This window comes from Macaca nemestrina, chromosome 5, assembly GCF_043159975.1.
Source record: "Macaca nemestrina isolate mMacNem1 chromosome 5, mMacNem.hap1, whole genome shotgun sequence".
Taxonomy (NCBI): domain Eukaryota; kingdom Metazoa; phylum Chordata; class Mammalia; order Primates; family Cercopithecidae; genus Macaca; species Macaca nemestrina.
In genome coordinates, this window is record NC_092129.1 from 151,478,979 (window position 1) to 151,621,683 (window position 142,705).

The 142,705-nt window shown below is 44.2% G+C and overlaps 3 protein-coding genes, 3 long non-coding RNA genes and 3 pseudogenes across 23 annotated transcripts in view; 5 read left to right on the forward strand and 4 right to left on the reverse strand.

Annotated features, from left to right (window-relative positions):
• The first annotated feature begins 17,783 nt into the window (after positions 1-17,783).
• LOC105497659 (HLA class I histocompatibility antigen, B alpha chain-like) lies at positions 17,784-21,009 on the forward strand (annotated as a pseudogene). The gene is made up of 7 exons (XR_011623857.1): positions 17,784-17,858; positions 17,988-18,257; positions 18,503-18,778; positions 19,353-19,628; positions 19,733-19,849; positions 20,290-20,498; positions 20,671-21,009. The product of XR_011623857.1 is annotated as an HLA class I histocompatibility antigen, B alpha chain-like (transcript).
• Positions 21,010-23,293: 2,284 nt separating this feature from the next.
• On the reverse strand, positions 23,294-26,201 carry LOC139363449 (uncharacterized). 2 transcript variants are annotated; one of them, XR_011623861.1, is made up of 3 exons: positions 26,072-26,201; positions 25,200-25,257; positions 23,294-23,386 (listed from the first exon to the last, which is right to left on the reverse strand). It is a non-coding gene; the product is annotated as an uncharacterized lncRNA (long non-coding RNA). The 2 variants fall into 2 exon arrangements; XR_011623860.1 differs by lacking the exon at positions 23,294-23,386 and adding an exon at positions 24,877-25,007.
• A 19,920-nt stretch (positions 26,202-46,121) lies between these two features.
• Mane-B (HLA class I histocompatibility antigen, B-45 alpha chain-like) lies at positions 46,122-85,816 on the forward strand. Of its 4 annotated transcripts, none has more exons than XM_071097312.1 (10): positions 46,122-46,258; positions 46,388-46,657; positions 46,903-47,178; positions 47,753-48,028; positions 48,133-48,249; positions 76,544-76,594; positions 76,701-76,748; positions 76,901-77,818; positions 78,049-78,196; positions 80,293-85,816. In XM_071097312.1, exons 1-8 carry the CDS (start codon positions 46,195-46,197, stop codon positions 76,903-76,905), a joined length of 1,107 nt encoding a protein of 368 aa, XP_070953413.1. In that variant the 5' UTR covers positions 46,122-46,194; the 3' UTR covers positions 76,906-77,818; positions 78,049-78,196; positions 80,293-85,816. The 4 variants fall into 4 exon arrangements, with proteins under 4 accessions (XP_070953413.1, XP_070953415.1, XP_070953416.1 ...); XM_071097313.1 differs by lacking the exons at positions 46,122-46,258; positions 46,388-46,657; positions 46,903-47,178; positions 47,753-48,028; positions 48,133-48,249 and adding exons at positions 74,019-74,152; positions 74,289-74,558; positions 74,805-75,080; positions 75,620-75,895; positions 76,021-76,122; XM_071097314.1 differs by lacking the exon at positions 76,544-76,594.
• Positions 51,693-54,597, reverse strand: LOC139363448 (uncharacterized). Of its 2 annotated transcripts, none has more exons than XR_011623859.1 (3): positions 54,472-54,597; positions 53,600-53,657; positions 51,693-51,785 (listed from the first exon to the last, which is right to left on the reverse strand). It is a non-coding gene; the product is annotated as an uncharacterized lncRNA (long non-coding RNA). The 2 variants fall into 2 exon arrangements; XR_011623858.1 differs by lacking the exon at positions 51,693-51,785 and adding an exon at positions 53,242-53,407.
• LOC139363450 (uncharacterized) lies at positions 69,916-73,025 on the reverse strand. The gene is made up of 3 exons (XR_011623862.1): positions 72,981-73,025; positions 72,500-72,659; positions 69,916-70,380 (listed from the first exon to the last, which is right to left on the reverse strand). It is a non-coding gene; the product is annotated as an uncharacterized lncRNA (long non-coding RNA).
• LOC139363237 (uncharacterized) lies at positions 78,380-84,992 on the reverse strand (annotated as a pseudogene).
• An 8,935-nt stretch (positions 85,817-94,751) lies between the features above and the next one.
• On the forward strand, positions 94,752-103,242 carry LOC105497649 (class I histocompatibility antigen, Gogo-B*0101 alpha chain-like). Of its 11 annotated transcripts, none has more exons than XM_071097307.1 (9): positions 94,752-95,101; positions 95,231-95,500; positions 95,745-96,020; positions 96,600-96,875; positions 96,980-97,096; positions 98,520-98,552; positions 98,659-98,706; positions 100,007-100,154; positions 101,210-102,875. In XM_071097307.1, the coding sequence occupies exons 1-8, from the start codon at positions 95,038-95,040 to the stop codon at positions 100,045-100,047; spliced, it is 1,125 nt and encodes a 374-aa protein (XP_070953408.1). In that variant the 5' UTR covers positions 94,752-95,037; the 3' UTR covers positions 100,048-100,154; positions 101,210-102,875. The 11 variants fall into 11 exon arrangements, with proteins under 11 accessions (XP_070953408.1, XP_070953409.1, XP_070953411.1 ...); XM_071097302.1 differs by lacking the exons at positions 94,752-95,101; positions 101,210-102,875 and adding exons at positions 98,871-98,988; positions 102,889-103,242 and having other exon boundaries at positions 95,125-95,500; XM_071097308.1 differs by lacking the exon at positions 98,520-98,552.
• A 27,810-nt stretch (positions 103,243-131,052) lies between these two features.
• Positions 131,053-132,114, forward strand: LOC105467294 (dihydrofolate reductase-like; annotated as a pseudogene).
• An 8,649-nt stretch (positions 132,115-140,763) lies between these two features.
• The window catches only part of LOC105471721 (patr class I histocompatibility antigen, B-1 alpha chain-like), a 4,131-nt gene continuing 2,189 nt past the window's right edge, over positions 140,764-142,705 (forward strand). The window contains exons 1-4 of one of the 2 annotated variants that reach the window (XM_071097316.1): positions 140,764-141,206; positions 141,337-141,606; positions 141,834-142,109; positions 142,676-142,705. The exon at positions 142,676-142,705 is cut by the window's right edge and continues 246 nt beyond it. In XM_071097316.1, the coding sequence (XP_070953417.1) occupies positions 141,143-141,206; positions 141,337-141,606; positions 141,834-142,109; positions 142,676-142,705 (640 nt within the window). In that variant the 5' untranslated portion in view covers positions 140,764-141,142. The remainder of the gene's footprint in view (positions 141,207-141,336; positions 141,607-141,833; positions 142,110-142,675) is intronic. The other variant, XM_071097317.1, reaches the window with a different exon arrangement.

A 142,705-nucleotide genomic window follows, 5' to 3' on the forward strand; every position in this document is an offset into this window, starting at 1 on the left:
AATATTGGTCCCCACTCTCTTCTGGCTTGTAGAGTTTCTGCTGAGAGATCCGCTGTTAGTCTGATGGGCTTCCCTTTGTGGGTAACCCAACCTTTTTCTCTGGCTGCCCTTAACATTTTTTCCTTCATTTCAACTTTGGTGAATCTGACAATTATGTGTCTTGGAGTTGCTCTTCTCGAGGAGTATCTTTGTGGCATTCTCTGTATTTCCTGAATTTGAATGTTGGCCTGCCTCGCTAGGTTGGGGAAGTTCTCCTGGATAATATCCTGCAGAGTGTTTTCCAACTTGGTTCCATTCTCCCCATCACTTTCAGGTACACCAATCAGATGTAGATTTGGTCTTTTCACATAGTCCCGTATTTCTTGGAGGCTTTGTTTCTTTCTACTCTTTTTTCTCTAAACTTCTCTTCTCACTTCTTTTCATTCATTTGATTTTTAATCACTGATACCCTTTCTTCCACTTGATCAAATCAGCTAATGAAGCTTGCGCATGCATCACGTAGTTCTTGTGCCATGGTTGTCAGCTCCATTAGGTCATTTAAGGACTTCTCTACACTGTTTATTCTAGTTAGCCATTCATCTAATCTTTTTTAAGGTTTTTAGCTTCTTTGTGATGGGTTCGAGCATCCTCTTTTAGCTCAGAGAAGTTTGTTATTACTGATAGTCTGAAGCCTTCTTCTCTCAACTCGTCAAAGCCATTCTCCATACAGCTTTGTTCTGTTGCTGGCAAGGAGCTGCATTCCTTTGGAGCAGAAGATTTTTAAAAGATTTTTTTGTCAAATTTTTTTGGTAATCATTTTTATATCCCTATCAACACCCCATATTGTGATGAATATATTAGCTTCATTTTGGCAGAATGGGCATGACACTGGTCCTACTGAGCAAGAATTTTCTGGGTCTTTCCATGGGATTCAGTGTCTGCCATGGTGGATAAGGGGAGAGCTGTTGGTGTAAGGTTTAGTCGTCATAATGAACCATGCTGTTTGGGCAGCAGGTTTATCTCTGGAAACTTGAAGGTTAGGCAGGAGTGCGACTCTCCTCCCCATTCAAAAGGTCAAGGTAGAGCAGGTTCTTGTTCAGGGTGCAGTGAGTGAGAGAAGCGAAAGTAAGAGAACATTCTTTCACCTTTTTGTGACCTGCATGCATCCAAGTCTCTGACGTTTTAAATAACTGAAACTGAGACCTAGATCCACTTATCTGTAAAGTTGAACTGTGGAGGAGGAAGCATGTCATCCCCGCCACTGGAGAGATCCCTGAAGAGTTTGTGAGCCCCTATTTTATCGAAAATGACACAAAATTTCATCAAAATAGTGTGAAATTATGACTGTAGATGGGGCTTTATTTAGAGCTTTGACTCCACACCTGCTTCCTAAGACATGATCCTTCCCCAGGATACTATAGAATCACAGGACTTACACTGGAGGGGTAAGGAGTGATGGTGTTCTTCCTTTTTGGCCAATAGGATGTTTTGGATTGCATGTATTTTCCAAAAAGAGCTACAAAAATATCTTCCATCACACTTGGTTTTCTTTAGTTTGACCCACCACTCCCTCATCAGGAGGTAAGGTCTCTCCACCCCCTTAAACATGATCAGATCTGATAAATGTATTAGCCAATAAAATATGGCTGAAGTGTGATTGTGTAAGTTCTGGACACTGCTATTAACCATCCTGCCTGCATCTGGTTCCTTCCGCTTCATTTCCTGAACGATGTAAAACTCCCAGGCCATCATCTGAGCTCAGCCAACACACAGAACCTTTTGAGAGATCATAAAAAATTCTTCTTTACTATTTTCATGAATGTCCTTTTCTATCCTTCCAGTTTCAACTAGTATGTGTCCTTAGATGCAAAGTGAGTATCCTGTAGTCAGCATATGGTTAGATTCTTTTTATTCTATCCATTGTGATAATCTCTGAGTTCTGACTGGGTAGTTTAATCCACTTACCTTTAAAGTAATTACTGATAAGGAACGACTTACTTCTGTAATTTTGATGTTGGTTTTATGCATGTCTTATAGCTGTTTCATCCCTCATGTTCTTCATTCCAACATTCCTTTGTGTTAAGTCAATTTTTTTCTAGCAATATATTTTGAATAACTTCTCATTTTCTTTCATGTATAGTTTATGTATGTTTTCTTTGTGATTACTATGGTATTATATGTAACAAAACTGTTATAAGAATCTCGAATTGAAACCAACTTCAGTCATATATGAGCACTCCGCTTTTTTTTTGTTTTGTTTTGAATTTTTTTTTTTTTTTTGAGACGGAGTCTCACTCTGTCGCCCAGGCTGGAGTGCAGTGGCGCCATCTCAGCTCACTGCAAGCTCTGCCTCCTGGGTTTACGCCATTCTCCTGCCTCAGCCTCCCGAGTAGCTGGGACTACAGGCGCCTGCCACCACGCCCGGCTAGTTTTTTGTATTTTTTAGTAGAGACGGGGTTTCACTGTGTTAGCCAGGATGGTCTCGATCTTCTGACTTCGTGATCCGCCCTTCTCCGCCTCCCAAAGTGCTGGGATTACAGGCTTGAGCCACCGCGCCCGGACCCGCTTTTTTTTTTTTTTTTTTTTTTTTAAGAGAGAGAGAATCTCACTCTGTCGCCCAGGCTGGAGTGTAATGGCATGATCTCGGCTCACTGCAACCTCCACCTCCTGGGTTCAAGTGCTTCTCCTGCCTCAGCCTCCCGAGTAGCTGGGATTACAGGTGCCTGCCATCAAGCCATGCTAATTTTTTGTATTTTTAGTAGAGACGGAGTTTCGCCATATTGGCCAGGCTGGTTTTGAACTCCCAAGCTCAGGCAATCCGCCCACCTTGGCCTCCCAAAGTGCTGGGATTTCAGACATAAGCCACCACACTTGGCTTGCTTCTTCACATCTTTTTCCAGCCCTCCTTTTACATTATTGATGTCACAAATTACACCTGGCAGGCTGGAAAGTCACAATGTTGCAGGCTTCAGTCTGAAATTTGTAGACCAGGCTGGGAGACTGGAAGCCTAAACTGTAGTTGCTACTGTCAACCTCAGGCAGAATTTTTTCTTCTCTGGGAAGCCTCATATTTTGCCCAAAGGCCTTCAACTGACTCAAAAAGTCCCACCCAGATTTTTGAGAGTAATTTCCTTTTCATAAAATCAACTGACATCAGATTTTAACCACAACTGCAAAACACCATCATATCAACATATAAATTAGTGTTTGATTAAATAACTAGGTGCTATGGATTAGTCAAATTGACACATAAGACCCATCATCCCAGTCCATGCTTGTGAACTTGGCACCCATTAATGTTTTCTTAAACCATACTTAGTCTCCAAATAAAAACAACTATAAAGTCACACATTTGCCAAAGATGATACAACTAGTTTGCATCCAACTAAAAACACACTAACCCTTTCCTCAGAAAAAGAATCAAACTGAATGCATGATATGCACTCTTTTCTTCGATGTGCTATAACCTCAATACCATGTTTAAAAAAAGTTTAAAAATCATTAATAAAAGGGAACTATTAGCACATCTTATGTTTTATTATAAGACGATCAGGAAAAGATGAAAACAAAGGTATTTGCTTAATACATGTACAGATACATACACACAGACATAAATATCTTTATAAAATATAAGAAGGTAATACTCATAACGTTTGCCATCTTTATTTCTATAACAGGTCACATGGTTACAGCTGATTATTTATTTACTTACTTATTTATTTGAGACAGAGTCTTGTTCTGTTGCCCAGGCTGGAGTGCAGTGGCATTACCTTGGCTCACTGCAATCTCCACCTCCTGAGCACAAGTGATCCTCCTACCTCAACCTCCTAAGTAGCTGGGACTACAAGCACATCACCAAGCCTGACTAATGTTTTGTATTTATTTTCAGTAGAGATGGAGTTTCAGCATGTTGCCCAGGTTGGTCTCACATTCCTAGACTTAAGCAATCCACCCACCTCAGCCTCCCAAAGTGCTGGGATTACAGGCATAAGCCACTGTGCCAGCCAAAACTAATATTTATAAAGACTTTTTTCTTTTTTTACTAAGCATCCCATATTCCCATGGCCTTCAGCAAGTTCCTCAGCTGATTAGGTTTCTTTTCCTGCTTGGATGACTTAAACCTTCATTCCTAAAGGGTATGTGTCATTAGTAGTCCTACCTGACTTGGGTTGTTTTAGTTTTTATTGACTTTAATTATGGCAGAGTATTAGTAAGAGATGCTCTAAAAGATCTCCTGTGCTCCAGACATAGTCTTATTTGCTGCCATTGTGTAGTAGCAGACCAATTCCCCATGATGACCAGGACCAATCACCCCAGACAGTGTAGTCACTCCTTCCTTTTCTGTTGATTCAGAAGCATAAGGAACTGAAGGCGCCGGGTGGCTGTGTTAGCTTCCAGTTCAATGGAATCATTTCTGTGTCTCCTGAGGGCACTTTCTTCCCTTTAATAAACCTCCGGATCCTGATCTTGTTCCTCCTGACCGGGCAAGACCTCCCAACCAAGGTCTCTAGCACCTCCTACAGGTGGGTTTGGCCTGCAACAGGTCTGTACCTCCCTGAGAGAGAGCTTCCAGAGGAAGGGGCAGACTGCCATCTTGGCTGTTACATAGCCTTCACTGGTGATACCTCCAGGTACTGGAAAATCAGAGGCAACTAGGGACTGGAGCAGACCCCCAGCAAACTGCAGCAGCCCTACAGAAAAGTGGCCAGATTGTTAAAAGAGAAAACAAAAGAAGAGAAAAAACTAAACCCATTCAAAGGTCAGCAACCCCAAAGATTGAAGGTAGATACGCCCACAAACATGAGAAGGAATCAGCGCAAGAATGCTGAAAACTCAAAAAGCCAGCACGGGTTTGGAACCAGGCTAAGGCTGAGTAACAGAAAGTAGAATTCAGAAGTAGAATTCAGAATATGGATAGGAATAAAGTTCACTGTGCTAAAGGAGCACACTGTAATCCAATGCAAGGAAGCTAAAAATCATGATAAAACATTGCTGGAGTGAATGACAAAATAGCCAGTATAAAGAAGAATGTAACCAATCAGATAGAGCCAAAAAACACACTACAGGAATTTCATAGTGTAGTCACAAGTACTAATAGCAGAATATGGCAAGTGGAGGAAAGAATCTCAGTGCTTGAAGACTGACTTCTTGAAATAAGACAGGAAGATAAGAATAGAGAAAAAAGAATGAAAAGGAATTAATAAAACCTCCCAGAAACATGGGATTATGTAAATAAACTGAATCTACAAATAATTGGTATACCTGTCATGGGGAGAATGGAACCAATCTGGAAAACATTTCAGGATATCATCCATGAGAACTTCCCCAGTCTAGTTAGACAGGCCAACATTCAAATTCAGAAATGCAGAGGTGGCAAGTAAGTTACTCCATGAGAAGATCATCCCCAAGACACGTAATCGTCAGATTCTCCAAGATTGATATGAAAGAAAAAATGTTAAGGGCAGCAAGAGACAAAGGCCAGGTCACCTACAAAGGGAAGCCAATTAGACTAACAGTGGACCTCTCAGTGGTAACCCTACAAGCCTGAAGAGATTGAGGGCCAATATTCAATATTCTTTTTTTTTTTTTTTGAGACGGAGTCTCGCTGTGTCTCCCAGGCTGGAGTGCAGTGGCGTGATATCGGCTCACTGCAAGCTCCACCTCCCGGGTTCACGCCATTCTCCTGCCTCAGCCTCCCAAGTAGCTGAGACTACAGGCGCCCGCCACCACGCCCGGCTAGTTTTTTGTATTTTTAGTAGAGACGGGGTTTCACCATGTTAGCCAGGATAGTCTCGATCTCCTGACCTCGTGATCCACCCGCCTCGGCCTCCCAAAGTGCTGGGATTACAGGCTTGAGCCACTGCGCCCGGCCTCAATATTCTTAAAGAAAAGAATTTCCAACCCAAAATTTCATATCTGGCCAAACTAAGCTTCATAAGCAAAGGAGAAATAAGATTATTTTCAGACAAACAAATGCCATGGGAATTCATTACCACCAGACTTGCATTACAAGAATTCCTAAAATATTATGAATATTTCTATGCACGTAAATGAGAGAATCTAGAAGAAATGGATCAATTCCTGGACACATATACTGCCCCCAAGACTGAACCAAGAAGAAATTCAATCCCTGAACAAATAACGAGTTCTGAACTTAAGGCAGTAATAAACAGCCTACAAACCACAAAAAAGCCCAGGACCAGATGATTGACAGGTGAATAGGCTCAGCCCAAAAGCTTCTTAACCTGATAAACAACATCAGCAAAGTCTCAGGATACAAAATCAATGTGCAAAAATTACTAGCATTTCTACACACCAACAACAGATAAGCCAAGAGCCAAATCAGGAATGAACTCCCATTCACAAATGCCACAAAAAGAATAAAATACCTAGGAATACAGCTAACTTAGGAGGTAAAAGATCTCTACAAGGAGAACTACAAACCACTGTTCAAAGAAATCAGAGATGATGCAAACAAATGAAAAAATTTCCTGTGCTTATGGATAGGAAAAATCAGTATAGTGAAAATGGCCATACTTCCCAGTGTAAAGTACAGATTCAATGCTATTCCTATCAAACTACCATTGACATTCTTCACAGAACTCGAAAAAATATTTTAAAATGCACATAGGACCAAAAAAGAGCCCAAATAGCCAAGGCAATCCTAGGCAAAAGGAACAAAACTGGAGGTATCCGGTACCTGATTTCAACTATACTTCAGGACTACTGTAACCAAAACGGCATGGTACTGGTACAAAAACAGACACATAGACCAATGGAACAGAATAGAGAATCCAGAAATAAGACCACACACCTACAACTATGATCTTGGACAAACCTGACAAAAACAAGCAATGGGGAAAGGATTCCCTATTTATAAATGGTGCTGGGATAACTGGCTAGCCATATGCAGAAGATTTAAACTGAACCCCTTCCTTACAACATATACAAAAATCACCTCAACATGGATTAAAGACTTAAATGTAAAACCCAAAGCTATAAAAACCCTGGAAGACAAGGTAGGCAATACCATTCAGGACATAGGCATGGGCAACGATTTTATGACAAAGGTGACAAAAGCAAGTGTAACAAAAACAAAAATTGACAAATGGGATCTAATTAAACTAAAGAGCTTCTGCACAGCAAAAGAAATTATCAACAGAGTAAACAGACAACTTACAGCATGAGGAAAATTTTTTGCGAGCTATGCATTGGACAAAGGTCTAATACCTAGCATCTATAAGGAACTCAAACAAATTTACAAGAAAAAACAAAACAACCCCTTTAAAAAGTGGGCAAAGCGTATAAACAGATGCTTCTCAAAAGAAGACATACATGCAGCCAACAAACATATGAAAAAAAGCTCAACATCACTGATCATTAGAGAAATGCAAACCAAAACCACAATGAGATAACATCTCACACCAGGCAGAATGGCGATTATTAAAAAGTCAAAAAATTAAAGATGCTGGCAAGGTTTTGGAGAAAAAGGAACATTTATACACTATTGGTGAGAGTGCAAATTAGGTCAGCCATTGTGGAAGACTGTGTGGTGATTTCTCAAAGACCTAAAGACAGAAATACCATTATACCCAAAGGAATACAAATCATTCTATTATGAAGACATATGCACACATATGCTCATTGCAGCAACATTCACAATGGCAAAGATGTGGACTCAACTTAAATGCCCATCAATGATAGACCAAATAAAGACAATGTGGTACACATATACCATGGAATACTAAGCAGCAGAAAAAGGAATGAGATCATTTCCTTTGCAGGACATGGATGGAGCTGGAAGTCATTATCTTTAGCAAACTGATGCAGGGACAGAGAAGCAAATACTGCATGTTCTTACTTATAAGTGGGAGCTAAATGATGAGAACGCGTGGAGACAGACAGGAGAACAACACACGCTGGGGCCTTTCAGAAGGTGGAGGGTGGAAGGAGGGAGAGGATCAGGAAAAATAATTAATGGGTACTAGGCTTAAAAACTGGGTGATTAATCTGTGCAACAAACTCCTACAACACAAGTTTACCTATATAACAGCCTGTACCTGTACCCCTGAACTGAAAATAAAAGGTAGAAAAGGAAGTGAACTGCGGATTCTGCCTGTTGCTGAGCAGGTCTATTTCAAGCATGCAAACCAGCGCTGAGGAAATAATCACATGTTGGTCAGGTGCCCACTGGGCCCGCTGTGAGAACGGTTCACAGATGTTAGGGCTTCAGGTTTTCTATTCTTCCTAATTTAGTCTTGCTAGGTTGTATGTTTCCAGGAATTTATCCATATCCTCCAGGTTTTTGAGTTTGTCAGTACAGAATTGTTCATAATAGTCTCTGATAATCTTTTGTATTTTTGCGGTATCAGTTGTAATGTTTCTCTTTTTTTTTTTTTCTGATTTTGTCTGAGTCTTCTCTCTTTTTTTCTTGGTTTGTCTAGCTAGTGGTTTATTACTTTTGTTTATCTTTTTGTAGAACGATCTTTTCACTTGGTTGATCATTTACATGGTTTTTAGAAGTCTTTATTTAGTTCTATTCTGATATTTATTATTTTTTCTGCTAATTTTGGATGTGGTTTGTTGTTGCTTTTTAGTTCCTTGAGGTTCATTGTTATATTATTAATTTGTAGTGTTTTTACTTTTCTAAGGTAGGCATTTATTGCTATAAACGTCCCTTTTAGCCCTGTTTAACTGTATCCCACAGGTTTTGGTATGTTGTGTTTCCATTTTCATTTGCTTCAAGAAACTTTCTGATTTCCATTTTAATTTCTCTACTGACTCAATGGTTATTCAGGAGCATGTTGTTTAATTTCCATGTATTTGTCTAGTTGCCAAAGTTTCTCTTGGTGTATATTTCTAGTTTTATTCCATTGTGACTGGAGAAGATATTTGATATGGTTTCAACTTTTGAAAATTTGTTGAGACTTTTTTGTGGCTTAACATAGGCTCTCTCCTGGAAAATGTTCCATATGTTTGTGATCTAACTATCCTAAATATATATGCACCCAATACAGGAGCACACAGATTCATGAGCAAGTTCTTAGAGACCTCCAAAGAGACTTAGAATCTCACACAATAATAGTGGAAGACTTGAATTCCCCACTGACAATAATAGACAGATCATCAAGACAGAAAATTAACAAAGGTATTCAGGCCCTGAACTCAGTCCTGGATCAAATGGACCTGATAGATATCTACAGAACTCTCCACCCCAAAACAACAGAATACACATTTTTCTCATTGCCACATGGCACTTACTCTAAAATCGATCACATGATTGGAAGTAAAACACTCCTCAGCAAATGCAAAAGAACTGAAATCGTAATAGTCTCTTGGACCACAGTGCAATCAAATTCAAAATCAAGAATAAGAAATTCACTCAACCATACAATTAAAGAGAAATTGAATAACCTGTTCTTAAATGACTTTTGGGTAAATAATGAAATTAAGGCAGAGATCAAGAAGTTCTTTGAAACTAATAAGAACAAAGATACAATGTACCAGAATCTCTGGGAAACGGCTAAGGCAGTGTTAAGAGGGAAATTTATAGCTGTAAATGCCCACATCAAAAAGTTAGAAAGATCTCAAGTTAAGAACCTAAAATCACAACTAAGAGAACCTGAGAACAAAGAGCAAACACATCCCTAAGCTAGCAGAGGACAAGAAATAACAACAACCACAAAAAAAAATTAACAAGGGTATTGTCTCCTGAAGGAGACAGAAACACGCAAAAGCATTCAAAAGATCAATGAAGTCAGGAGGTTTCTAAAAAAAATTATGAAAATATATAGACCACTAGCTAGACTAATAAAGAAGAAAAGGAAGAAAATTCAAATAAACGCAATCAGAAACAATAAAAACATTACCACTGACCCCACAGAAATATAAGCAACTACCAGAAAATATTATGAATATTTCTATGCACGTAAATGAGAAAATCTAGAAGAAATGGATCAATTCCTGGACATATATACTGCCCCCAAGACTGAACCAAGAAGAAATTCAATCCCTGAACAAATAACGAGTTCTGAACTTAAGGCAGTAATAAACAGCCTACAAACCACAAAAAAGCCCAGGACCAGAAGATTGACAGGTGAATAGGCTCAGCCCAAAAGCTTCTTAACCTGATAAACAACATCAGCAAAGTCTCAGGATACAAAATCAATGTGCAAAAATTACTAGCATTTCTACACACCAACAACAGATAAGCCAAGAGCCAAATCAGGAATGAACTCCCATTCACAAATGCCACAAAAAGAATAAAATACCTAGGAATACAGCTAACTTAGGAGGTAAAAGATCTCTACAAGGAGAACTACAAACCACTGTTCAAAGAAATCAGAGATGATGCAAACAAATGAAAAAATTTCCTGTGCTTATGGATAGGAAAAATCAGTATAGTGAAAATGGCCATACTTCCCAGTGTAAAGTACAGATTCAATGCTATTCCTATCAAACTACCATTGACATTCTTCACAGAACTCGAAAAAATATTTTAAAATGCACATAGGACCAAAAAAGAGCCCAAATAGCCAAGGCAATCCTAGGCAAAAGGAACAAAACTGGAGGTATCTGGTACCTGATTTCAACTATACTTCAGGACTACTGTAACCAAAACGGCATGGTACTGGTACAAAAACAGACACATAGACCAATGGAACAGAATAGAGAATCCAGAAATAAGACCACACACCTACAACTATGATCTTGGACAAACCTGACAAAAACAAGCAATGGGGAAAGGATTCCCTATTTATAAATGGTGCTGGGATAACTGGCTAGCCATATGCAGAAGATTTAAACTGAACCCCTTCCTTACAACATATACAAAAATCACCTCAACATGGATTAAAGACTTAAATGTAAAACCCAAAGCTATAAAAACCCTGGAAGACAAGGTAGGCAATACCATTCAGGACATAGGCATGGGCAACGATTTTATGACAAAGGTGACAAAAGCAAGTGTAACAAAAACAAAAATTGACAAATGGGATCTAATTAAACTAAAGAGCTTCTGCACAGCAAAAGAAATTATCAACAGAGTAAACAGACAACTTACAGCATGAGGAAAATTTTTTGCGAGCTATGCATTGGACAAAGGTCTAATATCTAGCATCTATAAGGAACTCAAACAAATTTACAAGAAAAAACAAAACAACCCCTTTAAAAAGTGGGCAAAGCGTATAAACAGATGCTTCTCAAAAGAAGACATACATGCAGCCAACAAACATATGAAAAAAAGCTCAACATCACTGATCATTAGAGAAATGCAAACCAAAACCACAATGAGATAACATCTCACACCAGGCAGAATGGCGATTATTAAAAAGTCAAAAAATTAAAGATGCTGGCAAGGTTTTGGAGAAAAAGGAACATTTATACACTATTGGTGAGAGTGCAAATTAGGTCAGCCATTGTGGAAGACTGTGTGGTGATTTCTCAAAGACCTAAAGACAGAAATACCATTATACCCAAAGGAATACAAATCATTCTATTATGAAGACATATGCACACATATGCTCATTGCAGCAACATTCACAATGGCAAAGATGTGGACTCAACTTAAATGCCCATCAATGATAGACCGAATAAAGACAATGTGGTACACATATACCATGGAATACTAAGCAGCAGAAAAAGGAATGAGATCATTTCCTTTGCAGGACATGGATGGAGCTGGAAGTCATTATCCTTAGCAAACTGATGCAGGGACAGAGAAGCAAATACTGCATGTTCTTACTTATAAGTGGGAGCTAAATGATGAGAACGCGTGGAGACAGACAGGAGAACAACACACGCTGGGGCCTTTCAGAAGGTGGAGGGTGGAAGGAGGGAGAGGATCAGGAAAAATAATTAATGGGTACTAGGCTTAAAAACTGGGTGATTAATCTGTGCAACAAACTCCTACAACACAAGTTTACCTATATAACAGCCTGTACCTGTACCCCTGAACTGAAAATAAAAGGTAGAAAAGGAAGTGAACTGCGGATTCTGCCTGTTGCTGAGCAGGTCTATTTCAAGCATGCAAACCAGCGCTGAGGAAATAATCACATGTTGGTCAGGTGCCCACTGGGCCCGCTGTGAGAACGGTTCACAGATGTTAGGGCTTCAGGTTTTCTATTCTTCCTAATTTAGTCTTGCTAGGTTGTATGTTTCCAGGAATTTATCCATATCCTCCAGGTTTTTGAGTTTGTCAGTACAGAATTGTTCATAATAGTCTCTGATAATCTTTTGTATTTTTGCGGTATCAGTTGTAATGTTTCTCTTTTTTTTTTTTTCTGATTTTGTCTGAGTCTTCTCTCTTTTTTTCTTGGTTTGTCTAGCTAGTGGTTTATTACTTTTGTTTATCTTTTTGTAGAACGATCTTTTCACTTGGTTGATCATTTACATGGTTTTTAGAAGTCTTTATTTAGTTCTATTCTGATATTTATTATTTTTTCTGCTAATTTTGGATGTGGTTTGTTGTTGCTTTTTAGTTCCTTGAGGTTCATTGTTATATTATTAATTTGTAGTGTTTTTACTTTTCTAAGGTAGGCATTTATTGCTATAAACGTCCCTTTTAGCCCTGTTTAACTGTATCCCACAGGTTTTGGTATGTTGTGTTTCCATTTTCATTTGCTTCAAGAAACTTTCTGATTTCCATTTTAATTTCTCTACTGACTCAATGGTTATTCAGGAGCATGTTGTTTAATTTCCATGTATTTGTCTAGTTGCCAAAGTTTCTCTTGGTGTATATTTCTAGTTTTATTCTATTGTGACTGGTGAAGATATTTGATATGGTTTCAACTTTTGAAAATTTGTTGAGACTTTTTTGTGGCTTAACATAGGCTCTCTCCCGGAAAATGTTCCATATGTTTGTGGAAAGAGTGTAGCATATTCTGCAGTGTTAGATAGAATGCTCTGTAAATGTCTTTTAGCTTTATTAGGTCTAAAGTTTAAATCTAATGTTTCTTCTTGATTTCTGTGTAGATGATCTGTCTAATGTTGAGGGTTGGATGTTGAAGTCTCCACTATTATTATACTGGAGTCTATCTCTCTTATTAGATGTAGTAATTTTACAGGCTGCTCTTTGTTAGAAAAGAAAATGACTTTGGGGCTGCATTTCATTAAAAGGAAAACCTTACTGAGGACTTCTGTACCCTCGCTATCTGCCTAAATAATTTCTTGTTAACTCCTATATCACTGCCAGACTCTGAGCCAGAATGAGGTGACACAGAGAGCCTGCACTGTGCAGAACACATTTTGGCAAAGATGGCTGAGTGACAGTAGTGATGTCCAGTTTCCAGGTGCAGCAGTGACATCTGTCCTGGCCTCAGTGTCCAGTGTCCAGTGTCCAGCACCAGGTGTCAGAGGTGTGAGCAGTGGCGTCTGTGCTTAGCAGTAGGGGCAGTTGTTCCTAGGAGGGACCTGATCCAGGGTGGGCTATGGATTCTGTTCCCGGATGTGTAGTTTCCAGCCTGCTTAATAAAATTAGCCCCCAATACCATGTATGCTACTGTATGTGTAAATTAGAGAAATTTGGTTTCCATGGTTTCCTCCAAGAAGTGAGTGGGAAATGAGTCTGTGGGCGGGTGTCAGAGAGCGGCATTCGCAGGTGTTCCATGTGCAAGAGCCACATCCTGAATTCTCTATCTGGCCTCTACCGCATGGTGGAGAGAACAACAGGGAATGTCACATCTCATAACTGATGATACACATCCTCCCTTTTCTTTCTGTGAGAAAAATCCTCTTTTAAACAGGGTTTGAAAACCCACCCCACCCACCCACCCTGGGCACTCTCTGATCTCTGATCTCAGTGGTTCCCAATGTGGCTGAGCAACAGGATTGCTGGTGGGAGCTTAGAAAATACTCAGGCCACTCCCCAGAACCCCTGTCTCAGAATATTATGCACAAGACCAAGGAATCACTTATATAACAAGCCCTATGGGCAAGGCTGATGCTCAGACATGTGGGATCCTGGTGTTTTTGATCTGGAGACCGGCAACATGAGCTTCAGCCTTGTCATAAATCCAGAATCTCTTGTTTGACTCCAGAATTCCTGGATCTCAGCACCACGTTCAGATGATCCCTGTGCATATGGGAGTTCCTTGTCTAAGTGTCCTCTAGACTTGGGGTCAGAACTGTGCAGTCTGCTCTGGGTGTGCTCTGATCAGATCCCTTAGAACTGGAGGTCCAGGGATCAGTCCTTGTGCTCATTCTTTTCCATAGTCAACCACTCCCTTGGTGTTTCATCCTTGCTTGAGGTTTTAAGTATCATTAATAGAGTGTGACCTCCTAAATCTATTTCTCCAGCCCGCTCTATTTCTCCTTTCCTCTAAACTCTGGAGTTGTCTGTCCAAATTCCACCCCAGCTCCCCCACCTGCATTCCTAGTAGACATCTCCACTGAGTGCCTGTGATGCCCCCTCCTCAGTATGCTCCTGCCAGAGTCTCCCCATCTCCACTGACAGCAGCTCCACCCTTCCTTCTACTCACTCATTTTACAACTATGGGTGTCCTTGTTTCATCTTTCTCACACCACAGATACAATCCATTGGCAAATGCTGTAACTCCATCTTCAAATGCATCCAGAATCCCCTGACGTCCCACTCTTTCCCCTGCTCACACCCCAGTCAAGGTCACCGACATCTCCAGCCTGGAATACTGCACTCGCTTCCTACTGTTTTCCCTTCTGCCTCCCTTGTCCCTCGCCTCTCAATTCTGTTCTCAGCACAGCAGTCAGAGATCCTTTTAAAAGAGAAGTTGTGGCCGGGCTTGGTGGCTCAAGCCTGTATCCCAGCACTTTGGGAGACCGACACGGGCAGATCACTTGAGGTCAGAAGTTTTGAGACCAGCCTGGCCAACATGGCGAAACCCTGTCTCTACTAAAAATAGAAAAATTAGCTGGGCGCCAGAGTGAGACTCCATCTCAGATACATACACACATACATTGCCTCCCTTTTACATGCATGTGCATCAACCAGTTCTCTAGGAAGACATTCCAGACAGCTCTTTATCATTTGTTACTATGTTTATTTGACTGCAGAACTTTCAAGATTTGTAACATTTTATTAAATTTTTAGTGTAAAAATAATTCATGCTCACAATAGGAAATGAAACAATCAAAATATACATAAATATACTTTTAAATCTCTCTGTCACTAAATCCAAACCCACTTTACTAAGGTGATTACTATTGTATCAGCCTTCTCTCTGCATGTCTACTTTCTTCACTTGCATGCAAACCATATTGAGTGTTTATATCTGGTAGCTTTTGTTGAACTGCAATGACTGTAAATTTTATATGTAATTTAATCATTTTCCAGACAACTTGTGATATAACTTAAATAGTATAAAATCCACACATTCAAAATATACAATTCGGTGGTTTTCAGAATATTCACAGTTGTGCCTCCAGTACCACAATCAATTACAGATCCTTTTATCTCCTCCCAGCCCTGCAGAAAAATCCATATCCAAAGCCCAGGCCTAAGAAACTACCAACCTATGTTTTAGCTCTACAGATTTACCTATTCTGAACATTTAATGTAATGAAATTATACAACATGTGGCCGTTTGTGTCTGTCTTCTTTTACTTACCAGAACGTATTCAAAGTTGGAATGAGTCGTAGCTTGTATCAGTACTTAACATCTTTTCTATTGCTTAATTATATTCCATTGTATGCATATATCACAATTTATTTATTAGTTGGCAACATTTTGGTCCTTCTCTTTTGGATTATAATGAATAATGCTGCTACAAACATGGTATATAAGTTTTTATGTGAACTTATGTTTTCATTTCTCTTAGGTATACTGTATACATAGGAGGGGATTGCTGGTTCATGTAATAACTTAATGTTCAACAATTTGAGCTACTGATAGCCTGCTTTCTAAAGGAGCTATGTCTCTTAAATCCCCACCAGCAAAGTGTGAGTGTTCTAGTATCTCCACATTCTCATCAACACTAATTATTACCTTTTAAATTATGGCCATTCTAGTGGGTGGGAAATAGTATCTTATTTTTGGGTTGATGTGCATTTCCCTGATGGTTAATGATATTGAACATGTTTCTATATGCTTATGAGCCTTTTGTATATTATTTGTCTTATTATGATTTTATTTATTGTTTATTATTATCTTATTATTACTAATATTATTATATTGAGTTACAACCATTCTTTATATATTCTAAATACAAGTCTTTTCCTTGCCAGATGTAAGATTTGCAAAAATTTTCTCCCATTCAATGAGTTTCTTTTCACTTTCTTGGTGGTGTCCTTAGACTCACACATTTTTAATTTTGATGATGTTCGATTTATCTTTTATTTCCTCTTTTTGCTTGTGCCTTTGGTATCATTTAAGGTCGGGTATTTTTACCTAATCCAAAGTCATGAAGATTTATACCTATGTTTTCTTCCAAGAGTTTTCTAGTGTTAAGTCTCACATTTAGGTCTTTGATACACGTTGAGGTAATTTTTATATGTAGTGTGAAGTAGGGATCCAGCTTTATTCTTTTGCATATGGATAGCCTGTTGTCTCAGCACCACTTGACGAAAAGATAATTTCTCCCCCCACTGAATTATATTAGCACTGTTTTCAAAAACCAATTAACCATAAAAGTGAAGAGTATTGCTGGGCCCTCAATTTTGTTCTGACTTCATTCTTTTTAATGCTGTTGTAAGTTGGATTTTTAAATAACATTTGTATTAATGCATTGATGCTCTATAGAAACACACTCAGTTTTTGTGTTTTGATCTTGTAGCCTACCAATGTGCTAAACTCATTCAGTATTAGTAGTTTAGTAGTTGCTAAACTCATTTAGTGTCCAGATAAAATATGCACACTGCTTAGATGTGCATAGTTCAGGAAAACAGGCAGTGCTTGAGCGTCCGTGAAGAGCATTGGGACTACATGGAGCACTCGCAGCTTTGAGGTGATGACTACAGGCTCCCGGTCGCAATAGACAGTAACAAACTCTGCTTCTTTGTATTCAGGAGATGTTCTGGACTCACGCAGGGAAACTCGGGCTAGGGAATGAAGATAATTTTAAACGCAACAACTCAGAGTCACAGATCCATAGTCTGGGAAAGTAAAACTTACGAGCTTTGAGGGTTTAATTGTAATGCTGTTTTGGCACAGATCTTTTACAAATTAGAATTCTAATCATTTAGGGATTACCAATATTGTGCTACCTACTGTATTAATAAACAAAAAGGAAACTGGTCTCTATGAGAATCTCTACGTGGTGCCTTCAGACAAAACTTCACCAGGTTTAGAGAGAAAACCCCTGTCTCTACACCTCCATTCCCAGGGCGAGCTCACTCAGGCATCAAGTTCCCTGTGGTCAGTTTCCCTGTATAAAGGTCCAAGGGGAGAGGTAGGAGTGGGAGGCAGGGAGTCCAGTTCAGGGTCGGGGATTCCAGGACCAGCAGTGAAGGGGAAGGATCTGGGCGCAGCCTGGGGGGTCTCTCCCTGGTTTCCACAGACAGATACTTGTCCAGGACTTGGGCAGACAGAGTATCAAAGAGGCTTGGTGTCGGAGAGGGATCAGGATGAAGTCCCAGGTCCCGGGCGTGGCTCTCAGGGTCTCAGGCTCCGAGAGCCTTAACTGCATGGGGAGGCCCTGGGTTGGGGATTCCCCACTCCCCTAGTTTCACTTCTCCCAACAGTGTCGGATCCTTCTTCCAGGATACTCGTGACGCGTCCCCAGTTCCCACTCTCATTGGGTGTCGGATGTCTAGAGAAGCCAATCAGCGTCGCCGCGGTCTCAGTTCTAAAGTTCCCACGCGCCCATCCGGGCTCACAGTCTCCTCAGACGCCGAGATGCGGTCATGGCGCCGCGAACCCTCCTCCTGCTGCTCTCGGGGGCTCTGGCCCTGACCGAGACCTGGGCCGGTGAGTGCGGGGTCGGGAGGGAAATGGCCTCTGCGGGGAGGAGCGAGGGGACCGCAGGCGGGGGCGCAGGACCCGGGGAGCCGCGCGGGGAGGAGGGTCGGGCGGGTCTCAGCCTCTCCTCGCCCCCAGGCTCGCACTCCTTGAGGTATTTCAGCACCTCCGTGTCCCGGCCCGGCCGCGGGGAGCCCCGCTTCATCTCCGTGGGCTACGTGGACGACACGCAGTTCCTGCGGTTCGACAGCGACGCCGCGAGTCCGAGGATGGAGCCGCGGGCGCCGTGGGCGGAGCAGGAGGGGCCGGAGTATTGGGAAGAGCAGACAGGGCTCGCCAAGGACATCACACAGTCCTTCCGAGTGGGCCTGGGGAACCTGCGCGGCTACTACAACCAGAGCGAGGCGGGTGAGTGGCCCCGGCCCGGGGAGCAGGTCACGACTCCTCCCCATCCCCCACGGACGGCCCGGGTCTCCCCGAGTCTCCGGGTTCGAGATCCGCCCCGAGGCCGCGGGACCCGCCCAGACCCTCGACCAGGGAGAGCCCCAGGCGCCTTTACCCGGTTTCATTTTCAGTTGAGGCCAAAGTCCTCGCGGGTTGGTCGGGGCGGGGCGGGGCTCGGTGGGCGGGGCTGACCGTGGGGGCGGGGCCAGGGTCTCACACCCTCCAGTGGATGTACGGCTGCGACCTGGGGCCCGACGGGCGCCTTCTCCACGGGTATCACCAGTTCGCCTACGACGGCAAGGATTACATCGCCCTGAACGGGGACCTGCGCTCCTGGACCGCGGCGGACATGGCGGCTCAGAACACCCAGCGCAAGTGGGAGGCGGCCCGCGAGGCAGAGCGGATGAGAGCCCACCTGGAGGGGACGTGCGTGGAGTGGCTCCTCAGACACATGGAGAACGGGAAGGAGACGCTGCAGCGCGCGGGTACCAGGGGCAATGGGGCGCCTTCCCCATCACCTCTAGATCGCCCGGGATGGCCTCCCATGAGGAGGAGAGGAAAATGGGATCAGCGCTATAATGTCGCCCTCCCTTGAATGGAGAATGGCATGAGTTTTCCTGATTTCCTCTGAGGGCCCCTCTGCTCTCTAGGACAATTAAGGGATGACGTCTCTGAGGACATGGAGGGAAAGACAGTCCCTAGAATACAGATCAGGGGTCCCCTTTGACTCCTGCAGCAACTTTGGGCACCGTGAATTTTTCTCTCAGGCCTTGTTCTCTGCCTCACGCTCAATGTGTCTGAAGGTCTGATTCTAGCTTTTCTGAGTCCCTCGGCCTCCACTCAGGTCAGGACCAGAAGTCCCTGTTCCTCCCTCACAGACTAGAACTCTCCAAGGAATAGGAGATTATCCCAGATGCCTGTGTCCGGGCTGGTGTCTGGCTTCCGTGCTCCCTTCCCCACCCCAGGTGTCCTGTTCATTCTCAGGGTGGTCACATGGGTGCTGCTGGAGTGTCCCATGAGAGATGCAAAGCGCCTGAATTTTCTGACCCTTCCCATCAGACCCCCCAAAGACACACATGACCCACCACCCCATCTCTGACCATGAGGCCACCCTGAGGTGCTGGGCCCTGGGCTTCTACCCTGCGGAGATCACACTGACCTGGCAGCGGGATGGGGAGGACCAAACTCAGGACACCGAGCTTGTGGAGACCAGGCCAGTAGGAGATGGAACCTTCCAGAAGTGGGCAGCTGTGGTGGTGCCTTCTGGAGAAGAGCAGAGATACACGTGCCATGTGCAGCATAAGGGGCTGCCGGAGCCCCTCACCCTGAGATGGGGTAAGAAGTGGGATGAGGGGTCATGTCTCTTCTCAGGGGAAACAGGAGCCCTTCTGGAGCCCTTCAGCAGGGTCAGGGCCCTTCACCTTCCCCTCCTTTCCCAGAGCCATCTTCCCAGTCCACCATCCCCATTGTGGGCATCGTTGTTGGCCTGGCTGTCCTAGCAGTTGTGGTCACTGGAGCTGTGGTCGCTGCTGTGATGTGGAGGAGGAAGAACTCAGGTAGGGAAAGGGTGTGGGGTGGGGTCTGGGTTTTCTTGTCCCGCTGGGGGTTTCAAACCCCAGGTAGAAGTGTTCCCTGACTCATTCCTGGGAAGCAGCATCCACACAGGGGCTAACCCAGCCTGGGACCCTGTGTGCCAGCACTTACTCTTTTGTGCAGCAATGTGACAATGAAGGACGGATGTATCACCTTGATGGTTGTGCTGTTGGGGTCCTGATTCCAGCATTCACGAGTCAGGGGAAGGTCCCTCCTAAGGACAGACCTTAGGAGGGCAGTTGGTCCAGGACCCACACCTGCTTTCCTCCTGTTTGCTGATCCTGCCCTGGGTCTGTAGTCATAGTTCTGGAAATTTCTTTTGGGTCCAAGACTAGGAGGTTCCTCTAAGATCTCATGACCCTGCTTCCTCCCAGTCCCCTCACAGGACATTTTCTTGCTACAGGTGGAAAAGGAGGGAGCTACTCTCTCCTTACATGCAGGAGCTACACTTCTCCTGCGTGTAAGTGGTGGGGGTGGGAGTGTGGAGGACCTCACCCATCCCGTAATTCCTCCTGTCCCACGTCTCCTGTGGGCTCTGACAAGGTCCTGTTTTTGTTCTACCCCAGCCAGCGACAGTGCCCAGGGCTCTGATGTGTCTCTCACGGCTTGAAAAGCTGAGATTCTTGGGGTCTAGAGTAGGCTGGGGGGGTGGGGGTGGGGCAGAGGGGAAAGGCCTGCATAATGGAGATTCTTTGATTGGGACGTTTCAAGTGTGTGGTGGCTGTTCATAGTGTCATCACTTACCATGACTGACTTGAATTTGTTCATGACTGTTGTTTTCTGTAGCCTGAGATAACTGTCTTGTGTGGGGCTGAGATGCAGGATTTCTTCACGCCTCCCTTTTGTGACTTCAAGAGACTCTGGCATCTCTTTCTGCAAAGGCATCTGAATGTGTCTGTGTCCCTGTTAGCATAATGTGAGGAGGTGGAGAGACAGTCTACCCCTGTGTCCACCGTGACCCCTGTTCCCACGCTGACCAGTGTTTCCTCCCCAGTCGTCTTTCCTGTTCCAGAGAGGTGGGGCTGGATGTCTCCATCTCAGTCTCAACTTTATGTGCACTAAGCTGCAACTTCTTACTTCCCTACTGAAAATAAGAATCTGAATATAAATTTGTTTTCTCAAATATCTGCTATGAGAGGTTGATGGATTATTTAAATAAGTAAACCCTAGAATTTCAGAGAGCAAATAAAGACCTAAGAACCTTCCAAAATCTGCATGTTTGCTGTGTTGAGTCTGTTGCAGGTGGGGGTGGAGAAGGCTGTGAGTAGCCCAGTGTGGACTGGGCCTGTGCCTAGTTGCTGTTCAGTTCTTTGTGGGCTTTATGTGGTCAGTCCTCAGCTGGGTCCCCTTCACTGCTCCATCGTCCTTGTCCCATCAGTGGAAACTTGTCCAGTGGGAACTGTGACCACAGAGGCTCAGACATCGCCCAGGGTGGCTCCTGAACACGGGGGTCTCTGTGCATTCTGAGACAAATTTTCAGAGCCATTCACCTCCTGCCCTGCTTCTAGAGCTTCTGTTCTGCTCTGCTCTCCTGCCCTCTCTCCCTGCCCTGGTTCTTGTGATCTTGGTGCTGAATCCAATCCTAACTCATGAATCTATAAAGCAGAGTCTAATTTAGACTTACATTTGTCTGTGAAATTGGACCCATCATCAAGGACTGTTCTTTCCTGAAGAGAGAACCTGGTTGTGAGCTGCAGTGTGCTGTGGGGGGTGGGCACCAAGGGAGTGATTGACTGTGGAAAAGAATGAGGGCAAGGACTGAACCCTGGACCTCCAGTTGTAAGGGATGTGATCACACCACACCCAGAGCAGACTGCGCAGTTCTGACCCCAAGTCTAGAGGACCCTTAGGCAAGGAACTTCCGTGTGTACGGGGATCACCCAGACGTGGTGCTGAGATCCAGGAAGTCTGGAGTCGAGCTACAGATTCTGTATTTATGACAAGGCTGGAGCTCATGTTGCTGGTCTCCAGATTACACTTGGAGTATCAAGAATAGCAGGATCCCACATGTCTGAGCATCAGCCTCACCTCTAGGGCTTGTTATATAAACGATTCCTTGGTCGTATGCATAATACTCTGAGACAGGGGTTCTGGGGAGTGGCCTGAGTATTTTCTAAGCCCCCACCAGCAATCCTGTTGCTCAGCCAGATTGGGAACCACTGAGATCAGAGAGTGCCCAGGGTGGGTGGGTGGAGTTGGTTTTCAAACCTGTTTAAAAGAGGATTTTTCTCACAGTAAGAAAAGGGAGGATGTGTATCATCAGTTATGAGATGTGACATTCCCTGTTGTTCTCTCCACAGTGGGGTGGAGGCCAGGTAGAGAATTCAGGATGTGGCTCTCGCACAAGGAACACCTGTGAATGCCGCTCTCTGACACCCACCCACAGACTCATTTCCCACTCACTTCTTGGAGCAAACTATGGAAAACAGATTTCTGTAATGTACACATAAAGTCATATATCTGGTATTGGGGGCTAGTTTTATTGTGGAGATGGCCACAGAAGCAGGCTGGAACCTACACATCCAGGAACAGAATCCACAGCCCACCCTGGATCACGTCCCTCCTAGGAACAACTGCCCCTGCTGCTGAGCACAGACGCCACTGCTCACACCTCTGACACCTGGTGCTGGACACTGGACCCTGAGGCCAGGGGAGACGTCACTGCTGCACCTGGAAACTGGACATCACTACTGTCACTCAGCCATCTTTACTAAAATGTGTTCTGCACAGTCCCAGCCTCTCTGTCACCTCATTCTGGCTCCGAGGCTGGCAGTGATATAGGAGTTAAGAAGAAATTATTTAGACAGGTAGTGAGGGTACGGAAGGCTTTTAATGAAAAGCAGGCTCCAAATTATTTTCTTTTCTAACAAGGTGCAGCCTGTAATATCAAGCTTCAGACATAGACAAGTAAGCTGGAAGCTTGCACGGGTGAATGCCGGCAGCTGTACGAATAGGAATAGGACACCTGGGACTGGGCATGTTCACAATGACAACTCCATCTTCCCTTCTCTTTGCCAGGCACGTTTACAGTAAGGAGCAGAAGACATGGTGCCGGCCAACTGGAAAGCCCATTTGCATAATAGGATGAGGGTGGGGTGAACAGCCTTCCACTGGCACTATGTAAATATCACACCTGGTCCAAACAACCTGTGGGCCCTACATAAATCAGACACCATCTCCTCAAGCCTGCCTGTAAAATCCGATGCACTCCCACTCCAGGCCAGAATTCCCTTTTGGGTGCCCCTCTCTCTCACAAGAAGAGAGCTGTTCCCCTTTGTCTTTCTTTTGCCTATTAAATGCTTTGCTCCTAAACTCACTGCTCGTGTGTCAGTGTCCTTAATCTTCTTGGCGTGAGATGACACACCCTTAGTATTTACCTAGGACAATGACACCTCTTCAGCAGGTGGTCATCGGACTGGTGGAGCTTAAGACGCATGTCCATGATCAACTGCAGGGTGACTGGAGTGTTGTCCTCTTCCAAGGAGGGAGGTGGTGTCTGTCTTCTCTCAACATCTTTCATGTTGTAAACAAAAAAAAAACATCAAAGCCACCCCCTCCTAACTATCTCAATTGACACCCTCAGCCACGGTGCTCAAAAGTTAACCTGAAAGACTGAGGCCACTATGGGAAGCAGGTGTTGAACATGCCTCATTATGCCGTCTTCTCTTTTGAAATTCAGGAAAAGCTGACAAGCATTTACCACCAACACAGACTTTCAATCTGATCAGAAACATTTACAATCTATTCTCTCTGAAGCCTGGCACCTGGAGGCGTCATCTGTGTGAGAAAATTTTGGACTCCACAACCTCTTATCATAACCCAGACGTTCCTTTCTGTTGATAGTAACTCAACCAATTGCCAATCAGAAAAATTAAAAATCTAATTATAACCCAGAAGCACTACCCCGCAACCCTTGCTTACTTCAAATTGTCCCAACTTTCTGGATTGAAACAACGTATAGCTTATTGATGTCTCATATGTTCCTAAAATGTATAAAACCAACCTAAGCCCCAACCACCTTGAGCACATGTTCTCAGGGTCTCCTGAGGACTGCATCATGGCTGTGGTCCCTCATTTTTGGCTCAAAATTAATCTCTTCAAATATGTTACCGAGTTTGACTCTTTTCATTGACAGTGTGGAATTCTGGTGTAGTAAGAGGGTTCAAGTGCTGGATGTGAGGGGTGGGAAAAAGTGACAAATTTTAATTCTTGGAGCAGTGATCCAGGAAGAGAACTTTATCTGGTACCTGGTAGGCATGCAGAGTGGCTGAATGAACCAAGACTAATAAATAACATATCCCTTGAGGATAGATTATTACATCAAGTTTTTGTCTATCCCAGTTTATAGTCTAGATTATTGGAGTGGCATTGTGTGATGATGAAATGATTATTCAAACATCTTTCCTCAGCATTGTCTCTTACTAGGATTAAAACACCCAGGTTTGTAAGACCTCAGAGGTTCTGGGTCCACACCAATGTTTTATATTAATATCTGTATTTTCTTATATGTGGAAATATTTCTGGGGAGAGAATCTCTAACATTTATTAGTTTTTATGTGACACCCTCAAAGGCCTAAAAAATCCTAACTTCTAGGTTAGAGGTAGGACCATTCCACGTCTGGACAATGAACAGCTGGTAGTATCCTGTGTTTAATAGATTAGGGAGTGAAGTAAATGCTTACATTTTGTTTATCTTTTCCTCTGGGACCAAAAAGATAGAGGTGTACTTGCTTACTCTTACTCTAAGTTTCTCTCTGTGGGATGGTGATGGGGTTTTCCTCCACCCAAATTTCTGATTCTCCAACAGCAGCTGGGAGTCCTAGAGTTTGACTCTATTCTGATACTAACTACCTGGAGTTCACCTCGGGCTCCACAGGTTTAAGGGCTCAGTCCCACAAGTCTGTCCTCACTTCAGATGCAAGTCCCAAGTATCGAGTCCCAGGTTACCTGCACTTCTGTCTATCATGGCTGCAAAGTCAGGGGTCTCTCACCTCCCAAGGACTGATAATTCTTAAATTAACTCAAAGAACTCTGGACGTCGCTATAGTCACGTAAACCAAAAAACGTCGGAGACAGGTCTCAGTCAGTTTAGAAGTTGATTTTGCCGAGCTGAAGATGCACCTTGGAAACAGAGACACAAATCATTGTAGCATCTGTGGCCCGTGCTTTTTCCTAACAGGGTTTGAGGACTGCAATATTTATAGGGGAAAGAGCAGCCAGGAGAGGAAAAAAACAGTCAACTATGCATTCATCTCGTGCTCAGTAAATCTGCATTTTACATAAGATAAAGTAAACCTTGGGAAGAAAAGTCACCTGGTGGGTGAAGGGATGATGTCTAGTCTTGTCTTTGTCCTGTACCTGTGAAGATAAGCTGTTAATTTACACTGTCAGGGGGAAATTCAACAAAACTCCATTTTAGAGTAAAGATGTTGGGGCCCACAAGGAATTATCTTGTGAGCAGTTTGTGAGGGAGGCCACCTGGGGAGATACGGGGTCTTCTATCTTTGCAGTTATTTGTATAGGAACAAAAGAAAGGCAGTTTTTCCATCATTCAGTCTCCAAACTTAACTTTTCCCTTTGGTATAGTGAATTTGGAGTCCTGAAATTTTACTTTCCTTTCACACTCAGTATTGCAGTTCTTTTATTTTTATAGCTTAAATCCCCACCTTTTTGGCACCTGAGACCGGTTTCACGGAAGACAGTTTTTCCATGGAGCAGTGGAGGTGGCGGAAGGCAGAGGGAAATGGTTTTGGATGAAACTGTTGCACCTCAGATGATCAGGCATTAGTCTTTCATAAGGAGCATGCAACCTAGATCTCTTGCATGCAGAGCTCACAATAGGGTTCGTGCTTCTATGAGAATCTAATTCCGCCACTGATCTGACAGGAGGCAGAACTCTGGTGGTCATGCTCATGCTCTCTCGCTCACTGATCACCTCCTGCTGTGCGATCTGGTTCCTACCAGGCCAGAAACTTGTACCAGTCCACAGCCCGGGGGTTAGGGACCCCTGGTTTAAATTATGCCACTATAGCAGAACACCTGAGACTGGATAACTTATAACAAACAGAAATTTGTCTCATTCATGGTGTGGAGGATGGGAATTCCCAAATCAAGGGACTGTATCTGGTAGAAAACAAAAGGACAAGAGAGGGTGAGTGGTAGGGGGAAAAGGAAGTCAAACTCACAGGCTCAGGTCCTTTTATGATGAGTCTTAATGCATTAATGAAGGCAGAGCTCTGATGGTCCAATCACCTCTCAAAGGTCCCATTTCTTAAAAATGTTGCATTCGGGAAGAAATATCCAACAGATACTTTTTTGGGGAAACATTCAAACCACAGCAGTTATAAAGGATACAAATGAGCAACCAGATGAAGAGGTGCACAGGGTGAGGTCTGGAAGGGCTCTGAGCACAGGAGCCTCTGTCCCCATGGAGATGGAGTTCACCACCCTCCCAGCACATGGACACATGGATGTGCTCACCAACTGGGAAGTTCTCCGAAACCCAATCTCTAGAGGTTTCTATGTAAATTTCATTGTGTAGGCAAGATTAATTAAATCACTGGCCATTGTGTGACTGAACTCAACTTCGAGCCTCTCTTTCCTTCCCAGACTTTAGGGATGGGGCTAAAAGTTCCAATCCTCTAATCACAGCTTCGTGTTTCTGGCAACCAGCTCCCATTCTGAAGCTATCTAGGAACCCCTCACCCTATAGTCATCTCATTGCCATATTGAAGTCATGTTTATCACTGAGGAGATTGCAAATGTTCTAGAACCCGGTTGTCAGGAAACAGGGACAAAGACCACATATTTTTATTGGATGACAGATCGCACCCTGGTTTTGACCACATTATCTCTTCTTATAATATTTATTATTTTATTTTAGAGTTAATCTCTTGCTCTGTTGCCCAGGGTAGAATGCAGTGGCACAATCATAGCTCACTGTAACCTCAAATTCCTGGACTCAAGTGATCCTTCTGCCTCGGCCTCCTGAGCAGATAGCATTACAGGTGCACACCACCATGCCCAACTAATTTTTAAATGTTTTATAGGAATGGGTCTCACTATTTTGCAGAGGCTGGTCTCAAATCCTGACCTTAAACGATGTTCCTACCATTGCCTCCCAAACTGATGGAATGACAAGCTTGAGCCACTGTGTCTGGCCAATCACAGATCTCCTATACCAGAAGAATCATAACAGTGAAAAGATCCTGGTACATTACCAGAATCCTCTTTGGTCATTAACAATTATCCCAGTGCAGTCCAAAAATAGGAATAGTCTCGGCAACACATGGCTGCACGCTTTCAGGCATCTGGTGAAATCGAGCTAAGAGACAATACTCTTTCTTACTTATACCTCTTTCGAGTAGTTCATGTAACATTGGATTTTCCTCATTACATAACCCATGTGTTCATTCATTTACCCTCAGCTACTATTTCTTTTTCTCTTCATTTATACTAAACATTTACAATTTCGGAAGGAACACTAGGTTCTGCTGCTGTTCTGGCTTGGACTGCAGGGACCAATACTGTTCTAGCAATTGTCTCACATCATTCATTTCAGTTCATAGAGGGTAGGGTTATGCAGGTAGAGAACTGGGTGGCTATCTGACCCCAGGCAATACAGCTGCATTCAGTGTTAGTCCCAACTTTGCCAGGTGCAGTGAAGGCACAACCTACTTCTCCAGGCCTTTAGGAATTATTACATAAAGGACATAAAATATATTTACAGTTTCTTGCTTAGGAATAATTCCTGTTTCTGGACTCTATTTCCATCCCTAGTCCTGGGACCACTGCATCAGGGATGAGAAAAGCAAGTTGAGGTGAATTACAGTTATCATTCCAGTGTCCTCCCACCATGGGAAGGAATATATGTAGATCACACTAGCACCTTCCCCTGATCCACCAGGAAAAGAGAGGATACTCTCATGTCAAGTGTGAGCACACTCATGAAGGTGTACAAGCCCAATCTTTATGCTTGTTTCCCCTTTCTCTTGGGGAGACAAGCCCCTTGTTCTCTTGCTTTATACACCTAGTGTTTCAGTTGACTATTTTAATTCTCTACGGAACTCTTCCTTTGAGGAGGACATCACTCTGACTATTGTTGGACATTTTGAGCAAGTGCCTTTTCTGGTGTAAAGAAATGTGACTCAGTGTTCCACATGGTTGCTGTACCTCCCATTCAAGTTCTTTTGTAGCGCTCTGACCACGTGCATCTGAGATAAAGGAGGGACCTCTTTTAGAAGCCTACCAGGGCCTCCCAACATGGAAATAAAGGAAAACCTTAAGTTTCTTCAAGAGAAATTCCAGGCACCTAGCCAGCCCGAAAAAGTAAGTGAGTGACTTTATAAGTAAGAAGGTAGTGATAGCTTAAACCAATAGCCAAGGAAGTTAGAGTCACGAGATGTTTGAATCTCTACAGAAACTAAAAATAACATATTAATATATGTCCCTGAGTTGTTTTTCAGAAACATGGAATCCCACCTAATAAATCCACTGACAGGGAGACCTCAGATAAGGGGAAACTGAGGACTGAACTCTGACCCCCATTCTTTGTTCTAAATTTTTTCCTGAGGGGCCTGGAGAGAGTCAAGCCCACAGGCCAGGTCTGAACATTCCTCTCTACTGCCCCCAACTATGTAAGGAAGCTTTGCTTCCTTATCACAAATCAGAGAATCTTTAAATCTACCTAAGACCTGTAAGCTCCCTCATCTGGATATTCCAACATTTAAGGCCAAACCAATGTATAATTTCCATGCACAGTTTTATGATGTCTGTAACTCTGCTTTCCTAATTAGCCCTGCCTTTAAAAACCTTTGCTTGTAACCCATCAAGGAGGTTGGGTCTTAAGTGTGAGTTGCCTGATTCTCCTTGCTTGGCGTCCTACATATAAATGCCCTCCTCTCCCACAACAAAATCTCAGTGTGGATGTTTGCCTTTACTGCACCAGGTGAGTGGACCCCTTTCAGTTTGGTAGCACACCTACCACCAGTTGAACAAGTTCCACTCCATGGTAAGTATCTATTCTTGCCAAGACCCATTTGCTGCCTCTTGGGGCTACTGGTAACAGTCTCACTTGCCAGCTATGTATTTTCAAGGCCTTCCCGTAAGGTAATCTGCCATGTAGCCATATACTGTCTCTGTCTTTTTGTTGTTGTTAAAGAAAACACTTCTTATGGGTATTTTGTGGCTGTGAAGTGGGGAATGCAAGAGGAATATGTCTTGATTCCACCTCTCTCTGCTTTGCTACAGCCCCCAGTGTCTACTTAATTCATGGACGCAGGTAAATTAAGTAGAATTAAATCCACAAGCAAACATGTGGATTTATTTTTTTTAAGATGTGGTCTTGATATGTTTCCTTGGCTAGGATCAAATGTTGCTCAGGCTAAACTCTACTCTCTGGACTCAAGCTATCCTTCTGCCTCAGTCACTCTCACAGCTGGAATTACACGTGCCCCTGGCAAACCCTTGGAGGTAAATGCTTGTTGACTGCAATCACCTTCCAAACCTGGAAGGGAGTTATTCTGAGCGGCATTGAACAGCACTGAGGGGATGGTGCTAAACTATTCATGAAAAATTGCCCCCATGATCCAATACCCTCCCTCCATGTCCCTCCTTTAATGCTGGGGATCACATATTGATGTGAGATTCAGTCAAGAACAACATTCACTCTACATCAGGGATCCATGTGTCTTACATTAGTGAGCCTCTCAAATTACCACAGTGATTTCCGTAAGACTGTCTCATACAGGGAGTTTTTCATATGCAACTTTCCCATTGCTCTCCTGATTAATTATATGACCAGGCCATTAATCACTGTCTGTAAGTCAGTAAAAACCAAAACATAGGAGCTTTATCATTGTTCAGTTCTTCCACCACTGCTAAGAAAACACCATGGAATTCAGTCCACAAGAGCTGTTCTGTTTTTATCTTCTTTGATCAAAGTGGTAGACCTCCAAACAGGATGTTGTCCATTCATCTTGCAAATGCTGTACACAAACCAACCAGCTGTTTGTGGGTCAGTTGACTGATATTGCAGTTCAAATCCCAGTGCTGTCTGCTGCAGAGTTCCATCTTCCTTGAGGAAGGTCAGTGTTTTGTTTAATTTACATCTTCAATGAATTGGATGAACCCCACCCATACTATAGGCATCAATCTACTTTATTCAGTCTAGCTATTTATGTGTTAATATTATCCAAGAAATATCCTCACAAATCATCCAGAATAATGCTTGATCACCTAACTGGGCACCATGGTTCAGCCAAGATCACAGATAAAATTGTTTATGACATTCTTCAATATAAGAACACTCTGAGGAAATTAGCCTTTGACCTAATAAAACAAAGAGCAAACAACTGTTTCTAAAAATTTACAACCAATAGTCAAAAGCCCTCTCTATAGATTGTTGCTCAAGTTCACTCTATGATTGTGGGTGAAAAAAACATGTATTTTTTGAGAACCATAGAAGGAGAGAAAATTAAAAAAAAAACAGAAAGTGAAAAATAATAATAAAGATGTCAGCAGTTATTTCACTGGAAACAATGCAAATGAGGAGACAAACGAGCAATATCTTTTTTTTTTTTTTTTTTTTTTGCGACACAGAGTCTCGCTCTGTCGCCCAGGCTGGAGTGCAGCGGCACGATCTTGGCTCACTGCAAGCTCCACCTCCCGAGTTCACGCCATTCTCCTGCCTCAGCCTCCCCAGTAGCTGGGACTACAGGCACCCGCCACCTCGCCTGGGTAATTTTTTGTATTTTTAGTAGAGACAGGGTTTCACCGTGTTAGCCAAGATGGTCTGGTTCTCCTTACCTCGTGATCTGCCCGCCTCGGCCTCCCAAAGTCCTGGAATTACAGGTGTGCGCCACTGCACCCGGCCAACATCTTTAAAAACATAAAAGGAAAATGCTGTGAAACTAGATTCTATTCCCAGAAAATAATACCTTTTTCAAACATGTATCTGTATAATTTTAAGTGACAAACCATAATACATTCTTGAGATATTGGGTGATATACTGATATATGTATACCAAGTGTAATGATTAAATCAAGTTAACTAACATACCCTGAATATGTCTATCAAAAATTACAGGGATTTTAGACATATAGGTAGTGAAAAACATTATAATCATAGACCTAAACTAAAATACATGTTTCAGTCCTCCAGGCAAAAAGAAAATTAAGGGACTCGTTGGCACAGCATTTAATGATGAAGAGGCAGCTTCATCGACCCCTCCCACTGAGACAGAGAACACAGGCCCGGGTCCTGGGAATTCCTCAACCCAACCCACCACCTTGGGCACCTGCGCACTCCTCTTGGGTACCTGAGGTTGGGTGCTATCACCTTAGCTGTCACCTACATGCAAACACCACCTGTGGGCATCAAGGACTGTTCTTTCCTGAAGAGAGAAACCTGATTGTGTGCTGCAGTGTGTGGGGGGGTTGGTGTGGGAGGAAGGATGGGGGAGGGAGGACCACAAGCAGCACTGCTGAGAAAAGCACAGGCAGCCTCGGTGTCAGTGTGAGGGGACCTTGTGCTGTGGTCACCACAAAACAGCATTTGGCCTGAAGCTATGTTAATAAAGATACTGGCTTTAGAATAGGGAGGTGCTCTACACTGATCATTCATTCAACTGACCTTTGTCGTCAGCCAGACACAGGACAGAGGGGTTCTGCATCTGGGGAACATCCCTGAAGTAAAATGAGAAAAATCTCTGGCCTTGGGTAGCATGTGTTCCAATGCGGAGGCAGACGAAAGATACATTATAACCAGAGCAAGGGAAGAAAGTGCTAGAAGGTGGTAAGTGCTGTGAGACAGGTGATCCAGGGTGTGGGCAGTAGGGATAGGGAATGTGGCTGTTGTGCTGGGGTGGTCAGTGTGTGCCACGTTGCAAAGGTGATCTTTGAGGAAAGATTTGAGGGACATGAGGAGTTGTCCACGAGGATGTCTGGAGAAGTTCTTTCCAGGCAGAGGAACTCCAGTTCAGATGTACCAGGGCAGGAAAGTGTGTGTGTTCCCAGAAGAACAAGGAGGCCAGGAGGGCTGGACAGAGAGAAAGTGAGGTGAGATCAGAAGTACAGCCAGAGCAAGTGGGCTTGAGGGGAATGGGGAAGCATCTGACCTTTGCTCTGAGTGAGGTGGGAGGTAGAGGACAATTTGGAGCAGAAGAGGGACACGGTAAAACTTCTCTTTTATGTATGTATGTATGTATTTATGTATTTGAGACACTTCCTTCATCAGTCATCTTCTTGTCTTATGTCTCCATGTTTACATTTTTCTTCTCTTCTACCACTGTAGTTCTGCCTTGATTCTTCTGCCATTGCCTCCCTTTTATTTCTCCTTCACTTATGAAGCTTAGTTTGGCTGGATATGACATTCTGGGTTGAAAATTCTTCTCTTTAAGAATGTTGAATATTGGTCCCCACTCTCTTCTGGCTTGTAGAGTTTCTGCTGAGAGATCCGCTGTTAGTCTGATGGGCTTCCCTTTGTGGGTAACCCAACCTTTTTCTCTGGCTGCCCTTAACATTTTTTCCTTCATTTCAACTTTGGTGAATCTGACAATTATGTGTCTTGGAGTTGCTCTTCTCGAGGAGTATCTTTGTGGCATTCTCTGTATTTCCTGAATTTGAATGTTGGCCTGCCTCGCTAGGTTGGGGAAGTTCTCCTGGATAATATCCTGCAGAGTGTTTTCCAACTTGGTTCCATTCTCCCCATCACTTTCAGGTACACCAATCAGATGTAGATTTGGTCTTTTCACATAGTCCCGTATTTCTTGGAGGCTTTGTTTCTTTCTACTCTTTTTTCTCTAAACTTCTCTTCTCACTTCTTTTCATTCATTTGATTTTTAATCACTGATACCCTTTCTTCCACTTGATCAAATCAGCTAATGAAGCTTGCGCATGCATCACGTAGTTCTTGTGCCATGGTTGTCAGCTCCATTAGGTCATTTAAGGACTTCTCTACACTGTTTATTCTAGTTAGCCATTCATCTAATCTTTTTTAAGGTTTTTAGCTTCTTTGTGATGGGTTCGAGCATCCTCTTTTAGCTCAGAGAAGTTTGTTATTACTGATAGTCTGAAGCCTTCTTCTCTCAACTCGTCAAAGCCATTCTCCATACAGCTTTGTTCTGTTGCTGGCAAGGAGCTGCATTCCTTTGGAGCAGAAGATTTTTAAAAGATTTTTTTGTCAAATTTTTTTGGTAATCATTTTTATATCCCTATCAACACCCCATATTGTGATGAATATATTAGCTTCATTTTGGCAGAATGGGCATGACACTGGTCCTACTGAGCAAGAATTTTCTGGGTCTTTCCATGGGATTCAGTGTCTGCCATGGTGGATAAGGGGAGAGCTGTTGGTGTAAGGTTTAGTCGTCATAATGAACCATGCTGTTTGGGCAGCAGGTTTATCTCTGGAAACTTGAAGGTTAGGCAGGAGTGCGACTCTCCTCCCCATTCAAAAGGTCAAGGTAGAGCAGGTTCTTGTTCAGGGTGCAGTGAGTGAGAGAAGCGAAAGTAAGAGAACATTCTTTCACCTTTTTGTGACCTGCATGCATCCAAGTCTCTGACGTTTTAAATAACTGAAACTGAGACCTAGATCCACTTATCTGTAAAGTTGAACTGTGGAGGAGGAAGCATGTCATCCCCGCCACTGGAGAGATCCCTGAAGAGTTTGTGAGCCCCTATTTTATCGAAAATGACACAAAATTTCATCAAAATAGTGTGAAATTATGACTGTAGATGGGGCTTTATTTAGAGCTTTGACTCCACACCTGCTTCCTAAGACATGATCCTTCCCCAGGATACTATAGAATCACAGGACTTACACTGGAGGGGTAAGGAGTGATGGTGTTCTTCCTTTTTGGCCAATAGGATGTTTTGGATTGCATGTATTTTCCAAAAAGAGCTACAAAAATATCTTCCATCACACTTGGTTTTCTTTAGTTTGACCCACCACTCCCTCATCAGGAGGTAAGGTCTCTCCACCCCCTTAAACATGATCAGATCTGATAAATGTATTAGCCAATAAAATATGGCTGAAGTGTGATTGTGTAAGTTCTGGACACTGCTATTAACCATCCTGCCTGCATCTGGTTCCTTCCGCTTCATTTCCTGAACGATGTAAAACTCCCAGGCCATCATCTGAGCTCAGCCAACACACAGAACCTTTTGAGAGATCATAAAAAATTCTTCTTTACTATTTTCATGAATGTCCTTTTCTATCCTTCCAGTTTCAACTAGTATGTGTCCTTAGATGCAAAGTGAGTATCCTGTAGTCAGCATATGGTTAGATTCTTTTTATTCTATCCATTGTGATAATCTCTGAGTTCTGACTGGGTAGTTTAATCCACTTACCTTTAAAGTAATTACTGATAAGGAACGACTTACTTCTGTAATTTTGATGTTGGTTTTATGCATGTCTTATAGCTGTTTCATCCCTCATGTTCTTCATTCCAACCTTCCTTTGTGTTAAGTCAATTTTTTTCTAGCAATATATTTTGAATAACTTCTCATTTTCTTTCATGTATAGTTTATGTATGTTTTCTTTGTGATTACTATGGTATTACATGTAACAAAACAGTTATAAGAATCTCGAATTGAAACCAACTTCAGGCATATATGAGAACTCCGCTTTTTTTTTGTTTTGTTTTGTATTTTTTTTTTTTTTTTTGAGACAGAGTCTCGCTCTGTCGCCCAGGCTGGAGTGCAGTGGCGCCATCTCAGCTCACTGCAAGCTCTGCCTCCTGGGTTTACGCCATTCTCCTGCCTCAGCCTCCCGAGTAGCTGGGACTACAGGCGCCTGCCACCACGCCCGGCTAGTTTTTTGTATTTTTTAGTAGAGACGGGGTTTCACTGTGTTAGCCAGGATGGTCTCGATCTTCTGACTTCGTGATCCGCCCTTCTCCGCCTCCCAAAGTGCTGGGATTACAGGCTTGAGCCACCGCGCCCGGACCCGCTTTTTTTTTTTTTTTTTTTTTTTTAAGAGAGAGAGAATCTCACTCTGTCGCCCAGGCTGGAGTGTAATGGCATGATCTCGGCTCACTGCAACCTCCACCTCCTGGGTTCAAGTGCTTCTCCTGCCTCAAGCCTCCCGAGTAGCTGGGATTACAGGTGCCTGCCATCAAGCCATGCTAATTTTTTGTATTTTTAGTAGAGACGGAGTTTCGCCATGTTGGCCAGGCTGGTTTTGAACTCCCAAGCTCAGGCAATCCGCCCACCTTGGCCTCCCAAAGTGCTGGGATTTCAGACATAAGCCACCACACTTGGCTTGCTTCTTCACATCTTTTTCCAGCCCTCATTTTACATTATTGATGTCACAAATTACACCTGGCAGGCTGGAAAGTCACAATGTTGCAGGCTTCAGTCTGAAATTTGTAGACCAGGCTGGGAGACTGGAAGCCTAAACTGTAGTTGCTACTGTCAACCTCAGGCAGAATTTTTTCTTCTCTGGGAAGCCTCATATTTTGCCCAAAGGCCTTCAACTGACTCAAAAAGTCCCACCCAGATTTTTGAGAGTAATTTCCTTTTCATAAAATCAACTGACATCAGATTTTAACCACAACTGCAAAACACCATCATATCAACATATAAATTAGTGTTTGATTAAATAACTAGGTGCTATGGATTAGTCAAATTGACACATAAGACCCATCATCCCAGTCCATGCTTGTGAACTTGGCACCCATTAATGTTTTCTTAAACCATACTTAGTCTCCAAATAAAAACAACTATAAAGTCACACATTTGCCAAAGATGATACAACTAGTTTGCATCCAACTAAAAACACACTAACCCTTTCCTCAGAAAAAGAATCAAACTGAATGCATGATATGCACTCTTTTCTTCGATGTGCTATAACCTCAATACCATGTTTAAAAAAAGTTTAAAAATCATTAATAAAAGGGAACTATTAGCACATCTTATGTTTTATTATAAGACGATCAGGAAAAGATGAAAACAAAGGTATTTGCTTAATACATGTACAGATACATACACACAGACATAAATATCTTTATAAAATATAAGAAGGTAATACTCATAACGTTTGCCATCTTTATTTCTATAACAGGTCACATGGTTACAGCTGATTATTTATTTACTTACTTATTTATTTGAGACAGAGTCTTGTTCTGTTGCCCAGGCTGGAGTGCAGTAGCATTACCTTGGCTCACTGCAATCTCCACCTCCTGAGCACAAGTGATCCTCCTACCTCAACCTCCTAAGTAGCTGGGACTACAAGCACATCACCAAGCCTGACTAATGTTTTGTATTTATTTTCAGTAGAGATGGAGTTTCAGCATGTTGCCCAGGTTGGTCTCACATTCCTAGACTTAAGCAATCCACCCACCTCAGCCTCCCAAAGTGCTGGGATTACAGGCATAAGCCACTGTGCCAGCCAAAACTAATATTTATAAAGACTTTTTTCTTTTTTTACTAAGCATCCCATATTCCCATGGCCTTCAGCAAGTTCCTCAGCTGATTAGGTTTCTTTTCCTGCTTGGTTGACTTAAACCTTCATTCCTAAAGGGTATGTGTCATTAGTAGTCCTACCTGACTTGGGTTGTTTTAGTTTTTATTGACTTTAATTATGGCAGAGTATTAGTAAGAGATGCTCTAAAAGATCTCCTGTGCTCCAGACATAGTCTTATTTGCTGCCATTGTGTAGTAGCAGACCAATTCCCCATGATGACCAGGACCAATCACCCCAGACAGTGTAGTCACTCCTTCCTTTTCTGTTGATTCAGAAGCATAAGGAACTGAAGGCGCCGGGTGGCTGTGTTAGCTTCCAGTTCAATGGAATCATTTCTGTGTCTCCTGAGGGCACTTTCTTCCCTTTAATAAACCTCCGGATCCTGATCTTGTTCCTCCTGACCGGGCAAGACCTCCCAACCAAGGTCTCTAGCACCTCCTACAGGTGGGTTTGGCCTGCAACAGGTCTGTACCTCCCTGAGAGAGAGCTTCCAGAGGAAGGGGCAGACTGCCATCTTGGCTGTTACATAGCCTTCACTGGTGGTACTTCCAGGTACTGGAAAATTAGAGGCAACTAGGGACTGGAGCAGACCCCCAGCAAACTGCAGCAGCCCTACAGAAAAGTGGCCAGATTGTTAAAAGAGAAAACAAAAGAAGAGAAAAAACTAAACCCATTCAAAGGTCAGCAACCCCAAAGATTGAAGGTAGATACGCCCACAAACATGAGAAGGAATCAGCGCAAGAATGCTGAAAACTCAGAAAGCCAGCACGGGTTTGGAACCAGGCTAAGGCTGAGTAACAGAAAGTAGAATTCAGAAGTAGAATTCAGAATATGGATAGGAATAAAGTTCACTGTGCTAAAGGAGCACACTGTAATCCAATGCAAGGAAGCTAAAAATCATGATAAAACATTGCTGGAGTGAATGACAAAATAGCCAGTATAAAGAAGAATGTAACCAATCAGATAGAGCCAAAAAACACACTACAGGAATTTCATAGTGTAGTCACAAGTATTAATAGCAGAATATGGCAAGTGGAGGAAAGAATCTCAGTGCTTGAAGACTGACTTCTTGAAATAAGACAGGAAGATAAGAATAGAGAAAAAAGAATGAAAAGGAATTAATAAAACCTCCCAGAAACATGGGATTATGTAAATAAACTGAATCTACAAATAATTGGTATACCTGTCATGGGGAGAATGGAACCAATCTGGAAAACATTTCAGGATATCATCCATGAGAACTTCCCCAGTCTAGTTAGACAGGCCAACATTCAAATTCAGAAATGCAGAGGTGGCAAGTAAGTTACTCCATGAGAAGATCATCCCCAAGACACGTAATCGTCAGATTCTCCAAGATTGATATGAAAGAAAAAATGTTAAGGGCAGCAAGAGACAAAGGCCAGGTCACCTACAAAGGGAAGCCAATTAGACTAACAGTGGACCTCTCAGTGGTAACCCTACAAGCCTGAAGAGATTGAGGGCCAATATTCAATATTCTTTTTTTTTTTTTTTGAGACGGAGTCTCGCTGTGTCTCCCAGGCTGGAGTGCAGTGGCGTGATATCGGCTCACTGCAAGCTCCACCTCCCGGGTTCACGCCATTCTCCTGCCTCAGCCTCCCAAGTAGCTGAGACTACAGGCGCCCGCCACCACGCCCGGCTAGTTTTTTGTATTTTTAGTAGAGACGGGGTTTCACCATGTTAGCCAGGATAGTCTCGATCTCCTGACCTCGTGATCCACCCGCCTCGGCCTCCCAAAGTGCTGGGATTACAGGCTTGAGCCACTGCGCCCGGCCTCAATATTCTTAAAGAAAAGAATTTCCAACCCAAAATTTCATATCTGGCCAAACTAAGCTTCATAAGCAAAGGAGAAATAAGATTATTTTCAGACAAACAAATGCCATGGGAATTCATTACCACCAGACTTGCATTACAAGAATTCCTAAAATATTATGAATATTTCTATGCACGTAAATGAGAGAATCTAGAAGAAATGGATCAATTCCTGGACACATATACTGCCCCCAAGACTGAACCAAGAAGAAATTCAATCCCTGAACAAATAACGAGTTCTGAACTTAAGGCAGTAATAAACAGCCTACAAACCACAAAAAAGCCCAGGACCAGATGATTGACAGGTGAATAGGCTCAGCCCAAAAGCTTCTTAACCTGATAAACAACATCAGCAAAGTCTCAGGATACAAAATCAATGTGCAAAAATTACTAGCATTTCTACACACCAACAACAGATAAGCCAAGAGCCAAATCAGGAATGAACTCCCATTCACAAATGCCACAAAAAGAATAAAATACCTAGGAATACAGCTAACTTAGGAGGTAAAAGATCTCTACAAGGAGAACTACAAACCACTGTTCAAAGAAATCAGAGATGATGCAAACAAATGAAAAAATTTCCTGTGCTTATGGATAGGAAAAATCAGTATAGTGAAAATGGCCATACTTCCCAGTGTAAAGTACAGATTCAATGCTATTCCTATCAAACTACCATTGACATTCTTCACAGAACTCGAAAAAATATTTTAAAATGCACATAGGACCAAAAAAGAGCCCAAATAGCCAAGGCAATCCTAGGCAAAAGGAACAAAACTGGAGGTATCCGGTACCTGATTTCAACTATACTTCAGGACTACTGTAACCAAAACGGCATGGTACTGGTACAAAAACAGACACATAGACCAATGGAACAGAATAGAGAATCCAGAAATAAGACCACACACCTACAACTATGATCTTGGACAAACCTGACAAAAACAAGCAATGGGGAAAGGATTCCCTATTTATAAATGGTGCTGGGATAACTGGCTAGCCATATGCAGAAGATTTAAACTGAACCCCTTCCTTACAACATATACAAAAATCACCTCAACATGGATTAAAGACTTAAATGTAAAACCCAAAGCTATAAAAACCCTGGAAGACAAGGTAGGCAATACCATTCAGGACATAGGCATGGGCAACGATTTTATGACAAAGGTGACAAAAGCAAGTGTAACAAAAACAAAAATTGACAAATGGGATCTAATTAAACTAAAGAGCTTCTGCACAGCAAAAGAAATTATCAACAGAGTAAACAGACAACTTACAGCATGAGGAAAATTTTTTGCGAGCTATGCATTGGACAAAGGTCTAATACCTAGCATCTATAAGGAACTCAAACAAATTTACAAGAAAAAACAAAACAACCCCTTTAAAAAGTGGGCAAAGCGTATAAACAGATGCTTCTCAAAAGAAGACATACATGCAGCCAACAAACATATGAAAAAAAGCTCAACATCACTGATCATTAGAGAAATGCAAACCAAAACCACAATGAGATAACATCTCACACCAGGCAGAATGGCGATTATTAAAAAGTCAAAAAATTAAAGATGCTGGCAAGGTTTTGGAGAAAAAGGAACATTTATACACTATTGGTGAGAGTGCAAATTAGGTCAGCCATTGTGGAAGACTGTGTGGTGATTTCTCAAAGACCTAAAGATAGAAATACCATTATACCCAAAGGAATACAAATCATTCTATTATGAAGACATATGCATACATATGCTCATTGCAGCAACATTCACAATGGCAAAGATGTGGACTCAACTTAAATGCCCATCAATGATAGACCGAATAAAGACAATGTGGTACACATATACCATGGAATACTAAGCAGCAGAAAAAGGAATGAGATCATTTCCTTTGCAGGACATGGATGGAGCTGGAAGTCATTATCCTTAGCAAACTGATGCAGGGACAGAGAAGCAAATACTGCATGTTCTTACTTATAAGTGGGAGCTAAATGATGAGAACGCGTGGAGACAGACAGGAGAACAACACACGCTGGGGCCTTTCAGAAGGTGGAGGGTGGAAGGAGGGAGAGGATCAGGAAAAATAATTAATGGGTACTAGGCTTAAAAACTGGGTGATTAATCTGTGCAACAAACTCCTACAACACAAGTTTACCTATATAACAGCCTGTACCTGTACCCCTGAACTGAAAATAAAAGGTAGAAAAGGAAGTGAACTGCGGATTCTGCCTGTTGCTGAGCAGGTCTATTTCAAGCATGCAAACCAGCGCTGAGGAAATAATCACATGTTGGTCAGGTGCCCACTGGGCCCGCTGTGAGAACGGTTCACAGATGTTAGGGCTTCAGGTTTTCTATTCTTCCTAATTTAGTCTTGCTAGGTTGTATGTTTCCAGGAATTTATCCATATCCTCCAGGTTTTTGAGTTTGTCAGTACAGAATTGTTCATAATAGTCTCTGATAATCTTTTGTATTTTTGCGGTATCAGTTGTAATGTTTCTCTTTTTTTTTTTTTCTGATTTTGTCTGAGTCTTCTCTCTTTTTTTCTTGGTTTGTCTAGCTAGTGGTTTATTACTTTTGTTTATCTTTTTGTAGAACGATCTTTTCACTTGGTTGATCATTTACATGGTTTTTAGAAGTCTTTATTTAGTTCTATTCTGATATTTATTATTTTTTCTGCTAATTTTGGATGTGGTTTGTTGTTGCTTTTTAGTTCCTTGAGGTTCATTGTTATATTATTAATTTGTAGTGTTTTTACTTTTCTAAGGTAGGCATTTATTGCTATAAACGTCCCTTTTAGCCCTGTTTAACTGTATCCCACAGGTTTTGGTATGTTGTGTTTCCATTTTCATTTGCTTCAAGAAACTTTCTGATTTCCATTTTAATTTCTCTACTGACTCAATGGTTATTCAGGAGCATGTTGTTTAATTTCCATGTATTTGTCTAGTTGCCAAAGTTTCTCTTGGTGTATATTTCTAGTTTTATTCCATTGTGACTGGTGAAGATATTTGATATGGTTTCAACTTTTGAAAATTTGTTGAGACTTTTTTGTGGCTTAACATAGGCTCTCTCCCGGAAAATGTTCCATATGTTTGTGGAAAGAGTGTAGCATATTCTGCAGTGTTAGATAGAATGCTCTGTAAATGTCTTTTAGCTTTATTAGGTCTAAAGTTTAAATCTAATGTTTCTTCTTGATTTCTGTGTAGATGATCTGTCTAATGTTGAGGGTTGGATGTTGAAGTCTCCACTATTATTATACTGGAGTCTATCTCTCTTATTAGATGTAGTAATTTTACAGGCTGCTCTTTGTTAGAAAAGAAAATGACTTTGGGGCTGCATTTCATTAAAAGGAAAACCTTACTGAGGACTTCTGTACCCTCGCTATCTGCCTAAATAATTTCTTGTTAACTCCTATATCACTGCCAGACTCTGAGCCAGAATGAGGTGACACAGAGAGCCTGCACTGTGCAGAACACATTTTGGCAAAGATGGCTGAGTGACAGTAGTGATGTCCAGTTTCCAGGTGCAGCAGTGACATCTGTCCTGGCCTCAGTGTCCAGTGTCCAGTGTCCAGCACCAGGTGTCAGAGGTGTGAGCAGTGGCGTCTGTGCTTAGCAGTAGGGGCAGTTGTTCCTAGGAGGGACCTGATCCAGGGTGGGCTATGGATTCTGTTCCCGGATGTGTAGTTTCCAGCCCGCTTAATAAAATTAGCCCCCAATACCATGTATGCTACTGTATGTGTAAATTAGAGAAATTTGGTTTCCATGGTTTCCTCCAAGAAGTGAGTGGGAAATGAGTCTGTGGGCGGGTGTCAGAGAGCGGCATTCGCAGGTGTTCCATGTGCAAGAGCCACATCCTGAATTCTCTATCTGGCCTCTACCGCATGGTGGAGAGAACAACAGGGAATGTCACATCTCATAACTGATGATACACATCCTCCCTTTTCTTTCTGTGAGAAAAATCCTCTTTTAAACAGGGTTTGAAAACCCACCCCACCCACCCACCCTGGGCACTCTCTGATCTCTGATCTCAGTGGTTCCCAATGTGGCTGAGCAACAGGATTGCTGGTGGGAGCTTAGAAAATACTCAGGCCACTCCCCAGAACCCCTGTCTCAGAATATTATGCACAAGACCAAGGAATCACTTATATAACAAGCCCTATGGGCAAGGCTGATGCTCAGACATGTGGGATCCTGGTGTTTTTGATCTGGAGACCGGCAACATGAGCTTCAGCCTTGTCATAAATCCAGAATCTCTTGTTTGACTCCAGAATTCCTGGATCTCAGCACCACGTTCAGATGATCCCTGTGCATATGGGAGTTCCTTGTCTAAGTGTCCTCTAGACTTGGGGTCAGAACTGTGCAGTCTGCTCTGGGTGTGCTCTGATCAGATCCCTTAGAACTGGAGGTCCAGGGATCAGTCCTTGTGCTCATTCTTTTCCATAGTCAACCACTCCCTTGGTGTTTCATCCTTGCTTGAGGTTTTAAGTATCATTAATAGAGTGTGACCTCCTAAATCTATTTCTCCAGCCCGCTCTATTTCTCCTTTCCTCTAAACTCTGGAGTTGTCTGTCCAAATTCCACCCCAGCTCCCCCACCTGCATTCCTAGTAGACATCTCCACTGAGTGCCTGTGATGCCCCCTCCTCAGTATGCTCCTGCCAGAGTCTCCCCATCTCCACTGACAGCAGCTCCACCCTTCCTTCTACTCACTCTTTTTACAACTATGGGTGTCCTTGTTTCATCTTTCTCACACCACAGATACAATCCATTGGCAAATGCTGTAACTCCATCTTCAAATGCATCCAGAATCCCCTGACGTCCCACTCTTTCCCCTGCTCAAACCCCAGTCAAGGTCACCGAAATCTCCAGCCTGGAATACTGCACTCGCTTCCTACTGTTTTCCCTTCTGCCTCCCTTGTCCCTCGCCTCTCAATTCTGTTCTCAGCACAGCAGTCAGAGATCCTTTTAAAAGAGAAGTTGTGGCCGGGCTTGGTGGCTCAAGCCTGTATCCCAGCACTTTGGGAGGCCGACACGGGCAGATCACTTGAGGTCGGAAGTTTTGAGACCAGCCTGGCCAACATGGCGAAACCCTGTCTCTACTAAAAATACAAAAATTACCTGGGCGCCAGAGTGAGACTCCATCTCAGATACATACATACATACATTGCCTCCCTTTTACATGCATGTGCATCAACCAGTTCTCTAGGAAGACATTCCAGACAGCTCTTTATCATTTGTTACTATGTTTATTTGACTGCAGAACTTTCAAGATTTGTAACATTTTATTAAATTTTTAGTGTAAAAATAATTCATGCTCACAATAGGAAATGAAACAATCAAAATATACATAAATATACTTTTAAATCTCTCTGTCACTAAATCCAAACCCACTTTACTAAGGTGATTACTATTGTATCAGCCTTCTCTCTGCATGTCTACTTTCTTCACTTGCATGCAAACCATATTGAGTGTTTATATCTGGTAGCTTTTGTGGAACTGCAATGACCGTAAATTTTATATGTAATTTAATCATTTTCCAGACAACTTGTGATATAACTTAAATAGTATAAAATCCACACATTCAAAATATACAATTCGGTGGTTTTTAGAATATTCACAGTTGTGCCTCCAGTACCACAATCAATTACAGATCCTTTTATCTCCTCCCAGCCCTGCAGAAAAATCCATATCCAAAGCCCAGGCCTAAGAAACTACCAACCTATGTTTTAGCTCTACAGATTTACCTATTCTGAACATTTAATGTAATGAAATTATACAACATGTGGCCGTTTGTGTCTGTCTTCTTTTACTTACCAGAACGTATTCAAAGTTGGAATGAGTCGTAGCTTGTATCAGTACTTAACATCTTTTCTATTGCTTAATTATATTCCATTGTATGCATATATCACAATTTATTTATTAGTTGGCAACATTTTGGTCCTTCTCGTTTGGATTATAATGAATAATGCTGCTACAAACATGGTATATAAGTTTTTATGTGAACTTATGTTTTCATTTCTCTTAGGTATACTGTATACATAGGAGGGGATTGCTGGTTCATGTAATAACTTAATGTTCAACAATTTGAGCTACTGATAGCCTGCTTTCTAAAGGGGCTATGTCTCTTAAATCCCCACCAGCAAAGTGTGAGTGTTCTAGTATCTCCACATTCTCATCAACACTAATTATTACCTTTTAAATTATGGCCATTCTAGTGGGTGGGAAATAGTATCTTATTTTTGGGTTGATGTGCATTTCCCTGATGGTTAATGATATTGAACATGTTTCTATATGCTTATGAGCCTTTTGTATATTATTTGTCTTATTATGATTTTATTTATTGTTTATTATTATCTTATTATTACTAATATTATTATATTGAGTTACAACCATTCTTTATATATTCTAAATACAAGTCTTTTCCTTGCCAGATGTAAGATTTGCAAAAATTTTCTCCCATTCGATGAGTTTCTTTTCACTTTCTTGGTGGTGTCCTTAGACTCATACATTTTTAATTTTGATGATGTTCGATTTTTTATTTCCTCTTTTTGCTTGTGCCTTTGGTATCATTTAAGGTCGGGTATTTTTACCTAATCCAAAGTCATGAAGATTTATACCTATGTTTTCTTCCAAGAGTTTTCTAGTGTTAAGTCTCACATTTAGGTCTTTGATACACGTTGAGGTAATTTTTATATGTAGTGTGAAGTAGGGATCCAGCTTTATTCTTTTGCATATGGATAGCCTGTTGTCTCAGCACCACTTGACGAAAAGATAATTTCTCCCCCCACTGAATTATATTAGCACTGTTTTCAAAAACCAATTAACCATAAAAGTGAAGAGTATTGCTGGGCCCTCAATTTTGTTCTGACTTCATTCTTTTTAATGCTGTTGTAAGTTGGATTTTTAAATAACATTTGTATTAATGCATTGATGCTCTATAGAAGCACACTCAGTTTTTGTGTTTTGATCTTGTAGCCTACCAATGTGCTAAACTCATTCAGTATTAGTAGTTTAGTAGTTGCTAAACTCATTTAGTGTCCAGATAAAATATGCACACTGCTTAGATGTGCATAGTTCAGGAAAACAGGCAGTGCTTGAGCGTCCCTGAAGAGCATTGGGACTACATGGAGCACTCGCAACTTTGAGGTGATGACTACAGGCTCCCGGTCGCAATAGACAGTAACAAACTCTGCTTCTTTGTATTCAAGAGATGTTCTGGACTCATGCAGGGAAACTCGGGCTAGGGAATGAAGATAATTTTAAATGCAACAACTCAGAGTCACAGATCCACAGTCTGGGAAAGTAAAACTTACGAGCTTTGAGGGTTTAATTGTAATGCTGTTTTGGCACAGGTCTTTTACAAATTGGAATTCTAATCATTTAGGGATTACCAATATTGTGCTACCTACTGTATTAATAAACAAAAAGGAAACTGGTCTCTATGAGAATCTCTATGTGGTGCCTTCAGACAAAACTTCACCAGGTTTAGAGAGAAAACCCCTGTCTCTACACCTCCATTCCCAGGGCGAGCTCACTCTCTGGCATCAAGTTCCCCGTGGTCAGTTTCCCTGTACAAAGGTCCAAGGGGAGAGGTAGGAGAGGGAGGCAGGGAGTCCAGTTCAGGGTCGGGGATTCCAGGACGAGTAGGGAAGGGGAAGAGGCTGGGTGCAGCCTGGGGGTCTCTCCCTGGTTTCCACAGACAGATACTTGTCCAGGACTTGGGCAGACAGGGTGTCAAAGAGGCTTGGTGTCGGAGAGGGATCAGGATGAAGTCCCAGGTCCTGGGCGTGGCTCTCAGGGCCTCGGGCCTTATCTGCATTGTGGAGGCACTGGGTTGGGGATTCCCCACTCCCCTAGTTTCACTTCTCCCAACAGTGTCAGGTCCTTCTTCCAGGATACTCGTGACGCGTCCCCAGTTCCCACTCTCATTGGGTGTCGGATGTCTAGAGAAGCCAATCAGCGTCGCCGCGGTCTCAGTTCTAAAGTTCCCACGCTCCCACCCGGGCTCAGAGTCTCCTCAGACGCCGAGATGCGGTCATGGCGCCCCGAACCGTCCTCCTGCTGCTCTCGGGGGCCCTGGCCCTGACCGAGACCTGGGCCGGTGAGTGCGGGGTCGGGAGGGAAACGGCCTCTGCGGGGAGGAGCGAGGGGACCGCAGGCGGGGGCGCAGGACCCGGGGAGCCGCGCGGGGAGGAGGGTCGGGCGGGTCTCAGCCTCTCCTCGCCCCCAGGCTCGCACTCCTTGAGGTATTTCAGCACCGCCGTGTCCCGGCCCGGCCGCGGGGAGCCCCGCTTCATCTCCGTGGGCTACGTGGACGACACGCAGTTCCTGCGGTTCGACAGCGACGCCGCGAGTCCGAGGATGGAGCCGCGGGCGCCGTGGGCGGAGCAGGAGGGGCCGGAGTATTGGGAAGAGCAGACAGGGCTCGCCAAGGACATCACACAGTCCTTCCGAGTGGGCCTGGGGAACCTACGCGGCTACTACAACCAGAGCGAGGCGGGTGAGTGGCCCCGGCCCGGGGCGCAGGTCACGACCCCTCCCCATCCCCCACGGACGGCCCGGGTCTCCCCGAGTCTCCGGGTTCGAGATCCGCCCCGAGGCCGCGGGACCCGCCCACACCCTCGACCGGGGAGAGCCCCAGGCGCCTTTACCCGGCTTCATTTTCAGTTGAGGCCAAAGTCCTCGCGGGTTGGTCGGGGCGGGGCGGGGCTCGGTGGGCGGGGCTGACCGCGGGGGCGGGGCCAGGGTCTCACACCCTCCAGTGGATGTACGGCTGCGACCTGGGGCCCGACGGGCGCCTTCTCCACGGGTATCACCAGTTCGCCTACGACGGCAAGGATTACATCGCCCTGAACGGGGACCTGCGCTCCTGGACCGCTGCAGACACGGCGGCTCAGATAACCCAGCGCAAGTGGGAGGCGGCCTGCGAGGCAGAGCAGATGAGAGCCTACCTGGAGGGGACGTGCCTGGAGTGGCTCCGCAGACACCTGGAGAACGGGAAGGAGACGCTGCAGCGCGCGGGTACCAGGGGCAATGGGGCGCCTTCCCCATCACCTCTAGATCGCCCGGGATGGCCTCCCATGAGGAGGAGAGGAAAATGGGATCAGCGCTATAATGTCGCCCTCCCTTGAATGGAGAATGGCATGAGTTTTCCTGATTTCCTCTGAGGGCCCCTCTGCTCTCTAGGACAATTAAGGGATGACGTCTCTGAGGACATGGAGGGGAAGACAGTCCCTGGAATACCGATCAGGGGTCCCCTTTGACTCCTGCAGCAACTTTGGGCACCGTGAATTTTTCTCTCAGGCCTTGTTCTCTGCCTCACACTCAGTGTGTCTGAAGGTCTGATTCTAGCTTTTCTGAGTCCCTCGGCCTCCACTCAGGTCAGGACCAGAAGTCCCTGTTCCTCCCTCAGAGACTAGAACTCTCCAAGGAATAGGAGATTATCCCAGATGCCTGTGTCTGGGCTGGTGTCTGGCTTCCGTGCTCCCTTCCCCACCCCAGGTGTCCTGTTCATTCTCAGGGTGGTCACATGGGTGCTGCTGGAGTGTCCCATGAGAGATGCAAAGCGCCTGAATTTTCTGACTCTTCCCATCAGACCCCCCAAAGACACACGTGACCCACCACCCCGTCTCTGACCATGAGGCCACCCTGAGGTGCTGGGCCCTGGGCTTCTATCCTGCGGAGATCACACTGACCTGGCAGCGGGATGGGGAGGACCAAACTCAGGACACCGAGCTTGTGGAGACCAGGCCAGTAGGAGATGGAACCTTCCAGAAGTGGGCAGCTGTGGTGGTGTCTTCTGGAGAAGAGCAGAGATACACGTGCCATGTGCAGCATAAGGGGCTGCCGGAGCCCCTCACCCTGAGATGGGGTAAGAAGTGGGATGAGGGGTCATGTCTCTTCTCAGGGGAAACAGGAGCCCTTCTGGAGCCCTTCAGCAGGGTCAGGGCCCTTCACCTTCCCCTCCTTTCCCAGAGCCATCTTCCCAGTCCACCATCCCCATCGTGGGCATCGTTGCTGGCCTGGCTGTCCTAGCAGTTGTGGTCACTGGAGCTGTGGTCGCTGCTGTGATGTGGAGGAGGAAGAGCTCAGGTAGGGAAAGGGTGTGGGGTGGGGTCTGGGTTTTCTTGTCCCGCTGGGGGTTTCAAACCCCAGGTAGAAGTGTTCCCTGACTCATTACTGGGAAGCAACATCCACACAGGGGCTAACCCATCCTGGGGCCCTGTGTGCCAGCACTTACTCTTTTGTGCAGCACATGTGACAATGAAGGACAGATGTATCACCTTGATGGTTGTGCTGTTGGGGTCCTGATTCCAGCATTCACGAGTCAGGGGAAGGTCCCTGCTAAGGACAGACCTTAGGAGGGCAGTTGGTCCAGGACCCACACCTGCTTTCCTCCTGTTTGCTGATCCTGCCCTGGGTCTGTAGTCATAGTTCTGGAAATTTCTTTTGGGTCCAAGACTAGGAGGTTCCTCTAAGATCTCATGACCCTGCTTCCTCCCAGTCCCCTCACAGGACATTTTCTTGCTACAGGTGGAAAAGGAGGGAGCTACTCTCTCCTTACATGCAGGAGCTACACTTCTCCTGCGTGTAAGTGGTGGGGGCGGGAGTGTGGAGGACCTCACCCATCCCGTAATTCCTCCTGTCCCACGTCTCCTGTGGGCTCTGACAAGGTCCTGTTTTTGTTCTACCCCAGCCAGCGACAGTGCCCAGGGCTCTGATGTGTCTCTCATGGCTTGAAAAGCTGAGATTCTTGGGGTCTAGAGTAGGCTGGGGGGGTGGGGGTGGGGCAGAGGGGAAAGGCCTGCATAATGGAGATTCTTTGATTGGGATGTTTCAAGTGTGTGGTGGCTGTTCAGAGTGTCATCACTTACCATGACTGACTTGAATTTGTTCATGACTGTTGTTTTCTGTAGCCTGAGACAACTGTCTTGTGTGGGGCTGAGATGCAGGATTTCTTCACGCCTCCCTTTTGTGACTTCAAGAGACTCTGGCATCTCTTTCTGCAAAGGCATCTGAATGTGTCTGTGTCCCTGTTAGCATAATGTGAGGAGGTGGAGAGACAGCCCACCCCGGTGTCCACCGTGACCCCTGTTCCCATGCTGACCTGTGTTCCCTCCCCAGTCATCTTTCCTGTTCCAGAGAGGTGGGGCTGGATGTCTCCATCTCAGTCTCAACTTTATGTGCACTAAGCTGCAACTTCTTACTTCCCTACTGAAAATAAGAATCTGAATATAAATTTGTTTTCTCAAATATCTGCTATGAGAGGTTGATGGATTATTTAAATAAGTAAACCCTAGAATTTCAGAGAGCAAATAAAGACCTAAGAACCTTCCAGAATCTGCATGTTCGCTGTGTTGAGTCTGTTGCAGGTGGGGGTGGAGAAGGCTATGAGTAGCCCAGTGTGGACTGGGCCTGTGCCTAGTTGCTGTTCAGTTCTTTGTGGGCTTTATGTGGTCAGTCCTCAGCTGGGTCCCCTTCACTGCTCCATCGTCCTTGTCCCATCAGTGGAAACTTGTCCAGTGGGAACTGTGACCACAGAGGCTCAGACATCGCCCAGGGTGGCTCCTGAACACGGGGGTCGCTGTGCATTCTGAGACAAATTTTCAGAGCCATTCACCTCCTGCCCTGCTTCTAGAGCTTCTGTTCTGCTCTGCTCTCCTGCCCTCTCTCCCTGCCCTGGTTCTTGTGATCTTGGTGCTGAATCCAATCCTAACTCATGAATCTATAAAGCAGAGTCTAATTTAGACTTACATTTGTCTGTGAAATTGGACCCATCATCAAGGACTGTTCTTTCCTGAAGAGAGAACCTGGTTGTGAGCTGCAGTGTGCTGTGGGGGGTGGGCACCAAGGGAGTGACTGACTGTGGAAAAGAATGAGGGCAAGGACTGAACCCTGGACCTCCAGTTGTAAGGGATGTGATCACACCACACCCAGAGCAGACTGCACAGTTCTGACCCCAAGTCTAGAGGACCCTTAGGCAAGGAACTTCCGTGTGTACGGGGATCACCCGGACGTGGTGCTGAGATCCAGGAAGCCTGGAGTCGAGCTACAGATTCTGTATTTATGACAAGGCTGGAGCTCATGTTGCTGGTCTCCAGATTACACTTGGAGTATCAAGAATAGCAGGATCCCACATGTCTGAGCATCAGCCTCACCTCTAGGGCTTGTTATATAAACGATTCCTTGGTCGTATGCATAATACTCTGAGACAGGGGTTCTGGGGAGTGGCCTGAGTATTTTCTAAGCCCCCGCCAGCAATCCTGTTGCTCAGCCAGATTGGGAACCACTGAGATCAGAGAGTGCCCAGGGTGGGTGGGTGGAGTTGGTTTTCAAACCTGTTTAAAAGAGGATTTTTCTCACAGTAAGAAAAGGGAGGATGTGTATCATCAGTTATGAGATGTGACATTCCCTGTTGTTCTCTCCACAGTGGGGTGGAGGCCAGGTAGAGAATTCAGGATGTGGCTCTCGCACAAGGAACACCTGTGAATGCTGCTCTCTGACACCCGCCCACAGACTCATTTCCCACTCACTTCTTGGAGCAAACTACGGAAAACAGATTTCTGTAATGTACACATAAAGTCGTATATCTGGTATTGGGGGCTAGTTTTATTGTGGAGATGGCCACAGAAGCAGGCTGGAACCTACACATCCAGGAACAGAATCCACAGCCCACCCTGGATCAGGTCCCTCCTAGGAACAACTGCCCCTGCTGCTGAGCACAGACGCCACTGCTCACACCTCTGACACCTGGTGCTGGACACTGGACCCTGAGGCCAGGGGAGACGTCACTGCTGCACCCGGAAATTGGACATCACTACTGTCACTCAGCCATCTTTACTAAAATGTGTTCTGCACAGTCCCAGCCTCTCTGTCACCTCATTCTGGCTCCGAGGCTGGCAGTGATATAGGAGTTAAGAAGAAATTATTTAGACAGGTAGTGAGGGTACAGAAGGCTTTTAATGAAAAGCAGGCTCCAAATTATTTTCTTTTCTAACAAGGTGCAGCCTGTAATATCAAGCTTCAGACATAGACAAGTAAGCTGGAAGCTTGCACGGGTGAATGCCGGCAGCTGTGCGAATAGGAATAGGACACCTGGGACTGGGCATGTTCACAATGGCAACTCCATCTTCCCTTCTCTTTGCCAGGCACGTTTACAGTAAGGAGCAGAAGACATGGTGCCGGCCAAGTGGAAAGCCCATTTGCATAATAGGATGAGGGTGGGGTGAACAGCCTTCCACTGGCACTATGTAAATATCACACCTGGTCCAACCAACCTGTGGGCCGTACATAAATCAGACACCATCTCCTCAAGCCTGCCTAAAATCTGATTCACTCCCACTCCAGGCCAGAATTCCCTTTTGGGTGCCCCTGTCTCTCACAAGAAGACAGCTGTTCCCCTTTGTCTTTCTTTTGCCTATTAAATGCTTTGCTCCTAAACTCACTCCTCGTGTGTCAGTGTCCTTAATTTTCTTGGCGTGAGATGACACACCCCTAGTATTTACCTAGGACAATGACACCTCTTCAGCAGGTGGTCATCGGACTGGTGGAGCTTAAGACGCATGTCCATGATCAACTGCAGGGTGACTGGAGTGTTGTCCTCTTCCAAGGAGGGAGGTGGTGTCTGTCTTCTCTCAACATCTTTCATGTTGTAAACAAAAAAAAAACATCAAAGCCACCCCCTCCTAACTATCTCAATTGACACCCTCAGCCACGGTGCTCAAAAGTTAATCTGAAAGACTGAGGCCACTATGGGAAGCAGGTGTTGAACATGCCTCATTATGCCGTCTTCTCTTTTGAAATTCAGGAAAAGCTGACCAGCATTTACCACCAACAGAGACCTTCAATCTGATCAGAAACATTTACAATCTATTCTCTCTGAAGCCTGGCACCTGGAGGCGTCATCTGCGTGAGAAAATTTTGGACTCCACAACCTCTTATCATAACCCAGACGTTCCTTTCTGTTGATAGTAACTCAACCAATTGCCAATCAGAAAAATTAAAAATCTAATTATAACCCAGAAGCACTACCCCGCAACCCTTGCTTGCTTCAAATTGTCCCAACTTTCTGGATTGAAACAACGTATAGCTTATTGATGTCTCATATGTTCCTAAAATGTATAAAACCAACCTAAGCCCCAACCACCTTGAGCACATGTTCTCAGGGTCTCCTGAGGACTGCATCATGGGCTGTGGTCCCTCATTTTTGGCTCAAAATTAATCTCTTCAAATATGTTACCGAGTTTGACTCTTTTCATTGACAGTGTGGAATTCTGGTGTAGTAAGAGGGTTCAAGTGCTGGATGTGAGGGGTGGGAAAAAGTGACAAATTTTAATTCTTGGAGCAGTGATCCAGGAAGAGAACTTTATCTGGTACCTGGTAGGCACGCAGAGTGGCTGAATGAACCAAGACTAATAAATAACATATCCCTTGAGGATAGATTATTACATCAAGTTTTTGTCTATCCCAGTTTATAGTCTAGATTATTGGAGTGGCATTGTGTGATGATGAAATGATTATTCGAACATCTTTCCTCAGCATTGTCTCTTACTAGGATTAAAACACCCAGGTTTGTAAGACCTCAGAGGTTCTGGGTCCACACCAATGTTTTATATTAATATCTGTATTTTCTTATATGTGGAAATATTTCTGGGGAGAGAATCTGTAACATTTATTAGTTTTTATGTGACACCCTCAAAGGCCTAAAAAATCCTCACTTCTAGGTTAGAGGTAGGACCACTCCATGTCTGGACAATGAACAGCTGGTAGTAACCTGTGTTTAATAGATTAGGGAGTGAAGTAAATGCTTACATTTTGTTTATCTTTTCCTCTGGGACCAAAAAGATAGAGGTGTACTTGCTTACTCTTACTCTAAGTTTCTCTCTGTGGGATGGTGATGGGGTTTTCCTCCACCCAAATTTCTGATTCTCCAACAGCAGCTGGGAGTCCTAGAGTTTGACTCTATTCTGATACTAACTACCTGGAGTTCACCTCGGGCTCCACAGGTTTAAGGGCTCAGTCCCACAAGTCTGTCCTGACTTCAGATGCAAGTCCCAAGTATCGAGTCCCAGGTCACCTGCACTTCTGTCTATCATGGCTGCAAAGTCAGGGGTCTCTCACCTCCCAAGGACTGATAATTCTTAAATTAACTCAAAGAACTCTGGACGTTGCTATAGTCACGTAAACCAAAAAACGTCGGAGACAGGTCTCAGTCAGTTTAGAAGTTGATTTTGCCGAGCTGAAGATGCACCTTGGAAACAGAGACACAAATCATTGTAGCATCTGTGGCCCGTGCTTTTTCCTAACAGGGTTTGAGGACTGCAATATTTATAGGGGAAAGAGCAGCCAGGAGAGGAAAAAAACAGTCAACTATGCATTCATCTCGTGCTCAGTAAATCTGCATTTTACATAAGATAAAGTAAACCTTGGGAAGAAAAGTCACCTGGTGGGTGAAGGGATGATGTCTAGTCTTGTCTTTGTCCTGTACCTGTGAAGATAAGCTGTTAATTTACACTGTCAGGGGGAAATTCAACAAAACTCCATTTTAGAGTAAAGATGTTGGGGCCCACAAGGAATTATCTTGTGAGCAGTTTGTGAGGGAGGCCACCTGGGGAATAATGGGGTCTTCTATCTTTGCAGTTATTTGTATAGGAACAAAAGAAAGGCAGTTTTTCCATCACTCAGTCTCCAAACTTAACTTTTCCCTTTGGTATAGTGAATTTGGAGTCCTGAAATTTTACTTTCCTTTCACACTCAGTATTGCAGTTCTTTTATTTTTATAGCTTAAATCCCCACCTTTTTGGCACCTGAGACCGGTTTCACGGAAGACAGTTTTTCCATGGAGCAGTGGAGGTGGCGGAAGGCAGAGGGAAATGGTTTTGGATGAAACTGTTGCACCTCAGATGATCAGGCATTAGTCTTTCATAAGGAGCATGCAACCTAGATCTCTTGCATGCAGAGCTCACAATAGGGCTCTTGCTTCTATGAGAATCTAATTCCGCCACTGATCTGACAGGAGGCAGAACTCTGGTGGTCATGCTCATGCTCTCTCGCTCACTGATCACCTCCTGCTGTGCGATCTGGTTCCTACCAGGCCAGAAACTTGTACCAGTCCACAGCCCGGGGGTTAGGGACCCCTGGTTTAAATTATGCCACTATAGCAGAACACCTGAGACTGGATAACTTATAACAAACAGAAATTTGTTTCATTCATGGTGTGGAGGATGGGAATTCCCAAATCAAGGGACTGTATCTGGTAGAAAACAAAAGGACAAGAGAGGGTGAGTGGTAGGGGGAAAAGGAAGTCAAACTCACAGGCTCAGGTCCTTTTATGATGAGTCTTAATTCATTAATGAAGGCAGAGCTCTGATGGTCCAATCACCTCTTAAAGGTCCCATTTCTTAAAAATGTTGCATTCGGGAAGAAATATCCAACAGATACTTTTTTGGGGAAACATTCAAACCACAGCAGTTATAAAGGATACAAATGAGCAGCCAGATGAAGAGGTGCACAGGGTGAGGTCTGGAAGGGCTCTGAGCACAGGAGCCTCTGTCCCCATGGAGATGGAGTTCACCACCCTCCCAGCACATGGACACATGGATGTGCTCACCAACTGGGAAGTTCTCCGAAACCCAATCTCTAGAGGTTTCTATGTAAATTTCATTGTGTAGGCAAGATTAATTAAATCACTGGCCATTGTGTGACTGAACTCAACTTCGAGCCTCTCTTTCCTTCCCAGACTTTAGGGATGGGGCTAAAAGTTCCAATCCTCTAATCACAGCTTCGTGTTTCTGGCAACCAGCTCCCATTCTGAAGCTATCTAGGAGCCCCTCACCCTATAGTCATCTCATTGCCATATTGAAGTCATGTTTATCACTGAGGAGATTGCAAATGTTCTAGAACCCGGTTGTCAGGAAACAGGGACAAAGACCACATATTTTTATTGGACGACAGATCGCACCCTGGTTTTGACCACATTATCTCTTCTTATAATATTTATTATTTTATTTTAGAGTTAATCTCTTGCTCTGTTGCCCAGGGTAGAATGCAGTGGCACAATCATAGCTCACTGTAACCTCAAATTCCTGGACTCAAGTGATCCTTCTGCCTCGGCCTCCTGAGCAGATAGCATTACAGGTGCACACCACCATGCCCAACTAATTTTTAAATGTTTTATAGGAATGGGTCTCACTATTTTGCAGAGGCTGGTCTCAAATCCTGACCTTAAACGATGTTCCTACCATTGCCTCCCAAACTGATGGAATTACAAGCTTGAGCCACTGTGTCTGGCCAATCACAGATCTCCTATACCAGAAGAATCATAACAGTGAAAAGATCCTGGTACATTACCAGAATCCTCTTTGGTCATTAACAATTATCCCAGTGCAGTCCAAAAATAGGAATAGTCTCGGCAACACATGGCTGCACCCTTTCAGGCATCTGGTGAAATCGAGCTAAGAGACAATACTCTTTCTTACTTATACCTCTTTCGAGTAGTTCATGTAACATTGGATTTTCCTCATTACATAACCCATGTGTTCATTCATTTACCCTCAGCTACTATTTCTTTTTCTCTTCATTTATACTAAACATTTACAATTTCGGAAGGAACACTAGGTTCTGCTGCTGTTCTGGCTTGGACTGCAGGGACCAATACTGTTCTAGCAATTGTCTCACATCATTCATTTCAGTTCATAGAGGGTAGGGTTTATGCAGGTAGAGAACTGGGTGGCTATCTGACCCCAGGCAATACAGCTGCATTCAGTGTTAGTCCCAACTTTGCCAGGTGCAGTGAAGGCACAACCTACTTCTCCAGGCCTTTAGGAATTATTACATAAAGGACATAAAATATATTTACAGTTTCTTGCTTAGGAATAATTCCTGTTTCTGGACTCTATTTCCATCCCTAGTCCTGGGACCACTGCATCAGGGATGAGAAAAGCAAGTTGAGGTGAATTACAGTTATCATTCCAGTGTCCTCCCACCATGGGAAGGAATATATGTAGATCACACTAGCACCTTCCCCTGATCTACCAGGAAAAGAGAGGATACTCTCATGTCAAGTGTGAGCACACTCATGAAGGTGTACAAGCCCAATCTTTATGCTTGTTTCCCCTTTCTCTTGGGGAGACAAGCCCCTTGTTCTCTTGCTTTATACACCTAGTGTTTCAGTTGACTATTTTAATTCTCTACGGAACTCTTCCTTTGAGGAGGACATCACTCTGACTATTGTTGGACATTTTGAGCAAGTGCCTTTTCTGGTGTACAGAAATGTGACTCAGTGTTCAACATGGTTGCTGTACCTCCCATTCAAGTTCTTTTGTAGCACTCTGACCACGTGCATCTGAGATAAAGGAGGGACCTCTTTTAGAAGCCTACCAGGGCCTCCCAACATGGAAATAAAGGAAAACCTTAAGTTTCTTCAAGAGAAATTCCAGGCACCTAGCCAGCCCGAAAAAGTAAGTGAGTGACTTTATAAGTAAGAAGGTAGTGATAGCTTAAAACAATAGCCAAGGAAGTTAGAGTCACGAGATGTTTGAATCTCTACAGAAACTAAAAATAACATATTAATATATGTCCCTGAGTTGTTTTTCAGAAACATGGAATCCCACCTAATAAATCCACTGACAGGGAGACCTCAGATAAGGGGAAACTGAGGACTGAACTCTGACCCCCATTCTTTGTTCTAAATTTTTTCCTGAGGGGCCTGGAGAGAGTCAAGCCCACAGGCCAGGTCTGAACATTCCTCTCTACTGCCCCCAACTATGTAAGGAAGCTTTGCTTCTTTATCAATCACAAATCAGAGAGTCTTTAAATCTACCTAAGACCTGTAAGCTCCCTCATCAGGATATTCCGACTTTTAAGGCCAAACCAATGTATAATTTCCATGCACAGTTTTATGATGTCTGTAACTCTGCTTTCCTAATTAGCCCTGCCTTTAAAAACCTTTGCTTGTAACCCATCAAGGAGGTTGGGTCTTAAGTGTGAGTTGCCTGATTCTCCTTGCTTGGCGTCCTACATATAAATGCCCTCCTTTCTCCCACAACAAAATCTCGGTGTGGATGTTTGCCTTTACTGCACCAGGTGAGTGGACCCCTTTCAGTTTGGTAGCACACCTACCACCAGTTGAACAAGTTCCACTCCATGGTAAGTATCTATTCTTGCCAAGACCCATTTGCTGCCTCTTGGGGCTACTGGTAACAGTCTCACTTGCCAGCTATGTATTTTCAAGGCCTTCCCATAAGATAATCTGCCATGTAGCCATATACTGTCTCTGTCTTTTTGTTGTTGGTAAAGAAAACACTTCTTATGGGTATTTTGTGGCTGTAAAGTGGGGAATGCAAGAGGACTATGTCTTGATTCCACCTCTCTCTGCTTTGCTATAGCCCCCAGTGTTTACTTAATTCATGGACCCAGATAAATTAAGTAGAATTAAATCCACAAGCAAACATGTGGATTTATTTTTTTTTTAGATGTGGTCTTGATATGTTTCCTTGGCTAGGATCAAACGTTGCTCAGGCTAAACTCTACTCTCTGGACTCAAGCTGTCTTTCTGCCTCAGTCACTCTCACAGCTGGAATTACACGTGCACCTGGCAAACCCTTGGAGGTAAATGCTTGTTGACTGCAATCACCTTCCAAACCTGGAAGGGAGTTATTCTGAGTGGCATTGAACAGCACTGAGGGGATGGTGCTAAACCATTCATGAAAAATTGCCCCCATGATCCAATCCCCTCCCTCCATGTCCCACCTTTAATGCTGGGGATCACATATTGATGTGAGATTCAGTCAAGAACAACATTCACTCTACATCAGGGATCCACGTGTCTTACATTAGTGAGCCTCTCAAATTACCACAGTGATTTCCGTAAGACTGTCTCATACAGGGAGTTTTTCATATGCAACTTTCCCATTGCTCTCCTGATTAATTATATGGCCAGGCTATTAGTCACTGTCTGTAAGTCAGTAAAAACCAAAACATAGGAGCTTCATCATTGTTCAGTTCTTCCACCACTGCTAAGAAAACACCATGGAATTCAGTCCACAAGAGCTGTTCTGTTTTTATCTTCTTTGATCAAAGTGGTAGACCTCCAAACAGGATGTTGTCCATTCATCTTGCAAACGCTGTACACAAGCCAACCAGCTGTTTGTGGGTCAGTTGACTGATACTGCAGTTCAAATCCCAGCGCTGTCTGCTGCAGAGTTCCATCTACCTTCAGGAAGGTCAGTGTTTTGTTTAATTTACATCTTCAATGAATTGGATGAACCCCACCTGTATTATAGGCATCAATCTACTTTACTCAGTCTAGCTATTTATGTGTTAATATTATCCAAGAAATATCCTCACAAATCATCCAGAATAATGCTTGATCACCTATCTGGGCACCACGGTTCAGCCAAGATCACAAATAAAATTATTTATGACATTCTTCAATATAAGAATACTCTGAGGAAATTAGCCTTTGACCTAGTAAAACAAAGAGCAAACAACTGTTTCTAAAAATTTACAACCAATAGTCAAAAGCCCTCTCTATAGATTGTTGCTCAAGTTCACTCTATAATTGTGGGTGAAAAAAACATGTATTTGTTGAAAACCATAGAAGGAGAGAAAATAAAAAAAATACAGAAAGTGAAAAAAAATAATCAAGATGTCAGCAGTTATTTCACTGGAAACAATGCAAATGAGGAGACAGACGAGCAACATCTTTTTTTTTTTTTTTTGCCGACACAGAGTCTCGTTCTGTCGCCCAGGCTGGAGTGCAGCAGTGCGATCTCGACTCACTGCAAGCTCCGCCTCTCAGGTTCACGCCATTCTCCTGCCTCAGCCTCCTGAGTAGCTGGGACTACAGGCGCCCACCACCATGCCTGGCTAATTTTTTGTATTTTTAGTAGAGACGGGGTTTCACCATGTTAGCCAGGATGGTCTCGTTCTCCTGACCTCATGATCCGCCCGTCTCGGCCTCCCAAAGTCCTGGAATTACAGGTGTGCACCACCACACCCGGCCAACATCTTTAAAAACATAGAAGAAAAATGCTGTGAAACTAGATTCTATTTCTGGAAAATAATACCTTTTTCAAACATATCTCTGTATAATTTTAATTGACAAATCATAATACATTCATGAGATATTGGGTGATATACTGATATATGTATGCCATATGTAATGATTAAATCAAGCTAATTAACATACCCTGAATATATCTATCAAAAAATACAGGGATTTTAGACATATAGGTAGTGAAAAACATTATAACCAGCAGACCTAAACTATAATAAATGTTTCAGTCCTCCAGGCAAAAAGAAAATTAAGGGACTCGTTGGCACAGCATTGAATGATGAAGAGACAGCTTCATCGACCCTTCCCACTGAGACAGAGAACACAGGCCCGGGTCCTGGGAATTCCTCAACCCAATCCACCACCTTGAGCACCTGCGTACTCCTCTTGGGTACCTGAGGTTGCATGCTATCACCTTAGCTGTCACCTACATGCAAGCACTACCTATGGGCATCCCACCCAGCCTATCACAGCTGCTGCTAACAATGCACACTGCTTGGGACCCAGAGAATCAGCCCACCATTGCCACTGCCAAGCTAGCTGCCCAGGAGTCCAAGATCCCACCCACCCACCCAGTCAACCACTGCCACTACTGGCATCCAAGCAAGCCAGCTGGAGGCCCGGGAATCAGCCCACCAGTAACCACAAACACAAGTGCCAGTATACACCACCTTGGGGCACAAAGATAGGAACACTCAGTGCACCACTGCCACCACTGGAGCTTGAAGACTGTCTCAAGTGGCATCCCAGTCCCCAGCACATCTTCACCACAGCCTCAGTAATAACCATACCCTAATGCACGGAGGAGATCACAGATACCATTAACACTGTCTACAGCCAAAGAAATTATACAGAGACCATAGTACTCTACTATGTACTACACCCAGAATCAAACCCAAAGTACCCCCTGCAACCAACACCATAGATTCATCTTCAGAAAAATGTTCACTACTATGAAATGAAATTCAAAAATAGGAAGAATTGACTTATCAATTCTTATAATCAAAGAATTATATCAGATGCAAAAATGTTAACATTAGGACAGAAACATGAAAAAGCAGAAAAGAAAAAAAAAAGACAGCCCCAAAGGAACACAATAGATCTTAATAAAAAGGAAATTTTCAAAATTCCAGGTAAAGGATTCAAAACATTTATTTTATAGAAGTTCAGTGAGATACAAAAGAATTCTGAAAAAAATACAAAAAAAAAATTTTTAAAAACAATTCAGGATATGAATAAGTAATTTACCATAGATGTAGACTTTAAAAAAAGGAACTAAACAGAAATTCAGGAATTAAAGAATTCATGAAATGAAATACCAAATACATTTGAAAGCTTCAACAATATACTAGGCCACGTAGAAGGAAGAATCCCAAAACTTGAAGACAGATTGATTGAAATAATCCAATCAGACAAAAACACACACACACAAAAATGAGCAAAGCCTTGTGACATTTGGCACAATATAAACAACCAAAAATTCAAATTACTGGTATCCTCAAGAGCCAAGAGGGCAAGAACAGATTAGAAAACCTGTTTAATGAAAAAATAGATGAATAATTCCCAAGTCTACCAAATAATGCAGACATTCAGATCCAAGATGTTTAATAATCCTGAGAAAAACACAGTGCAGAAAGTTCTTCTCCATGGCACATTACTAGTCAGACTTTCTATAGTCTAAGGTACAAAGCAAATCCTAAAAACAGCAAAAGAAGCGTTTAGTCACCTATAAAGGAAATCCCATCAGACTAAAAGCAGATTTCTTAGCAGAAATCTTACAGGCCAGAAGAGAATAGGATAATATACTCAAAGTCCTGAAAGAAAAGAAATGCCAAGCCAAGAGTAATAAACTGAACAAAATTATTCTTCATAATTGAAAAAGAAATAATCTCTCCAAGACAAGCAAATGCTGAAAGACTTCATTACCACTAGGCTGGCCCTACAGGAAATGCTGAAGAGAGTCCTAAACCTAGAAGTGAAAGGACAGCATTTTCAACATATCAACATTATCATCATGAAAATATACACAAGTATACAACTCACTGGTAAAGCAATCACACAAAAGAGGAAGAGAAAGGACTCAAAAAGTTCTACTACAGAAATCCACCAAATCACAATGACAACCAATAAGAGAAAAAGACAGTAACAAAGAACATATAAAACAACCAGAAAACAACAATATGACAGAAACAAAGTCTCACATATTAATAATAATCTGGAATGTAAACATTAAATTATCCACTTATAAGATTTAGAATGGCTGAATGAATAGAAGACTTGATCTAACTATATTCTGCTTACAAAAAACTCACCAGTAATACCGCCTCACCACAATCCATAGAGACAGAAAGTAAAAGGGTGGCAAGAGAAAATCTCTGCAAATGGAAACCAAAAGTGAACAGTGGTAGTTATACTTATAGCAGACAAAACAAACTGTAAGTCAAGAACAATTTTTTTAAAAGATAAGGAAGACCATCACATCATCATAAAGAGATCCATCCAGGAAGAGGATGGAACAATTCTAAATATATATGCACTAAACACTGGAGGACCTAGATTCATAAAACAAATATTACTACATCTAACAAGAGAGATAGACTCCAATACAATAAGAGAGGGGGACTTCAACATTCCAACCTCAGCATGAGACAGATCATCTATCTACACAGAAAATCAAGAAAGAAACATTGGATTTAAACTGAATTTTAGACCAAATAAAGCTAACAGATATTTACAGAGTGTCACGCGCGTCCGTGTGAAGAGACCACCAAACAGGCTTTGTGCGAGAAATAAGGCTGTTTATTTCACCTGGGTGCAAGTGGGCTGAGTCCGAAAAGAGAGTCAGTGAAGGGAGGTAGGGGTGGGGCCATTTTATAGGATTTGGGTAAATAGTGGAAAATTACAGTCAACGGGGGGTGTTCTCTGGTGGGCAGGGGCGGGGGTCACAAGGTGCTCAGTGGGGGAGCTTTTGAGCCAGCATGAGCCAGGAGAAAGAATTTCACAAGGTAATGTCACAGTTAAGGCAGGAACTGACCATTTTCACTTCTTTTGTGATTCTTCACTTGCTTCCAGCCATGTGGATGTATATGAGGCCATCTGGATGTATATGTGCAGGCTTGGGCTCAGAGGCCTGACACAGAGCATTCTATCTAACACTACAGAATACACATGATTTTCATGCACACGTGGAACATTTTCCAGGAGAGAACCTATGTTAAGCCACAAAATAAGTCTCAACAAATTTTCAAAAATTGAAATCTTATTAAATATCTTCTCTGGCCACAATGGAATAAAACTAGAAATGTACACCAAGAGAAATGTTGGCAACTAGACAAAAAAATGGAAATTAAACAACATGCTCCTGAATAACCACTGAGTCAACAGAGAAATTCAAATGGAAATCAAAAAGTTTCTTGGCCATGTGCAGTGGCTCACTCCTGTAATCCCAGCACTTTGGGAGGCCGAGGCATGCGTTCACCTGAGGTTGGGAGTTCAAGACCAGCCTGACCAACATGGAGAAACCTTGTCTCTACTAAAAATACAAAAAGTTAGCTGGGCATGGTGGCCCATGCCTGTAATCCCAGCTACTCAGGAGGCAGGAAAAGCACTTGAACCTGGGAGTCGGAGGTTGCCTTGAGCCGAGATAGTGACATTGCACTCCAGCCTGGGCAACAAGAGCGAATCTTTGTCTCAAAAAAAAAAAAAAGGTTTCTTGAAACAAATGAAAATGGAAGCACAACATATTAAACCCTGTGGGATACAGCTAAACAGGGCTAAAAGGAAAGTTTATAGCACTAAATGCTTACCTAAGAATACTAGAAACATTACAAACTAACAATATAACAATGAACTTCAAGGAAGTAGAAAAGCAACAAATTACATCCAAAATTAGCCAAAAATAAAGATCAGAGCAGAACTAAATAAAGACTTTAAAAACCATGTAAATGATGAACAAACAGAAAAGTTTGCTCTTCAAAGACATAAACAAAAGTGATAAACCACTAGCTAGACACACTTAGAAAAAAAGAGAGAAGACTCAAAATCAGAAAAGAGAAACATTACAAGTGATACCACAAAACCACAAAAGATCATCAGAATCTATTAGAAAAAATTCTCTACTGACAAACTGGAAAACCTAGAGGTTATGGATAAATTCCAGGAAACATACAACCTAGCAAGATTAAATTAGGAAGAATAGAAAACCTGAAGTCCTGACATCCATGAACCGTTCTCACAGCGGGTCCAGTGGGCCCCTGACCACCCTGTGATTATTTCCTTAGTGCTGGTTTGTGTAATTGAAATAGACCTGCTCAGGAATGGGCAGAATCTGTAGATCAGTTCCTTTTCTTAACTTTTATTTTCAGTTGAGGGGTACAAGTGCAGGCTGTTTTATAGGTCAACCTGTGTGGTGGGAGTTTGGTGCATAGATTATTAAATCACCCAGGTTTTAAGCCTAATACCCAATAGTTATTCTTCCTGATTTTCTCCCTCCTCCCACCCTCCACCTTCTGAAAGGCCGCAGTGTCTGCTGTTCCCCTCTATGTCTCTAAGCGTTCTTATCATTTAGTTCCCACTTATAAGTGAGAACATGCAGTATTTGGTTTTCTGTTCCTGCATTAGTTTGCTAAAGTTAATGGCTTCCAGCTCCATCCATGGCCCTGCAAAGGACATGGTCTCATTCCTTTTTCTGGCTGCATAGTATTCCATGGTATATATCTATCACATTGTCTTTATCCTGTCTATCATTGATGGGCATTTAAGTTGATTGCATGTCTTTTCTATTGTGAATGCTGCTGCAACGAACATATGTGCCTATGTTTTTATAATAGAATGATCTACATTCCTTTGAGTATAATGGTATTTCTGTCTTTAGGTCTTTGAGAAATCACCACACTGTCTTCCACAATGGCTGACCTAATTTGCACTCCCACCAACAGTGTATAAGTGTTCCTTTTTCTGCACAACCTTGCCAGCATCTGTTACTTTTTGACTTTTTAGTAATAGCCATTCTGCCTGGTGTGAAATGGTATCTTGCTATGGTTTTGATTTGCATTTCTCTAAGGATCAGTGATGTTGGGCTTTTTTTCATATGTCTGTTGGCTGCATGTATGTCTTCTTTTGAGAAGTGTCTGTTCATACGCTTTGCCCACTTTTTAATGGAGTTATTTTGTTTTTTCTTGTAAATTTGTTTAAGTTCCTTATAGATGCTAGATATCAGACCTTTGTCAGATGCATAGTTTGCAAAAAATTTTGCCCCATTCTGTAGGTTGCTTATTCTGTTGATAGTTTCTTTTCCTGTGCAGAAGCTCTTTAGTTTAATTAGATTCTATTTGTCGATTTTTGCTTTTGTTTCACTTGCTTTTGGCATCTTTGTCATAAAATCGTTGCCCATGCCTGTGTCCTGAATGGTACTGCCTAGGTTGTGTTCCAGAGTTTTTACAGTTTTGGATTTTACATTTAAGTATTTAATCCATCTTGAGGTGATTTTTGTATATGGGGTAAGAAAGGAGTTCAGCCTAAATCTTCTGCTTATGGCTAGCCAGTTATCCCAGCACCATCTATAAATAGGGAATCCTTTCCCCATTGCTTGTTTTTGTCAGGTTTGTCAAAGATCATAGTTGTAGGTGTGTGATCTTATTTCTGGGTTCTCTGTTCTGTTACATTGGTTTATATGTTTGTTTTTGTACCAGTACAATACTGTTTTAGTTACTGTAGCATTGAAGTATAGTTGAAATCCAGTAGCATAGGCCAGGTGCAGTGGCTCACACCTGTAATCCCAGCACTTTGGGAGGCAGAGACGGGTGGATCATGAGGTCAGCAGTTTGAGACAAACCTGGCCAACATGGTGAAACCCTGTCTCTAGTAAGGAATCAGGTTTCCATTCTTACAACAAAAAAAAATTAGTGTAAAGAAATATAGCTAAAAGCCACTAGGATAATTAAAACCATAAACTAAAAAATGTTTACTTGACACATAAGAAAGTAGCAAAGGAGGAAGAGAAACAAAAAGATATGAGACAAATTGAGAACATATAGCAAAATAGTAGTCCAAAATCCAACCATTGTAAGTGAAGAAATGACACGACCTTGCTCACATTAGCAGGACTGCTGAGCACTGTGGGAAAACAGACATGGGCAGGAGGTGAGGGACAATGTTAGTGCCACAATTCAGGAGTGACAGGGTAGTGGGAACTAAGGGGAAAGGAGGGTGTGAGAGATGAGAGGCAAAGAGATGGACTGGAGAAGCAGGAGTTGAGGAAAAAGAGAGAGAAAAGAATTCTCAAGCAGTGGGAAAGCCTTGCAGGGGTTTTTTTGCATTTGATATTTAATACATTTTCTGGGACTTCCTAAAAACTAATGGTTTCACCTGCGTCCGTGTGAAGAGACCACCAAACAGGCTTTATGTGAGCAATAAAGCTTTTTAATCACCTGGGTGCAGGCGGGCTAAGTCTGAAGAGAGTCAGTGCAGGGAGATGGGGTGGGGCTGTTTTATAGGATTTGGGTAGGCAGTGGAAAATTACAGTCAAAGGGGGTTGTTTTCTGGCTGGCAGGGGTGGGGGTCACAAGGTGCTCAGTGGGGGAGCCTTTGAGCCAGGATGTGCCAGGAGAAGGAACTCCACCAGGCAATGTCATCAGTTAAGGCAGGAACCGGCCATTTTCACTTCCCTGTGACTCTTCACTTGCTTCAGGCCATCTGGATGAATACGTGCAGGCTTGGGCTCAGAGGCCTGACATTCCTGGCTTCTTATATTAATAAGAAAAATAAAACAAAGTAGTGTTGAAGTGTTGAGGCAGCGAAAATTTTTGGGGGTGGTATGGAGAGATAATGGGCGATGTTTCTCAGGGCTGCTTCGAGTGGAATTAGGGGCGGCTTGGGAACCTAGTGTGGGAGAGATTAAGCTGAAGGAAGATTTTGTGGTAAGGGGTGATATTGTGGGGTTGTTAGAAGGAGCATTTGTTGTATAGAATGATTGCTGATGGCCTGGATGTTATTTTGTATGAACTGAAAAACTAAATGGAAGACACAAGGTCCAAATAAGAGAAGGAGAAAAGCAGGTATTAAAGGACTAAGAATTGGGAGGACCCAGTACATCCAATTAGAGAGTGCCCAAGGGGGTTCAGCATAATTACTTGCTTGGTTGGTGAGTTTTTCGCCTCTATCCTTGACAGAGTCCTCCTTTTTAAGTTGGAGTCTGAGCTTGGTGAGGTGCATTTTTGAAAGACCATTAGTCTGTTCTACCTTTCCTGAAGATTGAGAACAGTAAGGGATATGAAAGTTCCACTGAATACCAAGAGCTGGAAAAACTGCTAGGATGATTTGACTAATAAAGGCTGGTCCGTTATTGGACTGTATAGAGGTGGGAAGGCCAAACAGAGGAATTACATCTGACAGAAGGGAAGAAATAACTGCAGTGGCCTTCTCAGACCCTGTGGGAAAGGCCTCTACCCATCCAGTGAAAGTGTCTACCTAGACCAAGAAATATTTTAGTTTCCTGACTTGGGGCATGTGAGTAAAGTCAATTGCAAGTCCTGGGCAGGGGTGAATCCCCAAGTTTTATCAGGGGAAGCCCCACCCCCGATTTTCAATGTGGGTTCTTTTCTATTTCCCTAAGCATCAATTGGCCTGAGAAATAAAGGGAAAGAGTATAAAAGAAAGAAATTTTAAAGCTTGGTATCCAGGGGAGACATCACATGTTGACAGGTTCTGTGATGCTCCCTGAGCCGTAAAACCAACAAGTTTTATTAGCAATTTTCAAAAGGGGAGGGAGTATATGAACAGGGTGTGGGTCACAGAGATCACATGCTTCACAAGGTAAATAAATATCACAAAGCAAGTGGAGGCAGGGTGAGATCACAGGACTATAGGATGGGGCAAAATTAAAATTGCTAATGAAGTTTCAGGCATGCATTGTTATTAATAACATCTTATCAGGAGACAGGGTTTGAGAGCAGACAACCGGTCTGACCAAAATTTATTAGGTGGGAATTTCCTCGTCCTAATAAGCCTGGGAGCGCTACAGGAGATGGGGGCTTATTTCATCCCTTTGTCTTTGACCGTAAAAGACAGCCACCCATAAAGCGGCCATTTTAGAGGCCTACCCTCAGGGGCACATTCTCTTTCTCAGGGATATTCCTTCCTGAGAAAAGGAATTCAGCGATATTTCTCCTATTTGCTTTTGAAAGAAGAGAAATAGGGCTCTGTTCTGTCTGGCTCATCAGCAGTCAGAGCTTAAAGTCTTATCTCCCTTGTTCCCTGAACATTGCTGTTATCCTGTTCTTTTTTCAAGGTGCCCAGATTTCATATTGTTCAAGCACACATGCTCTACAATTTGTGCAGTTAATGCAATCATGACAGGGTCCTGAGGCAATATACATCCTCCTCAGCTTATGAAGATGATGGGATTAAGAGATTAAAGTAAAGACAGGCATAAGATAAAGCACAAGGGTATTGATTGGGGAAGTGATAAGTGTCCATGAAATCTTCACAATTTATGTTCAGAGATTGCAGTAAAGACAGATGTAAGAAATTATAAAAGTATTAATTTGGGGAACTAATAAATGTCCATGAAATTGTCACAATTTATGTTCTTCTGCTGTGGCTTCAGCTGGTCCCTCCATTCGGGGTCCCTGACTTCCAGCAACAAAGCTTGATGTGTAGGGAAGGGAGGGGGCCTGAACAATCCTTGAGAAGTAGTAGAATAGCAGATGGAACACTGAGAAGTGATTTCCTTGAGGATAGATTTCCATGATGGAAAGGAAATAAGAGGTTCTAAGAGGCGGGCTAGTGGCTTGTAACTTACATGGAAGAGGTTATAAAATGACAACAGAATAGAATGGACCTGTGAGGCTGGAAGGAGGTATTTTCCTTGATCTAAGAATCATTTGCCTTGTGTGGGAAGAGAGTCATAGGTGGAAGTTTCAGTGGGGGAGTAAGTGGGAGTGACCAATGAGAAGGAGAAAAACTGGTCCTGAGGAACAGAAGTTGGAATGCTAGCTGCTTTTTTAGCTACCTTATCAGCATAAGCATTGCCCTGAGCGATGGGATCTGACACCTTTTGACGGCCCTTGCAGTGAATGACTCCAGCTTCCTTTGGAAGTAAAGTGGCCTTGAGAAGAGTTTCTATTAAAGAGGAATTAATGATGGAGGACCCTTGTGTAGTGAAGAAACCTCTTTTTGCCCATATAACAGCATGGTGGTGCAAGATATGGAAGGCATATTTAGAGTCAGTATAAATATTGACACGTAATCCTTTTGCAAGAGTGAGGACTCGAGTTAAGGCAATGAGTTCAGCTTGCTGAGTGGTAGTGGAGTGGGGCAGAGCAGTAGCCTCAATGATAGATGTGGAAGATACTACAGTATAGCCTGCCTTTGTTAGTGAGTGGCGATCAGGCCTGGTGGAACTGCCATCAGTAAAGCAAATGTGATCAGGGTGAGGAACAGGAAAGAAAGAAATATGGGGAAATGGGGTGTATGTCAGGTGGATCAGAGTGATACAGTCATGGGAGTCAGATGTGGTATCCGGAATAATGTGGGAGGCTGGATTGAAGTCTGGACCAGGAGTAATGGTAATTGTGGGAGACTCAACAAAGAGTGAGTATAGCTGAAGGAGCCAGGGACTAGAAAGTATATGTGTCAGGTGTGAGGAAGAAAATAGATTTTGGAAGTTATGAAAGCTGTTGAGAGTGAGTTGAGAATAGTTTGTGATTTTGAGGGCCTCTAAAAGTATTAGGGTGGTGGCAGCTGCTGCATGGAGACACGATGACCAGCCTAAAACAGTAAGGTCAAGTTGTTTGAACAAAAAGGCTACAGGGCGCAGCCCTGGTTCTTGTGTAAGAATTCTGACTGCAGAGCCCTGTACTTCAGCTGTGTGTAATGAAAAGGGTTGGGATGAATCAGGGAGAGCTAGTGTGGGAGCAGTCTCTACAGCTGTCTTCAAGGAACGGAAAGAGGAGTGGGGAAAGGATTTAGGATCTATGGGCTCAGTTAGGTTTCCTTTTGTGAGTTTACATAATGGTTTTGTTAGGATGGCAAAACCAGCTATCCAAAGGTGAAAGTATCCAACCACGCCCAGGAAGGAAAGGAGTTGTTTTGTAGAAGGGGTTGGGGTTTGAGAGATCAGTCAGACATGATTGGCAGGGGCAGCACGTGTGTTTTTATGAAGAATTATGCCAAGATAGATAATGGATGAGGAAGAAATTTGGGTTTGACTGGAGTAATGGGGGCTGTCTGTGAAGTCTTGTGGCAGTACAGCCCAGGTAAGTTGCTGAGGCTGATGGGTGTCAGGATCAGTCCAAGTGAAAGTGAAGAGAGGCTGGGATAAAGGGTGCAAAGGAATAGTAAAGAAAGCATGTTTGAGATCCAGAACAGAATAATGGGTTATGGAGGGGTTGTGGAGGGAGGTATTGAGGATAGGAGAGTATACAGCTTTGGCATCATGGGGTGGATAGGCACAACAATTTGGTTGATAAGGTGCAGATCCTGAACTAACCTGTAAGGCTTGTCTGGTTTTTGGACAGGTAAAATGGGGGAATTGTAAGGAGAGTTTATAGGTTTTAAAAGGCCATGCTGTAACAGGCAAGTGATAACAGGCTTTAATCCTTTTAAAGTGTGCTGTGGGATGGGATATTGGTGTTGAGCTGGGTAAGGGTGACTAGGTTTTAATGGGATGGTAAGGGGTGCATGATTAGTCACCAAGGAGGGAGTAGAGGTGTCCTATACTTGTGGATTAAGGTGGGGCGATACAAGGGGAGGGTGTGAAGGAGGTTTTGAACTGGGGCAAAGAGCGGCAGTGAGGTGTGGCTGTAGCCTAGGAATAGTTGGGGCAGCAGATAATTTAGTTAAAATGCCTAGACCTAATAAGGGAACTGGGTAGGTGGGGATAACTAAAAAGGGGTGCATAAAAGAATATTGTCCAAATTGGCACCAGAGTTGCGGAGTTTTAAGAGGTTTAGAAGCCTGGCCATCAATATCCACAACAGTTATGGAGGCAAGGGAAACAGGCCCTTGAAAAGAAGGTAATGTGGAGTGGGTAGCCTCCGTATCGATTAAGCAGGGGATGGACTTACCTTTCACTGTGACAGTTACCCAAAGCTCAGCATCTGTGATGGTCCAGGGGGCTTCCAAGGTTATCAGGCAGCGTCAGTCTTCAGCCGCTAAGCCAAGCAGATCTGGGAAGGAGTCAGAGAGCCTTGGGGTAAAGCTTTAGGGGCTCTAGGAGTGGCTGCCAGGCAAGCTGGGCAGTCTAATTTCCAGTGGGTCCCTGCACAGATGGGACATGGCTTGGGAGGAATCCTGGGCTGTGGGCATTCCTTGGCCCAGTGGCCATATTTCTGGCACTTGAAGCAAGATCCTGATGAAGAAGGTCCTGTAGGAATGCTTGACTGCTGCGGCTTAGGAGTGTTCAGCTTAGACATTTTGAAGTTCTTATGTGCTGGAGGTATGGCTAGGTTTTGTCTCACAGCAGAGGCAAGTAATTGTGACTCAGAAATGCGTTGCTGTCTGGCTGCCTCCTCTCTATTATTGTACACCTTGAAGGTGAGGTTGATTAATTCCTGTTGTGGGGTTTGAAGACTGGATTCTAATTTTTGAAGCTTTTTTCTAATGTCAGGAGCTGACTGGGTGATAAAAGGCATATTTAGAATGAGACGGCCTTCTGACCCTTCAGGGTCTAGGACTGTCAAGCATCTCAGGACTGCTGCCAAATGAGCCATGAACTGGGCTGGGATTTCGTCTTCACCTTGGTTAGTTTCTTTAAGCTTCTCATAATTAACAGCTTTGTAAGCTGCCTTTTTAAGCCCTTCAACTAGGCAATAAATCATGTAATCTCGCCTAGCTATACTTGGGGAATCTGCCTGATAGTTCCACTGGGGATCCTCTCGGGGTGCTGCTCTAATGCCTTCCTGGAGGTCTGGCTTGTGGAGTCGGCAGTTGTCAGCATGAGACTGGGCCAGAGAAAAAACTCTTTCCCATTCATCTTGGGAGAGGGTAGAAGTTAAGATGACATTTAAGTCACTCCAGGTTAAATTGTAGGACAGAGTTAGATATAGGAATTTCTGTATATATTTAGTGGGTCCTGATGAGAAAAAGCCTAAACGCTGACTGATCTGAGAGAGGTCTGAGAGAGAAAAAGGCACATGTACCCTGACTATGCCTTCAGCTCTAGCCACCTCTCTAAGAGAAAATTTTTGGGCAGGTGGGAAAGAGCTAGTCGTGGAACCAAACTGTAAACTGGACGGAGTGTGAGGAGCGGGGATGATAGAAGGATTATAGGGTGGAGGAGTGGAGGCTGAGGAAGAATTGGGACTTGGCTCAGCCTGGAGAGGAGCAGCCTGGGGAGGAGGGGAGAGGTCAGATGGGTCTGTAGAAAAGGAAGATTGGAAAGACTCAGCGACGCTTGAGGTTGGGACTGAGGGGACAGGCGAGAGGGAAAGAAGGAGGATTTGGGCAGAATCGCAATGGGAACAGAGAACAGGGAGGGAACGAAGTGTGAAAAATGCCTGGATGTAAGGCACCTCAGACCACTTGACCATTTTTCGACAAAAATTATCTAGGTCTCGTAGGATGGAGAAATGGAAAGTGTCGTTTTCTGTCCATTTAGAGCCATTATCTAGTTTGTATTGGGGCCAAGCAGTGTTGCAGAAGAAAATAAGACGTTCAGGTTTTAGAAAATAAGACATTCAGGTGTGAGTTGAAGAGGTTTTAAGTTTTTGAGAACACAGGCTAACGGAGAAGAGGGAGGAAGGGAGGGTGGAAGGTTGCCCATAGTGAAGGAGGCAAGCCCAGAGAAAAGAGAGGGTAGAGACATGGAGAGAAGGGGTGGGTAGAGACATGGAGAGAAGGGGTGGGGGGTGCTTGCCCCCCAGGAAAGTGGAAAAGGGATGGGGGGTGCTTGTCCCCCTAGAAAGTGGAGAGAAAAGAGAGGGTAGAGACAGGGAGAGAAGGGGCAGGGGGTGCTTGCCCCCCCAAAAGTGGTGCTTGCCACTAAGGGTGAAGGATCAAGGCAGGTGTTCCCATGATGATCCGACACTTCTGAAACATGGGTGAATAATCATGCAGGCGTCCCTGCAGTGATTAAACACCAAGGGAAAACTGTCTTCCCAAGTCTGTGACCAGCGCCAGAATTTTGGGTTCAGGGATAAAACGCATCTCCTCTGTCTCTACCAGAAAAAGAAAGGAACTGAAATTAAGAGAAGGGAGAGATTGAAAGATGGCCCTAAGATTGATAGGAGAAAGAGACTGAGGAATAGTGTGAGAGGTTGGAGAAGAGAGTAAAAAAAGGCCACTTACCGGATTTAAAATTGGTGAGATGTTCCTTGGGCTGCTTGGTCTGAGGACCTGAGGTCGTAGGTGGATCTTTCTCACGGAGCAAAGGGCAGGAGGACAGGGGATTGATCTCCCAAGGGAGGTCCCCCGATCCGAGTCATGGCACTAAATTTCACATGCGTCCCTGTGAAGAGACCACCAAACAGGCTTTGTGTGAGCAATAAAGCTTTTTGATCAACTGGGTGCAGGCAGACTGAGTCTGAAAAGACAGTCAGCGAAAGCAGATAGGGGTGGGGCTGTTTTATAGGATTTGGGTAGGTAGTGGAAAATTACTCCCTACCAGTCAAAGGGGGTTGTTCTCTGGCCGGCAGGGGTGGGGGTCACAAGGTGCTCAGTGGGGGAGTCTTTGAGCCAGGATGTGCCAGGAGAAGGAACTCCACAAGGCAATGTCATCAGTTAAGGCAAGAACCGGTCATTTTCACTTCCCTTGTGACTCTTCACTTACTTCAGGCCATCTGGATGAATACGTGCAGGCTTGGGCTCAGAGGCCTGGCAAGTGGCCTCCTAATGATTTTTTTAAAAAAGGGTTACAAAAATACCCAGTGTCCCAATGAAATATGCACACTGCCTAGATGTGCATAGTTCTGGAAAACAGGCAGTGCTCGAGCGTCCTTGAAGAGCATTGGGTCTGCATGGAGCACTTGCAGCTTTGGGGTGATGACTACAGGCTCCCGGTTGCAATAGACAGTAACAAACTCTGCTTCTTTGTATTCAGGAGAAGTTCTGGACTCACACAGGGAAACTCGGACTAGAGAAGGAAGATAATTTTAAATTCAACAACCCAGAGTCACAGATCCACAGTCTGGGAAAGTAAAACAGGAGCTTTGAGGGTTTAATTGTAATGCTGTTTTGACACAGGTTTTTACAAATTGGATTTCTAATCATTCAGGGATTACCAATATTGTGCTACCTACTGTATTAATAAACAAAAAGGAAACTGGTCTCTATGAGAATCTCTACGTGGTGCCTTCAGACAAAACTTCACCAGGTTTAGAGAGAAAACCCCTGTCTCTACACCTCCATTCCCAGGGCGAGCTCACTCCGGCATCAAGTTCCCCGTGGTGAGTTTTCCTGCACAAAGGTCCAAGGGGAGAGGTAGGAGAGGGAGGCAGGGAGTCCAGTTCAGGGACGGGGATTCCAGGACGAGCAGTGAAGGGGAAGGATCTGGGCGCAGCCTGGCGGTCTCTTCCTGGTTTCCATAGACAGATCCTTGGCCAGGAATTAGGCAGACAGTGTGACAAAGAGGCTTGGTGTAGGAGAAGAGGGATCAGGACAAAGTCCCAGGTCCCGGGCGTGGCTCTCAGGGTCTCAGGCTCCCAGGGCCGGGTCTGGATTGGGGAGGCGCAGCGTTGAGGATTCTCCACTCCTCTGAGTTTAACTTCTTTTCCCAACCTGTGTCCTTCTTCCAGGATAATCAGGACACGTCCCCAGTTGCCACTCCCACTGGCTGTGGGGTTTCTAGAGAAGCCAATCAGTGTCGTCCCGGTCCTGGTTCTAAAGTCCTCAGTCAACCACCGGGACTCAGATTCTCCCCAGAAGCCAAAGATGCGGTCATGGTGCCCCGAACCCTCCTCCTGCTGCTCTCGGGGGCCCTGGCCCTGACCGAGACCTGGGTGGGTGAGTGCGGGGTCTGGAGGGAAACAGCCTCTGCAGGGAGGAGCGAGGGGACCAACCGCCCGGCTGGGGCGCAGGACGCGGGGAGCCGCGCCGGGAGGAGGGTCGGTGGGGGGCCTCAGCCTCTCCTCGTCCCCAGGCTCCCACTCCTTGAGGTATTTCAGCACCGCTGTCTCCCGGCCCGGCCGCGGGGAGCCCTGGTACCTCGAAGTCGGCTACGTGGACGACACGCAGTTCGTGCGGTTCGACAGCGACGCGGCGAGTCCGAGGATGGAGCCGCGGGCGCCGTGGATGGAGCAGGAGGGGCCGGAGTATTGGGACCGGAACACACGGAACGCCAAGGTCAACGCAGAGACTTTCCGAGGGGACTTGAGGAACCTGCTCCGCTACTACAACCAGAGCGAGGCAGGTGAGTGACCACGGCCTGGGGCGCGGGTCAGGACCTCTCCCCATCCCCCACGGACGGCCCGAGTTCCCCGGAGTCTTTGGGTCTGAGATCCACCCCGAGGCTGCGGGACCCGCCCAGACCCAGGATCCAGGAGAGCCCCAGGCGCCTTTACCCGGTTTCATTTTCAGCTTAGGCCACAATCCCCGAAGGTTGGTCGGGGCGGGGACGGGAATCGGTGGGGAGGCCTGACCGCAGGGGCGGGGCCAGGGTCTCACACCTTCCAGTGGATGTACGGCTGCGACCTTGGGCCCGACGGGCGCCTCCTCCGCGGGTACCGGCAGTTCGCCTACGACGGCAGGGATTACATCGCCCTGAACGAGGACCTGCGCTCCTGGACCGCCGCAGACACGACGGCTCAGATAACGCAGCGCAAGTGGGAGGCGGCCCGTGCGGCGGAGAAGCTGAGAGCCTACTTGGAGGGCGAGTGCCTGGAGTGGCTCCGTAGATACCTGGAGAACGGGAAGGAGACGCTGCAGCACGCGGGTACCAGAGGCAGTGGGGAGTCTTCCACATCTCCTATAGATTTCCCGGGATGGCCTCCTAGGAGGAGGGGAGGAAAATGGGATCAGCGCTAGAATGTCGCCCTCCCTTGAATGGAGAATGGCATGAGTTTTCCAGAGTTTCCTCTGAGGGTCCCCTCTGCTGTCTAGGACAATTAAGGCATGAAATCTCTGAGGAAATACGCTTTTGACCCCTGCAGCAGCCTTGGGCCCCGTGACTTTTTCTCTCAGGCCTTGTTCTCTGCCTCACACTCGATGTGTTTGAAGGTCTGATTCCAGCTTTTCTCAGTCCCTCGGGTTCCACTCAGGTCAGAACCAGAAATCGTTGTTCCCCCCTCAGAGACTAGAACTTTCCAAGGAATAGGAGATTATCCCAGGTACCTGTGTCCAGGCTGGTGTCTGGCTTCTGTGCTCCCTTCCCCACCCCAGGTTTCCTGTCCATTCTCAGGATGGTTACATGGGTGCTGCTGGGGTGTCCCATGAGAGATGCAAAACGCCTGAATTTTCTGACTTTCCCATCAGATCCCCCAAAGACACATGTGGCCCACCACCCCGTCTCTGACCATGAGGCCACCCTGAGGTGCTGGGCCCTGGGCTTCTACCCTGCGGAGATCTCACTGACCTGGCAGCGGGATGGGGAGGAGCAAACTCAGGACACTGAGCTTGTGGAGACCAGGCCAGCAGGGGATGGAACCTTCCAGAAGTGGGCAGCTGTGGTGGTGCCTTCTGGAGAAGAGCAGAGATACACGTGCCATGTGCAGCACAAGGGGCTGCTGGAGCCCCTCACCTTGAGATGGGGTAAGGAGGGGGATTTTGGGGGTCATATGTCTTTCAGAGAAAGCAGGAACCCTTCTGGAGCCCTTTAGCAGGGTCAGGGCTCAGGCCTGGGGGTTAGGGCCCCTCACCTTCCCCTCCTTTCCCAGAGCCGTCTTCCCAATCCACCATCCCCATCGTGGGCATCGTTGCTGGCCTGGCTGTCCTAGGAGCTGTGGTTGCTGCTGTGATGTGGAAGAGGAAGAGCTTAGGTAGGGAAGGGTTGAGTGGTGGGGTCTGGGTTTTCTTGTCCCACTGGGGGTTTCAAGCCCCTGGTAGAAGTGTTTCCTGCCTCATTACTGGGAAGCAGCATCCACACATGGGCCGTCCCAGCCTGGGGCCTGTGTGCCAGCACTTACTCTTTTGTGAAGCACATGTGACAGTGAAGGACAATGTATCACCTTGATGATTATGGTGTTGGGGTCCTGATTCCAGCATTCACGAGTCAGGGGAAGGTTCCTGCTAAGGACAGGCCTTAGGAGGGCAGTTGTTCCAAGACCCACACCTGCTTTCCTTGTGTTTGCTTATCCTGCCCTGGGTCTGCAGTCATAGTTCTGGAAACTTCTCTTGGGTTTAAGACTAGAAGGTTCCTCTAAGATCTCATGGCCCTGCCTCCTCCCTGTCGCCTCACAGGACATTTTCTTCCCACAAGGGGAAAAAGAGGGAGCTACTCTCAGGCTGCATGTAAGTGGTGGGGGCGGGAGTGTGGAGGAGCTCATCCACTCTATAATTCCTCCTGTCCCACATCTCCTGTGGGCTCTGACCAGGTCCTCTTTTTGTTCTACCCCAGGTAGCAACAGTGCCCAGAGCTCTTATGTGTCTCTCATGGATTCTAAAGGTGAGACCCTGGGGGGTCTGAAGTCAGTGGGGGATGGGGCAGAGGAACATGACTGGGTTATGGGAATTCTTTGATTGGGACATTTTGAGAGTGTGGTGGGCTCTTCAGAGACTGACTGACTTGAATTTGTTCATGACTGTTGTCTTCTGTAGGCTGAGAAAGCTGCCTTACATGGGACTGAGATGCAGGATTTCTTCACATCTCCCCTTTGTTACTTCAAGAGCCTCTGGCATCTCTTTTTGCGAAGGCATCTGAATGTGCCTGCCTCCCTGTCAGCATAATGTGAGGAGGTGGAGAGACTGCCCACCCCCGTGTCCACCGTGACCTGTGTCCCCACGCTGACCTTTGTTTCCTCCCCAGTCATCCTTCCTGTTCCAGAGAGTTGGGGCTGAATGTCTCCACCTCTGTCTCAACTTCATGGTGCGCTGAGCTGCAACCTCTTACTTCCCTACTGAAAATGAGAATCTGAATAGAAATTTGTTTTCTCAAATATTTTCCATGAGAGGTTGATGGGTTAATTAAATAAGTCAATTCCTAGAATTTGAGAGAGGAAATAAAGACCTGAGAACCTTCCAGAATCCGTGTGTTAGTTGTGCTGAGTTTGTTGCAGGTGGGGGTGGAGAAGGCTGTGAGGAGCCAAGTGTGGATGGGGCCTGTGTCCAGTTGCTATTCAGTCCATCAGGGGCTTTATGTGGTAAGTCCTCAGCTGGGTGACATTCACTGTTCCATTGTTCTTGTCCCTTCAGTGGAAACTTGTCCAGCAGAACTGTGACCACAGAGGCTCACACATCACCCAGGGTGGCCCCTGCATACCGGAGTCTCTGTGCTTTCTGAAACAAGTTTTCAGACCCATTCAGCTCCTGCCCTCCTTCTAGGGCTCCTCTTCTGCTCTGATCTCCTGCCCTCTCTCCCTGCCCTCATTCCAGTGATCTTGGTGCTGGCTCCAATATCAACTCATGAATCTAAAGCATAATCTAATTTAGATTTATATTTGTTTGTGAAATTGGACCCATCATCAAGGACTGTTCTTTCCTGAAGAGAGAAACCTGATTGTGTGCTGCAGTGTGCAGGTGGGGAGAGGGGGTTGGTGTGGCAGAAGGGATGGGGGAGGGAGGACACACAAGCAGCACTGTTGAGAAAAGCACAGGCAGCCTCAGTGTCAGTGTGAGGGGACCTTGTGCCATAGCTGCCACAAAACAGCATTTGGCCTGAGGCTATGTTAATAATAAAGCTATTGCCTTTAGAATAGGGAGGTGCTCTACAGTGATCATTCATTCAACTGACCTTTGTTTTCTGTCAGACATAGGACAGAGTGGTTCTGCATCTGGGGAACATCACTGAAGTAAAATGAGAAAAATCTCTGACCTTGTGGAGCATGTGTCCCAGTGGGAAGACGCAGACGATGGATACCCGATAACCAGAGCAAGGAAAGAAAGTGCTAGAAGGTGGTAAGTGCTGTGAGGCATGTGATCCAGGGTGTAGGCAGTGGGGACAGGGAAGGTGGCTGTTGTGCTGGGTGGTCTTTGTGTGCCTTGTTGCAAAGATGACCTTTGAGGAAAGAGTTGAGGGACATGAGGAGTTGCCCACGAGGATGTCTGCGGAAGTTCTTTCCAGGCAGAGGATCCTCTGGTTCAAATGTACTGGGGCAGGAAGGTGTCTGTGTTCCCAGAAGAGCAAGGAGGCCAGGAGGGCTGGACAGAGAGAAACTGGGATGAGGTCAGAGGTGTGGTCAGAGCAGGTGGGCCAGGAGGGAGTGGGGAAGCATCTGACCTCTGCTCTGAGTGAGATGGAAAGGTAGAGGACAGTTTTGAGCAGAAGCGGGACATGATATGACTTCTCTTTTAAAAGGATCTCTGACTGCTGTGTTGAGAACAGAATTGAGAGGTGAGGGATGAGGGAGGCAGAAGGGAAAACAGTAGGAAGCGAGTAGAGTATTCCAGGCTGGAGATGTCGGTGACCTTGACTGGGGTGTGAGCAGGGGAAATAGTGGGATGTGAGGGGATTCTGGATGCATTTGAAGATGGAGTTACAGCATTTGACAATGGATTGTATCTGTGGTATTTGAAAGACAAATCAAGGACACCCATCGTTATAAAATGAGTGAGTAGAAGGATGGAGCTGCTGTCAGTGGAGATGGGGAGACTCTGGCAGGAGCATGCTGAGGAGGGGGCATCACAGGCACTCAGTAGAGGAGATGTCTACTAGGAATGCAGGTGGGGGAGCTGGGGTGGAATTTGGGCAGACAACTCCAGAGTTTAGGGAAAGGAGAAATAGACTGGGCAGGAGAAATAGATTTAGGAGGTCACATCATATAAACGATACAAAAAACCTCAAGCATGAATGAGGGCACCAAGGGAGTGATTGACTGTGGAAAAGAATGAGGGCAAGGACTGAACCCTGGACCTCCAGTTCTAAGGGATGTGATCAGACCACACCCAGAGCAGACTGCACAGTTCTGACCCCATGTCTATAGGACACTAGACAAGGAACGCCCATGTCCATGGGGATCACCTGGACATGGTGCTGAGATCCAGGAAGTCTGGAGTCGAGCAAGAGATTCTTGATTTATGACAAGGCTGGAGCTCATGCTGCTGGTCTCCAGATCAAGAACACCAGGATCCCACATGCCTGAGCATCAGTCTCACCTGTAGCACTTGTTATATAAGTGATTCCTTGGTCTTGTGCGTAATACTCTGAGACAGACATTCTGGGAAATGGCCTGCGTATTTTCTAAGCCCCACCAGCAATCCTGTTGCTCAGCCAGATTGGGAACCACTGAGATCAGAGATCAGAGAGTGCCCAGGGTAGGTGGGTGGGGTGGGTTTTCAAACCTTGTTTAAAAGAGGATTTTTCTTGCGAAAGAAAAGGGAGGATGTGTACCATCAGTTATGAGATGTGACATTCCCTGTTGTTCTCTCCACCATGGGGTAGAGGCCAGGTACACAATTCAGGATGTGGCTCTCGCACAAAGAACATCCCTGAATGCCGCTCTCTGACACTCGTCCACAGACTCATTTCCCACTCACTTCTTGGAGCAAACTATGGAAACCAGTTCTTTAATTTACACATGAAGTAGTATACGTGGTATTGGGGGCTAATTTTATTGTGGGGAATGTCAGGGACAAACTGCCCCAAAAAGCTTCTTGGTACTGCAGACACTGCCCCAAAACCTCTCTGAGCTGCCCACCCATCCCCCTAATGCTCTGCGACTCTTCTCCTTCCCCTAAGCCTCTTTACATTTCTAAGCCCTTATCTAGGTGCAGCGGTGAAGCCAGCAGACTTCACTTATCACACTTTCCTGCAATAAGCAAACCCCAATTACAAACCATCCAGACTGCACAGGGGGAGGTCGAGCGAAGCATAAACAAACCGTGCCTAAACCCTCCCAAAGACCTCCCTCACACTCCCCTCCTCAATATAAACCCCTCATTCTGTAAGCTTGGTGCTGCCTCCTCTGTCTGTGGTGGAGCAGCCGGCAGGTTAACAAACTTCCGCGCCTGACCTTGGGTTTCCTTCTCATCCTTTCTTTTGGCTGACCTTACAGGGAAGGCTACAGAACCAGCGTGGAAACTACACATCCAGGAACAGAATCCACAGCCCACCCTGGATCAGGTCCCTCCTGGGAACAACTGCCCCTGCTGCTGAGCACAGATGCCACTGCTCACACCTCTGACACCTGGTGCTGGACACTGGACCCTGAGGCCAGGAGAGACGTCACTGCTGCACCTGGAAACTGGACATCACTACTCCCATTCAACCACTTCTACTAAAATACTTTCTGCACAGTCCCAGCCTCTGTGTCACCTCTTTCTGGCTCAGAGTCTGGCAGTGATATAGGAGTTGAGAAGAAATTATTTCGGCAGATAGTGAGGGTATGGAAGTCCTCAGTAAGGTTTTTTTAAATGAAATGCAGCCCCGAAATCATTTCCTTTTCTAACAAAGAGCATCCTGTAAAATTACTACATCTAACAAGAGAGATAGACTGCAATACAATTAGAGAGGAGACTTCAACATCCCAACCTCAGCATGAGACTGATCATCTACACAGAAAATCAAGAAAGAAACATTGGATTTAAACTGAACTTTAGACCAAATAAAGATAACAGATATTTACAGAGCACTTTATTTAACACTACAGAATGTACGCTCTTTTCATGAACACGTGGAACATTTTCCAGGAGAGAGCCTATGTTAAGCCACAAAACAAGTCTCAACAAATAATCAAAAATTGAAATCATATCAAATATCTTCTCTGGCCACAATGGAAAAATACTGGAAATGTACACCAAGGGAAAGTTTGGCAACTAGACAAATATATGGAAATTAAACAACATGCTCCTGAATAATCATTGAGTCAACAGAGAAATTCAGATGGAAATCAGAAAGTTTCTTGCAACAAATGAAAATGGAAACACAACATACCAACGTTGTGTGATACAGCTAAACAGGGCTAAAAGGGAAGTTTATAGCAATAAATACCTACTTAAGAAAAGTAGAAACATTACAAATTAACAATATAACAATGAACCTCAAGGAACTAGAAAAGCAACAAAGCACATCCAAAATTAGCAGAAAAAGTAATAAAGACCAGAGCACAACTAAATAAAGACTTTTAGAAACCATGTAAATTATCAACAAAGTGAAAAGTTTGTTCTTCAAAAAGACAAACAAAAGTGATAAACTACTAGCTGGACAAACCAAGAAACAGAGAGAGAAGACTCAAAAGAAAAGAGAAATATTACAACTGATACCGCAAAAATACAAAAAGATCATCAGAGACTTTTATGAACAATTGTGTACTGACAAACTGGAAAACCTGGAGGATATGGATAAATTCCTGGAAACATATAACCTAGCAAGACTAGATTAAGAATAGAAAACCTGAAGCCCTAACATCCGTGAACTGTTCAGCGGGTCCAGTGGGCCCCTGACCACACTGTGATTATTTCTTCAGCGCTGGTTTGCATAATTGAAATAGACCTACTCAGCCATGGGCAGAATCCGCAGATCAGCTCTTTTTTTTTTTTAACTTTTATTTTCAGTTCAATGGTACAAGTGTAGGCTGTTTTATAGGTGAACTTGTGTTCTTGGAGTTTGTTGCACAGATTATTTAATCACCCAGGTTTTAAGCCTAGTACCCATTGGTTATTTTTCCTGATCCTCTCCCTCCTCCTACTTTCCATCTTCTGAAAGAACCCTGTGTGTGCTGTTCCCCTCTGAGTTTCTATGTGTTCTCATCATTTAGCTTCCACTTAGAAGTGAGAACATGCAGTATTTGGTTTTCTGTTCCTGCATTAGTTTGCTAAGGATAATGGCTTCCAGCTCCATCCATGTCCCTGCAAAGGACATGATCTTGTTCCTTTTACTGGCTGCATAGTATTACATGGTATGTATCTATCACATTGCCTTTATCCAGTCTATCATTGATGGACATTTAAGTTGATTCCGTATCTTTTCTATTGTGAATGTTGCTGCAATGAACATATGTGCCTATGTCTTTACAATAGAATGATTTATTTTCTTTTGGGTATAATGGTATTTCTGCCTTAAGGCCTTTGAGAAATCACTGCACAATGGCTGATCTAATTTACAATCTCACCAACAGTGTGTAAGTGTTCCTTTTTCTCCACAACCTTGCCAGCATCTGTTATTTTTTGACTTTTTAATAATCACCATTCTGCCTGGTGTGAAATGGTATCTCATTGTGGTTTTGATTTGCATTTCTCTAATGATGAGTGATGTTGAGCTTTTTTTCAGATGTTTGTCAGCTGCATGTATGTCTTCTTTTCAGAAGTGTCTGTTCATACTGTTTGCCCTCTTTTTGATGGAGTTAGTTTGTTTTTTCTTGTGAATTTGTTAAAGTTCCTTATAGATGCTAGATGTTAGATCTTTGTTGGATTCACAGTTTGCAAAAAATTTTCCCTCATTCTGTAGGCTGTTTACTCTGTTGATAATTTCTTTTGCTGTGCAGAAGCTCTTTGGTTTAATTAGATCCTGTTTGTCAATTTTTGCTTTGGTGCACTTGCTTTTGGCATCTTTGTCATAAAATCATTGCCCATGCCTATGTCCTGAGTGGTACTGCCTAGGTTGTCTTCCAGGGTTTTTATAGCTTTGGGTTTTACATTTAAGTCTAATCCATGTTGAGGTGATTTCTGTATATGGTATAAGGAAGGGGTTCAGTTTAAACCTTCTGCATATGGCTAGTCAGTTATCCCAGCACTATTTATAAATAGGGAATTCTTTCCCCATTTCATGTTTTTGTCAGGTTTGTCAAACAGTTGTAGGCATGTGATCTTATTTCTGGATTCTCTATTCTGTTCCATTGGTTTATGTGACTGTTTTTGTACCAGTACCATGCTGTTTTGGTTACTATAGACCTGAAGTATAGTTGAAATCTGGTACCATAAAACCTCCAAGTTTGTTCCTTTTGTCTAGGATTGCCTTGGCTATTCGGGCTTTTTTTCTGTTCCATGTGAATTTTTAAATTATTTTTTCTAGTTCTGTGAAGAATGTCAATGATAGTTTGATAGTAATATCATTGAATCTGTTGGGAGCAAATCCCCCAGAATCCGGCCATAAACTGCCCCCAAAACTGGCCATAAACAAAATCTCTGCAGCACTGTGACATGTTCATGTTGGCCGTAAAGCCCACGCTGGAAGGTTATGGGATTACCGGAATGAGGGCAAGGAATACCTGGCCTGCCCAGGTGGAAACCCACTTAAAGGCATTCTTAAGCCACAAATAATAGCATGAACGAGTGCCTTAAGAGCATGTTCCTGCTGCAGTTAACTAGCTCAACCTATTCCTTTAATTCAGCCCATCCCTTCGTTTCCCATAAGGGATACTTTTAGTTAATTTAATGTCTATAGAAACAATGCTAATGACTGGCTTGCTGTTAATAAATCTGTGGGTAAATCTCCGTTTGGGACTTTCAACTCTGAAGGCTGTGAGACTCCTGATTTCCCACTTCACACCTCTATCTTTCTCTGTGTGTGTGTCTTTAATTCCTCTAGCACCACTGGGTTAGGGTCTCCCCAACAGAGCTGGTCTCAGCGGAATCTATACATTGTTTTCGGCAGTATGGCCATTTCCACGATATTGATTTTTCCTATCCATAAGCATAGGAAAATTTTCCATTTGTTTGCATCATCTCTGATTTCTTTGAACAGTGGATTGTAGTTTCCCTTGTAGAGATCTTTTACTTCCCAAGTTAGGTGTATTCCTACGTATTTTATTCTTTTTGTGGCAGTTGTGAATGGGAGTTCATTCTTGATCTGGCTCTCAGCTTACCTGTTGTTGGTGTGTAGAAATGCTAGTAAATTTTGCACTTTGATTTAGTATCCTGAGACTTTGCTGAAGTTGTTTATCAGCTTAAGAAGCTTTTGGGCTGAGACTATGGTTTTTTTCCAGATATCAAGTCATGTCATCTGCAAACGGGAATAGTTTGAATTCCTCTCTTCCTATTTGAATACCATTTATTTATTTCACTTGCCTGATTGTCCTGTCCAGAACTTCCAATACTATGTTGAATAGGAGTAGTGAGAGAAGTCATCCTTGTTTTGTATCAGTTTTCAAGGGGAATGCTTCTAGCTTTTGCCCATTCAGTATGATGTTGGCTGTGGGGTTGCCATAGATGGCTTTTACTATTTTGAGGTATGTTCCTTCAACACCTAGTTTATTGAGTATTTTTTTTTTTATACGGAGTGTCATTATGTCACCTGGGCTGGAGTGCAGTGGTGCGCTCTTGGCTCACTTCAACCTCTGTCTCCCCAGTTCAAGCAATTCTCCTGCCTCATCTTCCTGAGTAGCTGGGATTACAGGCACCCGCCATCACACCATCACATGCAGCTTTTTTTTTTGTATTTTTTTTTAGTAGAGACTGGGTTTCACCATGTTGGCCAGGATGGTCTTGAACTCCTGACCTCGTGATTCAAGAGGTGTTTTTTTTTTTTTTAACATGAATAGATGTTGAATTTTCTCAAAAGCTTTTTCTGCATCTACTGAGATAATCACGTAGTTTTTGCCTTTAGTTCTGTTTATGTGATGAATCCATTTATTGGTTTGCATATGTTGAACCAACCTTGCATCCTGGGGATGAAGCCTACTTGATTGTGGTGGATAAGCTTTCTGATGTGCTGCTGGATTAGGTTTGCCAGCGTTGTGTTGAAGATTTTTGTGTCAGTGTTCATCAAGAATATTGGCCTGAAGTTTTCTTTTCTGTTGTTGTTGTATCTCTGCCACATTTTGGTATCGGGATGATGCTGCCCTAATAGAAGGAGTTAGGGAGGACTTTCTCCTCCTCATTTTTTGGGAATAGTTTCAGTAAGAATGGTACCATCTCTTCTTTGTACATCTAATAGGACTCACCTGTCAATCATCTGGTCCTGGGGTTTTTTGGTGGTTTGTAGGCTGCTTATTACTGCCTCAAGTTCAGAACTCATTATTTATTCAGGGATTCAATTTCTTCCTGGTTCAATCTTGGGGGTGGTGTATGTGTCCAGGAATTGATCCTTGTCTTCTAGATTTTTGAGTTTACGTGCATAGAGGTGTTCATAATATTTTCTGGTGGTTACTTGTATTTCTGTGGGGTCAGTGGTAATGTTCTTATTGTTTCTGATTGTGTTTATTTGAATTTTCTCTCTTCTTTGTTAGTCTAGCTCGTGGTCTATATGTTTTATTATTATTATTATTTTTAAAACTTCCTGACGTCACTGATCTTTTGAATGATTAATATGAAGGTGTGTTCTGGTTTATTTTAAGTTGTTCCTCCTCCCTCTGAAAAAAGTATTTTCACATTAGAAAAAAAGAATTTGTTGACTTTAGATCTATGGATAATTATTTCTAAGCAATGTGTTTTTGTTCCCCACTAATCTTGACTATATCAGATACCATTTATGAAACGTTCTTGCTATAACTAAGTGCCTCTCCAAGACCCCGACTGAGTCCCCGCACCTGCTACAGTGAGCTGCCATTCCACACCCATCACATGTGGCACTTTGGCCAGTCCTTGACATTGTCTGACTTTTCAAATGTCGGTAGTATTTATTAAAGATGAAGATGCACGTACCCTTGGACTGAGCAGTTTCACTAGTGGGAAATACCAAAATCTTCCTACGTGTATATCTAGAGGTTTGTAGACAAATGTTGCAGCCTTGTTTGTAACAGTGAAAAATTGAAAACAACCTGGAAGTCCAGTGATGGGAAAATGAATATATTTCTATCTTAGACTGGGGAAGCCAAAGCAGATTCCAAGACTGAAATTTCAGTGAAAGCAGTTTATTTGCTAGGTCTTACCAGAAAGCATCAATTGAGGTATGGAGAAATGGAACTGAGAAGGCAAGAAAAGCAGTTTAAAGTCAGTGAGCAGGTTCTCATTGGTATCAAGCTCCATACTGCTGAGATGCAGGGAAACGGAGGGGAGAAAGCTGGAGTATTGATCCTCCACTCCTTGGTTGTCAGCTCCCTGTCCTGTGTGTGGGTGGAACGTACTTCAGCTGCTCTATAGCAAGTCCCAGGTGTTTGCAGTAAGAAGCTGCTGGCATGCACAAGAACAGTGAATGCCAAACACTTAAAGCAATTCCTTGTTTAAGTATGTAAGCTCTTCATACTTTTTATTTATTTATTTTTAGACAGAATTTTGCTCTTGTTGCCCAGACGGAGTGCAATGGCGTGACCTCGGCTCACTGCAACCTCCGCCTTTCTGGGTTCAAGCAATTCTGCCTCAGGCTCCCGAATAGCTGGGACTACAGGCGCACACCACCACGCCTGGCTAATTTTGTGTTTTTGGTGGAGATGGGGTTTCATCATGTTGGTCAGACTGGTCTCAAACTCCTGACCTCAAGTGATCCGCCCGCCTCAGCCTCCCAAAGTACTGGAATTACAGGCATGAGCCATCGCACCCGGCAGATCTTCATTCTTTTTATGTAGTTAAATGTATAAAGCCACACATGGTTTATTTGAAATATTTTATGATTTAAAAAAATACAGAAGCAGGAAAACCAATTCTAAGTTCAAGTGGGGGATGATGGTAGCTTGAACCAAAGCGTTGCATGTAGTAAGAAACTGTGATTTAAGATATATTTTAAGGTTGGAAGTAGCAGGATATTCTGATGGAGTTTGACTTTGGTTTTGGGCCCACTGAGTTTGAGATGCCTCTGAGAAATGAAGGATGTGGAGAAAGAATAGAAGAAAAACTGGCCAGGCTCAGTGACTCACGCCTGTAACACATTGGCTCAGCATTTTGGGAGGCAGAGACATACAGATCCCTTGAGACCAGCTTGGGCAACATGGTGAAGCCCCATCTCTCCAAAAAATACAAAAATTGGCTGGGCCCTGTGGCGCCCACCTGTAGTCCCATCTGCTCAGGGACTGAGGTGGATGAACTGACCCCGCGCGGTCACGGCTGCAGTGAGTTGTGATTGCGCCACTGCACTCCAGCCTGGGTGACAGAAGAGACCCTGTCTCAAAAAGAAAGCTGGAAACAATGGAAGCATGACTTCAGAATTCTATAAAGAAAGCTATTTTCAATGGATAAATCTATATTCAGCCAAATAATCAAGGGTGAAGGTAAAATAATACATTTTTAGACAAGCAAAGACTCAGGGGTTACTTTCATGTGCCCTTTCTTGGGAAGCTATTGGAGAAAATACTCCAGCAAAATGCAGGAGTAGACAAACCAGAGAAAGACATGGATCCAGCAAATAGGATCTAACACAGGAAATATTCCAGTTATGGAACTGGCTTTAAAAAGAAACAGTGAAAATATTAATAGGTTAGCTGGGTGGAATGACCCATGTCTGTAGTTCCAGCTACTCAGCAGTCTAAGCAAGAGGATGGTTTGAGCCCAAGAGTTCCAGACCAGGCTGGCCACCATAGTGAGGTCCCTTCACTTAGAAATAATAATAAGTTATTGCCAAATTTGGGGCATTTGGAAGTAAGTCCATTGTAGATAAAGCAAAAGTAAAAAAGCAAGGGGAGAAGGGTGGTTAGGCAATCATTAATTCTAGGGCAGAAAGTAGTACAGGATAGGAAGAGCATAATACTCTGTTTTTCTCAACAGTGAGCAATATGTACTTAGTCATAATGATGTGGTGACTGCTTAGCCCCTAAATCTGGTAACTACTTTGGGACAATATGAGAGGGAAAGTGAAGATAGTGATGGTGTAAGAGCTAAATCCTCATCTGTCATATCAAGAAATCACTATAGAATGTATAAAATAATCAAGAAATGACTGAGTAGTTATGTGAGGAGAAAAATAGAGTTGCTATTTTTTTTTTGCTAAGAGAGTTAAAAGTCATTACTCTGGAGGATTAGGAGGGATGGGGCAGGGGACTGTTAGGATGCATTATAGACTGAAGAAGCTTTTTAAAATTACATGTATTAATATATGCACCCACTTGAAAAACTAAAAAAAAATAATTTGGAAAAACCCATGAAGGTAACTACCAGAAAGAAAGACTAAGAGAATGCAAAGTGCTTGTCTCTGGAAAGAACAACTGGCAAGACTGTTGTTTTCATTGTAAGATTTTGGAATCATTTGATCTTACTTAACCATTTTCATGTATTTATTTAATAAAAACAATTTTATCTTAATAAAAAGTTACACTCGTGCATAAAACAAAACAAAACAAAACAAAACAAAGAAAAAAACCTTCCTGCCCAGCCCATCTCGATCTCCCCAAATCCTCCACACTAATGAGAACTGTCTCCTTCTTGCCTCCCTGGACTGAACTTTTTAACACTGGAAAGTGGATGTGATTTCTAGTTTCAGCATGTCCTGGTTTATTGTGCTGTCAGCAAAATAAAATCAAAACATACGTTGAAAAAATATTAAATAAAATAACCCATAGTGAGCAAAGGTTTACAATGTATTTTTTATGTCAAGTTCTCACCCTGTGGCCTAGGCTGGAGTCCAGTGGTGCGATCATAGCTTCACTGGAGCTTTGCTTTCATGAGCTCAAGGGATCTTCCCACCTCAGCCTCCCCAATACCTGGGAATATGAGTGCCCACCACTATGCCCAGCTAAGTTTACTTATTTTTATTCTTTTTTAGAGACAAGGGTCTCACTATGTTGTCCAAGCTGGTCTCCAACTCCTGATCTCAAGCAATCCTCTGGCCTTAGCATCCTGAACTGCTGGGATTACAGGGGTGAGCTGTCATGCCCGGCTTGTAATGTACTGATGCCATCAAGGTTTCATTCTCCAAGTGTGGACACAGCAGCAGAGGCCCCTTGTCTCTTGGGTCAGGACACTGGGTAGAGTGGAATAGCAGGACAACAAAGTCACTGCAGAAAGTGCCCATGTGAGAGAGGTCCAGCAGGAAGGGCCAACTGACCCAGGGCTACCATATTTAGGGATAACTTCTCTTTCTGGGCAGGACTGTTCTTTGATTACTTTTGTATTCACAATAGTTCTGAAATCGTAGGATGATGAGACTCAAGACTGGCTGGGATTTGTTTTCAAAAAACCATCTCCAAGATTTGTTGATCTTTTGAATGGTTTTTATTGTCGCAATTTCCTTCAGAACTTAACTCATTCTTAACATTTCGCAGTCTACTTTCAGTTAATAATGTACTAGTACCCGTAAATATAGAAATACTGCAACCATTTATCATCTATAAAATGTCCATCTTTTATGGTATATATATTATATGGAATATATCTATATAGGTTGTAAGTCCCACGATAAAAAACTTTTTCTTTAAACAGTTCTATGTATATAAAGTAAGAATAAATGAGGGGAGCAAGATAGCCTTTTGCTCAGTATTTATCATTTTTGATCATCTTCATCTTTTCTGATAATCTCATTTTCCACCTGGTGTCATTTGCCTCTAGTCTGAAGAATTTTCTTTACCAGTTGTTATTGTACAGATCTGCTGGTGAGAAATTCTCTTAATTTTCTTTTACCTGAAATATCTCTTTATTTGCCTATCCTTGAAGGACATCTATGCTGGATATAGAATTCGTAGTTGACCTTTTTGTCTTCCAGCACTTTAAAGATGTTATTCTATTTTCTTTCGTTTCTATGGTTTCTAATAAGAAGTCATTGGTCAGGACAAGAGGAACAGAGAAACCATAACTGGGAAAATAACATGGTAGACCTAAAACTTGTCATATCAATAATGACAAAAACCTGTATGAATCACCACTCTAATGAAGGGTAGAGATTGTGTGACTTGGTTTAAGAAAACACGGAACCCAACCATATGCTCTTTCCAGACATGCACTTTGTTTGTTTGTTTTAACTTTTATTTTTAGCTAAGAGGCACATGTACAGGTTTGTTATATAGGTAAACTTGTGTCATGGGTTTTGTTGTACAGATTATTTCTATACCCATTAGTACCCACCCAAGTATTAAGCCTTAGTACCCATTAGCTATTTTTCCTGATCCTCTCCCTCCTCCCACCCTCCACCCTCAAGTGGACCCCAGTGTGTGTTGTTTCCTTTACGTGACCATGTATTCTCATCATTTAGCTCCCATTTATAAGTGAGAACATGTGGTATATAGTTTTCTGTTCCTGCGTTAGTTTGCTAAGAATAATGGCCTCCAAATCCATCCATATTCCTGCAAAGGACATAATCTCATTCTTTTTTATGGCTGTATAGTATTCTATGGTGTATATGTGCCACATTTTCTTTATCCAGTCTACCATTGATGGGCATTTAGGTTGATTCCAGGTCTTTGCTATTGTGAATAGTGCTGCAATGAACATATGTGTACATGTAAGACATGCTCTTTCTTTTTAACTTTAATTTATTTTACTTTAAGTTCCAGGATACATGTGCAGAACGTGCAGGTTTGTTACATACATATAGTCTGCCATGGTGGTTTGCTGCACCTATTCACCCGTCCTGTAAGTTCCCTCCACTTGCCCCCAACTCCCCAACAGGCCCTGGTGTGTGTTGTTTCCCTCCTTGTGTCCACGTGTTCTCATTGTTCAACTCCCACTTAGGAGTGAGAACATGCGGTGTTTGTTTTTCTGTGCCCATGTTAGTTTGCAGAGGAAGATGACTTCCAGCTTCATCCATGTTTCTGCAAAGGACATGAACTCATTCCTTTTTATGGCTGTGTAGTATTCCATGGTGTATATCTACCACATTTTCTTTACCCAGGCTATCATTTATGGGCATGTGGGTTGGTTCCATGTCTTTGCTATTGAAAGTAGTGCTTCAATAAACAGACATGTGCATGTGTCTTTATAGTAGAATGATTCATATTCCTTTGGGTGTATACCCAGTAATGGGGTTGCTGGGTCAAATAGTATTTGTGGTTCTAGATCTTTGAGGAATGGTCACACCATCCTCCACAATAGTTGAACTATTTTACATCCCCGCCAACAGTGGAAAAGCATTCCTTTTTCTCCACAGTCTCGCCAGCATCTGTTGTTTCTTCACTTTTTAATAATTGCCATTCTGACTGGCAGGAGATAGTATATTGTGGTTTTGATTTGCTTTTCTCTAATGATCATTGATATTGATTTTTTTTTCGTTTGTTTCTTCTGCTGAGAAGTGTCTGTTCATATCCTTTGCCAATTTTTTATGGGGCTGTTTTTTTCCTTGTAAATTTAAGTTCCTTGTAAACAAACATGTGAGCTCATTGTTCTTGTTTAAACACCTAAGAGGCACTCTAACCAGTGCAACATTGCAAGAAAATTAACTAAGAGACCAATAGAAGGACGGGGTATGGTGGCTCATGCCTATAATCCCTGCATTTTGGGAGGCTGAGGTGGGAATATCACTTGAGTTCAGGAGTTTGAGACCAGCCTGATAGTGAGATCTCATCTCTACCAAATAAAAATAATTTTAAAAGAAAATGATCAATAGATAAGAAAGGAAGAAACAAAAGTCTTTCTTTGTCACCAGCTTCATTGCATATGTAGAAAACGCTAGGAGATTCTGAAAAAGTCTCTGGAATTAATCATTGAATTTGCAAAATAGTTCACAAAATATATTTAATAAGTTACTCAGATGAACATGAAAAGATAGTAAACAATACTAATCATCAAAGAAATGCAAGTTAAACCACAATGAGAAACCATCACACATCACCTAGAATAGGTAAAGCTAAAAAGACATATGATAAGTCTAAATACCATCAAGAATATGGAAAAAATAGGAATGTCTGATATTGTTGGTAGGAATGCAAAAAATGTGGCAGCCAATTTGTAAAGTGGTATGGCAATTTCTTATACAGTTACCCATCCATTACCACATGACCCAGCAATTCCACAAATATGTATTTATTGAAAAGAAGTAAAAATGTAAGACCACACTTGTAAGCAGTTATTTCTAGTGGCTTCATTAATAACAAACCCTAGCTGGAGTAATCCACATGTCAATCAACTAGAGAATAGAGAAACCAGTGAATAAACTGGGATTCCAGCAATACTCAGCAGCTGCTCAGCAACAAAAATGAGTGAATGGCATCATCTCAAACATCATTATGCTAAGTGAGAGACCAAACGAAAGACTACATACCATACGATTGCATGTCCATTAAATTCTAGAAATTTCAGTATTGCAGTGACAGAAAACAGAGCGGTGGTTGAGTGAAGGGAAGGGGTCAGGGTGGGAGGCAAGGATTAAATAGAAAGGGGCACAAAGAAAGTTTCTAGGGAAAAGAACCTGTTCTCTACAGTGCCACAGTTCAGGAGTAACTGGGTGGTGGGAACTAAGGGGAGAGGAAGGTGTGAGGGATGAGGGCAGAGAGAAGGGCTGGGGAAGCAGGAGGTGAGGAGAAGGAGCAGGGGAAAGGACTCCAAAGCAGTGGAGGAGCCTAGCAGGGGGTTCTCTGCATTCGGTGTTTCTCTACTGGGCAGTGTGGTAGTTACACGACTATAATTACCAATATTCACCAAAAACCGCAGCTAAAACTGGTGAATTTTATTACATGTAAATGCCCTAATAAGCAAAAAAAAAAAAAAAAAAAAAAAGGAGGGGGAAGGAGAGGGGAGGCAAAAATAAAGACATTTTTAGATCATCAAAGCCATAAAATTCATTTCCTAGGAGTCCTGTACCATATGTAATTTTAAAGGAAGTTCTTCAGGCTGAAGGGAAATGATACTAGATGGTGACCCAGATACACAGAAAGGAACAATTAACAACAGGAATGATGCACATACACATGTCACATTCACACTCATTTTCTTAATTTCCTGAAGACATGTGGCTGCTTGTCTAAAACAAAAAGTATTACACTGTATCATTGAGTTTATAATATAGATTGATGTAATATATAAAACCATAATAGCATAATGTTAGGTTAAACGAAGCTACACTGTTACAAGTGTCCTCTATTTTGCCGGGTGTTGGGTGTCGTTTAATATAACCTGAACTTCACTGTGAAAAGCCAAGGAATTGGGTTTCCATTCTTACAACAGTAAAAAATTAGTGTAAAGAAATATAGCCAAAAGCCACTAGGAGAATTAAAATCATAAACTACAAAATGTTTATTTGACACATAAAAAAGTAGTAGAGGAGGAGCAGAAACAAAGAGATGAGACCAATTGAAAACATATAGCAAATTGTAGACCAAAATCCAGCCATAGTAAGTGAAGAAATGACAGGACTTTGCTCACATTAGCAGGACTGCTGAGCACTGTGGGGAGAACAGACATGGGCAGGAGGTGAGTGTTGGGGTCTGCATGTTTCCTAAACAAAGGAATGAACACACAAGACAACACAAGACAAGACAAACATGGCGGCCGCCCTGAATGGCATGTTCTGCTTTATTTTATACAGTCGTTTGTGGAATGTTGCCAAGTCACAAGACACATTTTTGTTTTTCTGACCTTCCCCTGATTTTCTGGATTTTCAAGATGTTTACACATAAACAAGCCCCCAGGGTCTGCAGTTTGCAGCTAGCTCCTTTGTCCTCCCTGTTTGCAGGGAAGGAACGTCCTGCTTCCTTTGCAAGAGCAGGACTTATCGGGAATGCCCTGCTTCCTTTGCAAGAGCAGGACTTACCAGGAATGCCTCGTTTGCGAGCACGTAGTCCTCTACAAGTGAGGGGCAGTGTTAGTGCCACAATTCAGGAGTGACAGGGTGGCGGGGACTAAGGGGAGAGGAGGGTGTGAGGGATGAGGGGGCAGAGAGAAGGGCTGGAGAAGCAGGAGGTGAGGAAAAGGAGCAGGGGAAAGAATTTTAAAGCTGGGGAAGAGCCTAGCAGGGGGTTCTTTGCATTCGGTATTTAATACATTTTGTGGGACTGCCAAAAACCTAATTGATTCCTTACGATTAAAACAAACAAAAAAAAAGAGTTACAAAAATACCAAGTGTCCAGATAAAATATGCACACTGCTTAGATGTGCAGAGTTCACGAAAATAGGCAGTGCTTGAGCGTCCGTGAAGAGCATTGGGTCTGCATGGAGCACTCGCGACTTTGAGGTGATGACTACAAGGCTCCGGGTTAAAATGGACACTAGCAAACCTTCTTTGTATTCAGGAGATGTTCTGGACTCATGCAGGGAAACTCGGGCTAGGGAATGAAGATAATTTTAAATGCAACAAACCAGAGTAACAGATCCATAGTCTGGGAAAGTAAAAGTTAGGAGCTTTGAAAGTTTAATTGTAATGCTGTTTTGACACAGGTCTCTTACAGATTGGAATTCTAATCATTCAGGGATTACCAACATTGTGCTACCTACTGTATTAATAAACAAAAAGGAAACTGGTCTCTATGAGAATCTCTGTGTGGTGCCTTCAGACAAAACTTCACCAGGTTTAGAGAGAAAACCCCTGTCTCTACACCTCCATTCCCAGGGCGAGCTCACTCTCTGGCATGAAGTTCCCTGTGGTGAGTTTTCCTGTACAAAGGTCCAAGGGGAGAGGTAAGGAATGGCAGGCAGGGAGTCCAGTTCAGGGTCGGGGATTTCAGAACGAGTAGTGAAGGGAAAGGGGCTGGGTGCAGTCTCGGGGTCCTCCCTGGTTTCCACAGACAGATACTTGTCCAGGACTTGGGCAGACAGGGGGACAAAGAGGCTTGGTGTAGGAGAGGGATCAGGACGAAGTCGCAGGTCCCGGGCGTGGCTGTCAGGGTCTCAGGCTCCCAGAGCCTCCTCTGCATTGGGGAGGCGCTGGGTTGGTGATTCCCCACTCCCCTGAGTTTCACTTCTCCCAGTCTGTGTCGGGTCCTTCTTCCAGGATACTCACGACGAGTCCCCAGTTCCCACTCCCATTGGGGGTCGGGTTTCTAGGGAAGGCAATCAACGTCGCCCCGGTTCCAGTTCTAAAGTCTCCACGCACCCACCCGGGCTCAGAGTCTCCTCAGACGCACAGGGTGCGGGTCATGATGCCCGGAACCGTCCTCCTGCTGCTCTCGGGGCCCCTGGCCCTGACCGAGACCTGGGCCGGTGAGTGCGGGGTCTGGAGGGAAATGGCCTCTGCGGGGAGGAGCGAGGGGACCGCAGGTGGGGGCGCAGGACCCGGGGAGCCGCGCGGGGAGGAGGGTCGGGCGGGTCTCAGCCTCTCCTCGCCCCCAGGCTCGCACTCCTTGAGGTATTTCAGCACCTCCGTGTCCCGGCCCGGCCGCGGGGAGCCCCGCTTCATCTCCGTGGGCTACGTGGACGACACGCAGTTCCTGCGGTTCGACAGCGACGCCGCGAGTCCGAGGATGGAGCCGCGGGCGCCGTGGGTGGAGCAGGAGGGGCCGGAGTATTGGGACCGGGAGACGCGGAACGCCGAGGGCCACGCACAGACTCACCGAGAGAACCTGCAGACCCTGCTCCGCTACTACAACCAGAGCGAGGCCGGTGAGTGGCCCCGGCCCGGGGCGCAGGTCACGGCCCCTCCCCATCCCCACGGACGACCCGGGTCGCCCCGAGTCCCTGGGTCCGAGATCCGCCCCGAGGCCGCGGGACCCGCCCAGACCTTTAACCGGAGAGAGCCCCAGGCGCGTTTAGGCGGTTTTATTTTCAGTCGAGGCCAAAGTCCCAGCGGGTTGGGCGGGGAGGGGCGTGGCTCGGCGGGCGGGGCTGACCGCGGGGGCGGGGCCAGGGTCTCACACCATCCAGAGGGTGTTTGGCTGCGACCTGGGGCCCGACGGGCGCCTCCTCCGCGGATATAACCAGCACGCCTACGATGGCAAGGATTACATTGCCCTGAACGAGGACCTGCGCTCCTGGACCGCGGCGGACACGGCGGCTCAGAACACCCAGCGCAAGTGGGAGGCGTGCGGTGAGGCGGAGGAGTGGAGCGTCTACCTGGAGGGCGAGTGCCTGGAGTGGCTCCGCAGACACCTGGAGAACGGGAAGGAGACGCTGCAGCGCGCGGGTACCCTGCAGGGGCTGTGGGGAGACTTCCCCGTCTCCTATAAATCTCCCGGGATGGCTTCCCATGAGGAGGGGAGGAAAATGGAATCAGCGCTAGAATGTCGCCCTCCCTTGAATGGAGAATGGCATGAGTTTTCCTGATTTCCTCTGAGGGCCCCCTCTACTCTCTAGGACAATTAAGGGATGACGTCTCTGAGGACATGGAGGGGAAGACAGTCCCTGGAATACAGATCAGGGGTCCCCTTTGACTCCTGCAGCAGCCTTGGGCTTTGTGACTTTTTCCTCTCAGGCCTTGTTCTCTGCCTCACACTCAATGTGTTTGAAGGTCTGATTCCAGCTTTTCTGAGTCCTCGGCCTCCACTCGGGTCAGGACCAGAAGTCCCTTTTCCTCCCTCAGAGACTAGAACTCTCCAAGGAATAGGAGGTTATCCCAGATGCCTGTGTCCGGGCTGGTGTCTGGGTTCTGGGCTCCCTCCCCCACCCCAGGTGTCCTGTTCATTCTCAGGATGGTCACATTCGTGCTGCTGGAGTGTCCCATGAGAGATGCAAAGCCCCTGAATTTTCTGACTCTTCCCATCAGATCCCCCAAAGACACACGTGACCCACCACCCCATATCTGACCATGAGGCCACCCTGAGGTGCTGGGCCCTGGGCTTCTACCCTGCGGAGATCACACTGACCTGGCAGCGGGATGGGGAGGACCAAACTCAGGACACCGAGCTTGTGGAGACCAGGCCCGCAGGGGATGGAACCTTCCAGAAGTGGGCAGCTGTGGTGGTGTCTTCTGGAGAGGAGCAGAGATACACGTGCCATGTGCAGCACAAGGGGCTGCTGGAGCCCCTTACCCTGAGATGGGGTAAGGAGTGGGATGAAGGATCACGTCTCTCCTCAGGGAAAGTAGGAGCCCTTCTGGAGCCCTTCAGCAGGGTCAGGACCCCTCACCTTCTCCTCCTTTCCCAGAGCCATCTTCCCAGTCCACCATCCCCATCTTGGGCTTCGTTGCTGGCCTGGCTGTCCTAGCCTTTTTGGTCACTGGAGCTGTGGTCACTGCTGTGTTGTGGAGGAGGAAGAGCTCAGGTAGGGAAGGGGTGAGGGGTGGAGTCTGGGTTTTCTCGTCCCACTGGGGGTTTCAAGCCCCAGGTAGAAGTGTGCCCCGCCTCATTAGTGAAGGGGTGGCCTGCCCCTCCACACCTGTGGGCGTTTCTCGTTAGGTGGAAGGAGAGACTTGAGAAAAGAAATGAGACACAGAGACAAAGTATAGAGAAAGAAAAAGTGGGCCCAGGGGACCGGCGCTCAGCATACAGAGGACCCACATCGGCACGGGTCTCTGAGTTCCCTTGGTATTTATTGATAATTATCTTTGCCATCTTAAAGAAAAGGAAGTGGCAGGATAATAGGATCATTGTAGGGAGAAAATAAGCAGTAAGACATATGAATAAAGTTCTCTGTGACATGAATAAGTTTAAGGAAAAGTGCTGTGCCTTGATATGCATATGTAAACATCTCCATAAACCTTTTTAGTGCATAAAGAGCAGCATTGCGCTAGCAAATCCCGCCTTTCGCCCTAAGGCGGTTTTCTCCTTTCTTGGTAAACAGAACATATGATGGGGTTTTATACCCAGATGTTCCATTGCCCAGGGACGGGCAGGAGACAGATGTTTTTCTCTATCTCAACTGCCAACAACCACCAAAAGGCCTTCTTTCCTCTTGTACTAGTCCTCCTCAGCACAGACCCTTCACGGGTGTCAGGCTGGGGGACGATCAGGTCTTTCCCTTCCCACGAGGCCATATTTCAGACCATCACATGGGAAGAAACCTTGGACAATACCTAGCTTTCCTAGGCAGAGGTCCCTGTGACCTTTGGTAGTGTATGTGTCCCTGGGTACTTGAGATTAAGAGAATGGTGATGACTTTTAACCAGCAAGCTGCCTTCAGGCGCTTCTTTAACAAAGCACACCCTGCACAGCCCAAAATCCTTTAAACCTTGAGTCACCACAGCACATGTCTCTTGCAAGGACAAGGTTGGGGGTAGGGTCACAGATTAACAGCATCTCAAATACAGAACAAAATGGAGTCTCTTATGTCTACTTCTTTCTGTATAGACACAGTAACAGGCTGATCTTTCTTTCTTTTCCCCACAATTATTGGGAAGCAGCATCCACACATGGGCCATCCCAGCCTGGGTCCTGTGTGCCGGCACTTACTCTTTTGTGAAGCACATGTGACAGTGAAGGACAATGTATCACCTTGATGGTTGTGGTGTTGGGGTCCAGATTCCAGCATTCATGAGTCAGGGGAAGGTCCCTGCTAAGGACAGACCTTAGGAGGGCGGTTGGTCCAGCACCCACCCTTGCTTTCCTGGTGTTTCCTGATTCTGCCCTGGGTCTGTAGTCACAGTTCCAAAAACTTCTCTCGGGTACAAGACTAGGAGGTTCCTTCCTCTAAGGTCTCGTGTCCCTGCCTCCTCCTTGTCCCCTCACAGAACATTTTCTTCCCACAGGTGGAAAAGGAGGGAGCTACTCTCAGGCTGCGTGTAAGTGGTGGGGGTGGGAGTGTGGAAGAGCTCACCCACCCCATAATTCCTCCTGTCCCATGTCTCCTGCGGGCTCTGACCAGATGCTGTTTTTGTTCTACCCCAGCCAGCGACAGTGACCAGGGCTCTGATGTGTCTCTCAGGGATTGTAAAGGTGAGATTCTTGGGGTCTGAAGTGGGTAGGCGTGGGGCAAAGGGGAAAGGACTGGGTTGTGGGGCTTCTTTGATTGGGATGTTTCGAGTGTGCGGGGCACTGTTCAGAGTGTCATCACTTAACATGACTGACTTGGATTTGTTTATGACTATTGTTTTCTGTAGCCTGAGACAGCTGCCTTGTGTGAGACTGAGATGCAAGATTTCTTCAGGCCTTTCCTTTGTGACTTCAAGAGCATCTGGCAAAGGCATCTGAATGTGTCTGCATCTCTATTAGCATAATGTGAGGAGGTGGAGAGACAGCCCACCCCCGTGTCCACCGTGACCCCTGTTCCCACACTGACCTGTGTTCCCTCCCCAGTTACCCTTCCTGTTCCAGAGAGTTGGGGCTGGATGTCTCCACCTCTGTCTCAACTTCATGGTACACAGAGCTGCAACCTCTTACTTCCCTACTGAAAATGAGAATCTGAATAGAAATTTGTTTTCTCAAATATTTTCCATGAGAGGTTGATGGGTTAATTAAATAAGTCAATTCCTAGAATTTGAGAGAGGAAATAAAGACCTGAGAACCTTCCAGAATCCGTGTGTTAGTTGTGCTGAGTTTGTTGCATGTGGGGGTGGAGAAGGCTGTGAGGAGCCAAGTGTGGATGGGGCCTGTGTCCAGTTGCTGTTCAGTCCATCAGGGGCTTTATGTGGTCAGTCCTCAGCTGGGTGACCTTCACTGTTCCATTGTTCTTGTCCCTTCAGTGGAAACTTGTCCAGGAGAGCTGTGACCACAGAGCCTCACACATCGCCCAGGGTGACTCCTGCACACAGGAGTCTCTGTGCATTCTGAGACAAGTTTTCAGACCCATTCAGCTCCCGCCCTCCTACTAGGGCTCCCCTTCTGCTCTGATCTCCTGCCCTCTCTCCCTGCCCTCGTTCCAGTGATCTTGGTGCTGGCTCCAATATCAACTCATGAATCTAAAGCATAATCTAATTTAGATTTATATTTGTTTGTGAAATTGGACCCATCATCAAGGACTGTTCTTTCCTGAAGAGAGAAACCTGATTGTGTGCTGCAGTGTGCAGGTGGGGAGAGGGGGTTCGTGTGGGAGGAGGGATGGGGGAGGGAGGACACACAAGCAGCACCGCTGAGAAAAGCACAGGCAGCCTCAGTGTCAGTGTGAGGGGACCTTGTGCCATAGCTGCCACAAAACAGCATTTGGCCTGAGGCTATGTTAATAATAAAGCTATTGCCTTTAGAATAGGGAGGTGCTCTACAGTGATCATTCATTCAACTGACCTTTGTTTTCTGTCAGACATAGGACAGAGTGGTTCTGCATCTGGGGAACATCACTGAAGTAAAATGAGAAAAATCTCTGACCTTGTGGAGCATGTGTTCCAGTGGGAAGATGCAGACGATGGATACCCGATAACCAGAGCAAGGAAAGAAAGTGCTAGAAGGTGGTAAGTGCTGTGAGGCATGTGATCCAGGGTGTGGACAGTGGGGACAGGGAAGGTGGCTGTTGTGCTGGGTGGTCTTTGTGTGCCTTGTTGCAAAGGTGACCTTTGAGGAAAGAGTTGAGGGACATGAGTTGTCCACGAGGATGTCTGCGGAAGTTCTTTCCAGGCAGAGGATCCTCCGGTTCTAATGTACTGGGGCAGGAAGGTGTCTGTGTTCCCAGAAGAGCAAGGAGGCCAGGAGGGCCGGACAGAGAGAAACTGTGATGAGGTCAGAGGTGTGGTCAGAGCAGGTGGGCCAGCAGGGAGTGGGGAAGCATCTGACCTCTGCTCTGAGTGAGATGGAGAGGTAGATGACAGTTTTGAGCAGAAGCGGGACATGATATGACTTCTCTTTTAAAAGGATCTCTGAATGCTGTTCTGAGAACGGAATTGAGAGGCGAGGGACAAGGGAGGCTGAAGGGAAAACAGTAGGAAGCGAGTAGAGTATTCCAGGCTGGAGATGTAGGTGACCTTGACTGGGGTGTGAGCAGGGGAAATAGTGGGACATGAAGGTATCCTGGATGCATTTGAAGATGAACTCACAGCATTTGCCAATGGATTGTATCCGTGGTGTGAGAAAGATGAATCAAGGACACCCATAGTTGTAAAATGAGTGAGTAGAAGGAAGGATGGAGCTGCTGTCAGTGGAGATGGGGAGACTCTGGCAGGAGCATACTGAGGAGGGGGCATCACAGGCACTCAGTGGAGATGTCTACTAGGAATGCAGGTGGGGGAGCAGGGGTGGAATTTGGACAGACAACTCCAGACTTTAGGGGAAAGGAGAAATAGATTGGGCTGGAGAAATAGATTTAGTAGGTCACACCATATAAACGATACTTAAAATCTCAAGCATGGATGAAGCACCAAGGGAGTGGTTGACTGTGGAAAAGACTGAGGTCATGGACTGAATCCTGGACCTCCAGTTCTAAGGGATCGGAGCAGACTACATCCAGAGCAGACTGCACAGTTCTGACCCCAAGTCTAGAGAACACTTAGATAAGGAATGCTCATGTCCACAGGGATCACCTGGACGTGGTGCTGAGATCCAGGAAGTCTGGAGTCGAGCAAGAGATTCTTGATTTATGACAAGGCTGGAGCTCATGTTGCTGGTCTCCAGATCAAGAACACCAGGATCCCACTGAAAGGACACAAAGATACAAAAATGCGTACCCTCCCTTTCCCCCCCGATGTTGCTAAACTCTTTGTTCTGCTTTCTAATCTCTGCACGTACCAGAGGTTTCGTAAGTTCTGTAAGTACATGTTTTTCTTTCTGAGGCCAGGTCACAAGGAATGTTTAAGTAAGATAGCCAGGTCACAAGGTGTGTTTAAGCAAGATAGCCATAAACTGGTTGTGCAACCTGACGCAATATAATTAACTGCCTTTGTGTAAAACTGCTCTTCCGCCTCAAGGGTTGTACTGAAATATCAGAAATGGCGGGAACCAATCATAGTTTGCCAAATCGCTTTGTTCAAACTCCAGCCAATCATACCTCTAATTTGTATAATGATTCTATGCCTACTTTCCTTAGACTATATAACATTGTTCGGAGCTCAGTGGGGGAGCTCTCCTGCCCGTCTCGTTTCACGAGCAAGTGAGAGCTCCAGGTTCGAACGTGTAATAAAGATCCTTGCTGCTTAGCTTTGACTCTGGACTCTGGTGGTCTTCTTCGGGGAATAAACGGTCTGGGCATAACACCACATGCCTGAGCATCAGTCTCACCTATAACCCTTGTTATATAAGTGATTCCTTGGTCTTGTGCGTAATACTCTGAGACAGACATTCTGGGAAATGGCCTGTGTATTTTCTAAGCCCCCGCCAGCAATCCTGTTGCTCAGCCACATTGGGAACCACTGAGACCAGAGATCAGAGAGTGGCCAGGGTGGATGGGTGGGGTGGGTTTTCAAACCTTGTTTAAAAGAGGATTTTTCTTGCAAAAGAAAAGGGAGGATGTGTACCATCAGTTATGAGATGTGATATTCCCTGTTGTTCTCTCCACCATGGGGTAGAGGCCAGGTACACAATTCAGGATGTGGCTCTCGCACAAAGAACATCCCTGAATGCCGCTCTCTGACACTCGTCCACAGACTCATTTCCCACTCACTTCTTGGAGCAAACTATGGAAACCAGTTCTCTAATTTACACATGAAGTAGTATACGTGGTATTGGGGGCTAATTTTATTGTGGGGAATGTTAGGGACAAACTGCCCCAAAAAGCTTCTTGGTACTGCGGACCCTGCCCTAAAACCTCTCTGAGCTGCCCACCCCTCCCCCTAATGCTCTGTGACTCTAATCCTTCCCCCAAGGCTCTTTACATTTCTAAGCCCTTATACTAGGTGCAGCGGTGAAGCCAGCAGACTTCACTTATCACACTTTCCTGCAATAAGCAAACCCTAAATACAAACCATCCAGACTGCACAGGGGGAGGTCGTGCGAAGCATAAATAAACTGTACCTAAACCCTCCTGTAATAAACGTAATAAATGTCACAAAGTGATATATGGCAAAATTAACCAGCAAACAACCCCAGGAGGTGGCCATACCAAAGACCTCCCTCACACTCCCCTCCTCAATATAAACCCCTCATTCTGTAAGCTTGGTGCTGCCTCCTCTGTCTGTGGTGGAGCAGCCGGCAGGTTAACAAACTTCCTCGTCTGACCTTGGGTTTCCTTCTCATCCTTTCTCTTGGCTGACCTTACAGGGAAGGCCACAGAACCAGCATGGAAACTACACATCCAGGAACAGAATCCACAGCCCACCCTGGATCAGATCCCTCCTAGGAACAACTGCCCCTGCTGCTGAGCACAGACGCCACTGCTCACACCTCTGACACCCTGGTGCTGGACACTGGACCCTGAGGCCAGGACAGATGTCACTGCTGCACCTGGAAACTGGACATCACTACTCCCATTCAACCACTTCTACTAAAATACATTCTGCACAGTCCCAGCCTCTGTGTCACCTCTTTCTGGCTCAGAGTCTGGCAGTGATATAGGAGTTGAGAAGAAATTATTTTGGCAGATAGTGAGGGTATGGAAGTCCTCTGTAAGGTTTTTTTTAATGAAATGCAGCCCCGAAATCATTTCCTTTTCTAACAAAGAGCATCCTGTAAAATTACTACATGTAACAAGAGAGATAGACTGCAATACAATCAGAGAGGAGACTTCAACATCCCAGCCTCAGCATGAGACTGATCATCTACACAGAAAATCAAGAAAGAAACATTGGATTTAAACTGAACTTTAGACCAAACAAAGATAACAGATATTTACAGAGCACTTTATTTAACACTACAGAATATACACTCTTTTCATGAACATGTGGAACATTTTCCAGGAGAGAGCCTATGTTAAGCCACAAAACAAGTCTCAACAAATTTTCAAAAACTGAAATCATATCAAATATCTTCTCTGGCCACAATGGAAAAACACTAGAAATATACACCAAGGGAAAGTTTGGCAACTAGACAGATACATTTAGCTATTTAGCTTCCACTTATAAGTGAGAACATGCAGTATTTGGTTTTCTGTTCCTGCATTAGTTTGCTAAGGATAATGGCTTCCAGCTCCATCCATGTCTTTGCAAAGGACATGATCTTGTTCCTTTTACTGGCTGCGTAGTATTACATGGTATGTATCTATCACATTGCCTTTATCCAGTCTATCATTGATGGACATTTAAGTTGATTCCGTATCTTTTCTATTGTGAATGTTGCTGCAATGAACATATGTGTCTATGTCTTTACAATAGAATGATTTATATTCTTTTGGGTATAATGGTACTTCTGTCTTAAGGCCTTTGAGAAATCACTGCACAATGGCTGATCTAATTTACAGTCTCACCAAAAGTGTATAAGTGTTCCTTTTTCTCCACAACCTTGCCAACATCTGTTATTTTTTGACTTTTTAATAATCACCATTCTGACTGGTGTGAAATGGTATCTCATTGTGGTTTTGATTTGCATTTCTCTAATGATGAGTGATGTTGAGCTTTTTTTCATATGTTTGTTGGCTGCATGTATGTCTTCTTTTCAGAAGTGTCTGTTCATACTGTTTGCTCTCTTTTTAATGGAGTTAGTTTGTTTTTTCTTATGAATTTGTTTAAGTTCCTTATAGATGCTAGATATTAGATCTTTGTTGGATTCATAATTTGCAAAAAATTTCCCCTCATTCTGTAGGCTGTCTGTTTACTCTGTTGATAATTTCTTTTGCTGTGCAGAAGCTCTTTAGTTTAATTAGATCCTATTTGTCAATTTTTGCTTTGGTGCACTTGCTTTCGGCATCTTTGTTATAAAATCATTGCCCATGCCTATGTCCTGAGTGGTATTGCCTAGGTTGTCTTCCAGGGTTTTTATAGTTTTGGGTTTTACATTTAAGTCTTTAATCCATGTTGAGGTGATTTCTGTATATGGTGTAAGGAAGGGGTTCAGTTTAAATCTTCTGCATATGGCTAGCCAGTTATCCCAGCACCATTTATAAATAGGGAATTCTTTCCCCATTTCATGTTTTTGTCAGGTTTGTCAAAGATAACAGTTGTAGGTATGTGGTCTTATTTCTGGGTTCTCTATTCTGTTCCATTTGTTTATATGACTGCTTTTGTACCAGTACCATGCTGTTTTGGTTACTGTAGACCTGAAGTAGAGTTGAAATCTGGTACCATAATACCTACAGCTTTGTTCCTCTTGCCTAGGATTGCCTTGGCTATTCAGGCTGTTTTTTAGTTCCATGTGAATTTTTAAATTATTTTTTCTAGTTCTGTGAAGAATGTCAATGATAGTTTGATAGGAATATCATTGAATCTATACATTGTTTTGGGCAGTGTGGCCATTTCTATGATGTTGATTTTTCCTATCCATAAGCATAGGAAAATTTTCCATTTGTTTGCATTATCTCTGATTTCTTTGGACAGCGGTTTGTAGTTTCCCTTGTAGAGATCTTTTACCTCCCAAGTTAGCTATATTCCTACGTATTTTATTCTTTTTGTGGCAGTTGTGAATGGGAGTTCATTACTGATTTGGCTCTCAGCTTACCTGTTGTTGGTGTGTAGAAATGCTAGAAATTTTGCACATTGTTTTTTGTGTCCTGAGACTTTGCTGATGTTATTTATCAGCTTAAGAAGTTTTTGGGCTGAGACTATGGATTTTTCTAGATATCCAATCATGCCATCTGCAAACAAGAATAGTTTGACTTCCTCTCCTTCTATATGAATATCATTTATTTATTTCACCTGCCTGATTATCCTGGCCAGAACTTCCAATACTACATTGAATAGGAGTAGTGAGAAAAGGCATCCTTGTTTGGTGTCAGTTTTCAAGGGGAATGCTTCTAGCTTTTGCCCATTCAGTATGATGTTGGCTGTGGGTTTGCCATAGATGGCTTTTACTATTTTGAGGTATGTTCCTTCAATACCTAGTTTACTGAGTGGTTTTTGTTTTGTTTTGTTTAGGCTTTTTTGAGACGGAGTGTCGCTCTGTCACCTGGGCTGGAGTGCTGTGGTGTGCTCTCGGCTCACTGCAACCTCTGCATCCTGGGTTCAAACGATTTTCCTGCCTCAGCTTCCTGAGTAGCTGGGATTACAGGCACCTGTCATCACACCATCACACGCAGCTTTTTTTTTGTATTTTTTTTTTAGTAGAGACTGGGTTTCACCATGTTGGCCAGGATGGTCTTGAACTCCTGACCTCGTGATCTGAGAGTTTTTTTTTTTTTTAACAAGAATAGATGTTGAATTTTCTCAAAAGCTTTTTCTGCATCTACTGAGATAATCACGTGGTTTTTGCCTTTAGTTCTGTTTATGTGATGAATCCATTTATTGGTTTGCATATGTTGAACCAACCTTGCATCCTGGGGATGAAGCCTACTTGATTGTGGTGGATAAGTTTTCTGATGTGCTGCTGGATTAGGTTTGCCAGCGTTGTGTTGAAGATTTTTGTGTCAGTGTTCATCAAGAATATTGGCCTGAAGTTTTCTTTTCTGTTGTTGTTGTATCTCTGCCACATTTTGGTATCAGGATGATGCTGCCCTAATAGAAGGAGTTAGGGAGGACTTTCTCCTCCTCATTTTTTTGGAATATAGTTTCAGTGAGAATGGTACCATCTCTTCTTTGTACATCTAATAGAACTCACCTGTCAATCATCTGGTCCTGGGGTTTTTTGGTGGTTTGTAGGCTGCTTATTACTGCCTCAAGTTCAGAACTCATTATTTGTTCAGGGATTCAATTTCTTCCTGGTTCAATCTTGGGGGTGGTGTATGTGTCCAGGAATTGATCCTTGTCTTCTAGATTTTTGAGTTTACGTGCATAGAGGTGTTCATAATATTTTCTGGTGGTTACTTGTATTTCTGTGGGGTCAGTGGTAATGTTCTTATTGTTTCTGATTGCGTTTATTTGAATTTTCTCTCTTTTCTTCTTTGTTAGTCTAGCTCGTGGTCTATATATTTTATTATTATTATTTTTTAAAAGCCTCCTGACTTCACTGATCTTTTGAATGATTTTTCATGTCTCTGTGTCCTTCAGAAGAAAATCTGTTAATGTTTTTGGTTATTTCTTGTCCCCTGCTAGCTTTGGGATATGTTTGCTCTTCGTTCTCACGTTCTCTTAGTTGTGATTGTAGGTTGTTGACATGAGATCTTTCTAACTTTTTGATGTGGGTATTTATGACTATAAATTTCCCTTGTAACACTGCCTTAGCTGTTTCCCGGAGATTCTGGTACACTGTATCTTTGTTCTCATTAGTTTCGAAGAACTTCTTGATTTCTGCCCTAATTTCATTATTTACCCAAAAGTCACTCAAGAACAGGTTATCCAACTTTTATACAATTGTATGGTTGGAGTGAATTTCTTATTCTTGATTTTGAATTTGATTGCACTGTGGTCTGAGGGACTGTTTGTTATGATTTCAGTTCTTTTGCATTTGCTGAGGAGTATTTTAATTGTGTAATCAGTTTTAGAGTAAGTGGCATGTGGCAATGAGAAAAATTTATATTCTGTTGTTTTGGTGTGGAGAGTTCTATAGACATCTATTAGTTCCACTTAATCCAGGGCTGAGTTCAGATCCTGAATATCTTTGTTAATTTTCTCTCTTGATTATCTGTCTAATATTGTCAGTGGGGAAATTAAAGTCTCCCATTATTATTGTGTGAGATTCTACATCTCTTTGAAGGTCTCTAAGAACGTGCCTTATGAACTGTGTGCTCCTGTATTAGATGCATATATATTTAGAATAGTTAGATCTCCATGTTGAACTGAACCCTTTACCATTATGTAATTCCCTTCTTTGTCTGTTTAGATCTTTGTTGGCTTAAAGTCTGTTTTGTCAGGAAGTAGGATTGCAACTCTGGCTTTTTTCTGCTTTCCGTTTGCTTGATAAATTTTCCTCCATTCCTTTATTTTGACCCTATGTGTGTTATTGCATGTGAGATGGGTGCATTGAAGACTGCATACTGATAGGTCTTGGTTCTTTATCCAGCTTGCCACTCTGTGTCTTTTAAATGGGGCATTTAGCGCATTTACATTTAAAGTTAGTATTGATATGTATGGATTTCATCCTGTCATCATGATGTTAGCTGGTTACTTTGCAGACTTGCTTCTTTCATTACAACCTTGGAGAATTTGATGACTATGTGTCTTGGGGATGATCTTCTCATGGAATAAATCACTGGGGTCCTCTGCATTTCTGAATTTGAATGTTCGCCTGTCTAACTAGGTTGGGGAAGTTTCCATGGATAATATCCTGAAATGTTTTCCAAATTGGTTCCATTCTCCGCATCTCTTTCAGGTACACCAATCATTCGTAGATTCAGTTTCTTTACATAATCCCATGTTGCTGGGAGGTTTTGTTCATTCCTTTTCATTATTTTTTCTCTATTATTGTCTTCCTGTATTATTTCAGAAAGCCAGTCTTCAAGCACTGAGATTCTTTTCTCCATTTGCTCTATTCTGCTGTTAATACTGGTGACTACACTATGAAATTCCTGTAGTGTGTTTTTCAGCCCTATCAGGTTGTTTACATTCTTCTTTATACTGGCTATTTTGTCATTCACTCCAGCAATGTTTTATCATGATTTTTAGCTTCCTTGCATTGGATTACAGTGTGCTACTTTAGCACAGTGAACTTTATTCCTATCCATATTCTGAATTCTACTTCTGTTGTTTCAGCCGTCTCAGCCTTAGCCTGGTTCTGAACCCTTGCTGGTTTTTTAGTTTTCAGCATTCTTGTGCTGATTCTTTTTCACCTTTGTGGGCTTATCTACCTTCAGTCTTTGAGGCTGCTGAACTTTGAATGGGTTCTGTTTTTCTCTTCTTTTGTTTTCTTTTTTAACAGTCTGGCCGTTTTTCTGTAGGGCTGCAGCAGTTTGCTGGGGGCCTGCTCCAGTTTCTAGTTGCCTCAAATTTTCCAGTACCTGGAGGTATCACCAGTGAAGGTTATGTAACAGCAAAGACGGCAGTCTGCCCCTTCCTCTAAGAGCTGTGTCTCAGGGAAGTAGAGGGCTATTGCCAGTCCGAACATACTTGTAGGAGGTGCTGGAGACCCTGGTTGGGAAGTTTTGCCCAGTCAGGAGGAATAGCACTGGAGACCTGTTTTAAAACATATTCTGGCCATGTTTTTTGTAGGGCAGCTATGGTGTGTTGGGGCTCCACTTTGACCCCTGGTTGCCTTGGACACTGTGAAGCTTGAAGGCTGGAATGGCATGGTCACCCAAACAACAAAGTTGGAGGCCCACCTCTCCCTGGGGAGCTCTGTCCCAGTTAGGCGCAACACTGCAACTAGTGGCTGGAATTCCAAGTCAATTGATCTTATCCTGTGAAGCGACGTGGAAATGGGGCCTGCAGAACACTACTGTTTGGTCCTGTGGATTCAGCCTGTTTCCTATGGGTATTTATGGGCGTCTAACCTCCCACTTTGCCAGAGTTGCAGTTACTTTGCCAGGAAGCTAGAAACCTAGAGTATCTAAAGCTCCATGGGTTGAGTTGTTTCCTTGATTAAACCCAGTGAAAGTACTTGGATGTTCCAGTTGAAGGTACTGCATTTCCTTGCCCCTTTGTTCCTCTCCATGAGAGCCATACACCCTAGGTTCTTTTAGTTGGCCATCTTGGCCACTCCTCCAGGACCTTGACCTAAGGAGTGAGGGCTCATAAGGCAAAAATGGATAAGTTGAATCCAGTAGAACTGTTTCTATTTAGAAAAATAGTAAACCACATGCAATACTGCATTTCTGGAGGGAGTGCAGGGATTAGTACAATGATCAAAAGTTTAAAATATGCAGGGAAAACAATTCCCACCAGATGCCCATTCAACTCATTTATTTGATCAGTGTGGAAAACAAATGTATCTTAAAGACGTTGATTGATAACTGTAAATTTAACTAGATTGTGACCTTAATTGCAGCCACTGTGCCAGATGTGGTTTTATTACTTGAACAAATTAAGACATCGCCCGTTACCTGGTATGCAGCTATCGATAGGGCAACTGCTTTTTCCCCGAGATCCACTACGAAAGAGCGCAAGAAACAGTTACTTTCAACTGCCAAGACCAGTAATACACATACACTGTCCTACTGCAGGGATACATCAATTCTCGAGCCCTATATTATAATCTAGTCTGCAAGAAACTTGATCACCTTTCCCATCCAGAAGACCCTGCGCTGACCCCTTCCATGGATGACATTATGCCGACTGGATCTAGTAAGCAAGAAGAAGTAACTACTTTAGACTTACTAAAAATAAATTTGGGTTTCAGAGTATGGGAAATTCATCTGATAAAAATCAGGAGCCCTCCTCCACCCCCACAGTGAAATTTCTTAGGGGTCCAGTGATGGGGGCCGTTAAGATAGTTCTTCTAAGGTGAAGGATAACTTGTTGCATCTGGCTCTACCTACATCCAAAAAGCAGGCACAACACTTACTGCACTTTGGTTTTGGAGGCAGCATATTCCTCATTTGGGTGTGCTACTCTAGCCCATTTACTGACTGGCCTGAAAAGCTGCTAGTTTTGAGTGGGGCCCAGAATATAAGAAGGCTCTGCATCAGGTCCAGGATGCTGTGCAAGTTACTCTGCCACTTGGATGATATGATCCAGCAGATCCAACAGAGACTGAATTGTCAGAGGCAGATAAAGAACTACGTGGAGCCTTTGGCAGCCTCCTGTGAGTGAATCACAGGGAATAACTTTAGGTGCAGGCTAGGGGAGAAAAGGTAAAGTGGCAGGACTAAGAGCCATGAGCACAGCCCTGCCACCCTCTGCAGATAACCACTCTCCTTTTGAGAAAAGCTTTTGGCTTGCAACTAGGCCTTAGTAGAGACTGAATGATTCATTGCGGGCCACCAAATGACCATATGATCTGAGCTACCCATCATTAATTGGGTGTTGTCTGACCCACAATCCATAATGTTGAGGGTGCACAGCAGCACTCCATCAGCTAATGAAATTGGTATACAGGAGATCAGGTTGAAGGAAGCCCTGAAGGCACAAGTACACGACACCAGGAAATGGCCCAAATGCTCATGGCTCCCAGTTCTGCTACATTACCTTTTCTCTCTTGGCCTGTACCTATGGCCTCATAGGGGAGTTCCTTATAATTATTGACTCAGGAAGGGAAAACGAAGGTCTGTGTATAAATGGTTCTGTATGGTATGCAGGCATCCCTTCTGAGACATCCTGAAGAACTGTATTGAAGGGAGATGTTTCTAGTAGACAGAACTTTGAGTAGTGTAGCTGATTATTAATTTTGCTTGAAAAGAAATGAACACAGGCCGGGCGCGGTGGCTCAAGCCTGTAATCCCAGCACTTTGGGAGGCCGAGGCGGGCGGATCACAAGGTCAGGAGATCGAGACCACAGTGAAACCCCGTCTCTACTAAAAATACAAAAAAAAAATTAGCCGGGCGCGGTGGCGGGCGCCTGTAGTCCCAGCTACTCAGGAGGCTGAGGCAGGAGAATGGCGGGAACCCGGGAGGCGGAGCTTGCAGTGAGCCGAGATCGCGCCACTGCACTCCAGCCTGGGCAACAGCGTGAGACTCCGTCTCAAAAAAAAAAAAAAAAAAAAAAAAAAAAAAAAAAAAAAAAAAAAAAAAAAGAAAAGAAATGAACACAGATGTGACTGTATATGGATTCACAGGCTATGGCCAAAGGCTTGGATGGATGGTCAGAGAATTTTAAAGAACATGATTGGAAAATAGTTGGAAAGGGGTTCTCAGTATAAGGCATGTGGATACACCTTTCTAAATGGGCAAAAAATGTGCAGATATCTGTCTCTCATGTGACTAATTTCCACAAGGTGACCTCAGCAGGAGAAGTTTTGATAAAATGGATGGGAAGACTCATTCTTTGTATACCTCTCATCCTCTTTGCTTAGTGGACTCATGAACAAAATGGCTGTGGTGGTACGGGTGGAGATGATGCCTGGGCTCAGTAACATAGATTTCTACTCACCAAAGCCAACCTGGCTACAACCACTGCTGGGTATGTACCAAATCTGCCATCAGCAGAAACCTACACTGAGTCTCCGATATGACGCCATTCCTGGAGGTGATTAGCCAGCTACTGGTACAGGTTGATTACATTGAACAGTTACCATCGTGGAAGGAGCAGGGGTTTGTTCTTCCTGGAACAGACATTTTCTCTGGATACAAGTTTATCTCCCCTGCAAGCAGTGCTTCTGCCAAAACAATATTCCTGGATTTCAGAATGCCATATCTACCATATGGTGTCCCACACAGCATTGCTTGCGATCAAGCAATTCACTTCACAGAGAACAAAATGCCTCAGTGGGCCCATGTTCATGAAATTCACAGGTCTTACTGTGCTCTCCATCATCCTGAAGCAGCTGGTTTTACAGAAGGGCAATGTGACCTTTTCATCATGCAGTTACAGGGTCAGCAAGGTGGCAATAACTTGCAGGTTTTCGGCAACGTTCTCCAGAAGTTGTACATGCTCTGAATCTGCATCCATTATATGGTGTTGTTCATCTCATAGCCAAGATCCATGAGTCCAGAAATTACCAAATAGAAATGGGAGTCGCATGATTCACTATTACCCATGGAGATCCACTTGCAATATCTTTGCTTCCTGTTCTCACAACCTTATGTCCTGAAGGTCTAGACGTTTTCCAAAGGGAGGAATGCTCCCTCAGGAGACACAGAAATGATTCCACTGAGCTGGAAGCTAAGACAGCCACCCCGCTCCTTCAGCTGCTCATGCTTCTGAATCAACAGACAAAGGAAAGGGTTACTGTTCTGTCTGGGGTGACTGGTCTCTGTCCTCAGGGGGAAATTGGTCTGCTACCACACAATGGTAGCAAATAAGACTATGTTTCTAACACAAGAGATCTTTTAGAGCATCTCTTAGTAATACTCTGCCCTATAATTAAAGTCAATAAAAACTACAACAACCCAAGTCAGGTAGGACTTCTAATGACCCATTATCTTGCAGAAATGAATGTTTGAGTCACCCAAGCAGAAAAAGAAACCTGATGAGCTGAGGGACTTGCTGAAGGCAATGGGAATATGAGACGGTTAGTGAAAAAAGCTATAAATACGAGTTGTGGCCAGCATGGTGGCTCATGCCTATAATCCCAGCACTTCGGGAGGCTGAGGCAGGTGGGTTGCTTAAGTCTAGGAATGTGAGACCAACCTGGGCAACATGCTGAAACTCCATCTCTACTGAAAATAAATACAACAAATTAGTCAGACTTGGAGGTGTGCTTGTAGTCCTAGCTACTTAGGACGTTGAAATAGGAGGATCACTTGTGCCTGGGAGGTGGAGGTTGCAGTGAGCCGAGGTAATGCCACTGCACTCCAGCCTGGGCAACAGAACAAGACCCTGTCTCAAATAAATCAGTAAATAAATAAATAACCAGCTGTAACCATGTGACCAGTTACAGAACTAAAGACGGTAAATGTTATGAGCATTACTTCCTTATGTTTTCATAAAGATATTAATGTCTGTGTGTATGTACCCATACATGTATTAAGCAAATAACTTTGTTTTCATCTTTTCTTTATCATCTAATAATAAAACATAAGATGTACTACTAATAATTCCCTTTCATTAATGATGGTTTAACTTTTTAAAAACATGGTATTTAGGTTACAGTACATCAAAGAGAAGAGTACATATCATGCATTCAGTTTGAATCTTTTTCTGCGGAAAGGGTTAGTGTGTTTTTAGTTGGATGCAAGATAGTGGTATCATCTTTGGCAAAAGTACAACTTTATAATTGTTTTTATTTAAAGACTAAGTATGGTTTGAGAAAACATTTATGGGTGTGAGTTCACAAGCATGGGCTGGGATGGTTGGTCTTATGTGTCAATTTGACTAAACCATGGTACCTAGTTATTTAAGCAAACATTAATTTAGATGTTGCTATGATGGTGCTTTGCAGTTGTGGTTACAATCTGATGTCAGTAGATTTTTTTTTTTTTTTTTTTTTTTGATATGGAGTCTCACTCTGTCACTCAGGCTGGAGTACAATGGTGTGATCTTGGCTCACCGCAACCTCTGCCACCCGGGTTGAATAGATTCTCCTGCCTCAGCCTCCCGAGTCGCTGAGATTACAGACGCCCAGCACCATGCCCAGCTAATTTTGTATTTTTAGTAGAGATGGGGTTTCACCATGTTGGTCAGTCTGGTCTCAAACTTCTGACCTCAGTGATCCACCCGCCTTGGCTTCCCAAAGTTCTGGGATTACAGGCATGAGCCACCGCACCCAGCCTTAGTTGATTTTATGGAAAGGAAATTACCCTTAAAAATGTGGGTGAGGCTTTTTGAGTCAGTTGAAGACCTTTGGGGAAAATGTGAGGCTTCCAAGAGAAGAAAAAATTCTCCCTGAAGATGACAGTAGCAACTACGGTTTAGGTTTCCAGTCTGCCAGCCTGTTCTACTTGGTCTACTGGCCAATACATTCATCACAATGTGGGGTATTGATAAGGTTATAAAAATGATTATCACAAAAATTTGATGAATATGTTCTTTTTATTATATCAACTTTTTTTGTCCTCCAAATATAATGAAAATAGCCTGCACAGCAGGAGAAGTTGTTCCCCTGGGAGAAAATCCTCTTTCCAGTTGAAAAGCTGGAACCAGAATCACTAGAATGGAGCAAGACTTTCCATCTTGGGAGCCAGATTTAGGGAGGGCTCACCTTCTGGGTGACACCAACTTTTGGCTCTTCTTTTTTCTTTTCTCACTGCAAGAACAAAATTTCAGAGTATCAAGAGACAGAATCAGGCTAAAGAGATTTACTCTATTTTATTCTTTAGAAAATGCAATCTCAAGGATAATCTAGACTGTTATGGGCTAAATTGTATCCCCCAAAATTAGCATGTTGATGTCCTAACCCCCTAGTACCTGAGAAAGTGACTGCATTTGAAGAGGTCTTTAAGGAGGTCATTAAGGTAAAATGAGGTCATATGAGTGTGCCCTCATTCAATGTGACCAGTGTCCTTATAAAAAGAGAAGATTAGACACAGACAGATACAGAGGAGTGACCATGTGAAGACACAGAGAGAATACATCTACAAACCAAGGAAAGAAGCCTCAGAAGAAACCAGCACTGCCAACACCGTGACCTTGAACGTCCAGCCTCCAGAACTCTGAGACAATGAATTTCTGTTGTTTAAGTCACCCAGTGTGCTATTTTGTTATGGCAGCCCCAGCAAATTAAAACAAACATATTACCCTGCCCAATGCCGAGTTCTGCCCGACTCTACTGTGGCTCCAATTGGATCAAGGTATATATGCTCTGGGATCTCTCCAGCTCCTCCTCAGAAATGGCAAAGAATCCCATGTCCAGCTCCTGGGGTTCCTGATGGCAGTAAGAGGCAGCTCGTTATGGGGAAGAGCTTGGGGTGACCAAGACCTCATAGACTGTAGTACTGTTCATGGGGGGTGATTTCCCACTTGCTGGTCTCATGATAGTGAGTACTCACAAGATCTGATTGGTTAAGAGTGTGGCACCTCCTCCCACCCCCTCCTGCTGCCCTGTAAGATGTGCCTTGCTTCCCCTTCACCTTCTGCCATGATTGTAACTTTCCTGGGAGCTCCCCCACCGCCATGTGGAATGCTGAGTTAATTAAACCTCTTTTCTTTATAAATTGCCCAATCTCATGTAGTTTATAGCACTGTGAAACACACTATTGCAGGCACACATAAGTCCAAGTCAAATGAAAATGGATGCAAAAAGCAATGTCATGCAAACAGTAAACTTAAGGAGGTTGAAAGAGTTATAGTACTACCAGTAAAAAAGAGACTTTCAAATGAAATGTATTACCAGAGATTAAAAAAAGGAGACACTTCATAACAAAAGGATCAATTCAACAAAAAGACCTGCAATCCGAAATGGGCCCAATTGCATAACTTCAGAGTTCATGAAAAAAATTGACAAAATTACAGAGATAGAAATGGAGAATTGCATGAGCATGATTAGATATGTTAAAAGTTTCTCTTTAGCAATACATTTAAAAACTATAAAAAATTCCAACAAATACCTAGAAAACCAAAAAGCATTAGCCTCGCAGACTTTATTGACTTATATACATATGAACGTCAATGAAAAAATACATATGGTCTCAAGTGTGAATGAGACATTTACCAAGAGAAACTGTATTTCAGGCCATAAAACAATCCATCTGAAAATATTGAAATCATACAAGATATACTTTCTGACCGTATGGAAACACATTAGAAATCAGTAACAATAAGATGATCCTGTGGACTGAATGTTTTTGTCATCCCCTAAATTCACATATTGAAACCTAATCCCTAATATGATGGTGTTTGGAGGTGGGGCCTTTAGGAGGTGATTAAGCCCTGAGGGCAGAGCCCTTATTAATGAGACTAGTCCCCTTATAAAAGGAGCCTCATAGAGCTCCTTTGCTCCTTCCACCATGTAAGGACACCAAGAAAAGACATCATCTGTGAATCAGGACGCATCCTTCATGACAACTGCCATTGTCTTGACCTTGGACTTCCCAGGCTCTGGAATTGTGAGAATTGTGAGAAATAGATTTCTGTTGTTTATAAGCCACACAGACTACGGTGTTCTGTTTCAACAGCCCAAATAGACTAAGATACATGATCATAAAAAATACCAGGTATCTGGAAATTAAACATCACAATTCTGATTGACAATTTTGTCAATGAAGAAATCACAAGAGAAATTAGGACGTCTTCTAAACTGAAGGATATTAAAGTACAATAAATCAAAATGTGTGGAATGTAGCTGTAGTACTAGAGAAAATTTGGTATCTTTACTTTCCTGTATCAAAAAAGAAGAAAGGTCTCAAATTAGTAACTTAGCTTCTGCCATAAAAAAACAAACAGGAACAAAGTGAACCAAAGCATGCAGAGGAAGGAAATAATAATGAAACTGAAGTCAATGAATCAGAAAGATAAATAAAATTAATAAATCCCAAAGTTGGTTATATGGGAAAATAATCAGTAAATTTTATAAACCCCTAGCTAGATTGATCAAGACATAAAGACCCAAATTAACAATATCAGGAAGAAAAGAACATCAGTGCACAGTCTTCAGGTCCTGAAAAGAAATATTAATAATTTCATGCCAGTAAGTTTGTTTTCTCGTTGAGAGAGAAAACTCATGAAAACTGACCCAAGAAGAAATAGAAAATGTGGCCAGCTATATATAAATTGTAGAAATTGAATGTGTAATTGAATTCCTTCCCATAGAGGAAACTCTAGGTCCAGAAGACTTCACTGATGAATTGTATGGAACATATAACATCAATTTTAAACATGTCATTTTTGAAATTAAAGGAGGCAACCATTTTCAACTCCATGAGGCCAATATTACTAAGATTAAGAAAAAAGAAGAGAAAACCCAGACAACAAAATCACAAGAAAAAAGAACCACAAACAAGTATTTATCTTGAACCCAGACCCAAAAATCTATGCAAAAATTATCAAATTCAAATAAACATAAAAAGAACAATATGTCATGTCAGACTGGTTTTATATGGGGAAGTAAGTTTGATTTAACATCTGGAAATTAAATAATACAACTCAATCAATATAGTAAAAAACAGTCTGGGTGCTGTGGCTCACGCCTGTAATCCCAGCACTTTGGGTGCCCGAGGTGGGGAGATTACTTGACGTCAGCAGTTTGGGACCAGCCTGGCCAACATGGCGAAACCCCATCTCTACTAAAAATACTAAATTAGCCGCGCCTGGTGGTCGGCGCCTGTAATCCCAGCTACTCAGGAGGATGAGGCAGGAGAATCTCTTGAACCAAGGAGGCGGAGGTTGCAGTGAGCCAAGATCACGCCACTGCACTCCAACCTGGGCGACAAAGTGAGACTCCGTCTCTAAATAAATAAATACATAAATAAATAGATACATAAATAAAATAAATAATTTTTTTTTTGAAACAGGGTCTCTGTCACCAAGGCTGAGTGCAATGGCACAATCATAGCTAATTGCAGCCTCGACCTCTCAGCTTCAAGCAATCTTCCTGGCTGTTGCAGCTGTCTGTGCCAGTGCAAGAACAGATAGCTGCAACTCCACTCCCGCCAAGCTACCACTACTGCTGGCGCCAGCATTGTAAAAGAACACCACAGCCCCACTCCCGGCGGTATCCCCACACCAGCCAAAGCACCTGCTCCCCACGATGCTGCCTCAGCTGTTGGCAAGTGCCCTGAAACTAAAATAAAAGGCAAAAAAAAAAAAAAAAAAAAAAAAAAAATTAAAAAACATGTTTAAAAGGTATCAAAAGAAGATACCAGAAGTTAAGTGCAACAAAAACAAACATTGACAAATGGAATCTAATAAAAGAGATTCTGCACAGCAAAATAAACTATCAACAGAATAAACAGTCAGCCTACAGAATGGGAGAAAATATCACAAACTATGCATCTGACAAAGGCCTAATTATCCAGAACCTATGAGGAATTTAAACAAATTAACAAGCAGAAAACAACCCCATTAAAAAGTAGGCAAAGGACATGAACAGACATTTTTCAAAAGAAGTCATACACATGGCCAATAAGCATATGAAAAAATGATCGACATCACTAATCATTAGAGAAATATGAATCCAAACCACAATGAGATATCATCTCACACCAATCGAATGGATATTATTAAAAAGCCAAAAAATTACAGTTACTGGCAAGGTTGCAGGGAACAGGGAACACTTATACACTGCTAGTGGGAATGCAAATTAATTAGTTGAGCCATTATGGAAAATAGTTTGGCAATTTTTCAAAGAGAACTACCATTTGACCCAGCAATCCCTTTACTGGGTCTATTCCCAAAGGAATATAAATCATTCTACCATAAAGACACATGCACGGGTATGTTCACTGCAGTGCTATTCAGAAAAACAAAGATATGGAATCAACTTAAAAACCCATCAATGGTAGACTAGATAAGGAAAAGGTGGTACACAGACACCATGGAATACTATGCAGCCATAAAAAAGGACAAGGTCACGTCCTTTGCAGGAACATGGATGGAGCTAGAGGTCATTATTCTGAGAACTACCACAGGAACAGAAAACCAAACACCATGAGTTCTCGCTGATAAGTGGGAGCTCAACAGTGAGTACACATGGACTCAAAAGAAGGAAACAGTAAACACCAGGGCCTACTAGAGGGTCGAGGATGGGAGAAGAGTGAGGATTAAAAAACATCCTATCAAGTACCATGCTTGTAACCTGCATGATAAATTAATCTGTACACCAAACCCCTATGACATGGAATTTAAATACATAACAAGCCTGCACATGTACCACAGAACCTAAAAGTTAAAAAAATAAATTAATAAAAAATAGAATGCAACACTCACTTGTGATAAAATGTGTCAGTGAATAGGAATTGTAGTCAAGTTCTTCAATCTGATCAAGGGCTTCTATGTAAAACCAACAACTCACATCATATTTTATGATGAAAAGTGATTACTCTCTACCTAAGATCAAGAAAATGGCAAAGATATTGTCCTGGAGGTCCTGGCCAGAGCATTAAGCCAAGAAAAAGAAATGAAAGACTTATAAATGAAAGGGAAGTAAAATGTCCTAGTTTGCAGGTGACAATATTATGCAAGTGGAAAATCCTAAGGCAAATACAACTTCTAGAAATAATAAGTGAATTTATGAAAATTGTAGGGTACAATTCCTATACAAAAGTAATGTATCTATAAGTAATGTAAAATCAGAATGATGAAAAATTTAAAAATCCACTTATAAAACAATGATTAAAGTAATACCATGTCCAGGCATCAATGTTTTAATAGTGTGTATGATTTGTACACTAAGTTCTACATGGCACCACCAACAGAAAGTGAAGAAGATCGATATAAACAGAGAGATAGTGCATTCAAGAACTGGAATCTCCGATGTTATTAATTCTCCAAAATTGAGCTATTACATTAAGTGTAATATCAATTAAAACACTAGTGAGCTTTAAAAGAAATGTTTAAAGAAATGGCAAGCTGAATCTACCATTTCTATGGAAATACAAATAACTGAATAGCCAAAATAATCTTTAAAAGAAGAAATTTGGAGGATGCTATTGGGTGATTTCAAGATTTACTATAAACATCTAGTAATAAAAAGCAGTGTGATATTGGCATAAAATAGGTATAAATCAATGGAATACAATAAAGCGTACATGAATAGAACCACACAGACACGGCTGATCCCAACCCTGACATAGGATAGGCGCGCCCTCTTGTGTTCAGACCCCTGTCCTGCTGGCTGGAGCCCAGGGAGACACAGAGGAGGTCTTGGCTGAGCAGGTGAGGTGGGAGCTCATGGCTACCATCCTTAGCCCTGTGGCCACACGGGGGACGCCGCCGCGCTGCTCTCAGATTCTCTGAGCAGAAGAAGGGAGTGGGCTGTAAGTCAGGCAGAGATGGCTGACCCCGGGCTGAGCATCAGTGGGGGTGAAGGAGCCGCTGAGCAGCAAGGGACTCCGCAACGATGAGAGGAGAGGGAAGCTCTGGAGCCTTGTGCCGTCCTTGAGGTTTCTGTCTCCTCCCTGCAAACCCTGTCTCCAGCCCTTCATGACAACACTGCGGAAAACCGAAAAGAAGAAACATTTTCTTCTACTCCTTCTTTCTTTTCGGTGCTCCTTCTTCATGTAACAACAATAACACGTGCACAGCTGCTTTCCAGGAAGGATGCATGAGACTTGGCAACATGCTCATTTCTGGCAGAGGACTAGGGGGAGGAAATTTTCCCTGTAATACCTTTGGAATGTTTTGAAGAATCTTTTCAAAACATGTTACGTGAAAAATCCCTCTTGGGGCCAGGCGTGGTGGCTCACGCCTGTAATCCCAGCACTTTGGGAGGCCGAGGCAGGTGGATCACTTGAGGTCAGGAGTTCAAGACCAGCCTGGCCAACATGGTGAAACCCCGTCTGTACTAAAAAGACAAAAAATTAGCCAGGCACGGTGGTGGACACCTGTAATCCCAGCTACTCGGGAGGCTGAGACAGGAGAATCCCTTGAACCTGGGAGATGGAGCCTGGAAACTCATCTCCAGGGCTCCCGTCCACCCTGACATTCTCCTCATTCCCACGAGAGTCCGTCCCTGCACTGCCCACTTCATGTGGCATCTCCCATTGCCTCTGACCCCACTCTGCTTTGTTTTTGTTCACAACCCTTTTACTAACATTTAAGAATTATTTACTTATTTATTTATTTGGAGAGACCGGGTTGTGCTCTGTTACCCAGGCTGGAGTGCAGTGGTGCAATCTCGGCTCACTGTAGCCTGGAACTCCTGGGCTCAAGTGATCCTCCCACCTCAGCCTCCCAAGTAACTGGGGACTACAGGTGTGTGCCACCACACTTAGCTAGTTTGTTTGTTTTTTTTTTTTGGTACAAATAGAGTCTTGCTGTGTTTCCCACGCTGGTCTCAAACTCCTGGACTCAAGCGGTCCTCCAGCTTTAGCCTCCCAAAGTGCTGGGATTACACACATTTGTGCCCAGCTATGAATGTATTTATTTTAATTGCTTATTTCTCTCCTCTAGAATACAAGCTTCATGAGGACAAGGACAGTGATTTTGATTGTTCACAGCTGCATTTCCCTTGCCCTGAATAGTGCCTGATTGTTACTTTAAATATACTAGTTGAGTGAATGAATGAATGAATGAATGCACGCATAGACTCACACACCAACACACGCAGACACAAAGATGCCACCACACAGATTGATATACGCTCTTACTCAGATACTGTCTACACAATGACACAGTCACACAAAATACACACAACTGACACATTCTTGTGCACATGCTCTTGAATGCTCTTAAATGCTAAATATTCCTTCTTTTTTTTGTTTTTTGAGACAGGGTCTTGCTCTGTCACTGAGGCTAAATTGCAGTGGTGTGATCACAGCTCACTATAACCTTGAACTCCTAGGCTTAAGCAATCACCCTGACTCAGCTTCCCAGCTAGCTAGAGACACAGGTACCTGCCACCAGGTTCAATTAATTGTTTAGGATTTTGTAGAGGTGGGTTTTGCCCGGACTGCTCTCGAACTCCTGGCCTAAAGTGATCCTCTCACCTCAGCCTCTCAAAGCTGTGGGATTACGGGCATGAGCCACCTCATCTGGTCTCGAAACTTAATTTCCATTCCACGTGATGTGGTGAACATTTCTCATGTGATTATGTGTTATTAGCCTTAAAATTTTCTCCAAATTATTGTAAAAAATTTCCAAGAGTCCTAAAGTTTCAAAGAATACAATGGTCACCATAGATCTAATTATTTTCTTTGTATATGTAATAAATTATATTTCCATAATTTTTGTTGAAACTTTGGTAATCACTGCCAACATCACGACCCTCATTCCTAAATACGTCAGTACTCATCTCTTAACAAATAACATTTTTCCAACAATAATATTGTTATTACACTGAAGAGAGCTCCTAGAATTCCCTAATATTACAGAATTTCAAAGTAATGGGAAATTGTCTTAATAATTTCCCAAAGGTCTTTCTTGTGGAGGTGAGCAGAGCTCAGGAGCTCCAGCCCTTTCCGAGGTTTCTGTTTTTCCTGCAACTTCTCTCTCCAGTCCCTTGACAGCAACATTCGGGAAAACTGAAAAGCAGAAACATTTTCTTCTTCTCTCCATTGCTCAGGTTTTTTAAAACTCCTGTTTACTCAGTTTTGTTTTATTTGGAAACAACATCTCCACTTCCACATCATATTTTAAGATGTGAACATGCATATTGGCATAATCAAATCTGAGCACAGCTCCCTTGGGCCTCCATCTCCTCAGCAGGGAAGAAGAGGGCCCTATCCTGGGGTCACACATGGGACCCAGAAGTGACACCACCTGCAGAAGGTGTCAGGGTAGACCTGAGACCTGGAATGAGCTCACTTCCCTTCCTCACGTTCAAGGGTCAATCCTCTAGGAATCCCCCTGCCTCAGGCACTCCATTCTGTCATCAGGGGGTCAAGAAAGGTCCAGACAGCACTAAGACCCAACCACTCCACCATCCTCACCTCCATGGACAGAGCCCAGGTGACAGCCAACCCTGCTCCTCCTCCCTCGTCTCCCACAGCCTCAGCACCATCGTCTGCCTCGAGTCCACCAGGACTGAGCTCCTCATGCCCTTTCCCTGTTTGTGTCAGTCACACTGGGTCCCCCAAACACCCTACACTCGCATCCCCACAAGTCACTGCACACCCCTCTTCTGTCCCCCTCATCCTCCCACCGCAACTCCAGAAATCTTTCCACTGCACCCCCTGGAATTCTCAGTCCTTGATCAGCGAAACCTCCACATCCTCTCTCAGGATGTTCCTGATCTCACAGCTCCAGCAGGAACCTGGGTTTCCCGAAGGACACAGACCCTTCAGAAGTCCTCCCACATGGGGACTTTCCCTAGGGACTTGTACCTTTGGACTCATTTCTCATTGTGGTTTTGAGACCTTTCTGCCTCCCTCCTCCCAAACCTCCCTCAGCTGTCATCAGATTAGGGCCCCACTCCCTTCATTGTAGGCATTCCCTGTGGGCCCCAGGCCGTTCCTCTCAATCCTGACTTGTAGCTCCTGGTTCCCTGGCTCCCTCTCCAGCAGTGCTGTCTCCTTGATGTTGATGACTTCAACATATGCAGATGCGGTAGGCTGAGTAATGGTCCCCAAAGAAGTCTAGCCTCAATCTTAGAACCTGTGAACAGCTTGCATTACATGGCAAAAGAGACATTACTCATGTAATGAAGATTAAGGACCTTAAAATAGGGAGATTCTCCTGGACTCTCTGTGTGGCCCAATCAAATCACAGGAGCCATTAAAAGTGGAGAACGTGCTCTGGCTGGAGTCACAGATGTTGCAGAAGAGGGAAGAAGAGAAGACACAGCAGAGGAAGCCAGAAGTTCCAAGCCGGGAGGTTGGATGAGCCACGGGAGCCACGTGTGAGCACCCAAGAGAAGGCTCTAGGAGCCAAGCGTGGTTCCCAAATGATAGCCAGAAAAGAAACGGGGACTTCAGTCCTATCTGCGAGAATGTGAATTCAGACAAGAGCCTGAATGAACTTGGGAGTGGATTTTTCTCCAGAGTCTCCAGGAAGGAACACAGACCTGCCCATACCTTGGTCTCAGCTCCATGAGACTGGGTGGACTTGCAACCCACATGACTGTGACATGACAAAGAGGTGCTGTTTAAAGCCACTTGGCCTGTGGCAATTTTTATGACAGCAATAGACACCCACACAGCAGAGAGGATGCCCTCACTCCCTGGTTTCTGAGGTCCTAAACCTCCTCTCCTCCATGACCTTCTCCTCTGCTATGCCTGGGCCCTGTGCCCTTGTCATCTAGGCCTCATCATGGCCAAGAACCCCAGCACTTAAATACTCTCAGTCTCACACTTCCCACTCTCTGACCGTCTTCCCACTCATCCCCTTGCACGGTGGCCACAGGCTCTGAGAACACAGATACTATCATTTTATCATATGCTGTAATTTGATGTCAGCAAATAATTCACTCTATATATATGTGTTTTTCAGGCTTGGTGTCCACCCTGTAGTACATCAATTCCAGCAATCCTTTGACCCCCTGGGCCCCCCGGGATTCCCAGTCTAGTGATCCTGCCATCCACCCGTTGTCCCTCAGCCTTGAATGTCCTCTCCTCCCTCCTCACCCATTTTGGATTCTATGGTAGATGATTTCCCTTGCCTCTCCCTTGCGTTGTCACACTTGTTTGGAAAAACTACTCAGCTGGTGGATTCCACCTCCGCCTACACTGCACCTGCTCCCTGAGCTGCAGGAGAGCAGCACACAGCACACTGACTGTTCTCTGTACCTTCATGACCCAAACCTCATGGGGAGCCCCCACCACTGCCAGCAATCACCCTCTCCCTGCGTGGCTCACCCTCAGCCTCCTCCGGGCCTGGGTGACTCTTACACACCTTCTCTCTGTGCTCACATGTCCAACCCTCCTTCTCCATTCTTAATTCAGCTGATGGCCTTGTTTCCTACCTCACTGAGAGAAGTGAACACATTAGAAGACCACAGATTCCACCACCATCAGCTCATGCATTTACAGCTGCACTGCTTGATGGGCCTTCCACCACATAGACAGTTGCTGTAGGCTGACCTAGTCCCAGCCAGAGCCAGTTCCTCTGCCGGTGTCCAAAGCGCATCCTATCTCATCTACTTAAAGATTCTAATTGAACAGTCCATTCCTTTTTTTTCTTTTATCATCATCATTTTTTCTCTCACCACTGGGCCATTGTGGCTGTCACAGGAATGCACATCTGAGACCCTCAGCTAGAGGAAGTGTAACTGATGATAGTCCCAGCTCTTCTAGCCTGAAGCCTATCACTACATTTTCTCTGAAACCATGTTCCCATGAGCTTCTTCCAGCCAACGGTTGAGAACAGCAGGGAAACTAAAGCAGGATCTTTCCTCCACTGAAGGCAAACTGAGCTCCAGGGCTCCCTGAATTGAACTTCCCTTAGCCTGCACTGGGTCTAGGGCGCTTCCAGCTGACTCTCCCTCCCTCTCTCCTTCACAGGGGTTTAGACTTGCATCACCCACGATGGCTCTCCCAGCGTTTTCTGTCTTCCTCCCCAATTTCACTCATAAGCATTTCCCTGAATAAAATATCACACCTTTAATAGAATTAGGGTCTTCTCCTCAAGGGACCCTAACTAACAAGAGTGGTGTCAGGAGTGTTCCAAGAACACAGGCCAAAGCATGGGGATTTGGGATGAGCTCACCCACTGCCTGGCTGGCCAAGAGGACGCCATCTGGGTTGGTGGAGGACACAGAAAGTGCATAGCACAAGGTGCAGCCGAGCAACTGTGGATCTGCCCAGTGCTGACCTGAGAAGATGCCCTGGTTAGGGGAAGCTATGGCAGGTGTGATGATAGAAGCCTCTGCACAGTAACGACAGGGTGAGAGGGAAACCTACAGAGACAGTGGAGTTGGGTGAATACTACTCGGCTGTGTTGGTGTCCTATAAAAGGAGAATGAGAATCTGAGGATTGTTAACAGCAGTCGGTGGCTATGTGTGAGTGCCTCTGCAGTGTCTCATGGACAGTCCTTTATCTCCTCTAGAGGAAGGGCACGTAGCATGGAACAGCAGCTGAAGACATCATTGTGAGGGTCACGGCACTCCAGAGATGTCTGACACTCAGCCAAGGCACGCCTGTTGTGGGAAAGTCAGGGCCCTGCTGGGGAAACCTGAGATCCTGCAAACTGGAACAGAGTTATCCGATGGGTGCCCTCCAGGACCCTCTGGCATGCAGGGGAGGCTCGCCTTTCTCTGGTAATAGTTCCCGCTTCCTGTACTGGAAGATGCTGCAGAAGCCTCCCCCCGTGACGCAGCGGGAACCCCTCTCAGGAGCTCTGCAGGAACCAGCCGGCATGGCCTTGTAGGAGCCCACAGAGCACTTCTGGGATTGGAATGTGAGGGTGTTTGATCAAAGCATCAGAATGTCAGGCTGGATGAATAAAAATCCTTTGGCTTGAGGGCAGTTTCTCAGGACATGGGTTTATCAGGGACTCCAGGGCATGAAGCACACTCACTGCTGGGTGGCTCTATGTAGACTGGAAAAAGTAATGCCCAACTCTCAACAAGTTAGCCATGACTTAGTTGCCCTGGAACATGCAGAGGATGAAATAAGAAGCCTGAGGAAAGTGGAGGTGTGGATGGAGCCATTATGTGAGGCCAGAGGCCCATCAGGGTCATGTCCCACCAGAAAACCCAGAGGGCACACCTTGCACCAGAGCCCTCATGAACGTGCTGGTGAGAGAGACCTGCATCACTAAGAAATGTCAGGGTTCTGTCCTCTGTAGGATGGGGATGATGATAGGAAACGTGGTCCCAGAGTTGGGCTAGTTACTATCTGTTGGGAGGGTGTGGCCCCGAAGAGATAGAGATCAAGTGGTGGCAGTGACCTGCAAAAGTCAGAGGGCACAGTTACCATGACAACCCCAACGGAGCAGCCAAGGTTGTGCTTGACCTGCAGGGAGTGTGGGGAAGGTTAATAGAGGGCAGTGGCTCAGGTTCAGAACAGAAGGCAGCCAGCAAGGACGCTGCTTGATATCTATGGAAAGAAAGCAAGAGTTGAGGAGCAGGAGGATGAGGGTGGTTGACTCAATACAAAATCATGTTCCATTCTCAATGCCTGTAGACCTCAGTCAACTTTCAGATTCACATCCCAGTGACAGAGGAAGAGTCCATATCCGTGGGAGGAAGGACCCTGGAACAGCATGGAAATATATGTTGGGTAAATTCCCTGTGCTCTTCTCAAAGGAACCTACAACCATTTACTCAAAAGACTGTACACTGGGCAAAGGAAATAGGCAGAATTTGGGGGAGTGAGCTGACATTGATGTCCAGATTTCCACAGCTCCATCATGTTCATCAGAGAGGGGCTTCCAGAGGCCGGGACACATTATAACTCATAATCCTGTAATCCCAGCCCTGTTTGTTTCCCTATTCCATGAGAACGTAATTGGCAATGATGCACTGGCAGCTGGAGTCACCCCCACACTGGATCCCTCGCCTGTGCAGCAAGGGCTTTTTTTGGGCTGAAAGCCAAAGGGAAGTCTCTGAAACTGCCGCTTTCTCAACTGAATCGGAAGTGATGTCACATCCCAGGGCAGGTCTTGTGGAGGTTATTGCAGGTATTGTGCGGGTAGCACCACCATTAGAGAGCTGTAGGAAGTGGGGTGGTGTTGGGGTTGCCTGTTATCTCTGTGTATTCTGTCCTTGCTGAAGCCCAATGGGGTCTAAAGAATGAACAGGATTACTTCAGACTTGACCTAGTAGCAGTCTTGATTGCAGCTGCCGTGCTGGCCGGAGATCACTGCTAGCGGAGGTTAACAAGGCTGCAGGCCAATGGTGTGCAGCCGGGGATTTGCTGAGTGCTTTCCTTTCCAATTAGAAAGTGGGTATGGAGTTATTCACATTCATACCACATTTATTTACAGTTTCCCTGAGAGCTATTAGAACTCTCCTGCCATCTATAACAGAGTCTTAAGAGACCATGGACATTCTACAGAATGTTAAATTTGTTCATTTCATTGGCAACATCATAGATTGGGATGGATGAGAAAGAAGGTGGAAAGTATGCAGGAGGCCTTGGTAAAACACATGCACCCCAGAGAGAGGAGGACAAATCTTACAGAACTTCAGGAGTGGCCACTGCAGTGAAATTGTATGAGTGCGGTGGCTAGGGGCATGCAGGGAAATTCCTTCCCATAAGAACATTACAAAACAAAACAAAAAACCCATTACATCTTTCATCCTCACGGAAAAGAACAAAGAGAGAGAGGAGCAGATTGCCTGGTGAATCTCTTCGGGTTCTGACAACACCACATTCCATACGTAGGTATATCTTTTGGCCCACATTTTGGGTGACATACGAGGATGCCAGCTTCAAGTGGGGCCTACACAAAAAAGGACACTGCAGCAGATCCAGGCTGTGGTGCAGGCAGTCACCATCCCTCAGTCCCCCTGGTGCTGGAGGTGGCAGGGCTGGGGAAAGATGCAGGATGGAGCTAAACCAAGCATCAGTGGGAAAGTCACAATGGAGGGCCTGGGATTCTGGAGTAAGATCATGTCATCCACAGCAAAGACATATGCCCCTTCTCAAAGCAACTTTTAGTATTACTGGCCCTGATCAGATAGAATTCTTGACCATGGGACACCAAGAACCATGTGATTCCAAGTACTTACATGAATTGGCTTGTGTGTCACCTACAGAGTCATAGATTGGACAGGCCCCTCATGAGATGGAAATAGTCCATGTGGAAAGAGCCTGAACCCCAAGTTAACACCCCATCCACACAGAAAATACCTACCCCTGAGGTGGCACTGAACAACCAAGCAGACAAATGGAAGTTAGCCAGGCTTCACTGTGGACCAGCTCAGACCTGGCAGGATGGGAACATGCATGCAGGAACCACACTAGCTCTCTTCACGCGCCCATCCTGCCAGGTCACTCAACGGCCTTGGTAGGTGGGAGTCAGTGCTGCTGGACCCATAGGTAGCCTCCAAAAGGTGAGACTCATAAACCACCCTCTCCAACCCTAGAGTAGCCACCCCTGATTTCTAACACAGATGAGTTCTGCCAGTTCCAGTTGAATGGCATTATACATGCGCCTGGGTCTCATCATCTCGCTGTGTGTGGCCGTAGCCTATTCACTCCCATGGCTGTCCAATGCTCCACTTTATAAATAGCTCACACTTCTTGTCCCTTCACTGTTGATAGACAATTATGTCATATTTAGATTTTGCAAATCTTGCTGCTATGAATAATATTTTCATATATTTTGGCACACATATACATACATTTCTATTGGTTGATAACTAAGAGTGCAATCGCTGGGTCATAGCTGAATACATGCTTGACTTAGTCTCTCAAAAAACAAGTTTCTAGTAGTAAACAAACAGTAGGGGAGGACAAATCTCTTACTTTAGAAATTATTCAGATAATAAATGAAGAAGGAATGAGAGACTGAGACTGTAATAACTCTTTTGCAACCGATAATGAATGAACAGATTTAGCCATTGAACAGCAATGACGATTAACAATACAAAACCCCCCCCCAAAAAACTGGCCGGGCGCGGTGGCTCACGCCTGTAATCCCAGCACTTTGGGAGGCCGAGGCAGGTGGATCACGAGGTCAGGAGATCGAGACCATCCTGGCTAACACGGTGAAACCCCGTCTCTACTAAAAACACAAAAAATTAGCCGGGCATGGTGGCGGGCGCCTGTAGTCCCAGCTACTCAGGAGACTGAGGCAGGAGAATGGCGCGAACCCGGGAGGCGGAGCTTGCAGTGAGTGGAGATCTGGACACTGCACTCCAGGCTAGAGGACAGAGAGAGACTCCGACTTAAAAAAAAGAAAATACTGTGAGATTCTTCCTCTTTTTGGAAGACAACGATACAGTAGCATCACACAAGTAAAGTGAAAAAGAAATCAAGCCTGAATAGAAGCTAATCTCCGTAGCCAGTTACCAGTTTAGAGGTATAACAGATACTAGAAATACATATTAAACTACAATTTGGGGAGCAATCAGCAAAATGCACACTATGGGAAGCTCTACCACACAATATAAATTTCAAGGAAGAATTGATAGAATAAAAGAGAACAAAATCATATTTCTAAAGGTAAAACTAAATTATAATTTTGGATGATAAAAATATAAAATAGAGGCCGGGCATGGTGGCTCAAGCCTGTAATCTCAGCACTTTGGGAGGCAGAGGTGGGTGGATCACGAGGTCAAGAGATCGAGACCATCCTGGCCAACATGGTGAAACCCCATCTCTACTAAAAAAATACAAAAATTAGCTGGGTGTGTGGTGGGGTGTGCCCATAGTCCCAACTACTCAGGAGGCTGAGGCAGGAGACTCGCTTCAACCCGGGAGGTGGAGGTTGCAGTGAGCCAAGATTGCGCCACTGCACTCCAGCCTGGAGACAGAGCAAGACTCCATCTCAAAAAAAAAAAAAAAAAAAATATATATATATATATATATATATATGTATATAAAAGAAATGATGATCAAAAAAGTCAGGATGTGTTTTTACTTGGGGGAGGAAAGAATTTATTGTTGAAGTGGGGCAAATGATGGGGCCTCTGGTTTGCCCCGTAAACGTCTATCCCTAATGGTTAATGGGTGTTTACTTTTTATTAAAGGACACACATTTTAGATAGTTATTTTTTTCCTTTTGGAGTCTTTTATTTTATGACACAAATAATGTATAGAGCATGGTTACTATTTTGCACAAAGTCTCCTTCTCATTCTCCTCTCTGGACACTGAGCAAGTAGAACAAACAGTAGCCCCAGGACCCCCAGCAGGGGTGACCTCACTTCTAGGTGTGCGTGCAGCTCACATCACCAGAGGCAATATGCAGGTCTACTCCTTGACTCTTGGAAGAATCTGATAGGACACAGCTGAGGGGAAGCCTTCTCCGCCGTCTGCAGGCTCTTGGCCTTCAGTGTAGAGGGAGCGGGTCCTCACCTCTCCAAAGGCGCCTTCATGGCCAGAGCCTCCTCTCTGCATGGGGAATAAGGTCTGGCGCTTCCCCTGAACACGGTGACATGGATCTCGCCAAAGGTGGGGAATGACACCATTCCTTCTCCAGCAACCTCACCCTTCTTTTGCTTTATGGGAAAGTTGACGCAGGATGGTGTCCAGTGAAGAAATCCCAGGTGCATGGAAAGGAGAGGAGGGTCTCAGGGCTGTGAGTGATCTGCAAAAGGAAGCGCATGGACCACCAGGGGGCGCTGCTGCACTGCTCCTGCTCCCAGGAGGTGGATGCCCAGGATGAGCTTTAAGGTGAAGAGAGGGATATCATTGTTCATCCTCCAGGTTCCAAGTAAAAACCTTCTGGCCAATCTTGGCCGCGCGTCCCTGTGTAGCGAGAGGGCTTGGAGGTGCTCACCGCTGCTGTCATGGTTCATTTGCTAAACTGCATCGTCGCTGTGTCCCAGAACACGGGCATTGGCAAGAACCGGGACCTGCCCTGGCCACCGCTCAGGAATGAATTCAGGTATTTCCAGAGAATGACACAAACTCTTCAGTAGAAGGTAAACAGAATCTGGTGATTATGCGTAGGAAGACCTGGTTCTCCATTCCTGAGAAGCATCGACCTTTAAAGGATAGAATTAATTTAGTTCTCAGCAGAGAACTCAAGGAACCTCCACAAGGAGGTTCATTTTCTTGCCAGAAGTATGGACGATGCCTTAAAACTTACTGAACAACCGACCGGGCGCGGTGGCTCACTCCTGTAATCCCAGGACTTTGGGAGGCCAGACGGGCAGATCACGAGGTCAGGGGATCGAGACCATCCTGGCTAACACAGTGAAACTCCATCTCCACTAAAAATAAAAAAATAAATAAATTAGCGGGGAGTGGCGGCGTGCGCCTGTAGTCCCAGCTACTCGGGAGGCTGAGGCAGGAGAATGGCGTGAACCCGAGAGGTGGAGCTTGCAGTGAGCAGGACCATATCACTGCACTCCAACCTGGGCGACAGAAAGAGACTCCGTCTCAAAAAAAAAAACAAAAAAACAAAAAAACAAAAAACAAACACAAAACAACAACAACAAAAAAACCAAAAACTTACTGAACAACCAGATTAGCAAATAAAGTAGAGATGATTTGGTTAGTTGGTGGCAGTTCTGTTTATAAGGAAACCATGAATCACCCAGGCCACCTTAAACTATTTGTGACAAGGATCAGGCAGGACTTTGAAAGTGACACGTATTTTCCAGAAATTGATTTGGAGAAATATAAACTTCTGCCAGAATACCCAGGTTTTCTCTCGGATGTCCAGGAGGAGAAAGGCATTAACTACAAATTTGAAGTATATGAGAAGAATGATTAATATGAAGGTGTGTTCTGGTTTATTTTAAGTTGTTCCCCCTCCCTCTGAAAAAAGTATTTTTACATTAGAAAAAAAAGACTTTTGTTGACTTTAGATTTATGGATAATTATTTCTAAGCAACGTGTTTTTATTCCCCACTAATCTTGACTGTATCAGATATCATTTATGAAACACTCTTGCTATAACTAAGTGCCTCTCCAAGACCCCAACTGAGTCCCCGCACCTGCTACAGTGACCTGCCATTCCACACCCATCACACATGGGACTCTGGCCAGTCCTTGACATTGTCTGACTTTTCAAATGTCGGTAGTATTTACTAAAGATGAAGATGCACATACCCTCCAACTGAGCAGTTTCACTAGTAGGAAATACTGAAAGCTTCCTACGTGTATACCTAGAGGTTTGTAGACAAATGTTCCAGACTTGTTTGTAACGGTGAAAAATTGACAACAACTTGGAAGTCCAGTGATGGGAAAATGAATACATTTCTGCCTTAGACTGGGGAAGCCAAAGGAGATTCCAAGACTGAAATTTCAGTGAAAACAGTTTATTTGCTATATCTTACCAGAAAGCATCAATTGAGGTATGGAGAAATGGAACTGAGAAGGTAAGAAAAGCAGTTTAAAGTCAGTGAGCAGGTTCTCATCGGTATCAAGCTCCATACTGCTGAGATACAGGGAAACGGAGGGGAGAAAGCTGGAGTGTTGATCCTCCACTCCTTGGTTGTCAGCTCCCTGTCCTGTGTGTGGGTGGAAGGTACTCCAGCTGCTCTATAGCAAGTCCCAGGTGTTTGCAGTAAGAAGCTGCTGGCATGCACAAGAACAGTGGATACCAAACACTTAAAGCAATTCCTTGTTTAAGTATGTAAGCTCTTCATACTTTTTATTTATTTATTTATTTTTAGACAGAGTTTCGCTCTTGTTGCCCAGACGGAGTGCAATGGCGTGACCTCGGCTCACTGCAAACTCCGCCTTCCCGGGTTCAAGCAATTCTCCTGCCTCAGGCTCCCAAATAGCTGGGACTACAGGTGCGCGCCACCACACCCGGCTAATTTTGTGTTTTTGATGGAGATGGGGTTTCATCATGTTGGTCAGGCTGGTCTCAAACTCCTGACCTCAAGTGATCCACCCACCTCAGCCTCCCAAAGTACTGGAATTACAGGCGTGAGCCATCGCACCCAGCAGATCTTCATTCTTTTTGTGTAGTAAAATGTATAAAGCCACACATGGTTTATTTGAAATATTTTATGATTTAAAAAAATACAGAAGCAGGAAAACCAATTCTAAGTTCAAGTGAGGGATGATGGTAGCTTGAACCAAAGGGTTGCATGTAGTAAGAAACTGTGATTTAAGATATATTTTAAGGTTGGAAGTAGCAGGATATTCTAATGGAGTTTGACTTTGGTTTGGGGCCCACTGAGTTTGAGATGCCTTTGAGAAATGAAGGACGTAGAGAAAGAATACAAGAAAAACTGGCCGGGCACAGTGGCTCACGCCTGTAATCCCCGCACTTTGGGAGGCCAAGGCAGGCGGATCACTTGAGACCAGCTTGAGCAACATGGTGAGGTCCCATCCCTACAAAAAATACAAAAGTTGGCTGGGCCCTGTGGCGCCCACCTGTAGTCCCATCTGCTCAGGGGCTGAGGTGGATGAACTGAGCCCGCGCGGTCACGGCTGCAGTGAGTTGTGGTTGTGCCACTGCACTCCAGCCTGGGTGACAGAAGAGACCCTGCCTCGAAAAAGAAGCTGAAAACAATGGAAGCATGCCTTCAGAATTCTAGAAAGAAAGTGATTTTCAACGGATAAATCTATATTCAGCCAAATAATCAAGGGTGAAGGTAAAATAATACATTTTTAGACAAGCAAAGAATCAGGGGTTACCTCCATGTATCCTTTCTTAGGAAGCTATTGGAGAAAATACTCCAGCAAAATGAAGGAGTAGACAAACCAGAGAATGACATGGATCCAGCAAATAGGATCCAACACAGGAAATATTCCAGCTAAGGAGCTGGCTTTAAAAAGAAACAGTGAAAATATTAATAGGTTAGCTGGGTGGAATGGCCCATGCCTGTAGTTCCAGCTACTCAGGAGTCTGAGCAAGAGGATTTTTGAGCCCAAGAGTTCCAGACCAGGCTGGCCACCATAGTGAGGTCCCTTCTCTTAAAAATAATAATAGGTTATTGCCAGATTTGGGGCATTTGGAAAGAAGTTCATGGAAGATAAAGCAAAAGTAAAAAAGCAAGGGGGAAGGGTGGTTAGGCAATCATTAATTCTAGGGCAGAAAGAAGTACAGGATAGGAAGCAAGAGCATATTACGCTGTTTTTCTCAACAGTGAGCAATATGTACATAGTCATAATGATGTGGTGACTGCTTAGCCCCTAACTCTGGTAACTACTTTGGGACAATATGGGAGGAAAAGTGAAGATAGTGATGGTGTAAGAGCTAAATCCTCATCTGTCATATTAAGAAATCACTATAGAATGTATAAAATAATCAAGAAATGACTAAGTAGTTATGTGAGGAGAAAAACAGAAGACATTGCTAAAAGAGTTGAAAGTCATTGCTCTGGAGGATTAGGAGGGATGGGGCAGGGAACGGTTAGGATGCATTATAGACTGAAGAGGCTTTTTAAAATTACATGTATTAACATATGCACCCACTTGAAAAACTGAAAAAATAATAATTTGGAAAAACCCACGAAGGCAACTACCAGAAGGAAAAACTGAGAGAATGAAAAGTGCTTGTCTCTGGAAAGAACAACTCGCAGGACTGTTGCTTTCGTTGTAAGACTTTTGGAGCCATTTGATCTTATTCAAACTTTTTCATATATATCTTCAATAAAAACAATTCTGTCTTAATAAAAAGTTACACTTATTCATAAAAAACAAACAAACAAAGAAACAAAAAAAAAACAAAGAAAAAAACCCTTCCTGCCCAGCCCATCTCGATCTCCCCAAATCCTCAGGGCTAATGAGGACTGTCTCCTTCTCACCTCCCTGGACTGGGCTTTTTACCACTGGAAAGTGGATGTGATTTCTAGTTTCTGCATGTCCTGGTTTATTGTGCTGCCAGTGAAATAAAATCAAAACACAAATTGAATAAATAATAAATTAAATAACCCATAGTGAGCAAAAGTTTACGATGTAATTTTTTATGTCAAGTTCTCACTCTGTGGCCTGGGCTAGAGTCCAGTGGTGTGATCATAGCTCACTGCAGCCTTGAATTCATGAGCTCAAAAGATTTTCCCACCTCAGCCTCCCCAATACCTAGGAATGCAAGTGCCCACCACCATGCCCAGCTAAGTTTACTTATTTTTATTCTGATTTAGAGACAAGGGTCTCACTATATTGTCCAAGCTGGTCTCTAATTCCTGACCTCTGGCCTTAACGTCCTGAATTGCTGGAATTACAGGGGTGAGCTGTCATGCCCGGCTTGTAATGTACTGATGTCATCAAGGTTTCCTTCTCCAAGTGTGGACACAGCAGCAGACACCCCTTGTCTGTTGGGTCAGGACACTGGGTAGAGTGGAATAGCAAGGCAACAAAGTCACTGCAGAAAGTGCCCATCCAGAAGAGGTCCAGCAGGGAGGGCCAGCTGTCCCAGGGCCACCATATTTAGGAATAACTCCTCTTTCTGGGCAGGACTGTTCTTTGATTACTTTTGTATTCGCAATAGTTCTAAAATTGTAGGATGGTGAGACTCAAGACTGGCTAAGGTTTTGTTTTGTTTTGTTTTGTTTTCAAAAAACCATCTCTGAGATTTGTTGATCTCTTGAATGGTTTTTTGTGTCTCAATTCCCTTCAGAAATTAACTTATTCTTAACATTTCACAGTCCACTTTCAATTAATAATGTACTAGTACTGATAAATACAGAAATCTTGCAACCACTTATCCTCTGTAAAATGTCCATCTTTTGTGGTATGGATATTATATGCAATATATCTATATAGGTTATAAGTCCCACGAGAAAAGTTTTTTTCTTATCTTTAAATAGTTCTATGAATATAAAGTAAAAGTAAATGAGGGGAGCAAGATAGCCTTTGAACTTAGCTCAATATTTACCATTTTTGATCATCTTCATATTTTCTGATAATCTCATTTTCCACCTGGTATAATTTGCCTCTAGCCTGAAGAATTTTCTTTACCAATTGTTATTGTACAGATCTGCTCATGAGAAATTCTCTTCATTTTCTTTTACCTGAAATATCTCCTTATTTTGTCTGTCCTTGGAAGACATCTGTGCTGGATATAGAATTCTTTTTGACCTTTTTTTCTTCCAGCATTTTAAAGATGTTTTTCTACTTTTTTTTGTTTCTATGGTTTTTAATAAAAAGTAATTGGTCATGACAAGAGGAACAGAGAAACAAAAACTGGGAAAATAACATGGTAGACCTAAAACTTGTCATATCAATAATGACAAAAACCTGGATGAATCAACACTCCAATGAAGGGCAGAGATTATAAGACTTGGTTTAAAAAAAAACACAGAACCCAACCATATGCCCTTTCCAGATACGCACTTTGTTTGTTGTTGTTGTTGTTGTTTTTAACTTTTATTTTTAGTTAAGGGGTACATGTGCAGGTTTGTTATATAGGTAAACTTGTGTCATGGGATTGTGTTGTACAAATTATTTCTATACCCATTAGTACCCACCCAAGTATTAAGCCTTAGTACCCATTAGCTATTTTTCCGATCCTCTCCCTCCTCCTACCCTCCACCGTTAAGTGGACCCCAGTGTGTGTTGTTCCCCTCTGTGTGTCCATGTGCTCTCATAGTTTAGCTCCCACTTACAAGTGAGAACATGTAGTAGTTGGTTTTCTGTTCCTGCCTTAGTTTGTTAAGGATAATGGCCTCCAACTCCACCCATGTTCCTGCAAAGGACATGATCTCATTCTTTTTTATGGCTACATAGTATTCTATGGTGTATATGTGCCACATTTTATTTATCCAGTCTACCACTGATGGACATTTAGGTTGATTCCACGTCTTTGCTATTGTGAATTGTGCTGCAATGAACATATGTATACATGTAAGACATGCACTTTCTTTTTTAATTTAACTTATATTATTTTACTTTAAGTTCCAGGATACATGTGCAGAATGTGTAGGTTTATTACATATGCATAATCTGCCATGGTGGTTTGCTGCACCTTTTGATCCATCCTCTAAGTTCCCTCCCTTCACCACCCGCTCCCCAATAGGCCCTGATGTGTATTGCTCCCCTCCTTGTGTCCATGTGTTCTCAATGTTCAACTCCCACTTAGGAGTGAGGACATGCAGTGTTTGGTTTTCTCTTCCTGTGTTAGTTTGCTGAGGACGATGACTTCCAGCTTCATCCATGTTTCTGCAAAGGACATGAACTCATTCATTTTTCTGGCTGTGTGGTATTCCATGGTGTATATGCACCACATTTTCTTTATCCAGTCTCTCACCGATGGGCATTTGGGTTGGTTCTTTTCCTTTGCTATTGTAAATAGTGCTGCAATAAACATATGTGTGCATGTGTCTTTACAGTAGAATTATTTATATCCCTTTGGGTATATACCCAGTAATGAGATTGCTTGGTCAAATAGTATTTCTGGTTCTATAACTTTGGGGAATGGCCACACGGTCCTCAACAGTGGTTGAACTAGTTTACATTCCCACCAACAGTGTAAGAGTGTTCCTATTTCTCCACAGCCTCACCAGCATCTAGTGTTTCTTCACTTTTTAATAATTGCCATTCTGACTGGTAGGAGATGGTATCTCATTGTGGTTTTGATTTGCATTTTTCTAATGATCAGCGATATTGAGCTTTTTTCCATATGTTTCTTGGCCACACAAATGTCTTCTTCTGAGAAGTGTCTGTTCATATCCTTTGCTCACTTTTTGATGGGGGTGTTTTTTCTTCTTGTAAATTTGTTTAAGTTCCTTGTAAACAAACATGTGAGCTCTCATCATTCTTGTTTAAATGCCTAACAGGCATCCTAACCAGTGTAACAAGGACCGGGCATGGTGCCTCACGTCTGTAATCCCTGCATTTTGGGAGGCTGAGTGGGGAGGATCACTTGAGTTCAGGAGTTTGAGACCAGTCTGATAGAGACCTCATCTCTACCAAATAAAAATAATTTTAAAAGAAAAAAGGTCAATAGATAAGAAAGGACGAAAAAAGACTTTCTTTGTCACCAGCTTCATTGCTTATGTAGAAAACACTAGGGAATTCTGAAAAAGTCTCTGGAATTAATCAGTGAATTTACAAAATAATTCATAAAATATATGTAATAAGTCACTTAGATGAACATGAAAGGATAGCAAACAATACTAGTCATCTAAGAAGTGCAAGTTAAAACCACAATGAGAAGCCATCACACATCAACTAGAGTAGGTTAAGTTAAAAAGACATATGATAAGTCTAAACACTGACAAGAATATGGAAAAAACAAGAATGTCTGATATTGCTGGTAGGAATGCAAAAAATGTGGCAGCCAATTTGTAAAGTGGTATGACAATTTCTTACACAGTTACCCATCCATTACCACATGACCCAGCAATTCCACAAATATGTAGTTATCCAAAAGAAATAAAAATGTAAGGCCACACTTATAAGCAGTTATTTCTAGTGGCTTCATTAATAACAAACCCTAACTGGAGGAGTCCACATGTGTATCAACTGGAGAATAGAGAAAGCAACGAATAAACTGGGATTCCAACAATAGTCAGCAGCTGCTCAGCAATAAAAATGAATGAATGGCATCATCTCAAACATCGTTATGCTAAAGGAGAGACCAAACAAAAGACTACATAACATATGACTGCATGTCCGTGACATTCTAGAAATGTCACCATTGTAGCGACAGAAAGCAGAGCAGTGGCTGAATGAGGGGAAGAGGGTGAGGGTGGGAGGCAAGGATTAAATAGAAAGGGGCATAAAGAAGGTTTTTAGGGAAAAGAAACTGTTCTCTACAGTGCCACAGTTCAGGAGTAACTGGGTGGTGGGAACTAAGGGGAGAGGAAGGTGTGAGGGATGAGGGCAGAGAGAAGGGCTGGGGAAGCAGGAGGTGAGGACAAGGAGCAGGGGAAAGGACTCCAAAGCAGTGGAGGAGCCTAGCAGGGGGTTCTCTGCATTCGGTGTTTCTGTACTGGGCAGTGTGGTAGTTACACGACTATAAATACTTACCAATATTCACCAAAAGGCGCAGCTAAAACTGTTGAATTTTATTACACATAAATATCCTACTAAGCAGAAAAAAAAAAGAGGGGGAAAGAAGTCAAAAATAAAGACATTTTTATATCATCAATGCCATAAAATTCATTTCCTAGAGGTCCTGTATTATATTTAATTTTAAAGGAAATTCTTCAGGGTGAAGGGAAATGATACTAGATGGTGACCCAGATACACAGAAAGGAACAATTAACAACAGAAATGATGCACATACACATGTCACATTCACACTCATTTTCTTAATTTCCTGAAGACATATGGCTACTTGTCTAAAACAAAAGGTATTACACTGTATCATTGAGTTTATAATATAGATTGATATAATATATAAAACAATAATAGCATAATGGTAGGTTAAATGAAACTACACTGTTACAAGTATCCTTTATTTTGCCGAATGTAGTTTACTATAACCTGAACTTCACTGTGAAAAGTCAAGGAATCAGGTTCCATTCTTACAACAATAAAACATTAGTGTAAAGAAATATAGCTAAAAGTCACTAGGAGAATTAAAACCAAAACTAAAAAATGTTCACTTGACACATAAAAAAGTAGCAAAGGACGAACAGAAACAAAAAGATACGAGACAAATTGAAAACATATAAATTGTAGACCAAAATCCAGCCATAGTAAGTGAAGAAATGACACGACATGAGTCACATTAGCAGGACCGCTGAGCACTGTGGGGAGAACAGACATGGGTAGGAGGTGAGGGACAGTGTTAGTGCCACAATTCAGGCGGGGACTAAGGGGAGAGGAGGGTGTGAGGGATGAGAGGGGCAGAGAGAAGGGCTGGAAGCAGGAGGTGAGGAAAAGGAGACAGGAAAGAATTCTAAAGCAGTGGAAGAGCCTAGTAGGGGGTTGTTTGCATTTGATATTTAATACATTTTGTGGGACTGCCAAAAACTAATGACCCCCTCATGATTAAAAAAAAGGGGGGGTTTACAAAAATACCAAGTGTCCAAATAACATGTGCACACTGCTTAGATGTGCAGAGTTCAGGAAAACAGGCAGTGCTTGAGCGTTGGTGAAGAGCCTTGGGACTGCATGGAGCACTGGCAGATTTGAGGTGATGACTACAGGCTCCCGGTTGCAATAGACAGTAACAAACCCTGCTTCTTCGTATTGAGGAGATGTTCTGGACTCACACAGGGAAACTCGGGCTAGGGAATGAAGATAATTTTAAATGCAACAACTCAGAGTCACAGATCCATAGTCTGGGAAAGTAAAACAGGAGCTTTGAGAGTTTAATTGTAATGCTGTTTTGACACAGGTCTTTTACAGATTGGAATTCTAATCATATAGGGATTACCAATATTGTACTATCTACTGTATTAAAAAACAAAAAGGAAACTGGTCTCCATGAGAATCTCTGTGTGGTGCCTTCAGACAAAACCTCACTAGGTTTAGAGAAAAAATCCCTGTCTCTACACCTCCATTCCCAGGGCGAGCTCACTCTCTGGCATGAAGTTCCCCGTGGTCAGTTTCCCTGTACAAAGGTCCAAGGGGAGAGGCAGGAGACCGAGGGAGGGAGTCGAGTTCAGGGTCGGGGATTCCAGGACGAGCACTGAAGAGGAAGGATCTGGGCGCAGCCTGGGAGTCTGTCCCTGGTTTCCACAGACAGATCCTTGTCCAGGACTTAGGCAGACAGTGTGACAAACAGGCTTGGTGTAGGAGAAGAGGAATCAGGACCAAGCCCCAGGTCCCAGGCGTCGCTCTCAGGGTCTCAGGGTACTGTTTGCACTGGGCAGGCGCTGCGTTGGGGATTCCCCACTCCGCTGAGTTTCACTTCTCCCAACCTGTGTTGGGTCCTTTTTACAGGGCTCTCGTGACGCGGCCCCAGTTCCCACTCCCATTGGGTGTCGGATTCTAGAGAAGCCAATCAGGGTCTCTGCGGTCCGGCTTCTAAAGTCCCCACTCAGACTCACACTCTCCCCGGACGCCTAGGATGGGGTCATGGCGCCTCGAGCCCTCCTCCTGCTGCTCTCGGGGGCCCTGGCCCTGACCGAGACCTGGGCCGGTGAGTCCGGGGTCGGGAGGGAGACGGCCTCGGCGGGGAGGAGCGAGGGGTCCGCCCGACGGGGGCGCAGGACCCGGGGAGCCGCGCGGGGAGGAGGGTCGGGCGGGTCTCAGCCCCTCCTCGCCCCCAGGCTCCCACTCCATGAGGTATTTCCACACCGCCGTGTCCCGGCCCGGCCGCGGGGAGCCCCGCTTCATCTCCGTGGGTTACGTGGATGACACGCAGTTCGTGCGGTTCGACAGCAACGCCGCGAGTCCGAGGATGGAGCCGCGGGCGCCGTGGATAGAGCAGGAGGGACCGGAGTATTGGGACCGGGAGACACAGAAAGCCAAGGCCCACGCACAGGTTTTCCGAGTGAACCTGCGCACCGCGCTTCGCTACTACAACCAGAGCGAGGCCGGTGAGTGACCCGGCCCGGGGCGCAGGTCACGACCCCTCCCCATGCCCCACGGACGGCCCGGGTCCGAGATCCACCCCGAGGCAGCAGGACCAGCCCAAGACCCTCGACCTGGGAGTGCCGCGGGCGCCTTTGCCCGGTTTCGGTTTCAGTTTAGGCCGAAATTCCCAAGGGTTGGTCGGGGCGGGGCGGGGCTCGGTGGGCGGGGCTGACCGCGGGGCCGGGGCCAGGGTCTCACACCTTCCAGAGGATGCATGGCTGCGACCTGGGGCCTGACGGGCGCCTCCTCCGCGGGTATCACCAGTTAGCCTATGATGGCAAGGATTACATCGCCCTGAACGGGGACCTGAGCTCCTGGAGCGCCGCGGATATGGCGGCTCAGGTCACACAGCGCAAGTGGGAGGCGGCCCGTGAAGCTGAGCAGCGGAGAGCGCACCTGGAGGGCGAGTGCCTGGAGTCGCTCCGCAGATACCTGGAGAACGGGAAGGAGACGCTGCAGCGCGTGGGTACCAGGGGCAGTGGGGAGCCTTCCCCGTCTCCTATAAATCTCCCAGGATGGCCTCCCACGAGGAGGGGAGGATAATGTGATCAGCGCTAGAATGTCGCCCTCCCTTGAATGGAGAATGGCATGAATTTTCCTGATTTCCTCTGAGGGCCCCCTCTGCTCTCTAGGACAATTAAGGGATGACGTCTCTGAGGAAATGGAGGGGAAGACAGTCCCTAAATACTGATCAGGGTTCCCCTTTGACCACCGCAGCAGCCTTGAGCTTTTTCTCTTAGGCCTTGTTCTCTTCCTCACACTCACCGTGTTTGAAGGTCTGATTCCAGCTTTTCTGAGTCCCTCGGCCTCCACTCAGGTCAGGACCAGAAGTCCCTGTTCCTCCCTCAGAGATTAGAACTTTCCAAGGAATAGGAGATTATCCCAGATGCCTGTGTCCAGGCTGGTGTCTGGCTTCTGTGCTCCCTCCCCCACCCCAGGTGTCCTGTTCATTCTCAGGGTGGTCACATGGGTGCTGCTGGGCTGTCTCATGAGAGATGCAAAGCCCCTGAATTTTCTGACTCTTCCCATCAGATCCCCCAAAAACACACGTGACCCACCACC

What these genes read in the sequence shown, in the direction of transcription:
- Mane-B (XM_071097312.1), top strand. Translation starts at nt 46,195, where the DNA reads ATGGCGCCCCGAACCGTCCTCCTGCTGCTCTCGGGGGCCCTGGCCCTG. An exon ending in CCTGACCGAGACCTGGGCCG is followed by an intron (nt 46,259 to 46,387) that starts GTGAGTGCGGGG and finishes CCTCGCCCCCAG; the next exon opens with GCTCGCACTCCTTGAGGTAT. An exon ending in GAGCTACTCTCAGGCTGCAT is followed by an intron (nt 76,595 to 76,700) that starts GTAAGTGGTGGG and finishes GTTCTACCCCAG; the next exon opens with GTAGCAACAGTGCCCAGAGC.
- LOC105497649 (XM_071097299.1), top strand. Translation starts at nt 95,125, where the DNA reads ATGGCCTCTGCGGGGAGGAGCGAGGGGACCGCAGGTGGGGGCGCAGGA. An exon ending in GAGCTACTCTCAGGCTGCGT is followed by an intron (nt 98,553 to 98,658) that starts GTAAGTGGTGGG and finishes GTTCTACCCCAG; the next exon opens with CCAGCGACAGTGACCAGGGC. An exon ending in GTCTCTCAGGGATTGTAAAG is followed by an intron (nt 98,707 to 100,006) that starts GTGAGATTCTTG and finishes GTTTTCTGTCAG; the next exon opens with ACATAGGACAGAGTGGTTCT.